This window comes from Gopherus flavomarginatus, chromosome 6 (assembly GCF_025201925.1).
Source record: "Gopherus flavomarginatus isolate rGopFla2 chromosome 6, rGopFla2.mat.asm, whole genome shotgun sequence".
Lineage (NCBI taxonomy): Eukaryota > Metazoa > Chordata > Testudines > Testudinidae > Gopherus > Gopherus flavomarginatus.
Window position 1 is genome coordinate 49,402,181 of NC_066622.1, and position 121,896 is coordinate 49,524,076.

Genomic DNA, 121,896 nt, shown 5'->3' on the forward strand with positions numbered 1-121,896 from the left:
TCCTTGTGTCCCTTTGCTTCCTGTATCAATTTTCTATAGTTCCTAACTTACTATCAACTGCCTCTTTTTTCTATTTGCTATATATGTGTAACCCTTCTGCTCCTCTGAGTTGGCAGCAACAAGGGCCGGGTTCAGTATCCAGGGGTTCCGTTTCAATAACTCAATGCCAAACCAGCTTGAGCCCCCACCCAGTGACATGGGAAAATGTTACACACACCCCTAGGCGCATCAAAGAGGCAATGCTTCCCCTCTCGCAAGCACCGAGTCTCGGTGTAGCAGAAAAGCATGAGATAAACAACAAACACTAAATTGGGAAAACACCTCAACTAGAGTTCATAGACCAAACCGTGAGCAAAGACTCACCCCAGGAAATTGGGCTGTGTCCTCTTTCCTGGGTTCTTGAGTCCAGCAACCCCCAAATCACCCACAGTCCCAAAAGTCCCACAATCCAAAAGTCTCTGTCCTGGGTCAGTGCAGCCCCAAAGTTCGAGAGTCTATCTGCAGAGGTCCCTCCCTCCAGCCTGGGTAGAAAGGGGCACCTTACGTGGTCCAGGGCCAACTGCCCTGCCTCTCCGTGGGTTCTGCTTCCGCCTTCTCCACCAACTGCTCTGCTTTACCAGCCGCTCCCCTCTGCTCCTCCAGCCGTCCTCACAAACTGCTCCACTCCACCAGCTGCTCTGCTCCACCAGCTGTCCCATGAGCTGCTCCAGTTGTCCCTGCAAACTGCTTGGCTCCGCTCGCTCTGTGGGCCACTCCACCCATCCCACAGCTACTCCGCTCTGCCAGCTGCTCTGCTCCACCAGCCACCCCTACAAAACTGCTCCATTCCACCAGCTGCTCTGTTCCACAGTATAGCTTCAGGCTCCCCCACCAGTTAGCACAGTACTCAGTGCTCTCAGCTCATAGTAGGGGAGCCCCAGTGCTAGTGCACCGTTAGCCAAAAATGAGTTCAGCTCAGTAACCTGTATCCAGATTCTTAAGGAAATAAAAAATCAACTCTGACATTTTACAGTGGAGAGAGGAGGATGTGTAATTGGTGTTCCAGGCCCTCACAAGGGGCCCATACCATCAGGTACACACACTAGTGCCCAACCTCTCTCCCTTCATGGGGTTTTGGAACCCATGTCCCATGTTTAGCAAGTACCACCCAACTGAGGTTGAGTCATCTCTGTCACAAAGCAGTCCCACAGCTCCCCATTCACACAATCAGGGTGACAAACTTTTTTTTTTCCTGCCGCAATAACAAAGAAATTGGGGATCCCAGAGCTGTTAAAATAACCATCCCAGTCTGCTGTGGGCTTATGCTAAGTGGCGGGTGGATGCCAATGCAAATCTTTCCCCATTCTTTGAAATTCTTGGAATTCTTTCCACATTCCCTACAATTCACCACCAGATGTCAGGGTAGCGCTCATCCTGACTCTGCTTACATATGTATATTTTTATATTGTATAGCTGCCTTCACTTTGCCTCTACATCAGATCTCTCTTTAACCAATATGGCCTTCTTCCTGAATTGTGGCTTTTGGGGCTTTTAAACAATTCCCATTTATCACTGACATTTTTCTGATTAAATTCTTCATCCCAGCTGATTTGGCTCAAAATAGCTTTCAGCTTTGTGAAATTGACCCTTTTAAAGAACCAAGTTTATAGTTACTAGTCTGGACTTGAATCTGTTTGAACATTTAAAATGTTATCAAATCCTGATCACTTGTACCTAAATTACCATTAACTTTTAATTCTGTGATCAATTCCTCTTTATCTGTCAAGATGTGGTGTAATAGAGAATTGCCCTATGTTGGATGCAACACTCTGGGGGCTGAATTAGGAAATCCCAAGGATGTTTTAGTACCGGCAGCATAAGCCCTCCAGTGTGTCGCTAAGATTCAAGTCCCCCATCATCACACAGCTTTTCCCCCTACACATTATAGATAGGTGCGCATGGAGACAGTCATCCTGTCCCCTAGTGTGATTTGATGGTCTGGAGCAGACATCAACTAATAACCCATCTTGTGCTTTATCTGTTAGGACATTGATCCATAAACATTCAAGATCATTTTCTGCTAAGTGACCAGTGACTCAGAAACAGGTCATGCCATTTTTGACATAATTCTGCTCTCCCGCCCCTTTTCCCCACTCGATCCTTCCTAAATAGGCTGTAACCATGAATTGTAACATTCAAGTCATGGAAGTCATCCCACCAGGTTCCAATAATACCAACTAGAGCGAATTTATGCTCATAAATCCATTACTTCTTGTTTGTTACCAGACTCCTCCCATTGGTGTCTAGGCAACTAAAGAATTTCTTCTCTGCATTTCCTTTGGTATTTTGATTAATTTGTTCTCAACATCACAATATTTTGCTAAGTGCTCCTATCTTCCCTCTTTTTTTACCCCTGCCCTTTTTTTATTAGTGTAATGCCCTCCTGTCCCTAAGAAAATGGGTCCCCCTTCTACTGAGGTGGAGGCCATTCAAACTATATGGTCTGCCCTCCCTCCCCCAAAGTTGGACCAATGTTGTGCAAAACCTGGAGTTACCACCTGGGTCTCCTGGACAGAGCCTCTAAGCTTCCTTTCTCTGTCCGGGTGGATTTCTCAAACTGGGGTTTTTACTGGTCCCTCTTCTGCACCTGCAGCTGATTGGTGCAATCTCCTGCAAACCACAGCTGCCTGATCGCACCCACCCAGGCCCCAGCTCCCAGCCCTGGGCCAGGGGTCCCGCAGGGAGGCACTGACTGACTGATGACTGTTGCTGTGTCCTGGGCTAGCACCAGCCATCCTGCCACTGTGACAGTGAGCAACACTGCCCGCCACCTCCAATGAGTACCCCCTCTAGTTCCCCCAACTGTACCCCCTTTCCTTGCCCCCTCTAGCTCTCCCCTCCCCCACGGTGTCCTCTTTTGGGGAACCTACAATATGGTAACCTCCACTTTACACCTGTTACCTAGCCAGTGGTTCACTTCTGGAATCTGCTGCATTGTCTTCCTTTGTTTAACCTGTTCTTTAACACCACTGATGCTGGGGATTGCACCTCGTTCATTCATAGAATCATAGGGTTGGAAGGGACCTCAGGAAGTCATCTTGTCCAACCCCCTGCTCAAAGCAGGACCTAATCCCCAACTAAATCATCCCAGCCAGGGCTTTGTCAAGCCAGACCTTAAAAACCTCTAAGGAAAGAGATTCCACCACCTCCCTAGGTAACCCATTGTATTGCAGACAGTGAGGAGAGGAACCAAAAATCCACAATTTAAAAAAAAAAAGTTTTTCAATAAACGACATGAACATTTTAATTAGAACTGAAAATGCTCATTTTGTTTTGAAATTCCCCAACGACCAATTCATTACACTTGACACTGTCCCTGTGAAAACGTCCATTTTTGATTCAATCTCTCTCTCTTTTTCTTTTAATGGGAACACTTTTCAGCTGTAGCGGGGTGACCACCCGCTCCAACCCGGAAAGGGTGGAAAAGCCCTGCTGGGCCTGGGCAAGGGAGTAAAACCCCGACTGATTGGGAGAAGTGGCTGCAGCTGGGGCCACACCCCAAACTAGGCAACTGGGCCTTATAAGAAGGCCACGGAAGCCAGAAGCAGCAGTCTTTCTCTGACTGGAGAGAGAGACAGGCCTGGCTGCTTGGGAAATCAGCCAAGGGACCTAGAGGAAGGCAGGGCTGGGGAAAGGCCTTAGAAGCTGGGAAGCCCTAGGCCAGCAACTCCCTAGGCTGCAGGGCCTGGTCCTAGGCCCACTTAGGTATTGGGCTTGCAGAGGGGCAGCTGGAGGGCGAGTAAAGGCTGCTAATCCAAGGCCCTTGTTACCTGTGATTGGCTGATTGATAGGCTGTAGTCTGCCCCAGGGCATAGGGGCTAAACAGAGACTGGCAATAGCCATGACTGAGGTGATGTGGGGATAGAGAGTGGGGGTTCCCCTAGGGTGGGGAAACCCAGTAAGACTGTGGGATACTGCAGGAGGCAGAACCCTGGGATAAGGGCACCGGGGTCCTGGGAGGGACATGGGGAGCCAATGGCATGTGGATCACTGGCCTGCAGAGGGCGCTCCTGGGTCCAAGAGCTAATTCCTGAGGATGACCAGCAGGAGGCGCTGCCGGGTGAGTCTGTGCCAGCTTACATCAGCTGGCAAATGTGGAGCAGTTCTAGTTACACCTGTGTTCCTCAGGGAAGGTTTCCAGATCTGTCTGAGCCTGATTTTTTTTTTTTTAATTAAATCAATTTCCTTTTGCTCACCTTCATGCACTGTTACTCTGATTGCCTGCAGATGAGGGGGAATTGCATGTGCAAATGAGCAGCTATGCGTCCAACTACTTGCATGTGATGTATCTGATGTCTGCATGCAGTCACAGTAATTCCACATACACATTGACAATTGCATTACTCTGGGATCCGTGGAGTTACTTGGGTAATACTAGAGCAAGGTGAGAGTGGATCAGAACCTAGCTGTGCAATTGCATGGACACTTCTTTACATGCAATCCAGAAAAACAGGTGCTCTGGGTCTAATCCTGCTCCCACCCAGGGCTCAAATCAGCAGTGAGGTCACAATCAGACCCCATGTTTTACAGAAATGCAGGAATCTTCATTGCAAAGAGACCATTCTCCTTCCCTTTCCTCTCCCAAACTAGGAAGTGTTTCAAAATGGGGGGAAAATGCTGACGTTAAGCCATTATTTTTTCCCCCTGCTCCTCAGGCCCTACCTTCCCTGCCCCCAAACCGGCCTCATTACCACTGCCCATGACGCATGTGGGAGGTTAGTGATTTAGTGAAGAGATAAACCCATAGCCTCCAGGGCCAGCGATCAGTGTTTGTTTCTGCCTTGTGTAAAGTTTAATTGGTTTAGATTTTCCAGGAACAAATGAGAAACCTGTTTCCAGCGTGCAAAGCTCACAGCTGCTTTCTGATGAATTATAATTGCAAATAACATTCTGAAATTGTATTAACCAATTATTCGTTGTTGTTGTTGTTGTTGAGCTTCCCCATCATATGATAGCTAGGAGCACACACCTTGATATAAACAATTCTCTAGGGCAAACAACATGGCTGTAAAATAAACTGGTTTCTCACCCCCTCCTGGCAGCCATTTCTGAGAGTAAATACCCTGCTGGCTTGAAAAACACATGTCCTAGGATTTGACCATGACTGAAGAGCTAAAGTGATCAAATACACCATCCACTAGGCTGTAAAGCCTGCCAGAGTTGGGATGTGGCAGATCCAAGACTGGTGATTGCGATGTATCCTAATAGAAAGGGCAGTAGACTAGACTTCAGGAGATGCGGGTTCACATCTCACCTTTGCCACTGGACTGTTGCGTGACCTTGGGCAAGTCACTTCCCTTGTTTCATGCCTCAATTTCCCCATCTATAACATGGGGGTAATTGACTGATGGAAAGAATGAAATGTTATTGTTAACCGTGAATCCTACCTAGAGAAACAATCTCACCCTTGGTGCAAGCCTTTGACTTTTTTCCACCAAAGATCCCCAATTCAACCAGGACTTCTTGCCACAACCCTTGTCCCATGATCATTTCTGCAAGGACCATGAGATTAGAGTTGCACCTAGCAAATGGAGCTGGTATTTGGGTGGTAGGCAGGGAAGGCTGCCAATTCTCAGCTGGATAATGTGAATCAGAATCAAACAGCATTTCTAAAACTCTACAACTGTGGGCCTCATGTCAGGAAGGCCTGGTTTACACTATGCGTTTAAACCGAATTTAGCAGCGTTAAACCAATTTAACCCTGCACCCATCCAAACAATGAGACCTTTTATATCGATATAAAGGGATCTTTAAACCGGTTTCTGTACTCCTCCCCGACGAGAGGGGTAGCGCTGAAATCAGTATTGCCATGTTGGATTAGGGTAAGTGTGGCCGCAAATCTACGGTATTGGCCTCCGGGCGGTATCCCACAGTGCACCACTGTGACCGCTCTGGAAAGCAATCTGAACTCAGATGCACTGGCCAGGTAGACAGGAAAAGCCCCGTGAACTTTTGAATTGCATTTCCTGTTTGCCCAGCGTGGAGCTCTGATCAGCATGGGTGGCATGCAGTCTCAAATCCAAAAAGAGCTCCACAACGGACTGTATGGGTGATACTGGATCTGATCACTGTATGGAGAGACAAATCTGTTCTATCAGAGCTCCGTTACAGAAGACGAAATGACAAAGCATTTGAAAAAATCTCCAGGCTATGATAGACAGAGTCCACAGCAGGGACTCAGCACAGTGCTGCGTGACAAGCATAACGGAAAGCCAAAGAATCAAATGGATGCTCATGGAGGGAGGGAGGGGGGACTGAGGACTCCAGCTATCCCACAGTCCCCGCAGTCTCCGAAAAGCATTTGCATTCTTGGCTGAGCTCCCAATGCCTGTAGGTCAAAAACATTGTCCAGGGTGGTTCAGGGTATATCTCGTCAATTTACACGCCCCCCCCTCGCTTCCCCATGAAAGAAAAGGGAAAAAAATCGTTTCTTGCCATTTTTTAATGTCACCGTATGTCTACTGCATGCTGCTGGTAGTCAGTACAAAATGGTGGAAAACTGTCATCAGCCCATGAGTGCTCCTGGCTGGCCTTGGTAAAAATGGGAATGACTCCCTGTCATTCCTGGCAGACAGTACAAAATGCTGGGCAACTGTCCTCATCATAGCAGCTGGAGCCTGAGCTCCATCAGTCCTCCCCTACCCCCTTTCATGTCTAAAGAAAAGATTCTGTACTGCCTGGACTATCATAGCAGCTGGAGGCTGCCTCCCCCTCATTTTATTTCTCTAAAAAGTCAGTGTTTCTTATTCCTGCATTCTTTATTACCTCATCACACAAATGGGGGGACACTGCCATGGTAGCCCAGGAGGGGTGTGGGAGGAGGGAAGCAACCGGTGGGGTTGTTGCAGAGGCACTCCCTAGAATAGCATGCAGCTCATCATTTCTGCAGGATCTCTGAGGCTCTGACCTGGAGCAGCTGTGCTCTCTAGTAGACTTGCCCCATATTCTAAGCAGGACTGACTCTATTTTTAGACAAAAACCTAAAGAAGGGAATGACCCAGGGAGTCATTCCCATTTTTGACCATGCACCCTGGCCAACCTCAGTGAGGTCAGCCAGGAGCACCCATGGCAGCAGATAGTACAAAATGATTGAAAACCATCATCTAATCACCAATTTACAATGGCAGATAATGCAATAAGGATGGTGACCATCTCTGCTACCTTGCAAAGGCAAATGAATGCTGCTGTGTCGCACTGCAGTACTGCCTCTGTCGGCAGCATCCAGTACACATACGGTGACAGTGACAAAAGGCAAAACAGGCTCCATGGTTGCCATGCTATGGCATCTGCCAGGGCAATCCAGGGAAAAATGGCGCAAAATGATTGTCTGCCTTTGTCATAAACAGATAGCTAAGGTTTAATGTTCTTTTATCTGTAAAGGGTTAACACAGGGAACCAAACACCTGACCAGAGGACCAATCAGGAAACAAGACTTTTTCAAATCTGGGTGGAGGGAAGTTTTGGGTGTGAGTTCTTTGTTCTTTGTCTTGGGTCTGACCCTCTCGGCTCTGAGAGTGATTTTTCTATCTCCAGGTTTTCTAATCTTCTGTTTCCAAGTTGTAAGTACAAGGATAGTAAGACAATAGGTTTATATTGTTTTTTTTGTATTTACATGTGTGTAGTTGCTGGAATGTTTTAAATTGTATTCTTTTCGGATAAGGCTGTTTATTCATTTTTTTCCTTTAAGCAATTGACCCTGTATATTGTCACCTATACAGAGACTATTTTTAATGTCGTTTTTCTTTCTTTTTATATAAAGCTTTCTTATTAAGACCTGTTGGAGTTTTTCTTTAGTGGGGACTCCAGGGAATTGAGTCTGCAGCTCACCAGGGGATTGGTGGGAGGAAGAAGTCAGGGGGGAAAAATCTCTTTGTGTTAGATTTACTAAGCCTGACTTTGCATACCCTCTGGGTGAGGAGGAAGAGAGATTAGCTCTCTCGGTGCTTGTGTTTCAAGGACTTGAAACAGGGAGAGTAGAATCCCTTTGTTTAGATTCACGGAGCTTGCTTCTGTATCTCTCTCCAGGAACCCAGGGAGGGAACACCTGGAGGGGAGGAGGGGGAAGGGAAATGGTTTATTCCCCTTTGTTGTGAGACTCAAGGAATCTGAGTCTGGGGGTCCCCCAGGGAAGGTTTTGGGGAGACCACAGTGAGCTAGGCACTGTATAATTCCTGGCTGGTGGCAGCAATTGCCAGGTCCAAGCTGGTAACTAAGCCTGGAGGTTTTCATGCTAACAAACACCCATATTTTGGATGCTAAGGTCCAGATCTAGGAAGAAATGTTATGACAGCCTTTGCTTTCACGGAGGAAGGATTGAGTGATGACATTTACCCAGAATCACTCGCGACACTGTTTTTGCACTGTCATGCATTGGGATCTCAACCCAGAATTCCAATGGGTGGGGGAGACTGCGGGAACTATGAGATAGCTACGGGATAGCTACCCACAGTGCAATGCTCCAGAAATCGACGCTAGCCTCGGTACACGGACGCACACCGCCGAATTAATGTGCTTAGTGTGGCCGCGTGCACTCGATTTTATACAATCTGTTTTACAAAACCGGTTTATGTAAAATCGGAATAACCCCGTAGTGTAGACATACCTGAGAATGAAACTGATTGTGTCCTTTGCAGCCTGGCCTCGTGGTGGTCATGCTCAATTCCAAACAAGTGCTCACCCTGCGTGCATTGGGTAGATCTTCCAGGTGGCAATAGATGATACTAGTAACATTCCCAACAGTGACATAAGAGCGTGGGTGCCAGCCCAGGACAGACTGCCAAAAACCAGGGCACAACCCCCAAATCAGCTGTGAGCTCTAAACTTAGATTTCACCAACCACATGCAAACTCCTCAGGCACTCGAACAGCCTTAACATGGAGTCACCACCAGCCCCGTGGATTCTCTGGCCTGTCTTGCTGCCCAGGTGAGTGTACCTTTTTGCTGAATGGCCCCCTACACCAAGAATCACAGTAATATTCACGTTACTTCTGATCCCAAAGGACCAGTCACTTACACCAGGTCAATTGCCCTTTAGGTCTCACACCGAAGATAACACTTGTAGCCAATCCTATAGTAAACTAGATGATGATGATTTAAATAGGAAAAGGGAATACTGGCATCTATAATCAGCAAGCTCTATTTGTCCTTTAGGGCTAACCCAGGCTAGATAGCTGGGGATTTCTTGCTCAGGCCCAGAAACACCTTGCCCCCACCCCCACCCCCACCCCCACCCACACCACCCCAAGTCCAAGCAGCACAGAGATACCTAGTACTTTTGTCTAGGGTTTATATCCCCCTACTGCCATGTGCTCTGAGCTGCAAACTCAACTGATGGGAGTCCACTTTCATGACATGTCTTCAAGGGGAGCAGAACACAACAACAACAACAGTCTTTAGTCCTTTTACTGATGATTCCTAATCCCATGGTGGGGTGTTTCCTGTTGTAAAATCAGCTGATAGCCATCTGGTATCAGTGGGTCTCCTTTTTTTGGAAGGGGTAAACCAATGTTCTTTGCACTAATTAATGTCACTTTCCGGTATCATGATACCGACGGTCACAGAAGTTCACAATACAACCACTCTGGTATTAGATTACAGTGTGGAACACAGATATTACCAGCAAGATTAATGCAGGCAGTAACTGAAAAGCATCCAATAGAGTCTAACCGTTAAACACTTTCTTAGAATTCTTTTGTTATTGTATGACTATCAATCTGCAAGTGTATCTGTCCATGAGACATGAGGAACCTTGGCACAAGCTGGCACTGGCCTTCCAGCGTCCCTGTACTTTTCCTCCTTTTGAACATGTTTTGGTGGGCAGCAGAGCTGATTGATAACTATGTCTGGGTGAAAACATTTCAATGGTCCAATGGCTCTTTGACCACAACGAATGCGCTCCCAGCAAATTTTCACTTGATCAAAAATGTCATTTTTGGTTACAAACAGAGAATTAAAGGGGCTGGGACATTAATAAAAATTAATCAGAGGGTATTTGAGTTCCAGCAGAGCCAGGTCCCTCAGTGCTATAGACAGGGGTCTCTGGGCAGATCAAACAATCTAGTGGGAGCAGGGCGGTTGTTTCTTGTCAGAATATGAATTTATTCCTGCATTCTAGCAATAAAAACAGTGTTTGTTCCACACACAGGGGTCCTGATTAAGTGATTTCATGTCTCTGATGTGAGAGCGATTAGATTGTTGTGACAACAAGGAAACACGCACACATACCCCACTCTTTGGAAAGCCCCTGCGCATGCAGTTTGTGCAGAGGAAAGAGAACCTTCCCCACTGACTGATGGACAGCCACCCTGCAGCTGCCCATTCTGCTCTCAGCTGAAATAGGGGATCTTGGTTTGTCCCTGTACTGGGGCATGTCACCCTTGTCTCTGTGTGGGTGTGAACGAATGCACTTCTGTATTCACATCTTACGCACGACTGTAATAATCTTTGTGCAAAACATGCCTAGCGAACACTAAGAACTCACTGGTCAATCCTACCAAAGGATAAAAGGTGTGTAGCAACATTCTATGTAAAGTTCTGAGCAAAAGTGAAATCCTGACTGAAGTGTGTTTACCAGACAAGTCTGCAGGAAGGGAAGGGTAAACTTGTTTCTCAGGTGTCATCAAGTGGCCATTCTTTGGGAGGGAAGGGAGGCAGGAACAAACAGAGCTGTAGCTTAGCAAACAGCATGGAACCTCTTTCACCCAGAGATGCCTTGTCTCCGTCCTCCCAGCCGGAATAAACTTTGTCTAAGGCTAACCCTCAGGAAACTGCATTTCAAAGGGTGACTGGACTACAAAAGTGAGGAGCAAAACATCCCGAAGTGTTTCTCCCTCTCCCTCTTTCTCTTTTACCTAAGACAAAAAAAAAAACAGTCTTTGGACTTTGGGAGCAGATCCTGGCCTGAGAATGTTCCTGGGAACACGAGGTAAGGGATCCCACCTTGAACCAAGGCTAGTTTGTCAAGTTTTAGCAGTAGGATTTAAAGAGTTAATCCATTTGGGGTCCTTTCCATTCCCTCTCCCTTTAGGGGTCATGTTCTTTAGCTCATTTCCGCAGCCATGAGGGCCAGAAGTTTATAAAAACATCAACTGAGATTGTGACCTAATCCCAGGACTCCAGGAGCTGGAGCTTTGAGAAAAATACCAAATATTGCAAAAGACACCATAAAAATTGTGAAGGTCATGTATGCTGTGGATTTGCCTGCTTGGACCCAACAAACGTATTGATTCTGAGTTTGCTCTGGCGTGAATCAGGAGTCACTGCAATGAAAGTCATGTAGTGTAAACCAGTGCAAGATCAGGACTGAATCAGCAAGCTCCCACCTCAGGAGCTTCTCTGAGGAGAGTCAGAAAACCATTAGCTTTTGAACCCATAGAAATTACCTCACCACAGATGGTGACTGAGGCCCCAGGAGATTTGGGGACTGGCCCAAGGTCACCTGGGCAATCTGTGGAAGAACTGGGGACAGAACTCAGATCTCCTGAGTCCCTATCCAGAGACCTGAGGAACAAGGTGTTCCTGGCATTCCTGGAGTGACTCCGTGCCTTTCCTCCAGGGGCTGTCAGCAGTTCCCTATTAACTTCTCCATCTAATCTAGATTGAACGCTCCAGGGCAGGGATCCTGGCCTTAATTGTTTTCACAGCAGAAGCAAAGACCCAGGAATGCCATCATTCCCGGGGGGATCAGTTGGTTTAGATTCCAGAGTGAGTGTCCACAGAGTCAAATATGCTCTCCCGTGCTGGGGCTGATGCTCAAACTTGCTTCCTGCAGCTAGGATGGTCCTGCAGCGTTTGGGGTGAGCTCTGTTGCATGGCCTGGAGCTGACCACCAGCCACTCACTGCTGGTCCAGGCTCTGCCCTCTACTCACCCTGGGCAACTAGAAATATCGCACTGCTCCCAGCCCTCAGTGGCTGATTGCTGGGGAGCGGAGAGGCTTTCTGTCCTAATAGCAGGTGTGTAAGAAGCACAGCTGGCCTGGTACCGCCAGGACTGGGCTGGGGGACCTGTTCCAGTTGCAAACAGCTGTTCAGTTCAGCCACATTCAGGCCCTAACTATTCATTGTAGGTGAAAATAGAGCTGGGCAAAATGTTTTGCCTGAAACCTATTTGGCGACACCAAGGGTCAATCTGGCTGAATTGTTTGTTTAGGGGGAAAAAATCTGAATAAATTGGAATGTTTGAATTTCAGTTAGAAATGACTTTTCCTTTCAAAATGTCCTTGAATTTCTTTTGTTTTAGATCTAAGAATGTTTAAAAAGTGGTGGAAATCGAAACAAAACACTGCACTTGCCCCAAAATGAAACTAGCAATTTTGAAACGTCAGATATTTTAACAAACCAAATAGAGTCATGCGAATCATAAAACCAGCTCCCGCTCTCTGCAAAGGTGGTGTCCTGATGGCAGCTCAGAATAAACCGTGGCACCTGCCTGCTCTTGGCTGGGCTTAAAGATTGTGTGCACAAGCGCAAGCATGTGTGAGCATGAGTGTGTCTGTATGTGTGTGACAGAGAGAGAGAGAAAATAGAATAAATGCCGGAAATTGTTCTGCACCATGTGCAAGACAAATTGCATTTCCAAGAGTAGATTTTTTTTTCTTACCTTCCACTTAATTTTTTCCCCCATTTTTTAACTTCTCTAAAAAAAGATGTAGGGGCAGGAGAGAGTAATGTTTCTTCCAACTCCTCTCCAAGATTTACTGGAAGAGGTGATGGTCCCATGATACTAGAAACTCTACTTTCTTTCCTCACTATGGAAAAGACCACTGCAACTATACTTATATGTATTTATATCTGCCATGTGCTCTGCTTAATATGCAGACCCTGAATCTGTCCTCTTTTAATTTTTCAGTACTGTGACATACACAGACCCCACACAGGAGAAGGGAACTGGAATCGGCTCTGACCCTGTCCCTGAAGTCAGATATCAATGGGAAACTCCCACTGTGGGTGCTGACCAACCTTCATGTGCCAGTGTCATCGATCTGCTTTCAGATGTTTCTGTTTTGGTGGGAAGATGTAGAACTGCAGGTGCCTATACACACACACACACTGCACCTCTCTGCAGGGAAGAACCTGTCAATCTGGGGAAATCCTCTGCTGACTGACTGCCCCTCTCCAATTTCCCACTTCCTGAGGAAGTGCAGCCAGTGAGTGCTGGTGCATGCGCTAAGGGGCAGTAGCTTCTCTTCGCACATGGAGCAGGCTCCTCTTCCCATTTTTCTCCACAGCGAAGGGCAGGGAATGAGGCTAGGTAAATTGTGGGAAAAACAATCTAGTGAAAAAAATTTTGAGGTTTCCATTTTGCAGGGGGCAAATGGGACAACTTTTTGGGAAATATATTTTTCAAAAATTCCAATGTTGGGAAATGTCAGATTTGTATTTTTGAGATTGCAACTTTTCACTTCTTTCCTACTTCCCCTCTTTTTTAGCCAGAGTGCGCCAGAATGAATGACAAAAAGGTGTCTTTTCCTTTTTCCTTTTACCAGTTTCACTTTCCAAAACTTCCTCACCTTTGAGTCCATTTCACGTTGGCTGTCTCACATCTCTTCCAAAGTTGAGGAAGTTTTGGAAAGTGAGAGTGGCAAAGGGGAAAAGCACAGAACAAAACCCTCGGCATCTTCTATTGTGTTCTGTGGCAAAAGAGCAAAAAAGGAAAGAAGAAAAGGGAAAAAATCAATTTCAAAATTAAATTTTGAACTTTTCATTTTGACCCCAAAAGGACAGTTTTGCACACAGAGTATTTTGCAAAAGATGTAGGTTTTTATAAAAAGTTTCCAACTAAAAATGTTAACCAGCTCTAGGTGGATGTGATACATGAATACAAAGCCTTCTAAAGATATTGCAGGGGGTTGATATATCTGTCACTCACTGTCCTGGGTTACTCTCAGAACCAGCTGAGGTACAGAGTTTAGGGAGAAGCTAATGCTAATTAATTAACAATTAGGGAGTATTTATGCAACTTCTGTGAAGGGGGAGGGTGTTGCTGGATGTTGTCAAGCCTGCTGCTACATAGTGGCTGGACTGCCTCCCCAGAGACTCCCTCCTAGACAAGCTAGCTAGTGGATCACTCCTCTGTCTCATCCTGTTTTGGCAGCTGCCAGTCAAAAGGATTTACTTGTGTGACTTGGGGTCGCAGTGATCGTAGCACAGCACTGGATTCGACTGCTGTCGTATTAAATGTCCCATTCTTCAGTGTGTCTGCTGGGAAGATTTGCTGACTGGGTAACTGTTGTCAGGCCTCTCTCTTTTTTAACCCCTTCCCTATGTCAGAATACATGGACTGCTGCATTCTCCTGACTCACGTACTGTTGATTTGCACAACCTGGGGCTGTGCTTGGAATTGTAGCATCAGAGGGGTTCAAAACCCTGGACCAGAGTCTTATCTCTTTCAAATTGGAACTTCCCACAAATGGCGCCTGTGGGGTGACTCAGATCTGCCTTTGTAACCTGCCTTGTACTTCCAAAAGCTCAGGCAGGCCTGGCCTTTAGTCCTTCGGGGTATCTGCAGTTCAGAAGTTACCTCCACGTGCTTCTGTTAGAAATTAACGTCAGTGCTGCCCTTCTGCCGAAAAGCAGCAAAACAAGGCCAGCAGTAACAGGAGAAGTGCTATTGTGGGGCACAAGGGCAGCTCATGTGACAGCAACTTACTCAATATTTAACATCTTACTACTTGGGTGTATGAGGGACAGGCCGGCTCAGCTGAGATTTGTGCCCGGAGAGCAGGGGTTCCTCCTCTTTATTATATGTACTAGGAACACAGCATCTCCTCTCAAACTGGCAGCTGCCCTTCCTCGGCACAGGACTCATTCTGAGAACTGGAATCAATCCATTCATGAGTTTTTTAATTAAAATTCATCTTAAAAATGGGCCCTCTTAAGAAATTTGGTTCCCTGGCTTAGATCTTGGGTCCCTAATGGTGTCAGATTGGGCATTGTCAACGGAAAATCAGCCCAGAGGCAGATCTTGAGCCGTTTGGGTACAACAGCTGGTTTTTGGAGAAACATTTTTAGCAGGAGTGGTCCCTTTTTGCTATTACTCTTCATAAGTGAAAGCTGCTTCTTCTGCAGAGGTGGAAGAATAATGTTCTGTCAGAGAATGCCTTGGAGAGTTGCCCTCTTTCAAAATGGCCAACATCTCTCATTGATCCCAATGGACTGAGGCAACAGGCTGCCCTTAGTGAAGATGGCCAGACGCTCCCGCCATCTACTTCGTGGGATGCCGTTCACTACCTCCTAACAGCCAAGTGGCCACTATCTTCCCTGAGGAAAGCTTGGATGGGTTTTCTGGGGTTCTAATGATTGAGCGGTTACATACATTGTATGTAGACAAAGAGAGATTATAAAATAATGTGGTATAAGAGAGGCACTAGAGCCCTGGACTCAGGAGACTGGGCTCTGCCACTGGCCTACTGCGTGACTTTGGGCAAGTCACTTCACCTCTGTGCCTCAGTTTCCCCATCTGTAAAATGAGGGATAATTATACCTCATTTGCAAAGTACTTTAAAATTCCCTAATAAAAAGTGCTATATGAGAGCTAGGAATTATTATCATCCTACTCTTGGAGTGACCGTAGGTGGGCTGTGTAGATACCTTGATAATATACCACACTATCATGGCTTCTGGATTTTCAGCCTCTTTCACAGAAGATAAAAACCTGTTCTAGAAACACTTTAGCATGTGTTCAAAAGTTATTGGGACTATTTTTTGTATCCTTCCACTTGCTGTGTTAATTGCCAAGGAGTCCAAATGGACAGGATTCAGAGGGAGTGTGATGGGTACTAGGCTCAGAGGCCCCCTGCTGGAGGCCTCGTTGGTCTTACCACACCCTGCCCCAAGAAAGAGAAGTAGAAGTGAGTACTTCAGGCTGCCTTGAGATGGACATGGGAAAGAAACCAGTCGAAGAGGCTGAAGGGAGCAGCCAATCGGAGTCCAGCAAGCTCATATAAAAGGGACAGAGTAGTTCAGTTGCTGGCAGGGACTGAGGGAGCAAGGCAGGTGCTCCTGGCTGGTAGCAGAGACACAAGCAGGACTTCAGCCTTGGGTAAGGGTGAAGGTGATGCAACTGTGGGGAACTGACCCAGAAACAGTAGCAGCAACAACAGAGTAAAAAAGGATGAAGCAGGTGGCTACTATTTGTAGGATCCTTGTGTTGGGACCCAGAGTAGTGGGTGAGCCTGGGTCCCCCTCCACCAGACACTTGGGAAGCGGCTTAAGCCCTGAACAAGGAAGTAGCCCCGGGAAGGGGCTGAAGACCCAGAAGAGGGTCAACATTTGTTGGAAGAAAATGAACTGAACTATAAAGAGTGATGCAGCTGGAGAGCTGGGTCAGCTAAAGCTCGCCAAGAGGCGAAGAGTCTCCAGGCAGGAAGCCCTGGTGGCACTGCTCCGTTCCAGAGCAGGGACCTTTTGAGAGCCAGCACAGAAGGGGCTGAGGACTAAGCCCAGGGAGGGCTGCAGGAAGAGACCGACTGAGGGTACTGTGATAGGTCCTGTTGGACTTGTACCCTGGAAGGAGTTTGTTTATTCACATACAGTCTGTATGTGACTTGACCAGAGGGCTGAGTCACAAAGATCCACCTGATGAGGCTGGCAGCCAGCCGGCGGCACCACGAGCAATGCAAAGCTGAAAAAGATCAGGCACGTGCACATATCCAATAGAGGGCACTAATGAGAGGCAAGTGGGCCCGGCACAGGGAGGAGGAAAATAAAAACAAGTACATCTTTAAAATGTATAGAAATAGCTTCTCTAATACATACGAACATCTCAAATTTAAAGCCCAGTATCCCAGGACTAAAATCAAACACTGGAAGCAAAAGATTTCAGATGTGAAATCAGTCACCAGCAATTCTGGGGAAAACTATCACATTTGGGAAGGAAGGAAACGTCTCTCTAACAGGGTGATTAAAAAAACGAACCAACAACCCTCCCCAGGCTCCAAGTAGTTCCTTAGGGATGATCAAGGTCTTGGAATGTTAGAATAAATGCAGGGGAGGCAGGCAGAGTACAGGCAAGGCTGGGGAGTGTATGATCTATGCAACGTTTTGCATGGTGTGTGTAGCACATGCCAAATAATGACATTAAAGTTGCCATGCATGTTGCTCCAATGTTATGAAATGGAACAATTCAGGCCTAAGGTGGTAGAAATTCATGCTCTTAGGTCCAGAGGCTCTAGGTTCAATTCCTACTGAGGCTTTGTAACGTCATGTGACATTAGGCTGCCCCTGCAAGACGGGTCATTGGCAGGGTCTGACCCTAGAATCTTTATATCCAGACATCTACTGCTTGAGCTATAGCATTCACTGATTGCAGTAGTAGGCTGTTATCTTCTATATTTACCAGTCACCAAAGAAGACTGCAACACACATTTTGCTGATGGTTTACCCAAGTGTTGGCTGGACAGCGGTAGAATGATGACAGTCAGGGTTCGTGGGTTCTTCTTCTGGCTCTGGAGGGCAGTGTGGTCTAGTGGCTACAGACAGTACAACCAAGCACACACATTTGGCACTGCGTCCCAGAGCAACCTAGAATCTGGAAGGCAGAAGGATGTTAAAAGCCACCTTTTGCCTCTCTGTCTTGAGAGGCTCAGCATAGAGCATACCCACGAAAGCTCATGCTCCAAAACATCTGTTAGTCTATAAGGTGCCACAGGATTCTTTGCTGCTTTTACAGATCCAGACTAACACGACTACCCCTCTGATACTTGAGCATAGAGCCTGGCATATGGCTTCTATTCCTTGGTTTACCAGATGTGGCCTTGTGCAACCTATTCTGTAAAGTGGAGGAGCTGACACATGCCTGCCTCCTACAGGAGTGGTGTGAGGCCTTACTCAGTAACAAGCTGTGTACTTCACAGTCCTTAACACCAGTCAGCTGAAGTGATGGGACTAGAACTCATGGTGACCTTTTGTGCCCCCACCCAGCTCTCAGTCCCCTTGTCCAACTGCTGTTGCTGTAGCCTGTTTTGAACTAGAGCTATGGGGGAATTAGATAGCATGCTCAGCGTGGATAGAAGGTTCATATATTTTTAGCAACCAGCCTCCACTGAGCGTGTGCAAATAGAAGTGTCCAGATACTTCTAACATGGGCAAATCTGGGTGAATTTCACCAAGAATGGTAAAAAGCACCCTAGCATCCTCATGTTTTCAAATAGGAATTCCACTTTTGGCAGCGGGATGGTCCTGGTATCAAAGAGATGCTTTTTAGCATTCTTGGTGAAATTCACCCAGATTTGCCCATGTAACCCTTCTGCCCTCTGAGTTGGCAGCAACAAGGGCCGGGTTCAGTATCCAGGGGTTCCGTTTCAGTAACACAATGCATAACCGGCTCGAGCCCCCACCTAGTGACCTGGGACACTCACCTACCACACCCCCCTGGGCGCCTCTAGAAGGCAATACTTTCCCTGTCGCAAGCACGGAGTCTGCGTGTAGCAAAATCTTTTTAATAAAGGAAGGAATCAATGTGGCATCCCATTGGAGAAACACCACAAACAGGATTATAACACAAACCATAAACAAAAACCCACCTCCAAGTACGTTTGGCACTGTCCTTTTTCCCCTTAGGGTTTTAAGTTCAATCACCCCGAAGTCCAACAACCCAAAAGTCTCTGGTCAATGCCACCCCAGAGTTTGAGAGTTTATCTGTAGAGGTCCCTTCCCCCAGCCTGGGTAGAAAGGGGCACCTTACGTGGTCCGGGGCCAACTGCCCTGCCTCTCCGTGGGTTCTGCTTCCGCCTTCTCCGTGAACTGCTCCGCTTTACCAGCCGCTCCACTCTGCTCCTCCAGCCGTCCTCAGAAACTGCTCCACTCCACCAGCTGCTCTAGTTCTCCCTGCAAACTGCTCAGCACCGTTCGCTCTGTGGGCCGCTCCACCCGTCCCACAGCTACTCCGCTCTACCAGCCGCTCCGCTGCCACCAGCTGTTCCATGATCCGCTCCAGCCGTCCCCACAACTGCTCCAGTCCACCAGTTGCTCGGTTCCACAGTATAGCTTCAGGCTCCCCTACTAGTTAGCACAGTACTCAGTGCTCTCAGCTCAGTAATTTCAGATCTTAGTAGGGGAGCCCCAGTGCTAGTGCACCATTAGCCCAAAGTGAGTTCAGCTCAGTAACCTGTATTTAGATTCTTGAGGGAACAAAAAATCAACTCTGACATTCCACAGTGGAGAGAGGAGATGGAAATAGTGTTTCTAGCTCCACAAGGCAGCTGCACCACCAAGCACAAATACCTGTCCCCAGCCTCTCTCAATTCACTGGGTTTTGGAACCCATGTCCCTTGTCTAGCAAGTACCACCCAACTAAGGGTGAGTCATTTGTCACCAAGCAGTCCCACAGCTCAGCAGTCTGGGATAGGGTAGGCATGCCTATGCAAATACATTCTCTGAAATTCTTTCCACCAGATGTCAGGGTAGAGCTTATCCTGACTCTGCTTACACCCATATTAGAAGTGTCTGAAAATCAATATTTGCACACGCTCAGTGAAGGCTGGTTGCTAAAAATATATGAACCTTCCATCCAATGAATTGGGAAAAAAATATGTTGGAAAAACAACTTCATTTTCCCCAATTGCATTCTCAGAAATGGCTGGGCCACTTTTGCTGAAACATAAAAAGATCTATATTTTTCAGCCAGAGATAGAGACCTGGCATGGAACATTTCATCCCAATACGTAATTTTGGCAAAGCTATATGCAACTGAAAACAGGATCTTGTAATGAGAAGTGTCAAGCAACCTTAACTACAGGAAGAACAGGAGTACTTGTGGCACCTTAGAGACTATGAAATTTATTTCAGCATGAGCTTTAGTGAGCTACAGCTCATTTCTTCGGATGCATCCGAAGAAGTGAGCTGTAGCTCACAAAAGCTCATACTGAAATAAATTTGTTAAGTCTCTAAGGTGCCACAAGTACTCCTGTTCTTTTTGCTGTTACAGACTAACACGGTTGCTACTTTGAAACTTAACTACAGGTGCTTTGCTGTTAGCGGCTCTGCCTATAATTAATCATTCTGTGCACCCCTTCCAGCTTCTGCAACCAATGAGTCAGGGGTCCTACAGAAAACAGATGCCTTCACTATACTTCTAGGTCCTTCCCATGCACTGAGTGAGGTAGAGGTTCTCTGGAAAAAAATGCCATGTGATCATGTAAATAAACACTGTGTCATAATGCACACACAAGGGGAGAGGGTGAATTAAGGTTGGATGGGCCATCTTCATTCTGGCATTTCCTAACTCTGCAACCTTAATGTCCTGCTACTGCAGCTATGTTGTATAGTGAGGTAGTCAATAGACGGACCATGGGCCAAATCTGGACCCCCAGACCTTTTGAGTGGACCGCAAAGGTCAAACGAGGTGGAGCCGTGCCCACTCCCCAGCACAGGGCCCTCTCCTGCAGGGGGTGGGCGTCTGGGCCAAACTGCAGGGCACAGTGTGGCCCCAGGTGGCTGCTTGTGCAACCTGCAGCTCCATCCTCTGCTGACCGGCAGCAGTACAGGGATGGGACGAGTGGGCCATGTGGGCGAACGAGCAGGCGCTGGCATCCAGGCTCAGTGAGTGGAGAGGTAGGAACCTCTGCGTGCGGAGAGCTGGATGGGAGGCAATTGAAGCTTGGAGGAGCTGCGCTGCCTGGCCTAACAGTAAGCAGAGCTGCCACATACCTCTTGACTGGGCTGCCTGCCCTGCTATGGGCCTCAGAGCTCAACTGGAAGGGGTGACAGGGCCAGACCCCAGCTCCCTGCCCTGTGGTGAGGAGAGGCCTTCAGGGAAGTGCTGACTGATGGGCTGGCTCTGCATTCCAGGCCTGTGCCTGTTGCCCTGACACCATCTCTGGGAGTGTGACACTGCCCCCACCTTGAGAATGAGACCACAGGTACCACCGCCAGCACCCCAAATATCCCAGGCAGTACACACACACCCCTCCAGCACCCCCCAAATACCCTTTCTAGTTCTCCTTGCTCTCCCAGCAGCATTGCCTTGAAATATGGTAACCCTAAGACCGGGAGGGGGCCAATCGGGGGCGGCTCCAGGCCCCAGCAAGCCAAGCGTGTGCTTGGGGCAGCATGCCGCGGGGGGCGCTCTGCCAGTCGCTGGGAGGGTGGCGGGCAGGCAGCCTTCGGTGGCATGCGGGCGGAGGGTCCGCTGGTCCCGTGGTTCCACCGAAGCCGCGGGACCAGCAGACCCTCTGCAGGCACGCCTGCTGGATGTCCACCGGAGCCGCGGGACCGGCGCCGGGCAGAGCACCCCCGCAGCATGCTGCCGTGCTTGGGGCGGCGAAATGTCTAGAGCTGCCCCTGGGGGCAATCGAGGGGTTTGGGGAGCGGAGGAAGATGGGGGGCAATTGGGGGGTTATAGGCCTACAATCATTTTATTTGACAAGACCAAAGATAATACTCTTTGTAAACCCAAAACAAATTCAAAACATAAAGCAGTTGTCTGAAAGTGTTTTAATGCCAGTATTTGCATCTAGGCTAAGCCCATCCACTTTCAGAAGTGGTTCTGCAGTCATTTCCTATTCTCCACATAGGGAGAATCTGTGGGAATGTACAGCTGCTGCTGGAAATGTTGACTTGTTAATAGCGATCCCTGGCTAGATTAATTTAACTACTGACAGCCAGGGCAGCGCTGGAGAGGAATTAAGGGACAGTCAATGCTCACATGATTTTACAGTTTAAGAGTCTATTTCTGCACATCCTTGCTCACACAAATAGCCTCATTGATTTAACCAGGATTTATAGAATTAGCCCCTGTGTCAAATAGCACGGTGCATTCCTCTAGATAGGCTTGTTTGCTGCCATCATGGAGTCAAGCAAGTGAATTTGGTTCCCTCTATATTTAGAGCTTCAGGGGTTAGATTAGAAGAACCAAAATAGATCCAGGGCATTTAAACTAGAGGTTATTCCTGGGGCTTTGGGTATGTGCCTATTTGGGATTAAAATCTAGAGAGGGGATCCTATAATCATCTGGATTTTAAAAATGGCTGAACTACCCCTATGTAGCCAGGCTGAGGGAGAGTTTCTTAGCGAAAAGAAATGTCTGATCTTAGTGTGTGGCAGGAAAGCCCATGGCAAGTCATTCTGTAAAGTGGGGGAGAAAGAGGCAGCTTTGTTTGTCGCTTGGGGAAAAAGCCAGCAGGATCCAGGAATGAAATCAGAAGAGCTGGGCTGGTGGTGTTGAGCAGAGCTCTACCCTTGCTGTCCCTCTCTAATCCTGCTGTTTGTGTGTGTGTGCGTGTGCCTGTGTACATCCCTCCAAGCCCTGGAAAAAAGAGGTTGGCTGTGATGCTGGCCCAGCAGCCACACAGATTGGAAGCTGTGATGGAGGCGGGTCTGGGCTACTTTAATCCTGCCTCCATTGGGATTACTGGGTAACACGGTCCTATAATCTGCACGGTAGCTCTGGGCGCGCAGAGCCATCTCCCAGCAGAGGAAATCGGCAAGTTGTGCCTGCTTTCCCCAGCGCAGAATAGAGCAGGCAGTGTTTGGGGGCGTAGAGGGGAGAAGCAGGTAAGTGTCAACAAACTTGTCCTCTGTTCTCTCACACTGGCTGTGTTTTTCTTTTTCTTTTCTCTTGAAATTGCTTCCTATAAACTTGCTTTATACTTTTTTTTAAAATGTGCAAAACTCTTCAATATCCAAACCACCCTGAAACTGTGAGAACTCTTCTAGCCAAGCCAGGCTCATCTCGCCTAATCTATTCCGGCTATTCTAATCTAACCTGTCTCGGTCTAAATATAATCTACCCCAATGTACTGCTGTCTTTGGGGGCCAAAAAATCTTAGTGCATTATAGGTGAAACCGTTTTATATTGAACGGCCCCCCACTGCTTTATTGTGTTATATCCAATTTTGTGTTATATTGAGTCGCATTATATCAGGGTAGAGGTGTACTGCCACGCTTTCTACTCTCGGTAATACTGCCAAGAGTAGATGGGATGGGGTTAGAGTTTTTGACGTATGTGCAAAGGGGGTTAGGAATAGCCTATGTGCCGAACACTATTTGTGCACTATGTGGAGGGTAAATTGTAGTTCCAGGGCAGCTGTTTTTATCTTCCACTCCCCCCCCCCCCATGTTTGTTTTTACCTGTTCTGGCTTTGTCCTAAAACTCATTTAAACTGCCCTGATGGTTTTATTGCCAGGGTCAACAGCCCCATAATATTATAAACACTCACATTGCTTTCCTCACTTGCAAAAAGACAGCTGCAAGACTATACAATGAATAGTATAATTCACCATGTGCTCTTCTTGACATGCAGATCCTAGTTCTCTTTCAATGTTGTGAACTATGCAAGCCAATGCATGTGGGTCAAATCTGAAGCTACAGCAAAGTTTGCAGATGACAAGAGCTGGAGTTCTGGTGTGGAGTTTTTTCACTCTTAACTCCTCGTGATCTGTAAAAATGTGTGAAGGATCAGAAAGGAGCCAGTGCTAAGGCAGGTTTGCTGCATTAGAACATAGTGCCTGGCTTTGGGCAAAGTCTTGGAAAGTGCCTTATGCTGTGTGAGCTGTTGTCCGATGATTGCTGGGTTGCAGGCATTTAAAAAAATATATCTTTTTTCCGCTTTAATTTTTAATTGGGCATGGGAGTTACATGTCTCCTAGCTCTGGAAACTGTTGCAGTATAGATCAGGTGTCATTGCTTCGGGCTGCGGCAGGAGGCTCTGGGTCAGCACACTACTTGAGAAAATCAGGTTCTTGCACATTGTGCTAGGAGACAGAAAGAGTCTTTGGCATTCAATTTCACCAGCAGCAGCATGTGTGTCCCAGCTGCATGTCACTTGGGGGGCTTTCTGCAATCAGGGTACTGGGGTGTGGCTATCAGTGTGTAGCAGGCTGGATGTAATTTGACTGTGGGAGCTGGCTCTGTGCAGGTGCTGTGGCCCAGGCTGTTTCTGGGGAGCAGGGGGGGACATGCCTGGATTTTTGTTGCCCTGAGCAGGGTATTTATAGAACCTGGTTGCTCAAGGAGCTATCAGAAGGCTACAGGAGGCCCACATGCTCCAACTGCCAACCAATCACTTTACAATCACTGTGTTGACTTCTAACTCCACCTTTCACCCAGCCATTGATTTGCATAGCCACACCCATTAGTCCTGATTATAGAGGGGGCACCAGGGACAGCTTGCCCCATCCCCACTTTTAGACAGCCGGGGAAACAGGCGCCTAGTACAGTAGAGGCTGGATGGAGCTGGGGGGGAGCAGTGCTGAGTGTGGTTGGGTTGCTGGAGCTGGGGGTCTCCCATCCCCAGTGACCAAGCCAGGCCCATTCAATAATCATTCACATTTCCCAGCTGCCCCCCTGATATGCAGCCAACAGCTGAGGAAGGAGGGGTGATTTTGGTCCCAGGCGCCAAGGCAAGCGTCTGCTCTTCAGGGAAGGGCTGAGGGATCCCACACTGATTAGAGAGGGCCTTGTTTAGTCTAAAATCCTTCCCCAGGTGTGGGGAACAGCGCAGTGGGGCTGGTCCCCCATTGCCTTCTTCCCTGGGCTGATGTGGGTATGAGAGACTCCCACACCACTCTGGGGATGCAGCTTGGCACTTGTGTCACACTGCATGGCAGCATCTCGCACTCGCATCCTGCGGTTGTGAATGGCTGCACCAGGGGATGCCAACGCAGGACCAGGGCAAAGGGCCTGATCCAAAGCTGGTGGGAGCCAGCAGCCAGTTCTATTGACTTCAGAGAGCTCCGGCTCAGGGCCGGATGGCTGAGTCCAATCGATGGGCACTCAGGCCTCTGGCTCCAGGGAGTGTGTCTGTTTCACAGCCAGGGAAGCTGCCCCCTTTGGGTAGGGAGCTGTCAGATCTGCTCTGTAGCCAGGATCACCTCCCCCCTTACCCTCTAGAAGAGGATCGGGCTGGCCACACCACAGAGACGGGTCTGTTGTCCTGCTGGGCCAGGGGCTACAACGACCACAGGTCCTGTAAGGGGAGCCCGCACCGGAGCAAGCCGGAGCTAGGCCTAGTGCACAGGCCATGCGTTCACATGCTGAGCCCCAAACAAGGACCCCTTGTTTCCAGGTGGAGACAATTAAAGGGCCATGGCTGGGGCTGTGGGGTGTCTAACTACTTTACTCGGCTCTTCCCATGCCGCCTTTTATCTGAGCCTCTCAGGGCCTCTTGGTGCTCATGCGTGACCACACATCCTCCTTCGCACTTGGGGTGGGTGGCCCCATCTCAGAGGTGAGAGGAGTCCCTGCGAGGTGCCAGAGCCAAGCCTCCTCCCCTCCCAGACCAAGAAGGGAACCCAGGAATCCGGGCCCCCAAGGCTTGCTTCTAACTGGCTTCTAACTGCCAGACCCAGCTTGCCTCCCGTAGCTGGGACTAGCACCCCGACTCCCGGTCTCCTATGCCAGTCACTAGACCCACTAACCACTAGACCCCACTCCCCTGTGACAGCTGGGATTTTCTAGACCAGGAATCAAGCTTCTCTATCCCCTGCTTTAACCATCTGACCACAACCAATTACCCTGTGACTCTGCCCCTGTGGCCTGCTGCAGTACATAGCCTGGGAAGGGTAGGGACACCTTTGATCAGCTCTGCCCCTCCCTTTCCCTGCTCCATCCCAGAGCTGCCTGGCTGAAAGCAGCGCTTTGGGGCCCAGAGCTGGGAGTTCGGAGCTGCTGGGGTTCCAGCTGTATCTACACGCACTGGCTGCAGCTGTATCAAATAAACATGCTGCGCCAGGGCCTTTCTTTGGTGGATTTGTCGGGAGTGACACGCTGGGGTCCCACAGTTTGTTTTCTCAGTAAACCGTTCTCCAGGCTGCGTAAGAGCCAGCATGGTGGGGAGCTGGGGACCCGGCGCCCGCTCACCTAGGCTGGCCCTGGCATGCCGGGGGCATGTGGGGTTTGGCTGCCACCCACAAGCCCCCTGCCACACAGTGCTGCTGACACAGCAATTTGCTAACAGTCGGGTCCTTCATCCTCAGGTCCCCTTCACATTCCACCAGGTTCCAAGGGAAATGCCCAAACTAAATGTTGTTCTAACCACCTCCTCCTCCCCTCGTTTGTTATCACTTCCCTCAAAGGGCCAAACGACTACATCTGTCACCTGCATTCCGGTCACCTCTGGGCTACTGGAATGGGCCCAGACCCCACTGTGTCAGGTGCTGAACACACACAGAGAGAGGCAGCCCCAACCCCACCTGACTTAGGCTAACTAGGCAAAGGTTGGGAGGGGAAACTGAGGCACCGCAGGGGGCAGTCACCCAGTAAGGTAGCGGGAGAACCCATGTGTCTAGGACCAGTCATCCAGGGGCAGAAGGTTGACCTAGTGGCTAGGGCAGGTTTTGTTCTGGGCTTGGCTGCAGACTTGGGCTGTGTCAACGTTAGATCTAAGGTTGGGGGTTAGCTAATGCATGCTACCAAGTCTAGCCTAGGCAAGGCAGTGGGCCGTTAGTATATGTTCAGCTGCTTCGATTAAAATCCAGGCCTCCCTCAGGAATGGAAAGGACTGGCTGAGATCACATCCAGGGGTTGATGTCTCTCCTGGCTTCCTCCAGTGTACAGCCTCTCCAAGGGAAAATGGCCTGGAGATGCCAGTGGCTGGGGTGGACCCCTGAGGCAGAACTGCTGTGTTCAGCCCCGGCCAGTTGCCCCAGTGCTGCTCCCTGGCGTCCGCAATGGGCTCATTTCTCCAAATCCTGAGGGGACAGTTTGCATCCAGCCTCGAACCTGGCAAAAGGACGCATGGGCTGATCCGAGTGGTGGGTCCTAGGCTCAGCCGCTGCTGACCTACCCTTTTATTACTGTAGCCCCAGTCATGGCCAGGGCCCCCCAGGCCAGGCTCTGTACAGACACAGCACAAAGAGCCCACAGCGTCAGTGCTAAGCTGGGCCACTTGCCTGAGAGCAATCGCTTGAGTTAAAGGGTTAGGTGCCCAAATCCATATGTCCAGGCCATGTTACACATGCTGGCCTGCAGAAGTGGGGTCAAGGCTGCCCGTGATATGGGCAGCTGATGCAGGTTCCCTGGGTCGCTCCTTCCTCCTGCTCAATCATGTTCAGGGGAAGGAGCTAGTGCTGTTGGAGCATGTGTCTGAGTCTCGGGGGCAGCCCCCACCTGTGGGAGGTTTCCCAGGACAGCATCTGACAGCTGGTGGCTCCTGCTTTGCAAGTGAGCCATGGGTGTATGTCACCCTGGCTGAGGTTAGTGGGGGGTGGCTTTGGGGGTAGGCACCACATAGCCCCCCAGAGCTCCCTGGGCATGGGAAGGAGGTGCTGGGGTGGCCCCTGCTGTCCCGGGTGCTGGAACGCCATGGCTGTCTTTGCAGCTCGCCTAAGAAGGAAGTCACCATCTGTCCATGTTCTCCCAGCCCTCGCTTCCCCTGCCCCATGGCTGCAGCATGGCACGGGGCTTCCGCCCTCCTTCCCTCATCTTCGCACGTTCAAGTCCTCCGCGCAGCCAGTCCGCACCATCAACTAACACAGCTTTCCTCCCTGTCAGGTGGGTTTAGTGCCTCATGGAGGAGTGGCACTAGGTTAGTGAGGGCTGGCGCTTAGAGCAGGGTGGCCTTATCATAACTTTAGTCCCAGATTTGGACCTTAGCGTCCAAAATATGGGGGTTAGCATGAAAACCTCCAAGCTTAGCTACCAGCTTGGACCTGGTACTTGCTGCCACCACCCAAAAAATTAGAGTGTTTTGGGGCACTCTGGTCCCCCTGAAAAACCTTCCCTGGGGACCCCAAGACCCAAATCCCTTGAGTCTCACAGCAAAGGGAAATAATCCTTTTTCCCTTCCCCCCTCCAGGGGCTCCTGGAGAGATACACCGACACAAGCTCTGTGAATCCAAACAGAGTGACTCCCCCTCTCCGTTCCCAGTCCTGGAAACAAAAGCACTTTCCTCTTCACCCAGAGGGAATGCAAAATCAGGCTAGCAAATCCAACACACACCGACCTCCCCATGATTTCTTCCTCCCACCAATTCCCTGAAATTTCCCAGTAAAGAAAACTTTAACAGGTTTTAAAAAGAAAGCTTTATATAAAAAAGAAAGAAAAATACATACAAATGGTCTCTCTGTATTAAGGTGACAAAATACAGGGTTAATTGCTTAAAAGAAATATGAATAAACAGCCTTATTCAAAAAGAATACAAATCAAAGCACTCCAGCACTTATATTCATGCAAATACCAAAGAAAAGAAACCATATAACTTACTATCTGATCTCTTTGTCCTTACACTTAGAAACAGAAGATTAGAAAGCAGAAACTACTTCTCCAAAGTTCAGAGAAAGCAGGCAGACAGAAAACAAAGACCTCAGACACAAAATTCCCTCCACCCAAAGTTGAAAAAATCCGGTTTCCTGATTGGTCCTCTGGTCAGGTGCTTCAGGTGAAAGAGACATTAACCCTTAGCTATCTGTTTATGACATGCCCCCCAAATTGCAGACAGTGGGGAAGCTCACTGGTGGCGATTTCCTTCTAGAACTTTAAAATAAACAGATTACTACAACACATGTACCTTTACATATACCACTAAGTATATAACTAACAGACTTTTACATTTTAAGAACACTTTTTAACTACTGAATTCTGGGAAACTCTCACAGGAGAGAGCATCAGCAACTTTGTTAGAAGCTCCTGTGATGTGTTGAATTTCAAAATCAAAATCTTGGAGAGCTAAACTCCAACGAAGAAGTTTCTTGTTGTTCCCCTTGGCAGTATGAAGCCACTTTAGCGCAGCATGGTCAGTTTGTAGCTGGAACCGCCGTCCCCAAACATATGGGCGTAGCTTTTCCAGGGCATACACAATGGCATAGCATTCCTTTTCACTGACTGACCAGTGACTTTCCCTCTCAGACAGTTTCTTGCTGAGAAACACGACAGGATGGAAGTTGTGATCTGTTGCTTCCTGCATGAGCACTGCTCCTATACCACGCTCAGATGCATCCGTGGTTACTAGGAATGGTTTGTCAAAATCCGGGGCCCTGAGCACAAGGTCAGACATGAGCGTTGCCTTAAGTTGAGTAAAGGCCTTTTGACACTCATCAGTCCACTTAACTGCATTTGGCTGGGTCTTTTTGGTCAGGTCGGTCAGTGGGGCAGCGATTTGGCTGTAGTGTGGTACAAATCGCCTGTAGTATCCGGCCAAGCCTAAGAAGGATTGGACCTGTTTCTCTGACCTTGGGACAGGCCACTTTTGGATAGCATCCACCTTGGCCTGTAGGGGGTTTATGGTTCCTCGACCCACCTGGTGCCCCAGGTAAGTCACTCTGTTTTGGCCTATTTGACACTTTTTGGCCTTAACAGTTAGTCCGGCCTGCCTGATGCGCTCAAAGACCTTTTCCAGGTGTAGTAGGTGTTCGGGCCAGGAGTCTGAAAAAATTGCCACATCATCGAGGTAGGCAACTGCAAATTCTCCCAGTCCAGCTAGTAGACCATCTACCAGCCTCTGGAAGGTGGCGGGTGCATTTCGAAGGCCGAAAGGAAGGACATTGAATTCATACACCCCCGCATGGGTGACGAATGCTGACCTCTCCTTGGCAGGTTCATCTAGCGGTACTTGCCAGTACCCCTTGGTTAAGTCTATTGTAGAGATGAACTGGGCACGTCCCAACTTCTCCAATAGCTCATCGGTGCGTGGCATTGGATAGTTGTCCGGACGAGTTACCGCATTTAGCTTACGGTAGTCCACGCAAAAGTGTATTTCCCCATCTGGTTTGGGTACCAGAACCACTGGAGATGCCCATGCACTGGTAGATGAGCGGATTATACCCATCTGTAGCATGTTCTGGATCTCCCGTTCTATAGCAGCTTGGGCATGAGGAGACACCCGGTAGGGTGGGGTTCTGATTGGGTGAGCATTACCTGTATCAATGGAGTGGTATGCCCGTTCAGTCCGTCCTGGGGTGGCTGAGAACAATGGGGCGAAGCTAGTGCACAGCTCCTTGATTTGTCGCCGCTGCAGACGTTCCAGGGTGGTTGAGAGGTTCACCTCTTCCACGCCACCGTCTTTTTTCCCGTCGTAGTAGACACCGTCAGGCCACTCAGCCTCATCTCCCTGGACTGTAAACTGACAAACCTGTAAGTCTCTGGAATAGAAAGGCTTGAGAGAATTAACATGGTACACTTTAGGCTTTAGTGAGGAATTGGGAAATGCTATGAGGTAGTTTACAGTTCCCAGGCGCTCTTGGACCGTGAATGGCCCTTCCCATGATGCTTCCATCTTATGGGCCTGTTTCGCCTTCAAGACCATAACCTGGTCTCCTACCTTGAAGGAACGTTCTCTGGCATGTCTGTCATACCAGGCCTTTTGCTCTTCTTGAGCATCCTTTAGGTTCTCTCTAGCAAGGGCTAAAGAGTGTCGGAGGGTGCTTTGTAGGTTGCTTACAAAGTCCAGAATGTTAGTTCCTGGAGAAGGCGTAAACCCCTCCCATTGCTGCTTCACCAACTGTAATGGTCCCTTAACATCGTGACCATACACAAGTTCAAATGGTGAAAACCCTAAACTGGGATGTGATACAGCCCTGTAGGCAAACAGCAACTGCTGCAACACTAGGTCCCAATTATTGGAGAATTTGTTGACGAATTTTCGTATCATGGCCCCCAAAGTTCCATTGAACCTTTCCACCAGGCCATTGGTTTGATGGTGGTATGGGGTGGCAACCAAGTGATTCACCCCATGAGTTTCCCACAGTTTTTTCCATGGTCCCTGCCAGGAAATTAGACCCTGAATCTGTAAGGATGTCGGAGGACCAACCTACCCTGGCAAAGATGTCTGTTAGGGCCAGGCACACAGTGTTAGCCCTGGTGTTGCCTAGAGCTACTGCTTCCGGCCATCGGGTAGCAAAGTCCACTAAAGTCAGTACGTACTGCTTTCCTCTGGGCGTCTTTTTTGGGAAAGGGCCCAGAATTTCCACAGCTACTCGCTGAAATGGGACCTCAATTATGGGGAGTGGCTGGAGAGGGGCCTTGACCTGGTCTTGAGGCTTTCCCATTCTTTGGCATACCTCACAAGACCGGACATAGTTGGCAACGTCCTTGCCCATCCCCTCCCAGTGGAAGGACTTCCCCAACCGGTCCTTGGTTCTGTTCACCCCAGCATGGCCACTGGGATGATCATGGGCTAAGCTTAAGAGCTTCCCCCGGTACTTCGTTGGAACCACCAACTGTTTTTGCGGCTGCCATTCTTCCCGGTGTCCACCAGAAAGAATTTCCTTGTATAAAAGTCCTTGGTCTATAACAAACCGGGATCGATTAGAAGAGCTGAGAGGCGGTGGGGTGCTCCGTGCCGCCGCCCAAGCTTTCTGAAGGCTGTCATCTGCTTCCTGCTCAGCCTGGAACTGTTCCCTTGAGGCTGGGGTCACCAGTTCTTCCTCAGACTGGGGACTTGGGCTTGGTCCCTCTGGAAGCGATGTAGGTGATGGGGTTGTTTCCATTGCTGGTGAACCGCTCTCCGCTGGTGCCCCTGAAGTTATTTCAGGCTCTGGGTGAGCCTTTTGGGTATGGCTGTCTGTTACTTCTGCCAGTTCTGGCTCTCTGGCGCCCTCTGGCGTTGAGTTTGAAGATGGGGTTGCACTTGCTGGTGCTGGTTGCTGTTCCAGTTCCGGGCCTGGGACTGGAGGTGCTGTGGCTGTTTCAGTGGTTGGCATGGAATCTGGATCCACTACCTCTGTCTGGGTCTCTGGTAACACAGACGGGGCCTCTGTGGACGGCTCAGGAACAGGAATGGCTCTGGAAGCTTGCCTGGTTTGGCTACGTGTAACCATTCCCACTCTCTTGGCCCGCTTCACCTGGTTGGCCAAGTCTTCTCCCAGTAGCATGGGGATAGGATAATTGTCATAGACTGCAAAAGTCCACATTCCTGACCAGCCTTTGTACTGGACAGGCAGTTGAGCTGTAGGCAAGTCTACAGCTTGTGACATGAAGGGGTAAATTGTAACTTTGGCCTTTGGGTTGATGAATTTGGGGTCAACGAAGGATTGGTGGATAGCTGACACTTGTGCCCCCGTGTCTCTCCACGCAGTAACCTTCTTTCCGCCCACTCTCAAATTTTCCCTTCGCTCCAAGGGTATTTGAGAGGCATCTGGGCCTGGGGATCTTTTGGGTGATGGTGGTGTAATGAATTGCACTCGCATGGTGTTCTTTGGACAGTTGGCCTTGATATGTCCCAGTTCATTACACTTAAAGCATCTTCCATCTGATGGGTCACTGGGCCGAGGTGAGTTACTGGAGACTGGTGAGGTGGAAGAGTAGGGTGTCTGTGGCTTTACTTGGGTGGTATGCGGGGTCTTTGGCTGTCCTCGGTTGTAGGGTTTATGGTCGGTGTGCCCCCTGGGGTAATCGTTCCCCTTTGACAGTAGCTTTCTTGCTTTCTGCCACTTCCATCCATCTGGCTCCAATCTCCCCCGCCTCAGCGAGATCTTTGGGTTTTCCATCTTGTATGTACCGTGTGATGTCTTCAGGAACACCATCCAAGAACTGCTCCATTTGTATGAGGAGGTGCAGTTCTTCCAAGGTTTTAACATTGTGTCCTGATATCCAGGCCTCATAATTTTTTGCAACGTAGTAGGCGTGTTTGGGAAATGACACATCTGGTTTCCACTTTTGGGTTCTGAAGCGCCGACGGGCATGATCTGGGGTTATCCCCATTCTGTATCTGGCCTTGGTTTGAAAAAGTTTATAGTCATTCATTTGCTGCTTAGGCATTTCAGCTGCCACCTCTGCTAAAGGTCCACTGAGCTGTGACCTCAATTCTACCATGTACTGGTCTTCGGGGATGCTGTACCCAAGACAGGCTCTTTCAAAATTTTCCAAGAAGGCCTCGGTGTCATCACCTGCCTTGTAGGTGGGAAATTTCCTGTGCTGTGGAGCAATAATTGGCGCCGGGTTGTTAGGGTTGGCTGGCACATGCAGCCCAGCTTTTGGCAAGTCCAGTTCATGTTTTCTCTGTTTTTCCTTCTCTTCATTTTCTTTTTGTTGTTTTTCCATTTCTTTTTGTTGTTTTTCCATGTCTCGGCGGTGGGCCGCCTCTTCTTCTTCTTGCTTCCTTCTGTGGGCCAACTCTTCTTCTGCTTGTTTCCTTCGGTGGGCCACCTCTTCTTCTTCTAGTTTTCTTTTGTGTGCTCCCTCTTTGGCTGCCTGTTCTCTTTGGTAGGCTGCCAGTTTGATGCTTTCTTCCTTTTCTTTCAGCTCCAGTTGTCGCCTGTGTTCAGCTTCTTTGAATTGCTCTTCGGCCTCAATTTTTGCCTTAGAAGTCATGATTCCTGTTTTCTTGTGTTGGGGTGCCCTCCGGTGTTTCTCTTCTGAACTGCAGGCTCTGTTGCCTCCTGGGGTCTGCCTAGCAACAATGCTTTTAGCTAATCTTCAATGTTAAGTAAACCTGAAAAACCACTTTATTTGCATGTATATAGTGCTGGTAATGACTCTCAATGGGAGAGCTATTGTCACAAAAGATTTTTTGTCACAGCTTAATGGTCTCTTGCTTATTATGCAAGCCACAAACTGCCAGAGAGAGCAGAAAAAAAAATTCTCTTTTAAACCCAAACTGTTTCTCTCTGCTAAAAAGCCCTTAGCAGAGAAGAGAAAAAAATAATATTCCTACTGGCTTCTGGATTTTGTCTATCCCGTAACCGCTGCCACTCATATCATAACTTTAGTCCCAGATTTGGACCTTAGCGTCCAAAATATGGGGGTTAGCATGAAAACCTCCAAGCTTAGCTACCAGCTTGGACCTGGTACTTGCTGCCACCACCCAAAAAATTAGAGTGTTTTGGGGCACTCTGGTCCCCCTGAAAAACCTTCCCTGGGGACCCCAAGACCCAAATCCCTTGAGTCTCACAGCAAAGGGAAATAATCCTTTTTCCCTTCCCCCCTCCAGGGGCTCCTGGAGAGATACACCGACACAAGCTCTGTGAATCCAAACAGAGTGACTCCCCCTCTCCGTTCCCAGTCCTGGAAACAAAAGCACTTTCCTCTTCACCCAGAGGGAATGCAAAATCAGGCTAGCAAATCCAACACACACCGATCTCCCCATGATTTCTTCCTCCCACCAATTCCCTGAAATTTCCCAGTAAAGAAAACTTTAACAGGTTTTAAAAAGAAAGCTTTATATAAAAAAGAAAGAAAAATACATACAAATGGTCTCTCTGTATTAAGGTGACAAAATACAGGGTTAATTGCTTAAAAGAAATATGAATAAACAGCCTTATTCAAAAAGAATACAAATCAAAGCACTCCAGCACTTATATTCATGCAAATACCAAAGAAAAGAAACCATATAACTTACTATCTGATCTCTTTGTCCTTACACTTAGAAACAGAAGATTAGAAAGCAGAAACTACTTCTCCAAAGCTCAGAGAAAGCAGGCAGACAGAAAACAAAGACCTCAGACACAAAATTCCCTCCACCCAAAGTTGAAAAAATCCGGTTTCCTGATTGGTCCTCTGGTCAGGTGCTTCAGGTGAAAGAGACGTTAACCCTTAGCTATCTGTTTATGACAGGCCTGGGGCCCAGGCTGCCAGGGTTCAATTTCCCACTCTGCCATTGATTCACCATGTGATCATGGACCAGTTGCTGCCCTGCTCTGTGCCTCAGTTTCCCTATCTGTAACATGGGGTGATGGCTTCTCCTGCCTTTGCCAGTAGTCCAGGGTGGGTCCTGTGGAGAAATACAGAAAATCCCCACCCATAACCTACCTGGATGGTACTGCATGGGCTGGAGGGAGCATTTCTGTTGGACCCCTGCCAGGGTGAGGTCAGGCACTGAAGCATCACAGCAGGTTACCACTCTCCTAGCATGTATCCCTGCAGAGCTGGGAGGGTCTCGGAGGGCTCTTCTTCCCTGGGAGATTGGGGCATGGTCCAGGGCTGGTTCTGGAGGCCAGCCCTACCCCCACCGAGAATCCCCTTGCCGGGGTGGGTAAGGTTAGGACCTGCACCAATGGTGGGGTCTGGCTGGAGTGTGACACATGCCATGGAATGGGGGGGCTCTGCCCTGCTTCCAAATAGGCCAGTGTGACGAGATGCCAAGGGAGCTCCAGGGGCTGGGAGACCTGGCTCGTCGGCTGGACTGGGTGTGGGATGCACGGGACCCTCCTAGCCTGGCTGGGCTGTGAGGGGTTGAATCCACTCCCCAACATGCCTGCTGCATCCTCAGGCTTTCCGTGACGCTGGGTAGCAAAGCCCTGGCAGGTTTGCCCACGCGGGTGCTTTGCCGCGCAGAGCACCACGTACGAACCCCGTACGTTAGGCTGGCCTTGTCTCTTGTTCAGCGGCTGCAGCCACGCGTGCATGTCCCTGCTCATCAGCGCACCCTCGCTGATTATCCAGACCAGCTGTGAGCTCTTTTGCGGCTCCCTCCTCCCCCTTGCTAGGATTAGATTTCCTCCCCAAGGGCAGCTCAGGACACAGGGAGTGAGGCTGTGCATCCAGCCCTTCCCCAGGCCGGGGGCCAGCCCTTAGCCACGGCTCCTTCCTTCGCACAAGCATGGGGGAAAGGTTGGGACACCGGCCCACAACAAAACTCAGTGGCTGTGAATGGGTTGGCTATTAATCCCCTGGTGAGGAAGCTGGGCAGAGACATCCAGGGCCATGGCAGGGTGACAGTTGGGGGCTGGGAGCCGGGACTTCTGAGTTCTCTTCCCAGCTCTGGGAGGGGAGTGGGAGCTAGTGGTTGGGGCGGGCTGGGAGCCAGGACTCCTGGGTTCTCTCCCAGCTCTGCTACTGGCTCACTGTGAGACTGGACATTGCAAACTCCAGTGGAGGAAATGATCAGGCAAAGCTCTGTAGCGTTCTCTGCATCAGGGCTTGGGCTCATAGCTGTGGAAGCAGCTTGGGGCAGGGACTATATTTTGGTGTGTGTCTCGCACAGCACTGAGTGCACAGTAGCGGAAAAAACCCCTACCCGCTGCGTGGCTCAGTGGAACAGCTCCACTGCCATCTCTCAGGGATGGGGAGGCATGGGTAGTGGGCGCTTGGGGGAAGCGTGGCGCACCCTTCTGGGGAAGGGCCTGTTAGTTCAAGTCGTGCCTGTGTTCCATGTCCCCCTCCGTGCCCTGCCTCCAGAGGAGATGGAGCTATCACAGCTCAAGCTGTAGCAGCTCCTCCTTTGCACTCTGGAGGTCTCACAGTGCTGGCCAGGTGGGTGGCTGTTGCCTAGAGGAAGGATGGTGGCTGATCAGGTAATGAGGTGAAGTGGCTCTGCCACCAACTCCATTAGACCTTGGGCAAGAAACGCACAGGCTCAGCTCCCTGTCTGGGCAAGGGGGGGCAGAGCGCTGCCTAGCTCCCAGGAGTGTGGGGCAGACATGCTGCAGTACTCAGAGAGGAACATGCCCAAGGTAGAGGCAGGGGGAGTTCCACCCACAGTGGATAAGGGGGATGAATTTAGTCTGCACCGAACAGCTGTTTGCAATTGGAGCAACCATCCCCCAACTCAGCTGTGGGTCACTGTGCTTTTTACATGCCTAGTTTTGAGACCAAGGTCCCCTCATCCCTCCCCTCTAGATCTGTCACCAAGGACTAGGAGCAGCAGAATTTTTCCAGCCCCAGTGGGCGAGTGGAGGGCAGAGAGCCTGGGCCGGAGCAGCAGTGACTGGCTTGGGGCTGGCTCCGGGCCAGTCAACCACACAGAACAACCCACACCCAGGCAGGATGGTCCAGTGGCAGGGAACATGTGAGAGCATTAGGCCCAGTGCGTGTGCCAGTCACTTCCGACTCTGTGTCCTCACTGACTGGAACCCAACTCAGGCACAGTCCCTGGGGAAGGGCTGAGATGGGGGCGTTCCTGGGTCTTTGTTTCTGCTCTAAGGACACTTTGCAACCTACTCAGGCCAGGATCTCGACCCGGGGCATTCAGTCTAGATTAGCTGGAGAAGTTAATGGGGGACTGCTGACAGCCCTTGGGGGAAAGGCGCCAGGAATCCCATGTGCTCTAGACAGGGACTCTGCAGACCTGAGTTTTGGCCCCAGCTATGCCACAGGCTCCCGTGTGATGTCAGTGCCCATCTGTGCATGCAGTTATAGCCCCTATGGCCTCCCAGCCTTCAGAGCACCTGGCGTGGAGCAGCTGGATGCTGATGGGGGCCTGTAATGCTACTGTAATGAAATAGTGATCAAGGGCCCTGGGGGAAAGGGAGCTCTGCATGATTTATAGAGGAGTTGGGCTTGACTGGTGCTGCCAGAGCTGGCTCTGATGCCCAGACAGCAGCTGCTGCGCCACCCTGGCTCTGCTGCAGCCTGCATGTGCTACCAAGCTAGGGACTGTATTCTTCCAGCAAAGCAGCATTTACCTTCTCCCTCCTATGGGGGCATGGGTACATCGCCTTCCCCGCCCCCATGCCCGATGGGCCCGTGAGTGCCAAGGAGTGAGGGAGAGCTCTGTCCCATGGGCCAGCAAGGGGCAGGATGTCAGTGGGAAGAGGGGGACACTTTGCTGGAGAAGGCATGTTGAGGACAGGGGCTGCAATTTGCCCTGGAGCAGTGGGACAAGGGCAAAGTTCATGCCCCAGCTATACCTAGGGTGACCAGACAGCAAGTGTGAAAAATCGGGATGGGGGTGGAGGGTAATAGGAGCCTATATAAGAAAAAGACCCAAAAATCGGGACTGTACCTATAAAATTGGGATGTCTGGTCACCCTAACTTTACCCCACTGAACTTGAAGCCCTAGTTTGAGGAGAAAGGTGGGGGCCAGGTCTCAGCTGGTCCCTCTGCCTGAACTGGATTGCACCCGAGCACATGGCTGAGGGCAGAGAGAGTGACCTGAGCAGCTGAAAAAAACAGATTCAGGTCTTGGAAGACAAGAGAAACCCAGCTGGATCTTAGCTGTGCACCAGGGGATGGCAGAGTTGCTAGGAACACAGATCATAATTAGAGATATACCTGTCTCCTAGAACTGGAAGGGACCTTGGAAGGTCATTGAGTCTAGCCCCCTGCCTTCACTAGCAGGACCAAGTACTGATTTTTGCCCTAGATCCCTAAGTGGCCCTCTCAAGGATTGAACTCACAACGCTGGGTTCAGCAGGCCAATGCTCAAACCACTGAGCTATCCCTCTCCTCTGATGAGTAGCTGAGTGCCTGCTGGAATGCAGAAGCAGATCTCTGAGCTGGTTCCCCAGCAGAGGGAGGTGTTAGGATGTGTAGATGCCAGGCGGACCGTCAGGTGGATTGCAGTCCCAGGAGCAGGAGAGGCCTAAGGTACCAGTGTTGGCCAGCTGAGCCATGGTGCTGTGCAGTCTGAGTGCTATTTATCAAGGGCTCTACTAACATAGGAGTCTAACCAGAGCAGAGCACTCGTGAAGGCCTAGAGTGCCCTGGGCCCAGCCTCTGAGCAGCTTCCCCCATGGGGTTGGCCCCAGTGCCAGGGAGCTGGCAGCACTAGGCTTCTCCACAGGGAGCTGTGATCTCTTCCAGGCAAAGGGTGTTTGTGGCTCAAGCTGTTGTTCCTCAGGTGTTTCCAGGAGTCCTGGTGTGGGGAGGGCAACAGATGATGTCACTTCCCCACCTTATATAGCTTTAGCATATGGTGGGAACCCTTTGTCCCAAAACTCAGTTTATGGAAAAACACTGACCTCTCAAGATGGAGTCCAGAGTCATGTGGTCTCATCACATGTCCTTGCTGAGTCATAGCAGCCATTACTTACAGATTGTCTGGAGCATTCTCGTGAAGGCACACCAGGCTGGGGATAAGCTTCTCCTAAGGTCTACTGTTTTTCCTAATGGCCCATTACCCTGAATACACCCTTCCCCACCAGCTATCTAGACTGGAAGCATCCTGCCTAGTGGGCAGGTGTAACTACATGTGAAATACAGGTACATAGTCAATATTCATAACTTCAGATACAAAATAATACATGCATACATATAGGATAATTTTATTCAGCAAATCATAACTTTTCCAATGACACCTCATATGACCCGTCTTGCCTAAAATGCATCAAAATTATGCCATAATCATATAATAATATCACTATGAAGAATGTGGGGTGCAGTGTTACAGCAGGGAGCAAAACAGCCTTGCTGATTCAGTGCCCCTCATACTCATCTTGTGCTGGTTTCACACCCATGGCTGTCATTGCACTGACTCCTGAATCACACCGGAGTGAGCTCGGAATTGGCCTATTTGTTGGCTGGGTCTAAGCGAGTAAAGCCGCTGCCCGACTGCTTGTAATATTTGGTGTTTCTTTTCCTCAAAGCCCCAACTCCTGGAGTCCTGGGATTAGGTCAGAATCTCAGCTGGTGTTTTTATAAATCAGTAAGTATCTGGCCCTCGTGGAGAAGAGCTAGAGAATGTTACCCCTATAGGGTCAAAACTGGGAGGGGAATGGAAAAGGCCCAAAATTGATTAAATCTTTAAATTTCCTGGCGTTTAAGCCAATCTTGTAACTATGGTAACAGAGATTCCCCCTCTCCCCCATCCAGATAACAACCTTTCAGAGCGAAGGCACTGATCAGTGTTTATGTTACTGCTCAGCTGGACTTCGCCTGAATCAGAGCCCAGCCCTGCTGCTCCCAGAGCGATGGAAAGACTCCCATTGACTGCACTGGGGGACGGGGGTGGGAGAAGGGCTATGGTTCACTGCTGGGTTACAGGCAAGATCCAGGATTAGGGGCTCTTGGGGGGCCAGCTGAGCCCTACCTTTGGACAGAACCAGCCTGTGCGGATAATCCCTTGCCATCTCGTCTTGCCCTGCTGGCCCCTGGCCTCCGCCCGTGCTGCCAGCCTATCCCCTCCCTGCTGTCTCACCAGTGTCTCCAGACTCCCTCTCCCAACCTGGAGCTTTGAAAAGGTCCCCTGGAGCGCAATCACTGAACTGATCCATAAAGCTCCAACCCTCGCCTTCTCCAGCCCCCTTGCCAGGACCCACCGCTGCCACCCCACCCACAGGAACTCAGACGGAGGTGAGGCTGCAAGGCAGCTGGCCAGGAGATCGGCGGGCAGCCAGTTGCTCTTTATGTTAACTAAGCGTTTTGTTTGGGAATTGGGAAACATGGCCATAATAATTGGGGTCAGGAAGGAATTTCCCCCTGGGTCAGATTGGCAGAGACCCTGGGAGCTTTTCACCTTCTTCTGCAGCATGGGTCACTTGCAGATTTAAACTAGTGTAAGTGGTAGATTCTCTGTCACTTGAAGTCTTTAAATCATGTTTTGAGGACTTCAGTAACTATTCCAGAGGTTAGGGGTCTGTTACAGGAGTGGGTGGGTGAGATTCTGTGGCCTGCATTGTGCAGGAGGTCAGACTAGATGATCATGATGGTCCCATCTGGCCTGAAAGTCTCTTTGTCTCTGAGAAACACTGGGTCTCTTCTTTGGAGGTAAAAACTCAGGGGGGATATGAGATTTTTTTCATTTGGGTTTGACTGTAATAGTTCCAGTTAGCACTCTTCAGCAGTAAATCTCAAATCACTTTACAAAGGAGTTCGGTGTTGTTATCCCTGTTTTACAGATGGGGAAACTGAGGCACAGGGTGGGGACATGACTTGCCCAGGGTCATCCAGCAGGCCCTTGGCAGAGCCAGGGACAAGAACCTGGTCTCCTGAGTCCCAGTGCTCTAGCCACTAGGCCATGTAATCATGCAACCCTCTTACTACTGTATACTCACTCTGTCACTTATCAGTTTACTGTCTTTCCATGCTGCCTCACTGCTGTAGTCCATTTTTCTGCCATGAGAAATCAACTCTGCTCAATTTCTGACATGCAAACTTATCCTGTTTCATTGGGGCTGATTAGGCATCTTTGTGAGTTCTTCGTTGTGAGGCTTGTGCAGTGGTGCTGGAACACTTTTAATAGTGGGGGTGCTGAAAGCCAGCCCCCTTACCCCGTCTGTGCCCCCTCAGCTGGGGCCAGGAGCAGGGCCTTATCTCCGGGAGAGAAGGACCCAGATAAGGGTAAGGGGGCTGAGGCTGTGGCCCCAGCTGGAGGTGGGCGCGGGGCCAGCAGCTGAGACCCTGCATGCCGGGATGCTTTGTAAAACCTGGAGGTGCTGCAGCACCCCCTGCTCCCATAGTTCCCACGTCTGTGGGCTCATGGTGTTTACCCGGTAGGCTAAGAGGCCCGTGGAACCGGTAATCGTCCTGAGTCACGTTGTCTGAGCTCATGACATTCGCAAGCTGGTCTAGCTGTGATACGCGGAATTGGCAACCTGCAGCCACCTGAGAAAACATGAGATTGGTGGAACAATCACAAGACTTTTCAAAAATCATGGTTTTAAATTCTTATTTTTCCTTTTTGGTTCTGAGCCCTTCAGGGTCAGGGGTCACGGTTTTGTGCTTTTGCTCTGTAGCTGTGAGGGCTAGAAATATTTCCAAAAAAGAAAACAAAGATTTCCTCAGAATGAGAATAACAGGAAACAATGTGCTTAATCTGCAGCAAGGGCGATTTAGATTTGATATTAATCACATGACTCTGGGAGCTGGGGCTTTAAGAAAACCACACCAAGTAGCATGACTTGGGGTCAAATCCTGAGAGTTTGCAGCACTGAGTGGGCCAAGATTTCCAAACTGGGGTCCCTAAACTTCAACCCTGAGGGGGTAAATATTTCAAAACTCTGTAAGTCCCACTGAAGGGCAAAGTAACTAGGCATGTGAAGGCTTTTCGCTCTGAATCCAAAGGTAGGCACCTCAGTGTCTTACTTTTCAGAGGTCCTGAGGCCTGGAGTCTCAAAGGTATTTCGGCCCCCACCTCACTAACTGTGCCCGCTTAACTCAGGGTCTGTTTAGCATGTTTGAAAATTGGGCCTCTTGCCTGAGTGTCTAAACCTGGATTTTGGATGGTACCCAACTTTCGGAACCCAGCGAGCCAACAATTAGCCATATTCATCCACCTGTGGGAAGCACTATCTAGTGGTTAGAGCACTGGGTGAGTCTGAACTCCTGGGTTCTTCCTGACTCTTGGTGGGGACTGCGGCCTATGGGTGAGAGTGCAGGACTGAGATATAGGGCTCTGGGAGGGAGTGCCAGCTAGTGGTTAGAGTAGGGGGGCTGGGAGCCAGAACTCCTGGGTTCTATTCCTTGATGCTTGCGTGACCGCAGGCAAGTTCTGTTCAGCTCTTTGGGCCTTGCTGAGCTTCTGCCCAGCCACCTCCTTACGCCAGCCACAAGTAGGCACAATGCAGCCTCCCAGCCGGGAGAGACTGAGTCAGAGAGCAGTAACTCCCAAGCGAAGCAGTGGCAGAGACAAGACTAGAACCCAAATGTCCTGGCTGCCAATGTCCTGGGCTCACCGTTATAGATCCACAGCATGCCATGGTCAAGCCAGGTTAGGTAAGGAGAAGTCTGTTGTAGGCATTTCCTAGACTCTACTGGCCACACAGGCCAGTGCTTGGGTACCTGGCCAGCCACATGCAGCCCCAGCAGCTGGGCAAGTGCCTGGTGCTAAAGTCGGATTACTGCCATTAATGTTTCTGCTTCCCGGGCCCCAGGGCAGGTGGATTATCAGGGATTCAGCTGTGACGCGAAGGGAGATGAGTGAGTGGTTCTCCCCCCACAAAGCTGCCCCTCCGCCTCCTCCTGAGCTCTGCCAGCCTCTGGGCAGGGGACCAGCCAGGTGCAATAGCATGGCTTGGCCAGCAGCGCCTATTACCGGGGCCAAACACTCCGTCAGCTGCTTTTCTGCACCCTCCCGGTGAGCGGTCCAGATAGAGAGGCTGAGGGGTGCTGTCACCAAAAGCCAGATACCACCCGTACCCTGTGCCACCCTCCCCAGCCCATGATCCCTCAGGGTAAAACGACACTGCCTTGTCTCCTCTAGGCTTTCCTAGCCCCCACAGTGTAAAAATAGCCCTGGATTGGGCAGCAAGGAGGTGGCCTGTGTGTGTGTTAGATCTTGTCTACATGCCGCAGGCTGCACTGGTTTAGCTTAAATCAGTTCTCAAAGTAGTGCAACTTCCCCTCCCTCCTTCCCTCCACTCCCCTCCATGTAGATGGTCTTGTTTCAGGTGAGCTAAAACTGGGTCCTGGCCAATTGCAGCTAAACTGCGATCGGCCTGGTTTAAACTGAAATCGGAGGCTGTGCCCAGCTCTTTGCAGTGACCAAAACCCACCCCTGAAGCCCAGGCGCTGTGTGTGTAGACAAAGCCCAGGTGGGTGCGTCTCTGTCTGTCTGCGTGGAGCTGGAGGAGTCTGCCCTGTGCTACTTACTGGTTGAGCAACAAAAAGCTGCTTTCTGGGATCCAGAGATTCGTGCTCCAGCTGCCAGCCCTGCCAGGTTTCAAGCCCAGCAAAGCTCCTCCAAGTTTTGTTGCTGCTGTCCAGCTGCTGAGGCAATGCCAGTGCCTGTATTAGTGGGACCAAGGCCCAGCCCTGCCGGCCCAACACCGCAGTGGCTCTTGGGAGTTGCCTGTGCCCAGCTGCCCGCTGGCAGCGAAAGAGCAGGACAGGTGCTGAGGCAGCAGCCTGGAAAGGTTGGGCTTGTATAGATAGCCGAGGGTTAAGAGACACAGTCCTGATTAGCTTTGGGGTCCTTCTTCCTCGCTGCTCCCAGCACATTTTAATGGGGATGGGGCAGGTATTACCACCTGAGCTGCAGAGCAGGGTGGGGGCTTGACCGCAGGCTACAGTGCAGCTAGGAACCAGGTGTCCTGGCTAGTGGCTTGGTGCCCTGGCCGCTGTGACTCCGCAGCAAGGAACCCAGGCTGAGCAGGGCAGGGCAGGCACCACCTGGCTGGAGCCCAGCCTGAGAATCAAGGACTCATCAGAATCAAGGATTCTTTTAAAGCCAGCGATGAGGGTGTGATTTAAATATTCCAGCCACACTGTCGCCCCTCTCCAATGATGGAGCGCCTTCCTGAGGTGGGCCAGTGCCATCACCTCCATTTTATAGAAGGGGAAACTGAGGCACGGAGGAGGCCATGACTCTCCCAAGGTCCTCCGGAAGGCCAGAGCTAAGGACAGACCCTAGTTTCCTGATTCCTAGCCTGGTGCTCTCTGCGCTAGGCTACACCCTCCCTCTGCTGGAAGTGGAGGTTACTTTGATAGCCTGAGAGAAAGACAGGGTGGCCTGGCACTGGCCTGGCACTGCTGTGCCCAGCAAGGCTGCCGTCACCTCAGCCTGGCCTGGGCACCCCAACAAGACCCACTGCCCGTGACAGCCAGATCCCTGAGCCTCAGATTCCGCTCCTCCGTTCCCACTGCCTCCCAGCTGAGGCAGGGCCCACTGAAGCATGGGGCAGTCACACCTGGGGGGACATTTAGGCCACACCTCCTCACCCCAAATGACCCATCCCAGCGAGGTCCCCAATCGATCCCCTTGTCCTGGCTCCTACGCCTGGGGCTGGGCTGCCTGGGCTGAGGTCTTCTCTGCCCAGCGGGGCATGTGGCGCTGCCAAGCAGGTCACTGAGCCCTGCCAGGGCAATCATGGCTCTTTTTGTGGAGTCCTCCCTGCCAGATGCAGCGCAGCCTCTGCCAACAGCGGCCTGGGATTCAGGGCTAGTGAGTAACCACCCATGGACGTGCTCTGACAAAAATCTTAGGGGGCCGGGAGCCCTGGGGAGCAATGAGGGATCCAACTGCCCACAGGCATGTAAGGACTAACAGCCACCCCAGCTCAGACCCATGGTCCTTCTAGCCTGATGTCCTGTCTCTGGCAAGTGGCTGGTGTGGGGTGCTTCAGAGGGAATGAACAAAACAGAGTGATTATCCAGTGATCCATCCCGTCGTCCAGTCCCAAGTTCTGGCAGTCAGAGGCTCAGGGACACCCAGAGCATGGGGTTGCATCCCTGACTACCTTGGCTGATAGCCATTGATGGACCTATCCTCCAGGAACTTACCTCATTCTTTCTGAACTTAGTTTCACACCATCCCCTGGCAAGGAGTTCCACAGGTGACTGTGCCTGATGTGAAGAAGTCCTTGCGTCTGTTTGTTTTAAACCTGTTGCCTGTTAATTTCATTGGGCAACCCCTGGTTTGTGTGGGGAGCATCAAATTTAAGGCATTCGAGAGTCCTAGCTGCCCCCTGAAGCCCCCTCCCAGGCCATGTCTCCACATGCTTTAGGTTAAGATGAGAGGGGCAGTTCACCCCTCTGGGAGCTATTGTTTCAGGCTCTCTGCAGACTCAGGCCTTGTCTATACCTAAAAGTTTTGCTGCGTTAACAGCCTTCCCCTGGGAGTAGTGGGGGAAAGGAACCTATCTGGGGTGAAGGTGGAGCATGGTAAGTTTCTGGATGGGGTGATAGGGCGGGGTGGCCTGTGACACCAGCGGTTGGACTTGAGCCCAGCTGCCCTGGTAGCACTGGGTCTGTCTTCACTGTACTTAGCCTGGGCTCTCACCTAACCCCTTCCTGTCCCCACACAGCCCCTCTGACCCGAGCCTGGTGGTGCTTTGAACCCAGGCTAGCTGGTCTGGCTGGGATGGGTTAGAGCCCAGGGGCTGCTTGCACTTGGGCAGTGAGGATACAGGCTAGACCACGCCCATGCTGCTAGTCCTTCAGCACCTCCCCACCACGTGCCCAGAGGAAGACAAGCTCTCCCGCACGTCACTGGGACCAAATCCCAGAGTGGTTCAGTTCCCTACAGCCCAGAGGTGCAGGCAACATCCCCCAGAAATCCTAGCAACCCTCCCCCCTCCACAGTGTGCAGGGATTTGCCAGGGGCCAGCTCACACCTGGACTGAGTTGAGCCAGAGTCTCAGACCTGGGCTAGGCTCAGACCCAAGCATGGATGAGTTAACTCTGCAGGGAAGACATCTCCCCTAGGAGCGCACTGAGCAGCTGGCCAGGCCATAGCAGCACTCAGCAGCGGTGTAGAGAAGGGAAGAATTATCCAGTGCCAGGAGCTAGAAGATTAGCACCACTGAGGGCCTGGGCAGCATCCAGAGAACCGAGGACTGGTCACCTTTAGCTCATTGGCTTAAATTCACTGGGCCCTCACAGAGTAGCTGAGGCAGAAAGCAGAGGTGCTAGGGGACAGCACCTGAGCCCGGTTCAGCAGGGAGAATGAAATGGGGGAGCCGATACTGCCTGGTAACAGAGCAACAGCATGTGAAGTGCGAATGGAGGGCAAGCGAGCCAGGGCTAATGAGTTCAAACAACAAGCTTTGTGTGAGATTATCTCCCTGCTATGCACCAAAACAAACTGTCAGGGCCATAGTGCACGGTGTGACTGTGGGTCCGGGAGGAGAAGCCAGGACACCTGGGTTATATTCCTGGCTCAAACGCCCCGTGTGACTTTGCTTGCTCTGTGCCTCAGTTTTCCCAACTCTGAATGGGGACCCAAACACTGCCCTGTCTCATGGTGGAGTTGTGAGGGTTAATGAAGAACTTTTCCCCAAAGATTCATTCATTTTAATGCCATTAGGAATCATTAAATTATCTAATCTGACCTGTATCTCACTGACCTGAGAGTTTCACCAATTACTCCTATGCAGAAGCCAATAACCTGTGTTCTGCTAATGGGTGCCTACTACAGATCGATCTAGCCTTGATCTAGCCATGATCAAAGAGATGAAGAATCCAGCATTTCTCATGGGGTTAGTTCCACAGTTTAGCCACCTCTACTGTGAAAAAATTGTGCCTTATTTCTGAATTGAACTTGTCTGGTTTTAACTTCCCACTGTGGGTTCTTGTTCTATCTGTCTCCACTCGAGCCTTTGAGTTTCTGGTATTTTCTCTTTGAGAAGTGGGTGAGAAGTGCTAGGAAACAGGCAACACTTCCGAATTAGAACAGTGTGAAGAATGTTCATGTGAACATTTTATTTGGCCTGGCAGGGAGTGGTAACCCATTCCTGTTCTGTTTCTGGCTCCATGGCCTTGTGTAAGTCACACCCCTGCTTCATGCCTCAGTTTCCCCAATGAAGGGACATGATTTTTCCCTGCACTGGCATGAGAAACACTCATTGTCAGCCCTGGCAACTTGAAATAAATGAAGACAAAAGCAGGGGTGAGGCTGAGCTGTGCCGAAGGGCTGGCGACTCATCAGGGCCTCCCAGCCAGCACCTGAAGCCATGGTTGTTACTTGCAGTGAAGCAAAGCAAACCCTGAGGCTTTGTCCAGACTCGGATTTAAGGGGTGACGTTCGCTCATGCCAGTTGCCATGTGGCTAGCACACAGGGGGCATGGATCACCTGCTCTGCTCCTCTGGGCATCTCTCAGCTGGTCCGTGCCCTGCCATGGCAGGGCCTCGGGCAGTGGGAGCCCTGCCGTCTCACCTCTGGCACAACATAGTCCCCTGAGGACTGAAATGTTTGATCTCACCGATGTTCCTGGGCTCAGGAGCCAGTGGGATCAGTGACCCAGGCTATATGGAAGATGAGACTGGCCAATCTGATGGGCCCTTCCACCCTGCAACTCTATGAAACTGACTATGCCAGCTATGCCAGGCAGGAGGACAGCAGTTCAGCACATGCTAAGGGCTAGGCGGGAGGTTCCAGGTGTGTTAGTTAGCATGTGTTAACCTCCCTCCTTAGGTTGCAGGCGAGACGAGACCTTGGGGGAAGCCAGGCCTTTGCCCTGCACCATTGACCCCAGTCTGAAACTGGGCAGCAATACCAATGGCTTAAACTCTTCTGGAGACCAGGTGTCACTTGGCGCCATCTTCATCCTGGCCTGGCCAAGTCCGGGCAATGCTGGTTGGCCCCCTGGCTTAGGGGAGAACTCGGCCACACTCGAAGCCTCTTCCCCCCTCAGCAAATAATCCAAACACGCTGGGACGGGGAGCAGGTGCTGGTGGCCAGGCCAGAGGCACTAGGGCTTGTTCCAGGGAACGGCAGCTGTGGGAATCTCTCAGGGAACGTGCTGTGCAGGGAACAAACAGATCAATAAAGTGTAGGAACTCATGGGCTTTCCATCCCCCATCCCCTGCCCACTGGTGACGAGGGGGAGTGGGCGCTGCACGGGGGCTGGTGATGCCACTCACACCTGGGGCAAGCCGGGGAAACCAGGGGGCAAGGCCCAGATTCCTGCTCTGGCCCATGGGAGTTGGGTGTCTGAATGCCTGTGAGGATCTGGGCCAACGTTAGCCTCTTGTTCGGTCCTGATGGGCCACATCTGAAGAGCCCCGAAGCCCCTTCCATGAGACCTAGGGGCCTGCTCCAGGCTGGTTCCAAGGATCCCACGTGGCCGCTGTGCTGGGAGCTGGGGAAGGGGGGTTGTAGGTGGCCTCCCTGACATGCGAGTGGTGCTGAGCTGCCCTTCCCGGCAGGTGCTGACAACGATGTTTACTGAAATAATTCTCTGCTCACCTTTCAGCAGCATGGGGGAGCCCAGGGCTGGGCTAGTAGGGGCTGCGTGTTGGGAGTGAGGGGCATTGGCAGAGCTGTGAGGGGAGCCCAGGGCTGGGCTAGCAGGGGCTGCAGGTCGGGAGTGAGGGGCACCAGCAGAGCTGGGGTGGGAGCCCAAGGCTGGGATAGCAGGGGCTGCAGGTTGGGAATGAGGGACACAGGCAGAGCTAGGCAGGGTGGGCCCAGGGTGGGAAGAAAGAGCAACGGGGAGCTGCCAGATGGGGCTGAGGATTAGCAGCGAAGCTGTGGAGTCTTTGATCACTTCAGGGAGAATAAGACAGGATACAATTCTAACCCACATGCAGAAAGATGACTTTGGGGAGCAGTGCTACATGTGGGGGGTGTCTGGACAAAGCTGGCCCAGGGCTCCTGCTGTAGGTCAACAGCACCAGCCCTGCTGACAAGGCTTCGGAGCTAAGAGTTAATTATTAACCTGTGCCCCAGAGCTCCCTGCTGAGATCTGGCCCCATGGCGCTGGGTGTGGCCAGGGCACAGGGAGAGACCGACCCAGTGCTGAGAGCTGACAGACACGCAGCATGCAATGATTATCCCAGCCCTGATAGGCGTCGCTTTCCTGGAATATGGCTTCTGTTTGCAAACTTAGATGTCCCAAGCATGCCTCACCCGGCCCCTAATGAGAGATCTGGACAGAACGGTCTTTGTGGCCTCGCTTCTTAACCTGACGGCCTGGAGTCGGTCTCTTCCCAGAGCCTGCCTTCATGTGGTGGGGAAAGGTGGGAGATGGAACAGCTCAGATTCCAGCAGTGGCCAGCCAGATAGGGAAACTGAGGCAGTGAGCTATGATGTGTTGTGTGCAGGGTCCAGAATAGAAGCCAGATCTCCTTGCCCATCTGTGGCTCTTTCCTATGGGACCACCTAACAGAAGCAAAGCCTCTAATGATAACCAGTAGTTCTCCCTTGGCTTGAACTTGGATTTGGGGACGAACTTGGATTCTTCTCAAGTGACTTTCCCTGGCTGGAAAGTGTACTGGAAAATGGGGTGAAGTAATCATTACCTCTGGGGGGTCCTCGTCCGACACTCTTCGGGATCCTTGCAATTACAGCTTATGGCGGGGGCTATAAACTCCAGAGCTAAAAGTACAAGCCAAAAGCTGAGAAACAGTTGGAGAATATTAGCTAGATCCCAGGGCATGTTCCCGTCTCTCCTGTGTCTGCCTTTTCCAGCCCTTTCCTGGCTGATTAATGGGCTTGTCTGAGTCCTTCCTCAAGCGGTTTTTTAATCACCAGAAGTCTGAGCTCCAGGTACCAGCCAGAGTGGGTCCTTGGCAGCTGCTCTGTGTGAGCGCAGACTAGCTGACTGCGTGTCACTGGCCAGGAGGCGGGGGTGGCCAGGTGGTCTGGCTGGAGCAGACGCACCTGGAGTGGGCCCTGGATGGCTAAGGGACTGGATGCAGGGAGCTGGGACATTGTGTCTTCAGGGCGCTGGCTCCGATGGGGGTGTCTGGAAGCTCTTAGTAACTGATGGGTGCCTGGTGATGTTCACAAGGTGAACGGGCTGTCCCAGCTTCTGACAGACAGGGGTCCCCCTGGTTGTGCCCGCCACCCATGTTGCCCCCTTGTTGGAAGTGTTCGCTGAGGACCAAACAGACCAAGGGGGTATCTCAGGGAGGGATGAGGTGCAGGGGCTGGGTGCCTGGGGATAAAGATGGGCCCCTCCACCTGCTGCCCAGTGGCTTTGTTCCACCCCAGAGGTAGCTGCATTTCAGTGGTGACTGATGCAGTCTCAGCAAGTTGCTTGTGTTGTCTCCTTTTTACATTCCTAGAGTGCTTTGGGATCCTTTATTTATTTGTATTACAGCAGCGTTCCGGCACTGCAGCGCGAGGCAGCCCCTGCCCCAGAGAGCTTGAGAGCTGACTAGCCAGGACAAGCCAAGGAAGGTTTTTTATCCTTGTTTGCCAGATGGGGAAACTGAGGCATTGGGGCCTGAAGGTCCCACAGGGCATCTATGGGAAAGGCAGGAATGACCCCAGATCTCCTGCCCTACACCCATCTATGGCTGTCCCTCTGACACCCCCCCTTTGCTGGGCTGAAAGGCCCCAGGGCAGCCGCAAAGTTATTTTAATTATAACCATATTTTCCAAAGATGTTTGGCAGTAACAAACCCACAATGCCCCACTCAGCCCAAGGTGGGGGGCAGGGAGGGGGCTCCCCCTTGCCAGCAGCCAGCAACCCATAAAGACACACTGTCCGTGCAAGCCGTTTCCCAGCGATTGGCTGGGAGGGGCGCATGGTCTCACAGAGGGAGCATTGTGCTGCCTGCCAAGGTGTCCCGCGCTCCTGGCCCCGGAGCCCAGCGAGCTGCCTCCACCAAGGCCTTGTTTCCAGTTCCTCTCCCTTCCTGCCCCGGCTGGCTGGCCTGGAGCTCCCCTACACTCCTTGGCTGGCACCGAGGCTGGCTGCTGCCAGCAGGGTCTCCTGGGGGGCGGGGTTGGGGGGTGGAGGAGGCAAGTGGGGCAATTTGCCCTGGGCCCCACAGAGGCCTCCATGAGAATATAGTGTTCTATAGTATTGCTACTTTTTTTTATGGAAGGGGCCCCCGAAATTGCTTTCCCTCTGCCCCCCTGAATCCTCTGGGCGGCCCTGGCTGCCAGCCCCAGCGGGGAGACTTTATTAATCCTCTGTCTGTCGTTAGCACTGAGCCATTTCCATACAAGCTGAGGTGTGATGGGCACTGCTGAAAGGGGGACACACAGGGTCTCCCCTTGCTCACAAGAGGAGCAGGACATTATTCTTCCATTTCTTCCCCAGTCCTAGCTGTCAGTCGTTGAAGGGACCCATCCCTGTGGTGTTTCAAATGCCAGACCATGCTGCTGGGCCAGGCCACCCCTACCCCTTAGCACCACCCAGGTGCTTCCCACCCGCTGACCTCCAAGCTCTATGCAACAGAAATACCCCCAGTAGTACTGGTGGGGAAACTGAGGCACAGAGCAGGAGGGCTCCGAGCTGCTTGTCCGTCATGGGCTGAGAATAAGTACGGTAAGACATGGGAGGTGCCAGACGCTATGGTGATGGGCACCAGCTAAGCATCACAGACAGGCAGGCACTCCCACCTTGCGTCTAGCACTGGCTGCTATTTGGCCAGCCGGAAGCAGAATGAACGGCCCAAACCTGGGGGCGCTGAGCTCTCTGCTGTGCTGGCCATTGTCAGATCAGCCGCTCTCTGCTGCAGCCCCACGTGTTGCTCGGGCACTGTGCTGTTCTGTTCTGGTCACTGCACGCTCCACTGCTTAGGAGGACCTCACCTGCTGCCCTTATGTGCACAAGGCTGGCAGCGTGTGCCGGGACTCTGGAGCCAGGAACTCATGCACCCAGTCTGTACCACACCCAGCAGTGTCGCCATGTGAACGGTCAATGGCAAAGAGTCAGTGGGAAGCTGTGATGAACTAGGAATGTTCTTAATGTTTTCTCTGAATACTGTGTTGGTGCCTCAGTGTCCCCATGGCAGTTCTTAAGTATCTGGCAGAGCAAAGGGCCAGTGCACCTAAATGCCTGACACTCTGTCTCCTAGCAACTGATGGCCTGGGCCCCTCCCCTGCAAAGGTGCCAACTGAAGGTGTTGGAGACAAAGAGATCAGGTGACCTCCTGGCCTTGGAAAGGAGCTGAGCAGAGAGGGAGGGGCTGGAGGGGGTTGTTAGGCTGGAGCTGGCTGAGGGCAAACATGGGGGTCTGGCTCATTGCCCCCAGAATGGACCCAGCCGAGGGGTCCGGTTCGCGGTACCTACAAGCTCTGTTTTAGACCCTGTTCCTGTCATCGAATAAACCTCTGTTTTACTGGCTGGCTGAGAGTCATGTCTGACTGCAAAGTGGGGGTGCAGGACCCTATGGCTTCCTCAGGACCCCGCCTGGGCGGGCTCGCTGGGGGAAGCACACGGAGGGGCAGAGGATGCTGAATGCTCCAAGGAGAGACCCAGAGGTGAAGACGTGTGAGCTTCTTGCCCTGAACAAGTCTGCTCCAAGGGAGAGGAGGCTCCCCAAAGTCCTGCCTGGCTTGGTGGGGAGCAGTTCCAGAGCATCGCTCGGGGACTCCGTGACAGAAGCTAATTGCTGGGGGCTGAAATTTCTTCATGCTTGTCCTGCCTGGGGAGACCCTCTCACAAAGGGTCCTGGGCCGTGCAAAGCAGTATTGGTATTTCCAGGCCAGCGCTTTGCAGCTTGTCGGGGTCTCTCGCCCACTGCTGAAATGTGGCCACCCCTGAGATGGCCAATAGCAGTTGTTTAGCAGGAACATCGCATGAGTAGCTTGGGGCCAGGAAGTGCAGCAGGCTCCTGTATCCAGCTGAAAGTGCAGGGGAGACTAGAAATCCAGCTGGCAGCTCCCCGGACACCAGGGCCACCCAGAGGATTCAGGGGGCCTGGGGCAAAGCAATTTCAGGGGCCCCTTTCATAAAAAAAGTTGCAATAATATAGAATATTATATTCTCGTGGGGGCCCCTGTGGGGCCTGGGGCAAATTGCCTCACTTGCCCCCCCTTCTGTGGGGGCCCTGTCAGACACTGCCGATCCCTGCCTGCAGGGCAGCCAGCGGAGCAAGACACAGCATTGCCTGCTGGGCCCCAGCATACCCCGGAGCTGCAGCAGAGAGGAGGGACACCACAGGTCCAGGCCAGAGCTTGGCCCTTAGGGCAGGGTTGGGAGGTGGGTTTGCATGCAGACCCAAAGCTCTGGAGTGTGAGGATGCCCAGGGCTGATGCCTCAGTTTATCAGCAAAGGAGAGGCTGCCCTGGACATAACTGCCATCTCGGCTGGGGTGCTGGTCATGCTGCCATTGGATCCGATGCCCCATGGCCCTGCCCATTGTGCTGTCATGCACCCTAGCACTGCTGGATGCCCCTGAACCAGCCAGGCACTTTTCAATGGGCAAGTGCACCCTGTGATGTCGGGGGCTGGGCCTTTAAGGACTGAGCTTCCCGGGCAGAGTGCATGTGGGGCGCTGAGAGGCTCAGCCTTTTAAAGGCCCAGTCCCCACGGCAAGCTGACCAAGGGCAGCCTCTTTGCACAAATGTTACAGCTAAAGGGGCTACTGACTGTGTGGCTTGGTGGAAGCATGGTCCTCGCTGATTAATAATCACTGTCCCAATGACAGCAGGAGATCTCCAAGGGCAGCCACACCCCATGGACTGACCCTGCCCATGGGTCACCCCCAGGGTTTGCACCCAGAATCTTTACCATCATAGCACTGGTTGCTAGTGCTGGAAATAAAGGTGGTGGTAGCCTCAAGGCCGACAAAGGGTGGGGGGAAGCTGGCACAAATTACCAGGGCCCGGTAGTCCAGAAGGGGGCCCAGGGCCCAGCTTCCCTGGCTTCGGTGGCCCTGTTTAGCTGGTCTGCCCTTCCTGGGGGGCCTGAAAAAAATTTTTCACCAGGGCCTGAACCCGCTCTCGGTGGCCCTGGGTAGCTGTAGTAGACTTTTATCTTTCAGCAGCCCAGTCATGACAAAGGGCTGTGACGTGCCCTTTGCCAAGGTGCTGGAACCACTACTTTCCACCCAGCTAGCTGGTAGCATGGAATCAGCGGGGAGGTCAGGGCAGAGCCATAAGAACGGCCAGGCTGGGTCGGATCAATCATAGAATCATAGAAGATTAGGGTTGGAAGAGACCTCAGGAGATCATCTAGTCCAGCCCCCTGCTCAAAGCAGGACCAATCCCCAACTAAATCATCCCAGCCAGGGCTTTGTCAAGCAGGCCTTAAAAACCTCTAAGGAAGGAGATTCCACCACCTCTCTAGGTAACCCATTCCAGTGCTTCACCACCCTCCTAGTGAAATAGTGTTTCCTAATATCCAACCCAGACCTCCACCACTGCAACTTGAGACCATTGCTCCTTGTTCTGTCATCTGCCACCACCGAGAACAGCCGAGCTCCATCCTTTTTGGAACCCCCTGTAGGTAGTTGAAGGCTGCTATCAAATCCTCCCTCACTCTACTCTTCTGCAGACTAAATAACCCCAGTTCCCTCAGCTCTCCTCGTAAGTCATGTGCCCCAAGCCCCCTAATCATTTTTGTTGCCCGACGCTGGACTCTCCAATTTGTCCACATCCTTTTGGGGTGGTGGGGGGCAGGGACTGGATGCAATATTCCAGATGTGACCTCACTGATGTCGAATAGAGGGGAATAATCACTTCCCTCAATGTGCTGGCAATGCTCTACTAATGCAGCCCAATATGCCGTTAGCCTTCTTGGCAACAAGGGCACACTGCTGACTCATATCCAGCTTCTCATCTACTGTAACCCCTAGGTTCTTTTCTGCAGAACTGCTGCCTAGCCATTCGGTCCCTAGTCTGTAACAGTGCATGGGATTTTTCCATTCTAAGTGCAGAACTCTGCACTTATCGAACCTCATCAGATTTCTTTTGGCCCAATCCTCCAATTTGTCTAGGTCACTCTGGACCCTATCCCTACCTTCCAGTGTATCTACCTCTCCCCCCAGCTTAGTGTCATCTGCAAACTTGCTGAGGGTTCAATCCATCCCATCATCCAGATCATTAATAAAGATGTTGAACAAAACAGGCCCCAGGACCGACCCCTGAGGCACTCCGCTTGATACTGGCTGCCAACTAGACATTGAGCTGCTGATCGCTACCCATTGAGCCTGACAATCTAGCCAGCTTTCTATCCACCTTACAGTCCACTCATCCAGCCCATACTTATTTAACTTGCTGGCAAGAATACTGTGGGAGACAGTATCAAAAGCTTTGCTAAAGTCAAGATATATCACATCCACTGCTTTCCTCATACCCACAGAGCCAGTTATCTCATCATAGAAGGCAATCAGGTTGGTCAAACATGACTTGCCCTTGTTGAATCCATTTTGACTATTCCTGATCACCTTCCTCTCCTCCAAGTGCTTCAAAATGGTTTCCTTGAAGACCTGCTCCATGATTTTTCCAGGGACTGAAGTGAGGCTCACCGGTCTGTAGTTCCCCAAGATTCTCCTTCTTCCCTTTTTTAAAGATGGGCACTACATTTGCCTTTTTCCAGTCATCTGGGACCTCTCCCAATCCCCAGAAGTTTTCAAAGATAATGGCCAATGATTCTGCAATCACATCCGCCAACTCCCTCAGCACCCTCAGATGCATTAGATCTGGCCCCATGAACTTGAGCATGTCCAGCTTTTCTAAATAGTCCTTAACCTGTTCTTTCACCACTGAGGGCTGCTCACCTCCTCCCCATACTGTGTTGCCCAGGACAGCAGTGTGGGAGCTGACCTTGTCTGTGAATGTTTCGTCTTGCCCAGTATCCTGTCTCTAAGCTTCCAGGAGAGTGGTCCCCTCCTGGCTTCTGGCAGTCAGAAGTTTAGGGTCACTCCAAGTGTGGGGTGGCATCCTTAGCCATCTTAGCCAATGGCCACTGATGGACCTATCTCCCATGGACTTATCTAGTTCTTTTTTGAACCCTGTTATACTTTTGACCATCAAAATATCCCCTGGCAATGAGTTTCGCAGGTAAATTGTGTGTTGTGTGAAGAAGTCCTTCCTCTTTGTTGTATGAAACCTACTGCTTGTTCATTTCATCAGGTGACCCTTTGTTCTTGTGTTGTGGGACAGGGTGAATAACACTTCTCTACTCATCTTCTCTTCATCAGTCATGATTTCATCGACCTTTCTCACATCCCCCGTCAGCCATCTCTTGTCTAAGCTTTACAGTCTTGCTCTGTCCAGCCTCTCCTCACATGGAAACTCTTCCATACCCTGGATCATACTTGGTGCCCTTCTCTGAACTTTTTCCAGCTCCGTTCTCTCCTGGGACTACCATCCTGGGCACAGAATTCCAGGGGTGGGCGCTCCAGGAGGTTATACAGCAGTGTGATGACAGGGGTGCTGCTGGCAGATGGAAAGGGGCCAGCTCGGTGCTTTAGCTCACTCCACAGACGTGCTGGCCTCCCAGGTGGGCGCTGGCACGGCAGGTGGGGGTGGTAATAATGCCACCCTGGCAGCAGCCTGGGCTTGGAATGCTCGATGATCCCTGTAGGCTATCCAGAGCTCGCCTGGCAGCCAGCACAGAGCACCGGTCTGATGGGCTCAGCTGGGGGCTGGGCGAGTTGCTGCTCCCAGGTGTTTTTCACAGTCGTGCCCAGATGGAGTCCATCAGGGTGACCCGATGGAGACGAGGTGAATGAGGGACTGGCCATCTAGGGCGGTCTCTGAGTGCCTCTCACAGAAGGGTAGCGTCCTCCCCTCACCCGGATGCCACTGGAAACCAGTAGTACCAAGCCAGGTTCTCCTCTCTCCCTGCCTCCACTCCCATAGAACTGTGCCCAACACAGAGTGGGTGGGGACAATGCCGTACCGTGCTGTGCACTGCCCGGGGAGGGGAGCATGTTTCCCGGTGATGGGAGACAGCTCGTCAGCTCTCACCAGTCCCCAGTGAGATGTCCTTCCAGTGCCCATGGGGAAGCCCCTGGGTGTGTCAGCTTTGATCTGGTGTCCCGTTAGCAGCAGGCCCAGGAAGGGTCAATGCGGATAACCCCCATGCCATAGCCCTGGGCAGATGCAGGACCCCGTGGTTAGCCTGGCTCTGTGGCTGCCGGTTGGGAAGGGAGGGCGGCTGGATGGCAGCCGGCTGGGGGTGACCCTGCTGGCATTTCCACGTGCCCAGGGGGAGACCAGTTTAGACCTGGAAGCCAGCCCAAGGTGGGATTTCAGGCAGGTCAAGCTCCGAGCCCACGGCCCAGATACATGTTATTCTATTTGTGTTCCCAGCCCCACTGAGCCCCGATCTGTGCTCTGCCACCTGGCCCAGTCCTGTGGGGAGACGTCATTCTCCAGGGTCTCAAAAGGAGCACGACTGACTTTCCTTCCTTCCCACAGCCAGCGCCGTCACCCCAGTGAGTCCAGCAGAGATGGACCCCGCAGAGATCCCCATCCAGACAGAGCTGGTGGAGCTGGTGCCCAACGGAAAATACGCTGTGAACGCCTCAGCCATCTCTTTGGTGGGGAATGCCAGGTAACCCCAGCACATGGGCAGAGGGCAGGGGCTTGCCTGACCACAGCCAGCTGAGAGACAGAGTCATTCTGTCTTCCTGCGCCTGGTAGGGGATGGGTTAGGAACCCTTGCCAGAGCTAGGCACAGTGAAGGCAAGTGCCATGCAAGTGTCCCCTTTGCAGCTCTACCGGTGCTTCTCACTCCCGACCTGCAGCCCCCTGCTAGCCCAGGCCTGGGCTCTTCCCAGTCCCTAACTCTGCTGGCGCCCCTCACTCCCAACCCCCAGCCCCCAGCTAGCCCAACCCTGGGCTCCCCCACACACACCCCAGCTCTGCTGATGTCTCCCACTCCTGCCCCATGACCCTCCTCCCCACAGCTCTGCAACAGGCAGCCAAGAAAACAAAGTGGGGCAGGGGCTGATCCCTGTCTAGGGTCTCGGTGGAGCAGCCCCATGGATCCCGTACGAGAAGGCTGGGCATTCAGAGATGAGCCAGAAGGACTGAGTGGCTGGCGAGGTGGATTGATGGGGAGCCCGGCTGAGCGGCAGTGTGAGGGGGACGCAAGCAGGCACGGGCGGGGGGCGGGGAGCTAAGCTGCATGGGCAGGTCCTGCATGGTGCAGTCTGACCTAAAAGGGCCAGCTCCAGCCTGAGCCTTGGGAAGAATTTGCTCCTGAGGAGAATGATGGAACTAGACATCCCAGTGCAGCCAGGAGCAGTGGGAGTCTATTAAGACTGGACACAGGAGAGCTGGGATTTGCTGCCTTGTGGGGTGATACTGAGGAAGTCCCAGCCCCTCTCTGCCTCAGTTTCCCCAGGGGATCCTGGTGCTTACCCTGCCTGGAGGCAGGGGCAGCTCCAGGCACCAGCACACCAAGTGCATGCCTGGGACGGCAAGTCGCGGGGGGCAGCCTGCTGGTCGCTGTGAGGGCGGCAGTCAGGCTGTCTTAGGTGGCATACCTGCGAGAGATCCACTGGTCCTGCGGTTTTGCAGGCAATTCGGCGGTGGATATGCCGAAGACGTGGGACCAGGGACCTCCCGCAGGTGCGATGCCGAATCTGCATTACCAGTGGACCTCCCGCAGGCGCCCTGCCAAAAGCCACCTGACTGCCATGCTTGGGGTGGCAAAATACATAGAGCCGCACCTGCCTGGAGGCAGGGCCGGCTTTAGGCCGATTCGCCCGACTCCTGGGAATCGGGCCCCGCGCCTTAGGCACCTTTTAAATTTTTTTTTACTTACTCCGGCTGCCGTCTGTCTGCTCCGGGGTCTTCCATGGCCCCACTCCCCTGACCAAAGCGCAGGTGGGAGCGTGGCTGCCCCACAGCCCCGCTCTCCCAGCTGGAGCTCCGGCTGGAGCGCAGCAAGCCCTGCGGCCCCGCTGTCCTGGCTGGAGCTCTGGCCGGAGCGCAGCAAGCCCTACCCTGCGGCCCTGCTCTCCCGGCTGGCACTCTGGGCCCTTTAAATAGCCGCGGGAGCCCTGGGGTAGCGGGGGGCTCTGGGGGCTATTTAAAGGCCTGGGGCTCCAGCTGCCTCTGCCACCCCAGTCCTTTAAATAGCCGCCGGAGCCCTGCCGCCCCCATGCATTCCCCAGGGTTCCCGCGGCTATTTAAAAGGTCCGGAGTGGGGTAGAAACAGGGGAGCCCTGGGCCCTTTAAATAGCCCCCAGAGCCCTGGGATAGCAGGGGGTTTGAGGCTATTTAAAGCACCGAGGCTCCAACTGCCTCTGCTGCACCTCCTGCCCTGCCTGCACCAGCCCCACCCCCCCTGCCTGCAACCAGCTCTGCACCCCCTGCCCACAGTCAGCCCCTGCCAAACTCCCTGCCCTGTCTCCAGCCAACCCCTGCCACACCCCCCTGCAGTCCTGCCCAAAGCCAGCCAGCCCCCCGCACACCCCTGCCCGCACCAGCCCTGCTCTGCCCGCCCTGCCAGCACCCAGCCCCGCACCCCCTGCCCTGTCTCCAGCCAACCCCTGCTGCACCCCCTTGCCTGAAGCCAGCTAGTCCCGCACTCCTCTGTCTACAGCCCTGCCAACCCCTGCTGCACTCCCCTGCGGCCCTGCTTGAAGCCAGCCAGCCCCACACTCCCCTGTCTCCAGCCATCCCCGCACTCCTTGTCTTGCCTGCAGCCAGACCCTACCTCCAGTCAGCCCCTGCCCTGCCTCCAGCCAGCCCCATGTCCACTGCTGCCCTGCAGTTCCCAGGGCAGTAACCCTGCACACCTGCTTCAATGAGCGGGGCAGGGAGCAGCTGGGACCCACACATGTGCACACCCGCAGGGAGTGGCAGGGACCCACACATGTGAAACAGCAGTCATTAATAACCAATCAACAGCATATATGATGCAATGTACATAATATATAATTTTATTATTTATATAGTTATGGAAAGTAAATAATACATGAAAGAAATGAAAGGCTTATTTTTTTAAGACTTTTTTTTTTAGTCATCCCTGCCAGGGCCCCGCTGAAAATGTTTGAATTGGGCCCTGCACTTCCTAAAGCCGGCCCTGCCTGGAGGGGATCGTGTTTGAGGGGCACTTTGAGTCCCTTGGAGTATTGGTGCTGGAGGAGGGTGAGGGATTGGTGCCAGTCACTCAGGGACCCTCTGCTGTACCTCCTCCCCGCAGGGTGCCATCAGAGATAAGGCTCCCCAGGGGCAGGCTGGAGCCCCCTGGCCAGCGGAGCGCCCTGGAGCGGGAGCTGTCGGAGATGGAGTGGCATGGCCTGTTCTGCCTTGTTGCCCAGGAGGTGTCATGGGCAGCCCAGGTGGCACCAGGGAAAGGCAGCACCCACTACAGTGCATGGTTTATGGGTCTTCTCTCCCCTCCACCTTACTCCAGGTTTGAAGAGCCCCAGCTCACGGTGGCGGAGATGGAGGAGTTCCTGCCCCAGGGCCCTGACAAGAAGCAGACCCACTTCACGGATGTGAGTCTGGGTGGGAGAGTGGCTGGTGGGGTGACTGCAGCCCAGGCACCTCCTTGCGCTGCTTGCCAAGAGCCTGGCCCTCAGGCAGGGCACAGACCCACTGCCCTTCACTGCAGAGTAGGGAGAGGGCAGGGGAGTGGGAGTCAGGAAATCCAGATCCAGTCCCCTGGACCATGGGCTGCCCCCTGAGCTCATTCCCTGGGGCACAGAGAGAGCTGGAGAGATCTCCCAGGTTCTTTGGTTTCACTATAAACCTCCAGTTTCGCATGTGTGACCCATTTGTCCTCTAGTGGCTGGTACACCTAGAGGATAAAAGCCTACTACTACTGCTCACAGCTTGTGCAATTCTTCCCTTAGCTCAAGTGATCAGAGCTCTTGCATTTAGTGCTGGTGACTCCTGGGGGTGGATAAGTGGGCTTTTTACATGGAGTAGATGGCTGCCCTCTTGGCCTGCTCCCCAGGGATTGAGCTGGGTGTCAGGCTGCCCTGCAGGGGCCCAAAAGCAGGGCACTAACCCTTACTGACTGTGAGTTCTACACATAGATTTCACCAAGTGTGAATTCCTCAGGCACTAGAACAGGCTAATCCTGCAGTCACTGACCACCCCTTTGGGCACTCTGATCTATCCTGCCACCCAGGCGAGTCTGCCTTTGTCACAGAGGGTCCCTCACGCCATGGATCACAGCAATAGTCAGGTTACTCCCAGCCCCAAGGGACCTGCCACCCCAGATCAATTGCATCTTAGACCATAGGCACTGACTGGAGCACCCATAGAAAAAAAATGGTGGGTGCTGAGCAGCCTCCCTAGCAGTGCCTCCCGCCAGCACCTCCTGCCCACCAGCGGACCCTGCCAATCAGCACTTCCCCCTGCTCTGCAGGGCCTTCCACCCACTGCAGTCAGATGTTCCGTGGTGTACAGGAGGCACTGAGATGGATGAGGGAGAGGAGACAAGCAAGGGTGGAACATGCTTAGGGCAGGGGACGGGGAGGGCAGGGAAGGAGCAGGAAGAGGCAGGGTAGGGTGAGGTCTGGGGACAGGGGTGGAGTGGGGGCAGGGCCTAGGGTGGAGCAAGGGGGCGCACCCCCCAGCGCATTAGAAAGTCAGTGCCTGTGCCTTAGATCTCACCCATAAACAGTGCCTGTAGCCAGTCCTGTAATAAACTCTCTAGCGCAGTGATACTCGGAGTGAGGCTCGGGAGCTGCAAGTGGCTCTTTAACCTGTCTCCTGCGGCTGTTCACAACACATGATGTTAAAGCCCCATGTGATTTCATTATTAACCAATCCAAGTTGGTGACCAGTCAGGATGCTTGTACTGTGTTATTGACTGACTGTGGAATACTTGGCCAATCATGCTGTGAGAATAGTGTGTAGATATATATATATATAGTCAATGAAACAAGGAATTCACATGACTGGGGCCCTTTTGGGTCATGTTACTCGCTAATTTGGCCCCTGAATGGCTGAGCTCGGAGTATCACGGCTGTACAGATGTATTGACTAGGAAAAGGAGAGAGGAGAGCTCTTTGAGAGATTAAAGCAGCTAAACACAGACAGACCCAAATGAATTCCAGTCTTACGTTTCACAAAGTAATAGAGGCTTCTCTGATAAGCAGGCTCTATCTGTCCTTTGCGGCTAACCCAGGCTAAGCACTGGGAATCTCTTGCTTATGCCCAGTAATCCTTGCCCCTCAGAGTCCAAGCAGCATAAAAGATCCCGTTCCTCCTTGTCAGGGCTTTTTATTCCTCCTCCCATTCTGCTTCGAGATGCAAATTCAGCTGCTGGGAGGAACTGAGGAGCCTGGCTCCTCTTGGGGTAGGGGGCAGCAACCAACAGAAATCTTTTGTCTTCTGCTGGTCCACAAGGGTTCGGCTGGTGTCACTGGGCCTCCTTGGCTGGGCCTGAGCTGACACCTCCCATTCACACTCCATTCACACTAGTTAGTGCTTCTCTCCTGTCTGGTGGTTGCCAGTTTCAGAGCAACCACTTCACTGTTACCTCCTAGCATGGGACATAGGTATTATAAACCAGATTAATGCCGGCAGCGACTCACAGCATTCCAGCACATCCAACCACTAAGCCCATTTGTACAACGCTAATACCGAGGTTAATAAGGCTAACGCCCAGGCTGGCTCCAGCTGTGTGCTTGTCATGGGTCAGTCGATACCTAGGGGCCTTGGCATGAGCTGGCCCCTGATGTGCCAGCGTCACAGAAGGGCCTTCTAGATATAAGAGCTGGAGCAACTACAGCTGGAGTTGAAGAGCCAGGCTGTGGAAGTGGGGCTCTCACGGAGGGGGCCCCCTAAGGCCTGCTGCCCAGAGGGGTGCAGCAGCTTAGGGCAAGGAGGCAGGATATTGAGGCAGAGGGATTACAAGGGAAATAACAGTCCCTAGGAAGGAGGAATGTACCCTGGGCAGTGACGGAGGTGCTGGTACCAATAACATGGTAGTAACCCAGAGGCTCTGCCAATGGGCCCGGTCCCCACATTTCCGCAGCCAGAGGGTTAGCTGGAGTGCTCCAAAGGCATCGCTCTGTGTGAGTGGCAGGGGACATGGGGGTATTTCCAGCTAAGGGCACCGGGGGCCAGGCTTTGCCCAGCCATGGCGCGTGACCTGCTGTGTCCTCTCTGTGCAGTTCGAAGGGAAGACCTCCTTTGGCATGTCCATCTTCAACCTCAGCAATGCCATCATGGGCAGCGGCATCCTGGGGCTGGCATACGCCATGGCCAACACCGGCATCCTCCTCTTCCTGTGAGTGAAGCTCTCCACATGCCTTGTGCCGGGGGCCTGGGTGTGGCTGCGCGAGGGAGGGCTTGGCCCACACTAGGGGGCTGAATCTGCTGTTTGGCCTGTGTGGGTCCAAATGGGAAAGGACAATAGCTCCTAGCCGGGCATGGCAGCAATGTGAGAGCTTGGGCAGAGAGGTGGGTGGATACTAAGCCAATGATGAGAACAGGGGTGTATGGGGATGGATGGATGGATGGAGAGAGGGGTGTGTGGGGATGGATGGATGGATAGAAGGGTGTGTATAGCGATGGATGGATGGATGGATGGATAAAGGGGTGTGTGGCGATGGATGGATAGAAGGGTTTGTATAGGGATGGATGGATAGAGGGGTGTGTGGGGGATAGAAGGGTGTGTATGGGGATGGATGGATGGATGGATGGATGGATAGAAGGGTGTGTATGGGGATGGATGGATGGATAGAGGGGTGTGTGGGGATGGATGGATGGATGGATGGATTGATAGAGGGGTGTGTGGGGATGGATGGATGGATAGAGGGGTGTGTGGGGATGGATGGATGGATAGAAATGTGTGTATGGGGAGGGATGGATGGAGGAGTGTGTGGGGATAGATGAATAGATAGAGGCGTGTGAGGGGCGTATGCTGGGTGGACATGCACACTCAGTGTTAGTACGCTGGGGGTGTTGCACTTGCTGTTGGCGGCTGACCCTGCCTGAGCTGCCCCGCAGATTTTTGGCCACGCTGGCTGACAGGAGCAGGGATGGGCAGAGGGCCTGTGGGTGGCTGGCCCAGCTGGGATCCCAATGCCATCAGTGATCCTGCTGGCACAGTGCCAGCATGTTGGCAGAGACAAGAGCCCACGGTGCCCTCCCAGTCTCCCACTGCCCCAGAGCAATCAGCCAGACACGGGGGATTCCCCCGGAGACAAACACGGCAGGGGCCAGACATGTCTCTGTCCCAGAAGCTGCGATTGACACCCCTCGGCACGGCACAATTCAGTGCACTGTCTGCTCCATTGCCAGCTCTCGACACCCCACCATCGACAAGCCCCAATTCTCCTCCCCTACACAGCTCTGCCAAGGGCCAGCATCATGATATGCAGCCAACCCCCAGCTTGACCCATCCTGCACCACATCCGACCTTGCCAGAGCCCCCAGGACAGCCCAGGCGCGGGTGAGACCAGCTCATGAGTGAAGAGCGACTGGCTGAGGCTAAAGCTGAGTGAGCTGGGGGCGGTGCTGGTGAGCAGAGGAATCACACTGGAGACTCTGGGCCACGAGGCAGTCTCCTCCAGTGAAAGGTTGATGCCCCAATCAGTCGATTCAATCTGGGGCTTGGGAGGCACCTGGGCTCCAGAGGGAGGGAGATGGAGTGAGGCCAAACTGGAGAGGAATCAGCGAGAGACATGGAGGAGCTGGAACGGGCATGCCGGTGCGACCCCAGCTGATGCTCGGGCAAGGACCCCGAGGAAAAGGGGAAAAACTGGTCAAGCCCAGAATCCAGAGGGTTGCTGTGGGAGGGGTAGGACTGCCAGGAGCTCTCTGGGTGAAGAGGTGTGTGAAGATGGGTCACTGCCAGGCAGGAAGCCCTGGGGAACAGGGCTGTGGCCAGGGAACGCAGGACTGCTCCAGACTAGTGAGGAATGGGTTGGACCTTTCAATATTTACTGTGGGAACTGTGGGATTTCTGTGTGGAGCGACAGCCTGGGAGTTGATTGATACGTTGGGTTCGGAGACCAGCTTTGAGTGACTCTTCGTTGCATGGCAGGACCAGGAAGAGAAACTGAGGCTGGAGATGCCTGTCATGCTGCACCCTGCTCATAGACTTTAAGGTCAGAAGGGACCGTTATGATCATCTAGTCTGACCTCCTGCACAATGCAGGCCACAGAATCTCACCCTGCAGGCCACAGGCTGCTGAAGGGCACTCTAGGCAAGGTTGTCCTGTCATGATGACCTGGCCGGAGTTATTCGCACCTCCTTCATCTCTCAGCTAGAATACAGCTGCACACCAGAGCTGGGCGCAGTGCTTGCAGCACTCAGAGAACCTCAGCTGGTATCGAACGCAGCCACACGCCAGGGAGATGGGCTTCCACTGGCACATCAAGCCCCTGCTTCTGCCTGAAGATCCGGGGGAGTTCTGGGCTCAGCACTGCCATTTCTGTGGCCCAAGGACCCCTTCTGCCTAAAGCAGCGTGGACAAATCAAACCAAATGCTGCCCAACCCAGGCCCTCCGCAGTGCACGCAGCGCACCCCCCTCCACCCCCCCGGCCTGGGGAAAGGTGGGAGAGCGTGGACCGCACACAACAGATGCCAGCCACATCACCAGCTGCACGACCGACTGGCACTCAGATGCTGCAGCATGGAGGACAGGATACCAAGCCATCTGCAACAAAATAGAATTACAAGTCCCAGTTCCTTCCTGGCCTGGCATTTGCTCCTTTGATTTTGCGCATCAGTAACACGTGATGTCTCTCCCCATTTCCCTGGCAGTACCCGGAGAGGTTTGTGTGCTTTTCCCACCTTCAGTTTAGCGCTGTGTCCCCCACCTGTGCTGACAGTTCCCCTTCCATGTGCCTGGACCAGAGGGGGACACAGATACAGGTTAGCTGATCTCTGTGGTTCCCAGGCCTCCTGATTCAGTGCATTGTTAGACCCACCAGGACCCCCTGCCACTCCCTTTGGCATGGGTCACGCTGCCGAGGCTACAGTTTTGGCTGCAGGCTTTCTCAGTCCGGGCCGGGAGTGGCTGACACTTGACCCTCACGGCTTTTTGGTGGGCCCAGGAGGGCATCACAGTGCAAACACACACATTGGCTTACAGGGGAATTCGCAGCCGTATCTAATAGACACCCCACCCCATTCACACTCGCACACATGGACCCAGATGCAGATTCAGACCTACCTGACAGACACACACTCCAGACCAGTCCTGCAGAACCTGAAACCAACCAGGCTTCACAGCACTCAAGTCGAGGTCTAAGAGACACCTCTGATTTGCCCCTGCTGCTCCTGCTGGGGTGGTGGATGCTGAGCCCTTCTGAACAGGCCCAATGGCTTGCACACCCCAGAATCAGCCACTACTTTGGAAATGGCTCCCCATAGTTTGCATGGCCGTTCCCAACTAACCTATAGAACTGAATAGAGAATTGTTGCCCTGTTATCAAATTCCGTAGGGGGCATAAAAACCGGCTGCCTGTGTCCATGCAATTTGCTGAGCCTTCACCATCTTTCCCAGCTGCCAGCTCTGGGAATGTGATCACACGCCTCACCATATGGGTACAGTTCTGTGATAAGGGGGTTTCCTAAAGCCCCAGCTCCTGGAGTCAAGTGATTGGGGGCAAATCTCTGCTTGGGTTGGGGGGAGGGATAGCTCAGTGGTTTGAGCATTGGCCTGTTAAACTTAGGGTTGTGAGCTCAATCCTTGAGGGGGCCACTTAAGGATCTGGGGCAAAAATTGGTCCTGCTAGTGAAGGCAGGGGGCTGGACTCAATGACCTTTCAAGGCCCCTTCCAGTTCTGGGAGATTGGTATATCTCCAATCACTATTTTAAATTATTATTATAAGAAGGATGTTTCTGGCCCTCCCGTTTGCAGGGAAATGCTTGAAAACTGCCTCCAGTGGCTCAGGAAATGGAAGGCAAACAGAGCCCAGCATGTATTGCTGAGACACCCAGGGGTTTTTAAGCCAGTCTTGTGTCTCCAGCAGGTAGGTTTGGCATTACTGCACACAGCATCAGAGTCAGCGCCCTCTACACCCCCCACACACACACACTCTGTGGGGTGCGAGGATCCCCCAGCACTGAGAGAGGAGCAATCAGAGGGCCGGCCTAGCTCCCTGGGGTGCCCACATAGCTGCTATGTGCTGTGAAGCTCTGCTGGCTACTCTGTCTAGCTGCCCCAGCTGCCCAGGTCGCCCGGTCAGCAGCCGCCTGGTTCTCTGTGGGGCTGAGGAGCTGCTTGGCAGCTGGCGGTCATGGGTGAAGGGGGCGGCTGCCTGGCATCCTCTGCTTCCCACTTCCTTGTTAGGCTGCAGGGCCACCAGCAGCTGTGGACTTTCCCCAGGGTCATTGCTGGTTGTGGCACTGCTCATAACTGTTCAAACAAAGCAGAGAGGGCAGCCAAGGCCTGGCTGGCTCCAGGGCTGCCTGCAGCTTCCAAGAAGCCGATTTTCCATTGACCGCAAGAGGCGGGAGGTCCCTGCAGCCAGGGAGGGGAAATGACCCAGGAGGGCAGCTTTCCAGGGCACCTCCTACCATCCTGCAGGGCAGAAGGGCTCTCCCCAAGACCCAGCCCCCTTGTGCCAGGTGCTGTGTGCACCCACAGCCGGAGCCGGCATCAGCCCCAAGGGGCAGGCCAGCTAAATGGACACGGATGGGATGGGGAACTGAGACTCCCTAGCCACAAAGTTTGTGCCACAGCTGCCCACTGACCCCAGATTGGCCACAGCCTAGGCCGGAGATTAACCACTAAGCTATCCTTCCACTGACGGGTGCCTCCGAGCACCACCTACCCCTACTGTCCCATCTCCCCATAGCCTACTGGGCAGTGGTTGGTGGGCCCCAGAAGCCTTTCAGCAGCTAGTGTCGTACTGTGCAGCCCCGCAGCAGGATCCCCTGATGCCAGCCCTGGGGCAGCTGTCGCCCACAGGGCCACGTGCCAGGCAGAGGAGGAAGGCCTGCCTAGCTCAGCCCCTGGCATGGTAATTTAAACTCTGGACTGTGTGACCGGAGTGGTTAGCACTGCTGCTCGCCTCTGGGGCTGGGTCGGATGGCACTGGGAACACGTAGCCACGAGGCCACCCAACCAGCCAGGCACTGTGGGGTGACCTGAGCTCACTGCCCTTCCAGCTTCCAGCAGGGAGGTGTCTGCAGGTCACAAGGAGCTGGTGCTCATCTCAGTCATGTGTCCCTACAAGCAGTGTCCTGCCCATCCCGTTCCCTCTGCATGGGCACAGCGTCATCTGCCTTGTTGTGGGCAGTGCCAGACTCCGGTGCAGGGGGAGGAGAAGAGTGGGAGTGAGTACCAGCTGGGCAGGATATGAACAAGTGGCTGGGGGGGATGGGGATGGAGAGCTGGGGGGCATGATTGGGGACACTGGCTGGGCATGGCTGCGTGGGAGCTACCAGCTGGGCAGGATGGATATGGGCAGCGGGGGGAGGGTACCATCTAGCTAGCTATCATGTGCCCGTCACTGTAGTATCTGGTCTGCAGCAAGCTCTCCTGTCCTGCCTGTGGGGTTGGCTCCGTGGAGGGAGTTCCTATGCAGGCGGGATGACACCCCAGGCCAGCTGCTTTCATGGACCCCGGTGCTCAGGCGGGTTAGCACGGGCACACCAAATCGCAGTCCTAAGTGCCCTGGCAGGAGCCTTGAACCAACTCAGCCCTGAGGGCAGCCCCCTCCAGAGCCTTCTGGGACAGTTCTGCTGCTTACTCACACACTCGGCTAGGCCTCAGTGAGGCCTGGCTCCAGGGTGTCTGGCCCTTCCCAGAGCCCTTGGCCTGAGCCCCTGGCCACAGCCTCCTGGGTTTGCACTTAAAACAACCACAGATGCGCTGCTGCTCACGAAACCTTCGCAGGCACCTGGGAGACAAGTCCTGCTTTGCCCTCCTGTTCCGCATGTATCTCAGTGCACGTAGCACGGCAGCCTCCTGAGCAGAGTCGGTCGGCCCCCGGATTCCTCCACCCATGAAACAAGCGAGAGTCCAAAACCACTGGAAATTTTCCAAAAAATTTAATTCTGGAAACCCTGGTTTAGGGCCATTGAAACGTTCCAGTCTCCATTGCAGGCTGTGAGAAATGGGGTTCGTTCTGGTTTTGCTAGACAATGAAGCAGTGTTTCACAATGAAAAATCAGCAGTCCCGTTCGGAGCTTTTCAACCTTTTTTTTTTTTTTAACCATTTTTTTTGTAAGTGAAATTTCGTCCAAACCATTATGATTTCACAGGAAATGTCAGTTTATCAAAATGGTATCAAAAATGTTTCGATGGAAGTTTTCCAGCAGGCTCCTCCCACAAGCCCCAGGGAGTGGTGCAGTGCCATAATCTCCCCTAGAGAGATGGGGAAACTGAGGCACAGAGCAAGCCAGAGAAAGACTCAACTACGGTGGCCCAGCCAGTTGATGAGAGAGCTGGAAATAGGCTCGAAGTCTCTGCTACGCCCGCTGTTCCATGCCAGTTCCCCATTATTTTTATCTGGTAACAGTGCAGCCTAGTGGGTTGAGACTTAAGCTAGCAGCCCGGACAGCTGGGATCTGATCCCAGCTGCACCAGTGATCTTAGGTGAGTCATTTTCCCTCCCTGTGCCTCACTTTACATGAGGTTCATGCCCATGACTGCTCTTCAGGGTGAGGACCACACGTGCATGTGCTTGTACAGTACCTGGTGCAGTGGGATCTCAGCCCCGATTGGGCCACTCTAGAAAGAAGCAGCATCAAACTGCAGGGGGTTGGAGTGGATCCATGACTGTTTGCAGCCCGCTCAGCCAAGAGAATAGAGTTTTGCTTGCTCGGTTTCACTTCCTGGTTCCCATTCAAAAGGTCCAGGCTGCTGCTGTGGGGAAAATCCATCTCCTAAAATACATGGGGGCAATTGTTCTGACCTCGCAGCCCATTCCTGCTGGCTGCAGGAGGGTCACGTCTGATTTGTCCTGGAGTATGTACGCAGGGCACAAACCTGTTTCTAGCCCCCTGGGTTTTCTAGCCCCACGCTTTAACAAAACCAGCATTCAGGACTCCCTAGTGGGGATCTGTGCCATGAAATAACTGAGGCCGTGTCCAGGTTGCTGATTAGCTGTGCAACATGGCAAGACACGTGCGCTGAGCTCTCCGCATCACAGCAGAACTCAGGTAGATGTTGGGGCGGGGGGGTTCCCTTTACTGATAGGAAAGTGTTTTTACACTGGAGTAAAACCAGGACAAACAGATCCAGAGACAAACCTCCAGCTGATGGCAAACCCTGCCATCCATGCTGCCCAGTCCTCCCTAGCTGAGAACTCGCCCTGAGAGTCTGGGGATGGCAGGAGAGAAAAGAAAATCTCCTTCCCTAGGAGACTGCTGGGGAAAAGCCCATTCAAATGCAAGTGACTCTGGCAGACGCCTTGTTACCTAGCGGGACTAATGACAACGGTTCTGAGCGGAAAGTCAAAGGGCATTATTTAGCCAGGACCTTATCCTGTTCTTAGAGCCATGAACTGGGCTGGGCGAGAAGCTGTGGAAAGGTGGTTAGCGGGATTGGCTTATGACATTGTATGTGAGTCACTCAGGCACTGTGCCTTGGTTTCCTCATTTGTATGGGGGGTAATGGAACTGCCCTACCCCAGGCAGGAAGGCTGCGAGGCTGAATACCCTACAGCAGGGCTGGCCAGAGGATTCAGGGGGCCTGGGGTCTTCAGCAGCAGGGGGTCCCCGCTTCAGTGGTAATTCGGTGGCGGGGGGTCCTTCCGCTCAGGGACCTGCTGCCAAAATGCCCCAAAGACCTGTGGCGGGGGCTGCCCACCACCGAAGTGCCGGGTCTTCGGCAGTAATTCGGTGGCGGGGGGTCCTTCTGTCGCGGAGCAGAAGGACCCCCCACCGCTGAATTGCCGACAACGGGAGCGGAAGAAGCTCCGGGGACCTGGGCCCTGCAAGAGTTTTCCTGGGCCCCTGGAGCAAGTGAAGGACCCCGCTCCAGGGGCCCCGAAAAACTCTTGTGGGGGCCCCTGTGGGGCCCAGGGCCTGGGGCAAATTGCCCCACTTGCCCCCCCCTCTGGACGGCCCTGCCCTACAGAGCATGAGGGTCTCGGATGCTGTGGCTGTGGAGGGTCAATCAGAACCAAAACCCCAGATCTGTATTTCAGGTCCCAGTCCTATCACATCTGGCTGCAGTCCAAATGCCCCATCCCACTGCCAGGCTGTCCTGGTTCCTGTTAAACGTGTCAGCACGTCCATGCTGCAGACAAGGAAACTGAGACAGGCAGGGGTGGTGACTTGCCTGCCATCACACAGTAGGCCAGAGCAAGGAATAGGACCCTAGTGTCCTGCCTCCCACTCTCTGTCTCCTGTTTTGAACTCAACCTGTCCTGTGCTTTGGGGCCAGACCAGCTGAGAACTGCCCGGTGTTCCCAGGTCTGGAGTGTGGACGAGCGCTCCACTCTGGCTCTTCTTTACAGGCTGGGAGCAGTTCTCTCAGGCATCGGTGCATCAGATAGCGCCTTGTTTTTAGTGCACCCTGGCCAGAGGCTGCTTTGCTGGTTCCATTCTCCCTGACACAGCTCCCAGCAGCCCCCAGGCACACGGGACACCATTGGACTCCTATGACACAAGGCAGAGATGGAACCGGCCTTCTGCGTCGCCTCTGCTGCGTCCTCCACTTGGCAGGTCCCAGCCCATTATGGCCTAGAGGCTTTGCCCGGTCTTCGTGGCCTGAGCGATCTCACTTTGGAAGCCAGAGCGAGCCCTGATCCTCGCCACTCTCCCACCACCAAGCATGCAGGGCCCCAGGGTGAGGCTGGCGCCACGTGGCATGACCTGGTGAAGTGGCATTTTGCCCAGGGTGATCTCAGGCATTCCAGGGATATCGTAATGCCCTCGTCCTGGTGCAGATGTGGGCAGTTTGGGGCCCTTTTGTCCAGTGCACCCGGGCAACACAGCTGTCCCAAGAGCTGGGTGAGTTCTCGTGTGGATAGGACAGCAGGATTCTTTGGGCATGGATCCATCCAGATCAGGGCGTCCTAACCTCCCCATCGCTCCGATCTCATCCCAGAACAGCTGCATCCAGCGATGGCTCTGTGGCAGCAGGGGATCCGCGGCCCCCTCCGGCTCCTCTGGAAAAGCTCCAGGTCCCCGGCTGGCCAGAGGGAACCACAGGCCCTTCCAAAGCAAACACGGCAGGCTGCGATTTGAAATGACCGTAAACAGGAGGAGAGGGGCTGGGCAGGCCACATGCCTGGGAACAAGTAAATAGCTCTGGGGGTAATGACATCTCCAAGAACAGTGCCGAGGAACAGGGCCCCCAGGACATCCCAAACCCCGGGGCGCCTCCCAAACAATCGTGTCTATCTCCTACCGCCCAGCAACAGAGTGTCTGGGTACCTTCCCTGTACCACTGAGGGGGTCAGAGCTCTGCTCGGGGGAGGGCTGTGGGCTTGTTTGGTGGGAGGTTAGATTGTTATGAATTTACCATAATGGAGTTGTCTCGGTTGATTTGTTTCAGGGTGATTTTAATTGTTGTTTTTCTAGGTGGGTGGCTGATTGGTTGCTTGAGGAACTGAGTGGGTGGGTGAGTGGTTGGTCGAGTAAGTGGGTGGGTGTTTGGGTAGGTGGGTGCTTGATTGGCTGAGTGGGTGGACGAGTGGGTGGTTGTTTGGTTGGGTGGCTAAATGTTTGGTTTTTTGGAGTGGGTGAATGGTTGATTGGTTGGCTGGATGTGTAGGTTAGTGAATGGTTGGGTAAGTGTTTGATTGGGTGGGTGAAAGGTTGAGTGCCTAGGTGAGTGTTTGATTAGCTGGGTGAATGGTTGATTGCTTGGGTGGCTGAATGGTTGTTTCTTTGAGTGGGTGAATGGTTGACTGGTTGGCTGGATGGGTGGCTGGGTGTTTGCCTGGGCAGTTGGCTGGGGTTTGTTGTGTAGCAGAGTTGTGAGTGTTGTTCCTATGGCGGAAGGGCTTTTTCAAAGAGGTTGGAGGTGTTTCCTGAAGCCGGTTAGGCTCTGGGCTCACCCCTTCACAATCCAGAGTGCTTTGCTCCATCCCTCCCACGCTTCACCCTCTTTCCCCCCGCCCCCACCTCCCTGGGCTCTGCATCGCCCCGAGGAGCCCAGCTGGCCCCAGGGCTCACAGATGGAGATTTGGCCTTTGGGTTGACTAGGGCTCGCTCTGCTCCTTTCTGGGAAGGTGAAGCCCGAGGCCACAGACTGGCATCAGAAGTGACTGGCAGCCAGTGGTGGGCTGCGGTGCAATAGCACCCACTGCTCTCTGGCCTCCAGATACACCCCAGGACAGGCATCAGGACAGGCACCAGGACAGTGGGGGGGGGACCCCGTGGGATGAGCGGGACATGCATTTCATTGACTGGGGAGAGACCGCTCCTAAACAACACCCAGCCCTTGACTCTTGGCTGGGTTCTGCAAGGTTAATAAGGGTTTTCCAAGCCCCCATGCCCCATTATGCCAAGGCAGCTGCAGGCTCCAGGAACCACTGACAGGCAGTAGCTCCTCTGCTCTCCGCCCAGCACTGCAAGCAGGTGGGACCCTGAGACACGGATCACACAGGCTGTGGTGCAGCTGGAGCCCTGCCATGGGGCAGGGAGAGGGGCTGGCTGGAGCTCTGTTACGGGGAGAGAAACTGGCTGGAGCTTGCACTGAACCCAGTGGATTTTCACCAGGGGCCAGCAGGGCCCTTTGGCTGGTGAATCCTCCCAACTCCCCTGTATCAGTAACATGCTCACACCCTCTGCTCCAGAAGGGGAAACTGAGGCACAGAGGGGCAGGGAGCCGAAGGTAATGGGAGTGCCAGAGATTCCACTCCTTGGCAAATCTGGCCCTCGGAGACACCCCAAGGCCACACGGTATGCCAGCACCTGTGACCCCCCCCCCAGGGCTCTGGCCTGCCAGCTCTCAGCTCTCTGTCCCAGCAGCTCCCACCCAAATGCAGCCTCCTAGGGCTCTGCTCTCAGCTCACTCATCTCCCGTCTCATTCCAGCTTCCTCCTGACCACGGTGGCCTTGCTGTCCAGCTACTCCATCCACCTTCTGCTGAAGTCCTCCGGGATTGTGGGTAAGACCCCTGCAAGTGGGGATAGGAGGGCTATCTCCAGGCCCAGCTTTCCCGTTTGCGCCAGTTTCTCAGTCCCCCCACTTGTTACTTTGCATCCCCAGCCCCGGGTGGACTGAAGCTGACTGGCCACCTGCGGCTGGAGGGGAACGGCCAGTGTATGGCCAGGTACCCACACTGCTGTGTGCTCCCCGCGTGCTAGGTGCCAGGCAGGGACAGCGGGGACAGCGGGGGCACCGAGCTTATAGCGTTTGCCCCACTCGTGAGGTTTTGCGTTAAGTCTGGAAGTTGCAGATGGTTCATCCCCGCAGTATGTCGGCTCTGGCATGGCACAGTGCCCTGTCACTGCAGCCCACGTCAATGGGGCTGTGCCTCAGGCGAGATCGGGCCCTGGGGTCCAAGGGCCAATACACCAGGGGACAGGAGTGCTCAGCTCTCAGCCTAGGCGGCCCAGGGGCTAGAGCATCGCGTGAGTGATGCAGTTGTCTCCCAGTCCCCTAGTGCAACAGGTATGGGGGCTCCATCCAGGGGAGGAGTCATGTTGCAGGACCAGGCTGCCTGGGGTCTATGAGTGGGAGGGGTTGTGTCTTAAGCCTGAGGGTCCCTGGATGCTGTGCGGGGAGAGGTCGCGTTGTGAGGTTGGGGGTCCCGGGGTGCTGCAAGGGGAGGGGTTGTGCCTTGGGGCCAGGAAACCTGGGGTCTCTGGGGGGGGAGGGGTTGTGTCTTGGGTCTGGCAGAGCTCCCTGCCTGCCCCCCACTAGCCCAGAACTGAGGGCTGGCATTCCTGGGTACTGCTCCCTGCTGGCATCGCCCCGGTGCCTGGCCCCTGCGGCTCCTCTCACCCTCCGATCTCCTCTCTACCCCCCACAGGGATCCGTGCCTACGAGCAGTTGGGCTACCGGGCCTTCGGCACACCAGGGAAGCTGGCCGCGGCCATCGCCATCACACTGCAGAACATTGGAGGTAGGTGGGGTATGGGCAGAACCCCTGCCCCGTACAGCACAGAGCCACAGCTGGCACCCTGGGGCACCCACAGGAGGCTCACCCAGCCAGGGCACCCATGGGGCACCCGTGGGGGGCCCACCCTGCCAGGGCACCCATGGAGGCCTCACCCAGCCAGGGCACCATCTGGCACACCCAGGGCACAGCTGGGGGATCACCTAGGCTTCCCCTTGGTGTACTGTGGAGAGCACCCGGCAGGGCTGCAACTGGGAGAGCAGTGTCCGCTGGGCACCAGTAATGTGGCTGTGCCGGGGCTCCCCCGTGGCCCCTCTGTTCCCCGCAGCCATGTCCAGCTACCTGTACATCGTGAAGTCCGAGGTGCCACTGGTGATCCAGACCTTCCTCAACCTGGAGGAGAAGAGCACGTGAGTCCCTGTGTGCCCATCCCCCTCCTCCACCCAGCTGGTCACAGACTCCTGGCCCATGCTGGTGCCCAAAGCGGCTGGGCCCTGTGCTTGGCCACACACCGGCCATGCTCCAGCCAGCACTGGGGGTCCATGTCATGTCCGGGGTCACCTCAGAGAGCTCGGGAGGGGAGCAGGGGCCTGGTGGGTAACCCTGAGCCCCCCAGCTCCAATGGGGGGTAAGGGGATGGGCCCGGTGGGGGAGGGGGAAGGGGCAGCTGACTCTGCAGCATCCAAGTCCCCCAATCCCCTCTCAGGGCATCTCCCCAGTGCAGAGAGCCAGAAACCACATGGCCCGAGGGGGCACCAAGTGCCTCTGACAGCCGCTGCTCCCTGGCTCCAAATAGAAGGGGATCCCTAGATGGGACGGGCCCAGTGCCCACCCCTTGTTCCCGGGGGCCCAGCCATCAGTAGAAGAGATGTCCTGAGGGCCCCTGGGTGGGGCGGGAGCTACCTGAGGCCAGCAGCTTGAGCCAGCTGTGGGGGCAGGGAAGGGACACTGCTTAGGGGAAGACCACAGCGTGTGGGGGGGTTGATATCGAGGTGCTAGTCATCACTTGCTGCCAATCCCAGCTGGGCTGGACCCAGCCCCACTCCACAGGGGCCAGAGAGGGGCTTTTGCATGGGAAAGCAGCCAGACTAAGACATACCATGACTGTTGCTACCCAAACCTGAGCTCCCCCGCACAGCTCTGGGTGCCCCTCAGTCCCGACTCACAGTCTCTGCTATTCCAGCCTGGACTCCTCTTCTCCCTCCTGCCATGGCTTGAGTGCCCCTCACTCCCCACCCGCAGCCCCTGCTAGCCCAGCTCTTGGATGGTGCTTGGCTGGGGACTGGTGTGCTTTAGGGCTCAGGTGGAGCGAAAGCTAATCTGCCCCATGACCTGTGCTGAATCTGACCCACAGCCTCTGGGGGAGAATGTTCCATGTGACTCCAGCTGCCTCCTCTTATCCATTGGTCCGTCTCCTGCCCTCCCTGGCACCTCACCCCTCTCACTCCACCTATCTGCTTCCCTGCCCCCGGCCCTGCCCTCCTGCCTCCCTGGGCTGATCTCCTCCCTGCCATGAGGCAGGCTGGTATTGTTAGCCTCCTTTCCCAGTTGGGGAAACTGAGGCACAGCATGACACCAATCTGCAAAGCCAGCTCACCCAGGGAATCCCAGCCTGGGACTTTCACCCAGAGGCCACCTGCACCTCCTGATGATCACAGGCTGTGTCTGCACCCTCCTGCCACACTCGCAGCTCCCTCCTCTCTGCCAGGCTAGCCTGGCTCTGTCTCTCACACGCCTTCCTTGGTGCATTTCCTCTCTCCCTACTTCCTGCCTGTACCTCTTCCCCCAGGGTCAGCCGTGTCCCACGTCCTGTGGCAGCCGGGCAGATCTGGCCTCCAGCCCAGCACAGGGATTTAGCCGTATTTAGTCACTTCTATTTTAGCTTAATGCCAGAGCTGAATAAGCCTTCAGTGTCGGATTAAACCAGCGGGAACGTCCAATCCCTGCTTCCCCTTCCCATGGGCAGAGCCAGCCCCCCACTGGGCACACGACTTCCCTGGGGTGTGACTCTCCATGTGGCACTTGGCTGGGGTGGCTGGCACCTCTAGGCACTGAAGGGTTAACGCAGTAGCTGGTGAGGTCGCTGCAGGTGTCACTACCACTCCAACATCCGTGCAAGATGCCAAAGCCTGTCTCCCGGCGCTTCTATCAGCCCATCCAGCTTCCCACAGGCCCACAGAGGCAGTTCCATGCCTGGCACCCACGAGGCCAAAGAATGGGTCTCTCCCCTGGATGTTACACGGAGACCGGCTGGACCGGAGCCACCCAGGCCCTGAACTCTGGGGTGTTTGGATCTATACTTTTGCACAGGCACAGCCTAGCGAGGGCGCTGTTGGGCCTGGCAGCCACTCACAGGCCTGATCCTGGTACCAGTCAATGCTCAGACTGTTCCAAACAGCTCCACGTGCATGCAAGGGCGGTGCCCCACCCTCCCTGCAGACCCATACAGCACTAGCACAAATCCCATCGTTCACGGCACTGCTTGCTCAGGGAAGGAATGGACCAGGGGCTCTATCCAGGAATCACGGGCTGGGGAACTCCCCACTACTTGATGCAAACAGTTTCAGTGCCTGGTACTGTGAGCGGGGCTTGCTGCAGCGACGAAATGCTGGAGTCGGCTCTGAGCCCGGGGTGGGGCGTTAGTGGCACATCTCTGGCGCACCGAGGGAGAGGAGAGAGGAGATCCAGGCCCATTGAGTCAAACTGCCCACGATGGGCACCACAAACCATTCCCATGGCAACACTGTCCCCACAACCATCACTAGCCCTGTGATGGGCAAGTGGACCCAGCACTGTGCTACAGTCCCACCCGGCATGGGTGCCCATCACCATAGGCCTCAGGCCTGGTTTTCAGCCCATGGGAGCAGCCGGGGCGAGTACAACAGGAGGTTGCTCATTCCCCACACATTCCTAGGGATCTTCTCCTGGCTTCCCCAATGGGGCCTTGACCCCATCCCCAGGGATCCTCTCGAGCCGGGGGACCCTGAGCCAGAGAAAGTCGGGTCCCATAGAGGTGCCTGGAACCCCATTGGTGGGGGGCGAGCAAGAGGGAGCCACAGGACAGGTCATCTGGTCCAGGCCAGATGGATGCCCAGAGCCGGAACGGTTACTCGTACAGTCTCCGCAGAGCCAGCTTAGTGCGGTCAGGCTGAGCGCCAGGACACATTAAAGGTCCCAGTGTTCCCTGCACAGAGTGAGCTCTGTCTCTGGCCTAGCCAGGCTCTGGCCACATCCAAGCAGGGTGGGGGAGGCAAACGTGGCTCGAGGCAGAGCCCTCTTGGGGGCAGCGCAGGGTGCAGCCATGTGTCTGGGCAGGGGCAGGCAGCCGGGGCATTGCTTTTCCGGTGGGCAGCCCAGCACTCCTTCCAGAGGACGGAGAGATGGGACTGAGGGGCACCAGCAGAGCTGGTGGGGAGGGGAAGATAGTAGGGAGCTGTGGGTTGGGACTGAGGGGCACCAGCAGAGCTGGGGTGGGAGGGGAGGATAGTAGGGAGCTGTGCACCCTGTGAGCCTTTTGGGGGGGATGCTCAGGACCAGGCAGGGTTGACCCGTAACTGCCCCCCATGCAGGCTCTGCTGATGCCGGGGCATCTTGAGAAGACTCAGGACCTATGAGTTGCACTCTTGGAGTGAGCAGGGGTGGTGGGCAGAGGGAGACTCTCCAGGCAGCAGAGCTGCAGCAGGACCCCCCAGCTGGTGCAGGGGAGGGGGCAGCTGATGGGCAGAGAGAAGGAGCCAGCTGGGGTGGGTGTCAGCAGAACTGGCGGTGTCAGGCACCCAGAATCAGTTCCGGCTGGTCCTTCCCACCAAGGCAGGGGGGTCGCTGGCCCAGGCTGGGGGACGGGTATTGACTCAGGCACCGTTGTCAGTCCCAGGGTCCCGCTAATTCCCCACCCCCCAGTGCTGCAGGGCCTGACCCGGCCTCTTGTCTTGCAGGGACTGGTACCTGAATGGGAACTACCTGGTGATCCTCATCTCCCTCACCATCATCCTGCCCCTTGCCCTGATGAAGCAGCTCGGTGAGTCGCACGCTCAAGGCCAGGTCGGGGCTGGCAGCTGGGGGGCAAAGTGCGGGGGGTCCGAGATACCCAAGAGAGGGGCTTGTGGTGCATTGTGGGTGCTCGTCCCCCAAGCTCTCCTGCATGGATGGATGGGCAGCACATCCCCCACCCACCCCTGGCACAGCAGGACAGGTGAACACTGTGTGGGGCGAGTGGGTGGGGAGTTGGGGGAAGCTGGGATCAGAGCTGGGGTGCAACAGGGGCTGGGAGCCAGGCTGTTTCAGGCCGGTGGGTGTGGGGGAAGGACAGGGGGCAGGGAAGTGAATCTCAGGGGGGAAGGAAGAGAGATAGCAGGGGGGGAGGGGTTTGGAGGGCAGGGTAGGACCAGCCTGTGACTGGAGGAGGGGAGGGACAAGGAGGCCAGTGGGGTATGCTTCTCGCCAGGGTCAGGTGAGCACCAGGTATCTGTGCCAGCGCCCTCCCTGCCACCCAGCCCCACACACACACCATGCACCTCACCCCTTGGAGCCCCATCCCCATATGGGTCTGGGCCAAGGGCAGAGTCCAGCTGGGGGACCGAAGGCAGCAGCCCAGGACATGTCTGGTGCCCATGGCTGATAAGAGGGGCATCTGGTGCCCATGGCTGGATCTCTACCCATCCCTCCCCAAGCAGACTGAGCCCTGAGCCTCTGCGCCCCAGGCCCCTTGGTGCCAACCCCACAAGGGCCAAAGACAACGGGCTGGGACACACACCGCTCTGCTCGTGTCCAAGCCCTGCGTTCTTCTCTCCCCAGGCTACCTGGGCTACGCCAGCGGGTTCTCCCTCAGCTGCATGGTCTTCTTCCTCATCTCAGTGAGTCTGCCATGGCCCTGGGGGGCATCAGGACCCTCGAGAAGGGCCAGCAAGCCAGACATGCCTAGCCACCACTGTGCTGCAGCAGCAACAGCACCTGCCCTCCCAAGGGACACATACCCTGACCTGGCATGGCTGGAGCTTCCCCCGAACGTCTCATGTGCCCACTGAGCTGCTCTGGATTCCAGCTCCCGAGACTCCCTGGGGGCTCAGGGGGGAAGCCCCGCCATTGGCTTCCTCCCCCACAAAGGGGTCACCCCTCTACAGAAGGACTCGGGATGTGGGGCCTGGCACTGACTGACAAGGGGCCCCATTTCCCGAGGGGTGGTGCCCAGCACCCATCCGGGCTGGCTCGTACCTTGCCCCTCATCCTGGGTGGCCTGTGCCCCGGCTGGAGCTTGGGATGCTGCCGCTGGGGAGGGATTGGGAGTGCAGAGGTTGCACAAAGGGCCTGACTCCAGGTGACGGGTTCTGCGGACTGACATGGGGGCACAGGAGATAGGGGGCTCAGTGCATGAGGAGCCTGGTGTGATCTCAGCCCTGGCACAGGGAGATGCACGCCTGTCATGCGGGCGCTGAGTGCCACGTCTTTGTCTGGGGGCATGTGTGTGGTGGGGGTCTGGCTGCAGCTACATGCGGGCAGAGACCAGCCGCTCTTCAAGCTCCCTTCACCAGGGTCCCTAGGGGAGCAGCACAGCCTGCCAGCTCCGGGGAGCTGGGTTTAAACCTGGTGTAGCTCCCGGGTGGAATGGACCTTTTCTAGTGGCCAAATGGCCCTGTTCTGCAATAGCAGAAACACTGCGAACTCCACTTCAGAGGGGCTCTGGGCTGAGGTAGCGGGGGCTGCGGGTCAGGAGCGAGGAGCACCAGCAGAGCTGTGGGGAGCCCAGGGCTGGCATAGCAGGACCCTCTGCTCCTGTTGGCCCTGCACTGCAGGTTGCTAGATACTCCAGCAGGGGCAGGACAGTGCCAGATGGCTCAGCATTCGCTCCCATGGCTGCCTAGAGCTCCAGACACCAGCTGGGAACTGAAGGTCTCTGTTCTGGGCTGCGGAGAAGAGGCCAGAGCTGCTGGGCTTGTCATGGCTGCTCGTGGCCACAGACAGGGACTCTGGGCCCTGCTGGCCCATCAGCTGGTCCCAAGCAGACCCCCTGGGGCCTGGCCTGGCAAGCGAATGGTTTTATTTCTAGTTGAGGAAGCCTAAACCCAGTGTGGAGGGGTGGGCAAGGGCTCCAGGGCAGTGGCTGGGGGAGAACGCTGAGCCTTCAGGGACAGCAGCACACAGAGAGGTTCATGCATGCGCACACAGAGAGGTTCATGCAAATGCACATAGGCACACACACTCATGCATGCACACACACTCATGCACGCACATACATGAACACGGAGAGGCACACACACTCATGCATGCACACACACATGCACAGAGAGGCACACACACACTCATGCACGCACATACATGCACACGGAGAGGCACACACACTCATGCACGTGCACACACACACACACAGAGACACACACGCTCATGCATGCGCACACACAGAGGCACATGCACATATTCACATGCACACACGCACGGAGAGGCACATGCACACTCATGCACACGCACACAGAAGCACATGCATACTCATGCATGCGTGCACACGCACACGGAGGCACATGCACACTCATGCACACGCACACAGAGGCACATGCACACTCATGCATGCGTGCACACGCACACGGAGAGGCACACACACACTCATGCACGCACATACATGCACACGGAGAGGCGCACACACTCATGCACATGCACACATACACACACACACGCTCATGCACGCACGCACACACACACAGAGGCACATGCACACATGCACGTGCACACATGCACAGAGAGGCACATGCACACTCTGCACATGCACACACATGCATGCGTGCACACGCACATGGAGAGGCACACGCACACTCATGCATGCGCACACACGCACCAATTGAGGCTCATGCACACACACAAGCCACCAGATATGAGAATTCTCTGCCCGTCGCCAAACCCTGCTGTGACGTTAGGCCCTGGAAGGGCCGAGCGATTTTGAAGACATCATGGGGTTTCCATTGCTCGTCTTGCAGGCGGGCGGGTTTGGCTCTGGTACCCACAATCCCAGAGTGCATCTGAGACCTGAGGCCCAGTGACACTGAGCAACATCAGCCCGGTCCTGGGTTCAAGGGGGAGGGGGATGCATTGCCGAGGGCTCAGAGATGAGCAGTGAGGACGAGGAAAGGACTAGAAAACCTGTCTGAGAGCAAGAGACGCTGGAAGCTCCCTCTGTTTAGCTTAGCTACTAGAAAAGGCCCATTGCACCTGGGAGCTACACCCAGGGGGTGACTGGAGCCCAGTCTTTGGGTACCTGCGTGGGGCACAGATATTTAATTGAGCGGGGGAAGGTCTAACAGGATCCAGTGGCTGGAAGCTGAAGCTAGATATCTTTATACTGGAAATGAGGTGTATGTTTTAGCAGGGAGAGTAACTAACCACTAGGACCATTTAGCCAGGGCGGGGTGATCACTTTTAAACCAAGCTGAGATGCTTCTCTGGCAGCTCTGCTCTGGGGATTACCACGGGGCAGGGCTCTGGCCTGGGCTATCCAGGAGGTCGGCCAGGAGGGACCAGTCTCTCCCCCGCTGGCGGAGGGGCGGGAGGTAACAGCATCCCTGGGGCAGAGGTGCAGTCAGACGTGGGCGGGGTTAGGGTCAGAGCAAAGCCCACAGACAGAGTGCAGGCGGGAGCGAGGTGGGTGCACGGCCGTAACAAGGGCCAGGCGAGTAAGGCACTTGCCTCGGGCACACAAAGCCGGGAGGGGGAGGGGGCGCAGAAAACAGTGGAGAAAAAAAAGAGTCGAGAGTCCCTTTCTCTCCCCTGCAGCAACTGCTGCCGCAGGGTCCTAGCGCCCCCCATCTCCACTGCCAGGGCAGACTGACTCTGAGCCTGCCCTTCCCCCTCAGACACCTTCATTTTCCATTGGACCCTCCAGCAGCACAGGCCCTGCCCGCAGTCACCAGTCCTGCCCCATGCTGGGCAAGGAGGCAGCCCCATCCCTCACCCCTAGTGAGGTGAGGGTGATTCCTGGACCTGAGAGGGGCCCTGGGAGCACATGCAGTGACAGTGTGCTGCTGGGGGGGGCAGGATGGGGGGTTCCTCCCCCAGAGCTTGCTGCTGCCAGCAGGGAAAGGGCTGGGGGGAGTTCTCCTCTCTGGCCCCTGTCCGGGAGCAGCCTGCCTGCAGCCCAAACTCATCCCCAGCCCTGCCCCACCCCTTAGCTCACACCCCCAGCCACAGCTTTCACCGCCGCACTGCACCTTCAACCCTCTACCATAGCCCTGAGCCTTTCCAGCGCCCCAAACACCTTCTCCCCAGTCCCAGCCAGAGCCCTCATCCCCTACACCCTGACCCTCTGCCCCAGCCCTGAGCCCCTCCAGCACCCCAAACACCTCATCCCTAGTCCCAGCCAGAGCCCTCATCCCCTACACCCCTACCCTGGCCCTGAACCCCTCCCACACCCCAAACCTTCCATTCCCAGCCACAGCCAGAGCCCTCACCCCCCACATACCTACTCTTGCCCTGAGCCCCTCCCACACTCCAAACTGCTCATCTGCAGCCACAGCCCTCACCCCTGCACCTCTTCCCTCTGCACCCACCCATCCCCAAACTCCCTCCCAGAGCCTGCATCCCAATCCCCTGCCCTAGCCTAGGCCCTGCACCCCAGACCTCCTCCCTCGCCCAAACTCCATCCCCCTATCCGCCCAAGGCTCTGGGAGGGAGTTTGGGTGGGGCGGGGCGGGGCGAGGCATGTTCTGGGCACCACCAAAATTTCTAAAAACCTGCCAGCCCTGATTCCTGCCCTGCAAACCTGAAATCCCAGCATTCTCAGGACACATGCTGATCCCTAGTGGCCACTGCTGATATCCAGCACCTCCCTCCTCTCTTAACCTGTGAGTCCCTCTCTGGATTGGAACTGGACTGGAACCAAAGACCATCTTGGAAGCAACATTGCCATCCCAAGTAGCCAAAAATTATGAGTTAGACCCCCCAAAATCACAAGCTCTACTGCCGCCACTTCATTCATTCTTCGAAGGCAGGCCCTTCCCTCCAAGAGGGACTGAGGGACCCGCCGCCGAATTGCCACTTAAGAGCCGGCCCTGGGGGAGGGTGCAATTTTATATTCTTGCCTCAGGCGCAAAAATACCTAGTTACGGCTCTGGGTGGGTGTCTCTACAGTCTCCCTTGAAATTTGCCAGGCCTAAAAGTTATGAGCACCCCAGGAGCCCAGTCTGTGCCCAGGGGCTGCGAGGGGACCTCAGGCACTGCGGTGTGAGATGAATCACACCCTTCAGGGGACTTCGGACCAACGTGGCTGGGGCCCTGGGTGATCTCCCCGTGGGGAGCAGAGGTTTTCAGCAGAGCAGAGAAAGACCCTGAGGGTTGGACTGGGAAGGCCTGGTTGGGTTGGTCAGTGATGCAGGGGGATGGGCTGCTCTCCCCTGCCCCGTGATCTCCCCCTCATGGGGAGCACCCATCTCCTTCGCCGCCTTTCTTCCCAGGCTCAGAGCTGGGGCTGGGCTGCTGAGGGGCCGTGGGTGACGCTGGCAGCGCCGGGCTCTGACTGGGTTTTCCACCCCCTCTCTGCCCAGGTCATCTACAAGAAGTTCCAGATCCCTTGCCCCCTCCCTGAGCAAGACGGCAACGGCACAAGCAACGTCAGTGACGCCCAGGGCAGCACCAGCGACTACCAGAACGGCTACCCGGTCCTCCAGCCGGCTGCTGCTGGGGCCGCCTGCTCCGCCAGCCTCTTCACACTCAACTCCCAGGTACCGCATGTGCCAGACCACACGGCAGAACGGCCAGGATCCCGGAGGAGCCCTGCTCTGGGTGTGGGTGTGTCCTGGGAATGCTATGGCCATGTCCCAGCCCTGCTGCTGACCCTGCTGCCATCTGGCCAAGCCCAAGGGTCACTAACTGTGCCTCAGGCCCCCAAAATGGCAGGACTGGCTCCCAAGCAGTCAGACTTCACACAATCCCCTGGGTTTTCCCTTCACCTCGGGGCGCCTGTGCCATCGGGTTGTGCTTGGGCCATGTTTCCTCTGGACCCAGAGATGCTCTTTATTTAAAATGAGCACTGAGCTTCTCCCCGGCTCATGTGCCTCCAGGAGCTGGGGCTTGGTGTGACCCAGACTCAACTGGTGGGAGCTGGCAGTTCTGCGCTGGAGGTTGTGAGCCCAGCACCCTCCTCTGAGCCCTCCTGCCTGCTCCACTCCCATCCTCCCCTTCATTCCCACCGCTGGGTCATGTCCAGCCACGGGGACCCAGGCCAGGGGGGCTGGACAGCTGGGCTGCTCTGGGTAGCTCTCTGTAGCCGGTGCCCTGCACCATTAGCCAGCAGCCCTGCTCCACTGACCCTTGGTGTCTCCTACAGACAGCCTACACCATCCCCATCATGGCATTTGCCTTCGTGTGCCACCCTGAGGTGCTGCCCATCTACACGGAGCTGAAGGAGTGAGTCGGGGGGCCGGAATGTGGTGGGGCAAAGGTGAAGAAGGAGGTGGCCCCGGGATCCTACCCCATTGCTCCCTAGAGGAACCTGAGCCAGTGTCGCTCAGTCCCTGAACCCAGGGTAGCTCTATCGTAGGCAATGGAGCGACTCCAGGGGCCAGCGCCAGCGTGGCAAGGATCCACGCCCACATGGGCCCCTGCCTCTTGTGGCTGGACCATGTGCCCCAGCCAGGGGCCCCATTGCTGCAAGTGGCCTCTGCTGCCCTGGGACTCCCAGATCTGGGTTCTGCTCCAGCGGGTTCTGGTGCCGCCCCGGCCTCACTGTCCAGAGTGACCTGCCTTCTGGCACCCGGAGCCCAGGCACAGGTCACTGGGGGCACCCCCAGCCATTGTGGGGACCCCCAATCCATGCCAGCTTTGCAGCTCATGCCCTCACCTTGATGGCCTCCTGGCAGACAGACCCACGTGGGGCAGGGACCATCCACCGTTCACCGTTCACCTGCCCCTTTCTACAGCAGGGTCAGTGGTAGCCCTCTCCTGGCACCAGAGAGCCCTGCACACAGCGAGGGTGGCTACTTGGGCAGCTGAGATGTCCCCAGGACACAGCCTGTGAGGATCCCTCTGATGCTTGGGGCTCCAGGGGCAGGGAGGGCAATGGAGTGCTGCTCCCCAGCCAACCCTGCCAGGGACCCATCCGTTCTGGGCTGCCAGGCACCAGCTGGCACCACGGGGTTGCCTCAGGAACGTGCCTCTCCCTCGCCAGTGCCAGGCAGGAGGGACCCAGCTTAGCAGCCTGGCAAGGCCTTGGTATCGAGAGCCTGGCTCCGCAGCTGGGGGGTCATGGGTGCCATGCTCAAGACCAACATGGGGCCCAGACTGGGAAGGTTGAGAGCCGTGGCCTAGAGGCCCCCTGGAGCGGGATGTGCCCAGCTCATGTGGGTGGTGGCTGCCGGCAGATGGCAAATTTAACCCTGCTCTGGGCATCCTGCAGCCCCTCCAAGAAGAAGATGCAGGGCATCTCGAACATCTCCATTGCTGTCATGTATGTCATGTACTTCCTGGCTGCCCTCTTTGGCTACCTCACGTTCTATGGTGAGTGCTCCCCCAGATGATCCCCACTCTCCCACTCCCAAAGGCCAGGAGCGAGCCCCTGCCCATCGCTAGCCCCAGAGGGACCCAGCCAGAGCTGGGTTATTGGCTCCATTGGCTGCACGGCTCAAGGGGCAGGAGCCATGGGGCTCACGGCTATGGGGCTGTCCTCTCCTGCCTAGGTACCACCAGACCCAGCCCATGGCAGGAGCCGTGGGGCTCACGCTATGGGGCTACCATCTCCTGCCCAGGTACCCCCAGACCCAACCGTGGCAGGGCCCCCTAGTGCGATCTACCCAGCGAGATCTTGTTGCTGGGCTCCCAGTCTCTAGGGCTGAGTGGTTCTGCTGTCACGCACCAACCCAGTGCCACACCAGGCTGTTGCAGAGCCATGTTGGCCGGTTTCCCTGCGGGACAGGTCTCCCCTTGGGCCAGCAGGATGGGCGGGGCTTACCTTGGGCGTGACAGACACAGGTTGCACCCTGCAGGTCAGGTGGAGTCAGAGCTGCTGCACACCTACAGCTACGTGGACCCCTTTGACGTGCTGATTCTGTGCGTGCGCGTGGCAGTGCTGATCGCCGTGACACTGACTGTTCCCATCGTCCTCTTCCCGGTAGGTGACGCCACTGCCAGTCACAGGGGGAAGAGGGGGCAGAACAGGGCCTTTCCCCTGACATCAGGGGTTGTGGCTCCCTGTGCAGTGCCCCACCCCGGGGACACTGGTGCCGTGGTCTCAGGCCTCTGCATGGCCTCAGTTGACACAGGCTGGCTGCTTGTGGGCAGTGCCAGCAGAGGCTGGATGGACCTTGGTGACTGAAGGCAGCCCAGTTTGGAGCCCTGGCACCGTGTGGTCCTCGTCAGGTGCCTGGGGTTTCTCTGGCTGGGCCTGGCCCTGCATGGGCTGCGGTGAGCACAGGAGGGACACAACAGCAGCAGGAAAAGGACATTTATACAAACTGCAGGAAGGGAGCTAGGGGAGCCAGCCAGAGACTGGGGCAAGCAGGCCCCAGGGACCATGGTGATGGGCACCATATTACAGGTTGTCCCTGGTGGGTGTGGGGTGGGCGGGGCCCAGAGGCCATGGTGATGGGCACCATACTACAGGGGGACCATGGTGGGTGTGGTGGGCCCAGAGCAGGCTTGGCTCCGGAAAGGGAACTGGCTGTGGGCCCCATGCTGGGCACACAATCTGACCCTCTCCTCTCTAGGTGCGCCGCGCCATCCAGCAGATGCTCTTTCAAGGCAAGGACTTCAGCTGGGTCCGTCACGTAGCAATCGCTGTGGTCCTGCTGATCACCATCAACCTGCTGGTCATCTTCGCCCCCTCCATTCTTGGCATCTTCGGCCTGATTGGTGAGTCCTGGCACGTGCTGCCTGAGCCGCCACCATGGCACTGCAGGGAGCCCAGCGCTCTCTGCACCAGCACCCTGTAGGCTGGGAAATAGTGTCTGGTCTGTCGTGCCAGATTCCCAGGTCCCAGGGCGTGAAATCCACAGCTCTTCCCCCAGCGCAGGGCTAGCATCCCATGCATGCTGCCCCTTGCTGGCCTGCCTCAGCCCTGAGCTGGAGGGACCTGTACAAATACAGCTCAGCCACACAAGGGAAGGAGTGCCAGTGGGGAAACTGAGGTACTGAGTGTGCTTTGCCCAAGGCCACAGAGTGAGTCAGTAGCAGTGCTGGGATTGGACCCCAGTGGTGAGGGAGTTCAGTCTCCACAGCTTGGGAATCCCTGCCCTTGCTGTTACAGGGGAGGCAGCATTGCCTACTGGGTAGGGCCTGGCCTAGCAATCTGGGCGACCTCAGCTGGGTCACGTTCCCTCTCTGTGCTTCAGGGTCCTCTCCCAGCCTGGGGCTGTCTGCTCCATCCCCCGCCCAGCCCACGATATCTGCCCCACAGCACTATCAGTATGGCAGGCCCATTGGTCCCTGCTTCAGCTGAGCCCCTCCCAACTCCTCTCAGGAGTGGCCCAGACAGGCAAAAGGCCCCACCTCCCTTTGCTGCTCCCCTCTGATCATTGTAACCGCAGGGTTTAAATGCGGCACCGGCTGCTCTTCCTTGTCCCCGAACTCTGGAGTCCTGGCCTGACCGCTGTATTAGCTCAAAGCCCAGGGCTCCAGGCTGCAGCCTGATGGCTTCTCTTTGTTTGCAGTTGGGTGGTTTTTAATTCCTGTTCTGCCTTTGCTCTCGTCATGCCAGATCTGTTCCTAGTATCAGAGGGGCAGCCGTGTTAGTCTGTATCCACAAAACCAACGAGGAGTCCGATGGCGCCTTAAAGACTAACAGATTTATTTGGGCATAAGCTTTCCTGGGTAAAAAACCCACTTCTTCAGTCTCCATGCATCTGAAGAAGTGGGTTTTTTTTACCCACGAAAGCTTATGCTGTCATAACCTAGTCCCAGATTTGGACCTTAGCGTCCAAAATATGGGGGTTAGCATGAAAACCTCCAAGCTTAGTTACCAGCTTGGACCTGGTACCTGCTGCCACCACCCAAAAAATTAGAGTGTTTTGGGGCACTCTGGTCCCCCCAAAAACCTTCCCTGGGGACCCCAAGACCCAAATCCCTTGAGTCTCACAACAAAGGGAAATAAACCTTTTCCCTTCCCCCCTCCAGGTGCTCCTGGAGAGATACACAGAAGCAACCTCCGTGAATCTAAGCAGAGGGAGTCCACCCTCCCTAATTCCAGTCCTGGAACAAAAAGCACTTCCCTCTTTACCCAGAGGGAATGCAAAATCAGGCTAGTAAATCTAACACACCCAGATTTCTCCCCTGATTTCTTCCTCCCACCAATTCCCTGGTGAGTACAGACTCAATTTCCCTGAAGTTCCTCCACTAAAGAAAAAACTCCAACAGGTCTTCAAAGAAAGCTTTATATAAAAAAGAAAGAACAATACATACAAATGGTTTCTCTGTATTAAGGTGACAAATACAGGGTCAATTGCTTAACAGAAATATGAATAAACAGCCTTATTCAAAAAGAATACAATTTAAAGCACTCCAGCAACTATAGACATGTAAATACGAAACAAAAACCCAACTTTGTACTCACAACTTGGAAACATAAGATTAGAAAGCAGGAAATAGAAAAATCCTTCTCTAGCTGAGAGAGATTCAGGCAGAAGACCAAGAACAAAAGACTCACACACAAAAAACCCTCCACCCAGAGTTGAAAAAATCGTTTCCTGATTGGTCCTCTGGTCAGGTGCTTCAGGTGAAAGAGACATTAACCCTTAGCTATCTGTTTATGACATATGCCCAAATAAATCTGTTAGTCTTAAAGGTGCCACTGGACTCCTCATTAAATCTGTTCCTTGGATCCCTGGCTGGCCCCACTCCACAAGGGGTCCCGGTGCAAGGCCAGCACCTGGGGATTGTGCCAGGCTCTCTAGCCCCACTGGTTCTAAGGAAACAAATAGAGGGGGCTTGGCTCAGGGGGTCAGGTGGCTGTGGGGGGCTGGTGTGACAGGTTTGCCCAAGACGTTAGGTGATTAGGCAGAGGCTGCAGGATTTTTAGGGGAGGAGATGGAGGAGCACACCAAGCGACTACATTTTAAAGCTTTGTTAATAAAATGATAAAATAACAGTGGAGAGTGCTGGGGTTTTAATGTTATTTAGAGGAAGGAAGAAAGTGTTAGTGCCACAGGCCTTAACCCATTTTATACTTACATTTGTACTACCTGAGGTTGGCCAAGCCTGGGTGTAATGTAAGAAGATGAGGGGGAAGAGGGGACAGGAGTTTTGTTTTGTGCACAGGTTGTCTGGGGTTTGCTGTTGATTTTTAATTTGCTTTGACTTTTAGGAGGGTTTTTAAGTTTTTTAGCTGCATGGTTTTTGGCTGCATAGAGTTTGTTTGAGTGCTGTGACCTTGGACTGGGGCCCGCATCTTATTTTTGGATTCAGCTGAGAGCTGAGGCATTGAGTTAACCCATATTTTTTTTTTTAGCCTTTTGCAACCTGCAAAAAAACAACATATTTTCCACTTATACCTTTAACTCTTTCTAAAATGCCTTGCAATAGTATTAGCAACATACAATGCTAATTTGCCTCCCCCCAAAAAAACCTAAAGAAAAAGCCACTAAATTATAACACTGGGCACTACTGGCTGCTCCCCTGCACCCCTGTACCCATTCTCTCCTGTTGTTCTCCAGGTGCCACATCAGCCCCCTGCCTCATCTTCATCTTCCCGGCCATCTTCTACATCCGCATCGTGCCCAAAGACAAGGAGCCCCCGAAGTCCACCCCCAAGATCCTGGTACGTCCTCTCCAGCCAAGCTGACTGTCGGGGGGAATCGTGCCACTAATGGGCACTGAAGACGGTGGCCCTGGGCCAGAATTGACTCTGCTTTTGGGTCCCCCTCCAGAGGCCTCCTGCCCGACTCTCAGGGGTGCTGGGCACTGACGCCCCGCTGAGAGGGCATAGAACCAGCCGGGCAATCGGCATGGCTGAGGTCATGCCTCCCTGACAGTGTGTTTCAAGTCAGTCACCCAACATTAATGGCCATCAATATTCTGAAAATATGGGCCTTAATTTCCAGAGTCCTCCCTTCTGTGTGTATGGGAGGGCACAATTTTAGGGGGAACTTCTAGGGGCGGCTCTCTCTTTAGAAGCAAGGAGGTCGCATTTATAGCATGGGAGGCTCCTCAGATGTCACATGGATACAACCCAGGAGTCCTGAATCTGAGACCATCACCACTAACCACTCCCCTCCTAGAGCTGGGGATAGAACCTAAGTTCTCTCTAAACTGCACAGCCGCGCAGCAGGCTATTAAGGGCCATGCAGGTGTGCAGCAGGGAGAGGCGTCTCTCCTCTGGCCCTGGGCTGCTGAGGCAAGAGAGGGCTGGGGACGGTCCAGTCTTCTCTCCTTAGGGCAGCCTGTGCCCCAAATCCCTCATCCCCGGCCCCACCCCAGAACCTGCACCCCCAGCCAGAGCCCTCACCCCCCTGTTCCCTAACTCTCTTCCCCAGTCCGGAGCCCCCTGCTGCACTCCAAATCCCTGATCCCCAGCCCCACCCCAGGGCCCACACCCCCAGATGGAGCCTTCACCCCCCCACACCCCAACCCTCTGCCCTAGCCCGGAGCCCCCTCATGCACCCCAACCCCCTCACCCCAGCCCAACCCCAGAGCCCTCAACTCCACCCACCTGTACCCCTGAGACACACAAACTGGAGCCCTCAACCCGCCGCACCCCAATCCCCTGCCCAAGCCCTGAGCACCCTCCCACACTCCAAACCCCTCATCCCTGGTCCCACCCCAGAGCCTGCACCACCAGCCAGAGCCCTCCCCCCCCCCCCACACCAACCCTCTGTCCTAATCCCCTGCCCAAGTCCTGAGCAACCTCCCACACCCCAAACCTCTCATCCCCGGCCCCACCCCACAGCCTGCACCCCCAGCCAGAGCCCTCACCTCGTGCAACCCAACCCCCTGCCCCAGCCCTGAGTTCCCTCCCACAGGTGGGCTGGGTCGAGGGCAGAGCTGTGTGTCTGACAGGCACAGGTGGGCAGAGTCGGGGCAGAGCTGTATGAGGGGCATAGGTGGGCGGGGCTGGCGATGGAACTGTGTGTCTCAGGGGTACAGGTGGGCAAGGTCGGGGGGAACTGTGTGTCCGAGGGGCACATGGGGCGGTGTCAGGGGTGGAGCTGTGTTTTTGGGGATGCAGGTGGGTGGGGTCGAGGGCGAAGCTGTGTGTCTGAGGGCAACAGGTGGGCAGAGTCAGCAGCGGAGCTCTGTGTCTCAGGGGCACAGGTGAGCAGCGTAAGGGGTGGATCTGTGTGTTTCGGGGTACAGGTTGGCAGGGCTGGGGGGAACTGGGTGTCTGAGGGGCATGGGAGGGCATGATCAAAGGCAGAGATGTGTGCATGGGGGCATGGGTGGGCTGGGTCGAGGGCAGGGCTGTGTGTCTGAGGGTCACTGGTGGGCAAAGTCGGGGGTGAGCTGTGTGTCTGAGGGGCACCAGTGTGTTGGGGCGGGACCAGTCCTGTGTGTCTGAGGGTCATGGATGGGGGAGGTCGAAGGCAGAGATGTGTGTCTGAGGGGCACAGGTGGGCAGGGTTGGGGGCAGAGCTGTGTGTCTGAGGGCTGCACGTGGGCTGGGTAGAAGGCGGAGCTGTGTGTCTGAGTGCACAGATAGGTGGGGTCGAGGGCGGAGCTGTGCGTCTGTGTGGCACAGGTGGGTGGGGGCGAAGCTTTGTATCTTAGGGTGAGGGGCACAGGTGGCTGGGGTTGGGAGCGGAGCAGTGTGTCTGAGCAGCACAGGTGTGTGGGGTCCAATGCAGAGCTGTGTATCTGAGGGGCACAGCTGGGCAGGATTGGGGGTGGAGCTGTGTGTCTGAAGGGCACAGGTGGGCAGAGTGGGGCAGAGCTTTGTGTCTGAGAGGTGCAGGTGGGCTTGGTTGAGGGGCGACCTGTGTGTCTGAATGGTGTAGATGGGTGGGGTCGGGGGCGAAGCTCTGTGTCTGTTGGGCACAGGAGGGTGGGCTCGTAGGAGCAGTGGGTCTGGGGGGCATGGGTGGGCGGGGCTGGCGGTGGAGCTGTGTGTCTCAGGGGTACAGGTGGGTGGAGCGGGGGCAGTCCAGTGTGTCTGAGGGTCACGGGTGGGCAGGGTAGAAGGTAGAGCTGTGTGTCTGAGGGCCAGAGGTGGGCGTGGTCTGGGGCAGAAGTGTGTGTCTGAGGGGCATGCGTGGGTAGGGTTGGGGGCGGAACAGTGTGTCTGAGAGGCAGAGGTGGGCTGGGTCGAGGTTGGAGCTGTGTGTCTGGGGAGCACAGGTGGGCGAGGCTGAGAGTTGAGCTGTGTGTCTGAGGGGTTGCGGTGGGCAAGGTTGGGGGCGGAGCTCTGTGTCTGTCGGCGCACGTGGGTGGGGTTAGATGTCTGGAGTTGTGCCCAGTGGGCTGAGCCTGCCCTGGGGCTCATGTCTGCTGCCCCCTGTCTCCTCCCTTGCAGGCTGCCGGCTTCGCGGGCCTCGGCGTGCTCTTCATGGTCATGAGTCTCAGCTTCATCATCAGCGACTGGGCAATGGGCAGCGCCAAGAGTGGGGGTAGCCACTAGAGGGCAGCAGGAAGCGCCCTCCCACCCCCACCCCACACCCTGGGAGCTGGGGCTGTCTGAGCCATGCTCCCCTGCCCCTGTCCTGCTGCTAGTACTGTCCAGTGACCCGGTCCTCACCGCTGCTGAGCCAGGGACATGCCCGGGGCCCTGCGGCACTACTGGGATTTCCCCAGCACAGGTGAGCCAGACCTTCGCAGCTAATAAATGTAGCATGGGGGGGCCAAGCAATCCCCCAGCTGGGGGGTGGGCACAGCTAAGCTGGGCCAGTCCAGCTGAGGAGCTTCGAGTGCCAGAAGGAGCAGAAGCAGGTCTAATGGCTGTAGCATGGGAGTGGGCTCTATTCCCTGCTCTGCCCTTGTCCGGCTAGGTGAGCTTGCCTCAGTTTTCCCATCTTTAAAATGGGGCTGCTACTTCCCTACCTCACTGGGGGGCTGGCCGTGAGACAGAGCAGCTCCATGCACATGTGGAGCAGCCAGAAGCCCACGGATGGTGGCACCAGCGAGACGGGCAGAGAATTGTTTCAGGGGCGCAACAAACAGGAAGCGAGTGCTGCCAAGTGGGAAGTGACACAGACAGAGGGCATGTCCTGTCAGGGAGCAGCTCGTCAACGAAAAAAAAATGAAATGGGGTGGGGTGTAGTGCTGTCCTGCCTTGTGCCTCAGTTTCTTTTTCCCTGCTGGGGCACAAGGCCAGACACGCTCTTCAGAACCCCCTTTTTTTGTTGGGGGTGGGCAGGTCCCATTCTCTGTGCGGTGGCTTCAGAGTTGTGCTAAGCCTGCAGCCATGATCTCACACCTGCCAAGGAGAGTGGCATTTGGGGTCAATTGAGGGGCAGGAATCCCTGCACTGGGGGGAGCAGGGCCTCAGCGTGTCTCACCTTGGCCTATGTAGGTGGAGGTTCCGATGCCAGCCCTAATATGCCCACCCCAGCTGCTATTACAGGGGGGCCTTGCCCACTGCCTGGAGCAGTTCCCTGCCCCACAGCACTGAGAGACCGTTCCCCCCTTCTAAGGAGGGCCCTCCCCATTGGCTGGCAGATGGTGCCCCCCTGAGAGCTGGCAGTGTGTACTGGAAATTGTGGCCCTGCCATTGAGCCTGTATAGAAACTAAACAATCCCTAAAACTTGATTTGCTGCTAATCGAAATAGTTTAGGAGAATCTGCATTAATTTATATTGTATATGTGTACACACACACACACTATTGTTATTGTGTTACTGACCTTGCAGTTAGTGGGTTCCATAGGGTGCCCATCCTCTGCAGACCATGTCAGAGCTGGGAGGGTCCAGCGAAATCATGTTTGGTTGGCTGCTGTCTTTAATTTGGGATGCTCCCTCGTTACTGCTTGTGGTGGGCATGAGGAGCATCAGTTCACCATGGGCCTCTCCTCTTGTCCTCCCACCCTGCCAGTTGGCTGGGGTGAAGCCAGACCTGGGGGGCTGGCAGCGTGCACCAGTTTAATATCTTCTGCACCCCTTTGGACAGGTCTTTTCCACCTCTCTGACCTGCAGTCCCATCAGACTTCAGCCCAAACCAAATATGGCTCCCAGCCCTCTCCACATGCTATGGTCATGGGCCCCTCTCCCTCACGGTCTGTCTGGCTGAGGGGCAGGATGTGGGCAGAAGAAGCCACTGTGGATGTGGCCTCCTCACAGACCCATGGCAGGAGCTGTTCTTGGGGCCTTGGAGTGAGAAACCTGCAGAGCTCCCTAGCTTGCTGTAGAGGAGGTGGTCCCCAGGCAGTGAGGGGGTCTCCTGCCCTAACCACTAGTGAGAGTTTGACTGCGCTGCCCCTAGCACCGTGGGAGCCATGTGATGGTTTTGATTTCCCTAGAGGCATAGGCTGCAGGTTATATATGTTAGCAGTGCTCGGGCTCCAGGAATATTCAGGGCTGGGGACCCTGCTCCAGCAATATTTGGAGCTGGGTCTCTCCCCTGGCCCTGCCTGGATCGGGCCCCGGCCCCGCGGGTCTCCCCCTCGCCCATGGCCCGCCACGTCCCTGCCCAACAGAGAGCAGCGTGCGCCTCTCCCCTGCCTGCTCCGGCTGCTAGAGAGCAGCTCCTGGCAGAACTGCTGTCTGCTGCCCCAGGGTCCTAGTGCCTGTCATTACTAATGGCAAGGCAGGCTGCCCTTACCCTGCCCTAGCCCTGAGCCTCTCCAACGCCCCAAACCCCTCAGCCCCAGCCAGAGCCCTCACCCCCTGCACCCTAATCCTCTGCCCCAGCCCTGAGCCCCCCCCGTAGCATGAACCCCTCATCTTCAGCCCCAGCCCTCATCCCCCCACACCTTGATCCTCTGCCCTAGCCCTGAGTGCCCCCGCATCATGAACCCCTCATCCCCCTGCACCCTAATCCTCAGCCCCAGCGAGAGCACTCATCCCCCCGCACCCTAATCCTCTGCCCCAGCCCTGAGCCCCCTCCTGCATCATGAACCCCTCATCCTCAGCCCCAACCCTCATCCCCCTGCACCCTAATCCTCAGCCCCAGCCCTGAGCCCTCGTCCCCCCGCATCATGAACCCCTCATCCCCAGCTAGAGCCCTCATCCCCCTGCACCCTAATCCTCTGCCCCAGCCTTGAGCTCCCCCGCATCATGAACCCCTCATCCTCAGCCCCAACCCTCATTCCCCTGCACCCTGATCCTCTGCCCCAGCGTGCACCACCTCCCCCTTCCTACACCCCCACCCCCAGCCCAGATCCTGCACCCAAACTCCATCTCAAAGCCTGTACCCCTCACCCCCTCCTGCACACCCACCCCTGCCCCAGCCCAGAGCCTGCACCCAGCACCCAAACTCCCTCCCAGAGCCTGCGCACTTCACCCCTTCCTGCACCCCTCACCCCTTCCTACACCCCCACCACCAGCCCATAGCCTGCACCCAAACTCCGTCCCAAAGCCTGCAGCCCTCACTCCCTCCTGCACACCCACTCCCTGCCCCAGCCCAGAGCCTGCACCCAGCACCCAAACTACTTCCCAAAGCCTGCATCCCTCCTGCACCCTAATCCCCAGCCCACAACCTGCACCTCAGACCTCCCCCCCCGAAACTCCGCCCAGAGCCTTAGGCAGGTGGGGGCAGAGTTTGAGGGGGTGGAGTTGGGGGGGCGGGTTCTGGGCACCACCAAAATTTCTACAGACTTGCCACCCATGCCTAGAGGGAGAGCCTCTCCTGTATGAACCTGAGTAGTCCCGGCAGCAGGGCCCTGGTTGTACTGACTGTTACTGGGCTGGGCTGGAAAGTGAACCAGTAGGGGCACCTGGATTGTAGTTAAAGGGAAAAACCCTGCAGAGTCACAGCTCGTCACCCGGCTAGTGAGGGGCTGGGCCTGTGTTCGCACTGGGTCTTTCTCTCAATCCTGGCCTAACGGGGCAGGCTGCCTGGGCATGTGAGGGTCATTCATGGAGGGGTGAAGGCAGCAGCCCCAGCAGTGTTGTATCTGTGTTGGCTGGCAGAGAACCCTAGTGGGGCTCCAGAATGGGCACCCCACTGAGGGGAGTGGATGCTGAAGTTCAGCTAGGAGAACTGCAGCAGGTTTTTATGGACCTCGCCCAGGTGCCTGGGCTTCTCTGGCAATTCACTTCGGACCTCTCCAGGGGTGGGGTGCTTCCCCAAGGGACTCTCCTGCTGTCCTGCCCGGCAAAGTTGGCTCCCCCAGCCTGAAGCTAGAGCTGGGGGGGCAGCAGGGTGACCTAGCTGCCTTCTTGGGTATACAGTCACATGCAGGCTTGTGGTGCTGATGCTGTGGTGGGGCATATGAGGTTCCTGCACGAGGCCTCCCAGGGCCTGGCTGCAGTGTCACTCCCTGGCTCAGGAACCAGGGCACCCATGGGTACTGGGGGCTGTTTGTGGCTGCTGTAACTCAGGGGCATCCCAAACCAAGGCACATCCACTCCCTGCTCTCCGGGGCCCCAACAAGGGCTCTCTCTCGGGTCTGGCCAAACAGAGGAGGGTCGCTGAGCTGGAACAAAACCCATTCATGTCCTTGAGGGGGGGAGGGGCAGCCCTGCTGGCTGGGGGCAGACAAGGGCGATCAGTGGGGAGGAGCTAACACTGTATGACTTCCTGCCAGCCTGCAGTGCCTACCAGCTGCCCACCTGCCCACATCACTCCTCATGCCTCTAGGCGCCATATGCCCAGGAACCTCTGGGTCACACCGAAAAATGAGCGGCTACCTCCCAGTCTCCGTTTGCTGCGTGACGGGCACCATATGAATTGGGCGGGGGGTAGGGGTAAGGGGTGGGCCAGGGTATTTTCAGCAGCACTGTGATTGCAAGTGAAATTAAGCAACCCACCATTTCTTGGGATTGACTAAGTGCAAATGAAGTAATTCAGAGACGTATTTTTGTATCGGGGTGGAGGAAGCTGGACAGCTTTGTGTCAATACTGTATATGAGTAGGTGTTGCTTTCAGTAGCTCTGTATAGTGTATATATGCTATGTAGTCAATGGAGAGGGACCACTGTACCAGATGATCTGCCTATGCCACAGAGAACTGACGGCGAGATCTGGCCATTCAGCCAGTCCAATAGGCTGGTGGCCACTGTGATATTGGCTACTAGGGGACATCTCCAGATGTCATTGTGCTGGTGTTAAACCATCTCCTCCAGGCTGTGAGCAGTAGCCCATGGAGGGTCTCCATGGGCTGTGGATTAGGGCCCTCCTGAAGAGTGGGGAGGGCTAGACAGTTGCAAAGATAAAGGATGGTTTTAGTCAGCTTTATAAGGGCCTGATCCTGCGAGGTGCTGAGCGCCAGTCCGGCACGGGCAGGTGCTGCAATCAGTGGGTGCTACTTGCCTCCCAGGGAGGGCTCAGCACCAGCACCACTCCCATGATTGTGCCAGTCTTGGTTACGTGGTGGCTCTGTGGTATTGGAGAGCTCAAGTTGCTGTGCCCGGCTGGCACGGCAAGGGAGGTATGGGGCATCTTATAACCACAACCAAGGCTCTCTGCTTCTCCCAGCTTGGCCGTGCTCAGTGGGTCATTGCACAAGGCGCGTGTGCCCCTGCCTGCCCATTAAGAGGTGGGAGGGCACAGATCAGGTTAGCTGGGTGACGGCAGGTTGGTACAGCGGTCCCTCTCCATCGCTCTGTCTATGAGGCGGCTCAGCAGGCTGCAGCGTAAGGGGTAAAGCTGGTTTCAGTCTCACTTTGCATTCAGGACCCTCCTCCAGGGGTCGGGCTGAGCCTCCCCTGCCAGCGCTGGCCTCCCATCCCCTGTCCCTTCGCTAGCACATTCCCAGCCTGTGAAAGGGGAGTGAGGCGCTGGCCAAGGAGCCGCGTGGCTGTACCATGTGATAGGGCTTGAGGTTGATTTTAAATTATATGGTTAAATTAGATTTTTATTTGAAAAGGAAACAAACACCCTCCCCTTTTTAAATAACAATAAAGGAAAAGCAAAACCTCCCTGGGTTCCGTGTGTTCTTGACACTGGGAGCTAATGGAATGGACCCAGCATGGAGTGAACTGAGGTCCTGCAGAACTACATGTGTGCATGACTGCAGCGCACATGCCAAACCCATGCTAAAGACTCACGCCCACTGTGGCTCAGGCACAGAATGGGACATACAGCACCCACAGATCAGTGGGGAGCCACACCCTGGAAGGAAAGAAGTCACTCGCTTGTGAATTACTGTATGACATGACCGCCTCCATAGAAACCAATGCGCTCAGCCACTTCCCGTGCGGCCAAAGGCAGATCTAAGGAGTTTATGTTTATCCCCTTCAGGGGTTGAGATGAGCATAAGGTAGGCCTTTCATCTGAGCAGACTGAAAATGGACACAAGGAAATCGTTATTTGTTCAGCATGCAAAATTAACCAGCGGAACTCACTGCTACAAGGTATCACTATGGCCACCAGCAAAGTAGTTTTTTTTTTAAGGCTGAGGCATTTATATAGAGAATGAAAACACCCAGAGTTATCATGGAGAGACTCAAGCATCTAGACAGTTTTTAAAGCTGCATGTTTCAGGGCATAAACAAACTATGACCTAAGGCAAGTCAGGAAGGAACTGCCCCTATGGACAGGTTATTCCATCATTTTCCACTAGGGGCTTTCTTTCACTTTCCTCTGAAATGGCTGCTGCTGGGTTGCCCTGCTCCGCCAGTTCCTGTCTCTCATGCATGTATGTGAGCAGGTTGGTAGCTCAGCGGGCACATGCTCTCTGTGGTACAGTGGGCGCACAGCAGCAGAAGCCCAGTCTGTGATTGCTGCAGAGTGACTGCACAGTGCAGTGAGTAAGTGCGATGAAGATATTGGTCTAGGGTGACCAGACAGCAAATGTGAAAAATCGGGACAGAGGTGGAGGGTAATAGGAGCCTATATAAGAAAAAGACCCCAAAATCGAGACTGTCCCTATAAAATTGGGACATCTGGTCACCTTACATTGGTCCCTAGGTCACAGGGGAGACACATTGGTGTCAGCCCAGCCTGCAAGTGTCTGTTCTAAGGGCCCTGGTGCACAGGGAGGTGGGTTAGGCCTCCTCTGCTTGGGGATCCCAGGGCAATCACTGTCTGGGCCTGGCCCCATCAGCGCTCATTTGCTGTAACCATGTGGGTGGAGCCGAGGCAATGGAGAGTGCAGTCAGGCGAGCTTCAGCGACGCTGCTGTTCAGTGAGCTGCACACACAGCCCTGATTCAAGGTAACTCTGTTCCAGCCAAAAAACCATGGGGCTGCCGTTTTGTCCAGTGTTGTCAACGAAACACCGAGGGCTAGGTCAGGCCTCGGATCGGAGACACTCCCGGAGCCAGTGTGCAGATGAGTTGGGGTTCTTGCATAGTGATAGGGGCAACTGGGCAGCAGGGAATGGCGGGGGGGGAGTGTCACCTCTTCTCTTAGGGTTACTGCCCCAGCCCCGTGCTAGGAACGTGCCCCCTCCCCCGCCTTTCCCAGCAGCACGCTGACATGCCTGGCAATGGCAGGATGACCACAGGGAGTCCCCGGCAGAGGGCAACTGCTAGGCCTGCATGGGTGCCATGAGGTTAGCTGCATGGCAAGTCATCCCCTGGCCTTCGTCTGGTGCTTTGCTCCCAGGCAGGCGGCTGGGTGGCACTGCTGTGGGGTGTCAGGGCAGTGAAGCGGGAGAGATGGGGGATGGCGAAGGGAGTAAACCCAGTGGCTGGATGGGGGCCCAATCCTGTCGCCCATCTGAATTGTCCCCTCACACTAGAGCTTGTCACAGGGTAACTGTCCCTTTAAGGGCACTGGGCTCAACCCCTGCCCCGTTACCAGGCTGGCAGGTGATGGGTGTGAGACTGGGGCTTGCCCTGCAGATAACCTGATTTAGAGACCAAGCAATGCCACGAGAGGCAGAGACAGGCAGGGGCAGGAGCCCCAGAGCCGAGTGGGTCTCCTCACGGGAGGGGTGGAAAGGCCTGGCTGGGCCCAGACAAGTGGCCAGGAGGGCAGGGCAAGGCCTGGGGCAGGGGCTCGCCAGCCAGCTGAACGGGGCACACTAGTGCAGAGGGCTCAGAGAGCCTAGGGGACCATTCCTTGCTCCAGTCTAAGCACCCGTCTGCCACTGGCCATTGGCTCCCACCCCGCTACCCCGTCCTGAGCCCAGTGACTCTAGCCAGCCCAAAGGATGCCAGGCCTCAGGAGCCAGGTGGGACCGAGGGGCCCTCAGTGCTCAAGGGAATGGCTTAGGTGAGCCGTGCCCAGGTGAACCCCAGACCGTGTCCATGCCCCATGCTGCAGAGGAAGGAAAAACACCCTAAGATGCCAGCCATTACCCAGCCGGAGGAAGTTCGGGTCTAGGGTAGGGGGTTTCAAACTGGGGGGGGTGGGACCCCTCAGGGGGTTGCAAGGTTATTACATGGGGGGTCACAAGCTGTCAGCCTCCGCCCCAAACCTTGCTTTTCCTCCAGCATTTATAATGGCGTTAAGTATATTAAAAAGTGTTTTTAATTTATAAGGGAGGGGTCGCACTCAGAGGCTTGCTGTGTGAAAGGAGTCACCAGTACAAAAGTTTGAGAACTGCTGGTCTAGGGGGTGTTTGCCGCCACCTTGTGGCCAGGACTGTAGTGCACGCAGATCACTGCTGGAAGCCACAGTACACTGCTGCTGAGCTGGGGGCCTGGGTTGCCATCTGGTTTCAGCCAGGGCCCAGCTCCCTCCCTCAGCTGCAGGCAGAGAGAGAGGCAGACGCTGGGGAGGGGGACTGGCTTCCGTTTAGTGGCCGTGCCCTCCCCCTCTCCCCCCCATTGCAGATAGGATGACCAGACGTCCCAATAAAATCAGGACCGTCCTGATATTTAGGTGTTTGTCCCAATATTTCGCTCCACCGGCAGCACTTGGCTTTTTTTTTTTTAACCTTCTGCCGGCGGACGCCTCCACCCCCATGTATCCCAATATTTCCTCCCTCTCATCTGGCCACCCTAGTTGCAGAATCCCAGCACAACTGGGCAGTGTGGGCAGCTGGGGCTGGGCGACACACAGCACCAGGGCTGAGACTGCCCAGGTGCACCCAGGGGTGGGAGAACGTGGCAGTGCCCCCTCCACCTCTTCTTGTGTCCTCTAGAAGAGGGAAAGGAGCCCTGGCCCCAGGCTAGCCAAGTGCAGGTGGGACCCCATGCTGCAGTCTTTGAGGGGTGGGAGACTGCTGCAGGGTTTCAGCTGTCTATACACACATACACCCTGTAGGGGTGCAAGCCCTCTGCTGAGTCTCCACCCCGTCCCCTTCCCTGCAGCTCTACCTAGTACTGATCTGGGGTCAGTAGTGACTCAGAATCAATCACAGCACTCCCTGCAGCACAGTGCCCCCTAGCACCACAGTGTGTGGCGGGGTGCATCCTCTCCACCAGTCCCTGCAGCACCGCACCTCCGAACATGCACTGTCACGAAGTGAAACCCCCTCCCAACTCTCTTTGCTGATTCTGAGCAGAGCTGGGAGCATGCAGCAGAATTCAGCGCCTGCTCTGTATTTGACACCCCGGGACTGGGAGCAAGGCTCCTGCCTCCTCTGCCAAGGGATCGGACTTCCATGGCATGCAGAGGAGTGAGGGCATTCCTACGGTGTCTATCAGCAACTCCTTAGCTGCACTGAGAGGCCAGCATGGCCTGCACCTCTCTGGCATGCAGCCTGCCTGGGCACTGGTCCACTGCCACAGCGACCAGCTCAGGTCCCACACACCCCACACTGCAGCTTGCCCAATATGTGGGAAGGGCCCAGCAGCCCCCAAGCAGCATGTATCAGTGGCTAGTCTGTGCTGGGAGGGCGACGGCCCGAGGAACCCTAGGCAGGGCTGATGGCTGCGGGTCCCCATAGCACCATGGAAGCAGTGGTGGGGAGATCTGCCTCCCTGCCCCAGGCTGCATGGGCTACCTAGGGTGACCAGGTGTCCCAATAAAATCGGGACTGTCCTGACATTTAACCTTTTGTCCTGCGTCCTGATCAATGTACGATTGGGACACCATTTGTCCCGATATTCAGGTAAGGAGGCGAGCGGGAGGGAGGCGCTGACCGGCGCGCTGCATCCCTGCTCCCCCCCCCCCGCGCTTCCCGCTGAGTAACAGCAATTTTGCAGCACTTAGTGCTTTCCAGGAGGGACGCGGAGGAGTGGGGTGTGGCGCGCACAGGGGAGGAGGTAAAGAAGAGACAGGGCAGGGGTGGGGACTTGGGGGGAGGGGGTGGAATGGGGGCGGGGCAAGGGAGGGGCAGGGGCAGGAAGAGGTGGCGGGTGGGCGAGCACCCACCCGGCAGAGGGGAAGTTGGCACTGTAGGGGTGAGTGGTGGGTGAAGAGGCAAGCAGCAGGCGGGCGAGCACGCAGGCGGGGAGATGAGCAGTGGTTGGGGGACTGAGGAGGGATGCAACAAGCCAGCAGCAGACCAGGGGATGAGGAAGGGTGTGGGGGGGCGAGTGGGGAGGGGGCAGGACCTGGGGCAGAGTAGGGGAGGAGCGGGGGGTGGACTGTGGGCGGGGCTGATGGCACCCCAATGTGTCCTGATATTTTAGTGTGGTGATCTGGTCACGCTAGGGCTGCCCAGCAATCACTGTACTGTAACAGGCTTTGGGATTCACCCAGCTGGCCACTGGATGGCCCCATTGCCCTGCTCACCCCGAGGGCCGCGCCCAAGAGTTATTGCCCAGAGATTCCGTGCAGGGCCAGGCTGCAGGAGGGGATGGGACCGCCATGAGGTGCCTTGGGGGAAGGCAGCCGGGTGGGTAGGGGGCAGTTGGGCAGGATTGGGCCCCCTGTGACTCTCTGTCTGAAATGTTTGACTAGATGCCATTTAATTCCCTGAGCAGGACTGCAACTGTGCCAGGGCCCACTGCTCATTGCTCCTGAGCCTCTCGCCGCCCTCCACTCAGGACACCCCAGGAAAGGGTAACCCCTGCAGTTCGGATCCAGCGGGCACTGGGGTGCAAAGCACATGGGGGCTGCAGGTAGCACCCCGACCTCCGAGGCCCCCGCTCTCCCCTGGGCTGGAGCAGCAGGGCAGTATGTGCTCCCCGAGGGCATGGGGCTCTGATGTTTTCACATTGCTTGAACTTACCCCCCAACTCCCCTCCCCACACACACAAACAGACAGAGGGTTGTAGCTGCAGCTTGCCCACTCCTCCACTCCCTTACCCCTGTTACCCTGCTCCCGCTGGCAGGGTTGCTGTGGTACAGGGCAGACGATTTAGTGTGAGCCTCTAGGAGTCAGTCCCCCTCCCCCTCCCCAGGCTTTGCACTGTCCCATGTACCAAAGAATCCTGAATCTTCAAAGAGCAGAATCTGGATCTGCCCTGTATCACATTTGTTTGCAGGAGTCACTGCAGGGAGAGGGGTCACCGCAGGGTATAGGGGGTCACACTGTACCGATAGCAGGAGTCACGAGAGGGGGGGTCACACTGCACTGATAGCAGGGGTCACTGAGGGGGTTGGGGTCTCACTTAGGGTGACCAGACAGCAAATGTGAAAAATAGGGGTGGGGGGGTAATAGGAACCTATATAAGAAAAAGACCCAAAAATCAGGGCTATTCCTATAAAATTGGGACATCTGGTCACCCTAGTCTCACTGCAGGGGGAGGGGTCACACTGCATGAGAGTGGAGGGGTCTCACTGCAGGGGGAGGGGTCACACTCCACTGATAGTGGGGAGTGACAGAGTGAACTGTCTCAGAGGTGAACAAAATAATGCCTAGGTAGCTGTAGGTGGCTGAACTATGGAGAGTTAAACCCCAGGGCGGGGTGGGGGGAGGATGGCTTTAATCCACGCCCAGGCCCTGCAGAGGTTGCTGTGAGTGGGAGAAGCCTGGGCCCTATATAAGTCTGACCAGCTCAGCCTTAGACCCAGATGGAGAAGTAGCAGTACAGGTGGTGAGCTGTAATGAAGTGCTGTAGGAAACAGCCCAAGACCAGGGCACCGGGAGCTGTACTGTGCTGGAGAGGAAGGTACTGAATGTACTGGCGGTTGGGCGTAAACCAAGGCCTCTGCATAAAGACTGTGTGTGCAGAGTATGGAGAGCTTAAGGAGAAAGCGACAAAAGGGAATACATGTGGGGGGACTTGAAATACTGATGGGGCATTGATAAGAACTGCCTTGTTCTCTGGCTTCCTACACCCCTCCTCCCCCTTTGCTTTCTGGGGTGGCCAGGTCATCCCAGCCCCCCAGGCAATCTGCTTGGGACATTGGAGGCCAGCAGTGGAGCATTCCTCCTGTTCTATGCCTGTGGTACAGAATCGTCTATAGAGTTTGGGCTCGTTCTGGTTGCTTGGTTTAGCATGCGGGTGCAGGGTGGGATGCTGGCCTGTGACGGATCAGACTGGGTGACCTGGTGAGCCTGTTGGGCAGAGTCAGAACTCAAGGCTGCTTTAGGTTGCAGACTCCCAGCCATTACCTGTCTGGATTGCAGTTGCCCTGAGACTCGCTGACTATCCCAGCAGGTCAGACCATAGAAGAGCTGCCCAGCCATTTTCAGTCTATTACTCAATTCCCTACAAAATGCAGCTCTGCGGAGAACAAATTGTGATGAAATTGGGGATTTTTGTAGTGTTTTACATGAATAGCATGTGTGTACCTCAGTTTCCCTGTGTGCTGCATGTTTAACAAGATGGTGGGAGAGAGTTGGTTTTTGCAGAAGACCAGGTGTGACCTCACCTGGCAGCTGGGACCCCCCCAGACAATGGCCTGGAGAGGGGGAGCCCTAACAACTGGTGACTAAGAGCCCCCCCCACCACGTTGGCAGTCTGCTCGTTCTGGACAGTGGGAGGACAAAGGGCTGAGGAGAGAGGACCCCAGTGACCTGACCAACCAGTTCCTGCCGGAGGGGAACAAAGGATGGAAGACAGGAGCCCCAGCAACCTGTTTACCTGGGACGAAGGCAAAGGACAGGGGAGGAGCTGTTGGGGCTGGTGATATCGGATGCCTGGCTGGAAAGCGCAGGGTCTCAGGACTGGAGAGAGAGCAGGCAGCGCCCACCCGGATGCAGGGGAGACTTAAATGTGCTGTGCTGAGGGAGGCCAGCCCTGAGGTCTGGAGAGTTTCCTATGCTATGTTCAGATGCTCCATAAACCGTTCTTTGTTACACTGCCTGAGAGTCACTCTGGTCTAGCGAACAGGGTTGCATTATTCCCTCTGGGAGTGGAGGCCCTGGGTGTCCAGAGCACGTGGACTCCCTGAGGGGGCCTACGCCGAGAGACGTGTGCTAAGGCTCAGAGAGGTACAGTTCCAGGAGACAGAGGGGCTTAACCCCTGAGAGAGAGTGAACCCTTGAAGGGCTGCCACACTGAATGGGGATCCCCTCTGGGACCGTATGGGCCAAGAGGGGGCACAACTTGTGAATCTGTGACACAAACTATTTGTGAATTCAGGTCAAGTTCAGTGAATCCTTTTGGCCAAATAAAAAAAACAGGAAACTTTTTTTTTCTTAAAAAATGTCAAAGCTTCATTCAAGCGTCCCCCAAAAAAGTCTCGATGCTTTTGTTTTGGAACCAGCCCCGGCAAGTGGAAATGCTGCATAGATTTGACCCAAATGCAGGGGCGGCTCTAGACACTTCACCGCCCCAAGCATGGTGTCATGCCGCGGGGGTCGCTCTGCCGCTCGCCGTTCTCGCAGCTCCGGTGGACCTCCCACAGGCATGCCTGCGGAGGGTCCTCTTGTTATGGTATAAATCCCCACTCTGAACCTTAGCGTCCAAAAGACGGGGTACCAGCATGAATCCCCCTAAGCTTAATTACCAGCTTAGATCTTGTAGTGCTGCCACCAACCAGGACTTGCAGTACCTGGTAAACTCTGGTCCCCCCAAAACCTTCTCAGAGGACCCCAAGACCCAGACCCCCTGGATCTTACACAAGGAAAGTAAACCCTTTCCCCCCACCGTTGCCTCTCCCAAGCTTTCCCTCCCTGGGTTACCCTGGAAGATCACTGTGATTCAAACTCCTTGAATTTAAAAACAGAGAGGAGTGCACCTTGCCCCCTCCTCTTTCCCCCTCCCCAAAAGGTAATACAGATTCAAGCTCCATGAATCTAAAACAAAGGGATTCCACCTTCCCCCCTCCCTTCTCTCTCCCTGTCTCCCACCAATTCCCTGGTGAGTACAGACTCAATTCCCTTGAGCCTCAACAAGGGGAAAAAATCAATCCGGTCTTAGAAAGAAAACTTTTAATAAAAAGAAAGAAAAAAAGTAAAAGTTGTCTCTGTAATTTAGATGGTAAATGTTACAGGGTATTTCAGCTTGTAGAAACTAGAGAGCCTTCCCCCCAGCATAAATACACATTAAAATCATTCCAGCAAAATACACATTTGCAAATAAAGAAAGCAATCAAAAAGGACTAAACCGCCTTTGTACTTATACTCACTATTTGAATAGAAAATTAGAGAGCCTGTAGGTACGTCTCAGAATCCAGAGAGAACAACAGACAAAGAAAACACACAAACAAAGACTTCCCTCCACCGAGATTTGAAAGTATCTTGTCTTCTGATTGATCCTCTGGTCAGGTGGTCCAGGTTCACTGCTTGTAACCCTTTACAGGTAAAAGAGACATTAACCCTTAACTATCTGTTTATGACACCTCTGGTCCCGCGGCTCCACCGAAGGTCCACCAAAGCTGCGGGACCAGCGGACCTTCTGCAGGCATGCCACCGAAGGCACCCTGCCTGCTGCCCTCCCAGCGACCAGCAGAGTGCCCCCCGCGGCATACCACCCCAAGCACGCGCTTGGCGTGCTGGGGCCTGGAGCCGCCCCTGCCCAAATGCATACCGCCCCAAGCACGCGCTTGGCGTGCTGGGGCCTGGAGCCGCCCCTGCCCAAATGGCTTTTTATTTTTTCGTTTTTTGCTGGGGGGCGGGGACCTGGAAGAAAAAATTGTTTGATTCAAATGAATCACAGTGTTCAGTTTGACCCAGAGTCAAAAACAAAAATCAAGTCTCTCGGTTCTTGACCTGAGTCCACACCTGTGGGTCTGAAGAGTTTATCAGTGCTTGATTTGTAATGAGAGAGGGGCCAGGGCTCAAGCTGTTTTTTGTTTTACTTTCATAATTGACAGGCCGGGCCCAAGGGCACTAGGGTTCCTAACTGCCAGGCCTGGAGACACCAGGGCTCTGAACAGCCAGGCCAAGAGCGCCGGGCCTCTGAATCGCCAGGCCCAGAGGTGCTGGTTCAGCCCTTGCACAAATTAAGCACTAGGTTGACTAGCTTTCACAGGGCAGTTTATTTGGGACACAGCCATCGCAGAGAAAACATATAATCAAACAGCAATCAGCCGGTCTCCATGCTTGCTAAGCTTACCGTGTGTTTCCAACTCATCCAGCCTGGCTGGGTTGTGTCCTTCCAGCCCTCCCAGCAGGGTTTACCCTAGTTACAAGCTGGTGTGAAGTTCTGGCTCACATGGGGGCATGGCTCAGCTCAGACTGGCCATTTGTACCATACGCTCTTTCTTTGTCTCCTGGCCCCTTGAACCTGGGCTGCCTCAGGCTGTGATTTTTGCCTTGCCCCCCACCTCCTGGGCTAGTACTTCTCTCCCTGTCCTGGTGTCTGCACTAATAACGCCCCACTGACTCTGGGCCAGTTGGTGGGGTCAGAGCAGGAGGCACAGTGGCTGTGGTGATCCAGTGTCCCCACAATTCTGGGGCACCACCATGGCCCTGAAGAGATGGAACATAGGGCGCAGGGATCTGGCAGGTCTCCAGACAGTGGCTATGTGTGAAGCAGGATGCTCAGGGTGTAAGGCCTGGTGCGCTGGGCCTTCCTACCTGTCTCTTCACCAGTGCCGCAGGGGTGGGGATAGGGGGCTGTGTAACCATCACTGAGCGGCCGGGCTGAGCCTGCTGCAAGGACAGGAGCAAATGAGTTGTGGAAGGAGAATTCCAGGAAAAGAGGGAGTGATGCCCAGGGAATGATGCCAGCAGGGAGGTGAACCAGGGTCACCTACCGCCTGCAGCCCTGCCCTAGGAGTGACTGGGGGCATCCCTTCCCTGGGCATTGCTTCAGAGCACCTCTGTGGCCCAAGGGCTGTGCCAGGGAGCACCCCGCCCTGTGTGCCATTCCGGAGAACCTCTAGTGCTGTGCTGTACCGCACCCCTGCACTAAACCCACCTTCCAGACACATACACCAAGGCATAGTACCCGTCCCCCACACACTTCCTACTGTGTGTGCTTCCCTGGAGACTTCCCTTCTACCACCCCCTCCTAGATCCACACACACAGTCCGTCCGCATCACCACTACTGCTCTCCATCCTCACTAAATCCCTGGCACTGGGGCATGGGGACAAGTCTCTCCGCCTTGTAATGATGGCAGCAGAGAGCCTGAACTCACCAATAAGGAGGAAGCCCTTAGTCCTAGTTTGAGCTGCACATAGCTCCTGAACCCATTGTGGATCTGGAGCCCCTGACCAGTGCTGGGCCAGCATTCAGACTGGCTGTGAGGAAAAGGGGACATGCAGGAGCCAGAGGGATCAGAAGTGGGGGAGCTTTCTTCAACATCACCACCCTGACTCTTGACTCCCCTGGGCCACCATCAGAACTAGCCACATGGGACACAAGCCCTGGGTGACTTGGCCTCTGAGATCTCAGTGAAGAGACCCATAAGGGCAGCTGAGGCCTAGCTAGAGGGCCTGCTAACTACTTGTGCTTTGAGGATGGACCAGAAGGAAAAGGATCCTCCTTATAACACCCGCCATCACACATCCCCTTCCCAGGACCCTATCTGACCAGCACACACATCCCCAGCAGTTCTAGTGTAAGGCGACCGCTGCTCAAAGGGATGTAGGATGAGAAGCAACTGATACCAGCCCCTCCCCTCTTCCAGGGCTTTCTGGGAGAAAGGACCCTCACCCAGGTGCCAAGGGAAGGGGCGTCTTGCTCTTGGTGCATAGGTCACCCCCAGAGATGGGCAAGGCTCCACATCACACTCTGCTAGACAGAGTGGGGAGAGGAACTCACTAACAAACTTTGCTGCAAAGCCCGATGGATCTTGGTAGAGGAGGAGCCGATTTCCGTTGTCTCCATCCCAGCAGGAGGTGCGGCCGGGCTGAAGTAAACAGGTCACAAGCCACTTGGCAAGCTCAGCTCCCTGGCTGCACATGCTGTGCCAGGGCCTGGATGGACCATGCCTGGGGGCTAGCCAGCAATTAACTCCCTGCTCTGGGGCCCCAGGATGACCCCCACAGCTGATGCACGGCCGTGATTACCATTCACCAAGCACCATCAAATGTGGCTAGCACTGGTCCAGAGTTGGTCTCAGGCTGTGGCAGTCAGGATCTCTCCCTTTGGCTGAGGGCCTCATCCAGAAAGAGACTTCACCACTATTGAGAGTCTCCAAACCCCTGCTCAGCTCTCATACAAGCCTGGGGGTGCCTAAATTCCTGCTGGTCAAATCCCCAAAGCTCCCACCACCGGTGAATATGAGCCAAACCGTTTATGGCCAGATGTCACCGTTCAGCACCCCACGCTGGAGATGCCGACAGAGTCATGAGCGGGGCGTTCCCTTTGGGTCTCACCTGGACATTTCACTCCTGGCTAGCTTCTGGGAAGCCCTTCGTTGGGCACTTGACTCTCTTTGTACAATGCCTGGCGATGGAGGAGTTCACTGGGCAGCAGTTGAGCATTGCAGCACTACGCGTGGCCAGGCTAGGTCCCTATGTGGCTCTAGCTCCAGGAGACTTCATTGAGTGCAGTGGCCTGTGGATCAGATCCTGAGCAAGCAGCTCCAGCTCCCCAGCTCTAGTGGAGATGCTAATGTTCTCATGAAGTGATAACGTCTCAGGGGATGTAATAGGGACTGGAGCTCCTTCCCTGGGTGTCCCCATCTGCTTCCTCCCCAGACAGGAGGTCCCACATGCCCTCCAAATCCTTGATTCTCCATCACACAGAGCAGGCCAGATCCAGTGTAATGAGATCAGTGGAGTTACATTGGGACAAACGGCAGTATGGCCCAGTGGGCAGCTCTTTCATTGCCTCAGGGATTTAGGTTAAGGGCATAGACTCCTAGCAGTGTTGGACTGGAAGGGACCTCGAGTGGCTGTCAAGTCCAGCCCCTTGCGCTGAGGCAGGGCTGAGTAACCCTAGACCAGCCCTGACATGGCTCTTTATTCACGAAGCATTTGCCACTCTGTGTGTATTCTGTATCAGCTGTGCTGCTGCTTTCCACTTTGTTAGCTGTAGCAATGGATTTAGGGGAGTGTGCGGGGCTGGGTGGACTGAGAGGTGGATGTGTATGGGAATGGACGGACAGGAAGACAGATCTCGGGGGGATTCTGTATGGGGGCTGCTGGACACCTGTGCTTCTCTGTGGCACTCCTGTCCCCAGCTTGTTCAGCCTGTTGTCACCACTAACAGCTTGTCTACACAGGAACGTCCTGGAAAATTAATCTGAATTAACTAAATGGGTGAATTTGAAGTGGATTTGTTAAACCGCATTAAATTCCTGTGTAATTCAGAATTATAATGGCCTTAATTTGGTTTAGTTTAATTCACTTTGAAAGTGTCTACGCTGTCTACACCAGGGGTTAGGTTGGCTTAACTACACCACATAAGGATGTGGATTTTTCGCATCCATGAGCAACACAGCTGGGTTGAGCTAACTTTTTAGTGTAGACCAGGCCACAGGTTAATTTTCCTGCCTGTGCTCATGTAGACAAGCCCTAGGTGTCTCCTTGTGCTCCAGCCTGGAGTCAGCAGATACAGAAGGGACAGAGTCCCTGCAAGCTGTAGCATAGCTATCCCACTCAGGGATGCCTTATCTGAGGCTCTGCACCTGGGTGTGGCAGTGGGAGCTGGAGCCCAGCCACAGTTGCTGAGGGGAGGGGGCCCTCGGGTGCAGGAATGGCATTCCCACCCTACCCCCTTTCCCTGTTTCCCTCAGCTGTCAGGGGCTGGAAGCAGATCACTTCTCCGCTCCCCCGTGGGAACCTGTCCTCACCAGCATGATCAATGACCTCAGATTTATGATATTGGTTTTAATATGTCACTTATTCCTTCTGCTGGGACCCTGCTGGCCCTTTCAGCCCTACTGATAACAGACTGGATTCAGCTTCACTTAGCTTACCCCAATGGGGAGGTGCTGGAAACCGGGAATGTGCCCTGCCCAGGGCAGGGAGCTGCTCTTCATGCAGCGCAGACAGGAGATGGATGTGAGTATCTGTGGCTCCGGGCATGTCTGGAAGGCACTCCGATGTTGCAGGTATGAGAGTGCTACAGGGACAGGCTGGAATGCGGCTCTGGGTCAATACAGTGAAGGCAAGTGAAACTGGCATAGAGACAGTGCAAACTGGCAGGGTCACTCCTCCCCTGGGGAGGAGGGGCCTTTTATCAATCTCCTGTTGCGATTGGCAGGCACTGCCCTGATCTGGGTTCAGAAAGTGGGTGGGCATGATTTGACCTCAATGAGAGTTTTGCCACTGACTTCTTGGCCTGACTGATGTCCTCCAGAGAGCTCCAGCAATGCAGAAAACTCCTTGATGTGCCTTCCTTTAGCAGCCAGTCCTGAAATTTCCTTTGCCTTGGAACCCAGATTGGCTTGACCCTGCTTCCATGGATATCTACAACCAAGCTCCCCCTGAGCAGGGTGAGGCCCAGCGTCTTTAGCGGACAGCCTAGATGGCTGAGGGGTGAGATCACAGGTCACTGCTATGTAATTCCCTGTCCCCTAGGAGAGAAATGCACGTGTTCTTTCAAAATGATTCCTCCAGGTATTCTCCATTCACATTCGGACCTCAGGTGAGAGCAGACAAGACTGAGCAGAACAATATCCCAAGGAGTTAGAAAGTCTGGGTCTGGTATATTGAGCCGGTTGGACACTGCCCCAGGACACTGTATCGGTTACTAGCCCCTGGCCAATGACAAGTGAGCATTGGGGAGCAGCGCCTCTAGCTGGTGAAAGGGAGGGTGTAACTGATGTGGAGGATCCTGAATGCGACAGCAGGCACAGGATGTCTTTCCTTCAGGTCCTGATTCCTTAGAGCGCTTAAGCACGTGCTTAAAGTTAAGCAAGTTCCACTGAAATCCAAGCTTAAAGTTAAGCATGTGCTTCAGAACTTTGCTGAACTGGATCTCGTGGCCTGAAATATTTTGTCTCTCTTTATCTCCCCCCACACACCACCCCATTCTGGTCCCATTTACTCCCCTCCCACAGTGACTTGGTTGCCAGGTTGAGAATCTGTGTCCTGCTGATCAATACCAGATTTACAATGGTGCCACTGGCGCTGGGCTAGGGTGACCAGATGTCCCGATTTTATAGGGACAGTCCTGATTTTTGAGGCTTTTTCTTATATAGGCCCCCATTACCCCTGTACTGATTTTTTTCACACTTGCTGTCTGGTCACCCTACGCCGGGCCCACGATTGAAAGGGGCCCCAGCCTGCTCTTCTCCGTTCCCCGCTCTCTCCTGGGGGGTCAAAGAAGCTTGATGTTGCTGGCAGCAGCCTGGCTCCTCCCCCACCTCTTTCCCCAGCGTGCTTGTTCCCTCCCCCACTCCCTGCCGCTGATCAGCTGCTTGCCACCAGGAGGGGTGGGGCAGGAGGAAGCCTCAGCACGCTCACAGCTTTGGGGGGGAGGAGGAGAAGAGGCAGGGGTGAGGCCTTGGGGAAGGGGCTGGAATTGGGGCATACCCCCTCCAGCCCCCTGCGTGAGCACCCCCACCTCCACCTCCACCCACACCCCTAGCCCCTGCCCTGACTCCTGCACCCCCTCAAACATCCTATCCCCCTGCCCTGACTCCTGCACCCCCTCAAACACCCCATCCCCCTGCCCTGACTCCTGCACCCCCCCGCACACCCAGCCCCCTGCACCTCCTCATGCCCCCCCAGCCCCTGCCCTGAAACCTGCACCCCCGCCCCCACATCCCCACCCTCATCCTGAGAACCAAACAGAAGCTGCCCCACTTAAGCGCTCCACACCCCAACCTCCTGCCCCAACCCTGAGCAGCAGCCCCTTCCCTCACCCTAGCTCCTGGCCAGACCCCGCATCCAAACATTTTTTTACAGTATTTGGAAAAATCATTAAATGGTCTGTCGAGACCCTCCGTGATTTTCAAGTGGTCTGTAGAAAAATAAGTTATACTACAAGAACAATCAAGGTACTTCACTTTATTTTCATTTACTTGCTATTACTTATGGGGGGAGGAGGAAGAAAAAAAGAATGAAAAACAGGGGCAGCGGGGGATAAGAGAGAATGTTCTTTTTCTAGCTGGGTCCCAAGAAGGAGCCCCAAAAATGAAGCTGAGCACAGGGCTGGGGGGCCCCCACTAACTCTAAATCCACCACTGGCTGTCACATCACCTGGGCTGGGGATACTGTCTGGTCTGGTGTAACCACTAGGAGAACTAGGTGACTGCCTAGGGCCCCAAGATTTGGGGGTGCCAAAAAGCGGTGCCCCCCAATTTTTTTTACACTACAGTGTAGTCACATCTTATATGGGGGTTAGGTTCTGAAGTCACCACGTAAGAGGAAAATCATCTATAGTGAATTACCATAAAGTACAGTATACACTAGAATAGGGGTCCTCAACCTACAGCACGCATGCCAAAGGTGGCATGCAAGCCTATTTTTTTTTAATGGCAGGCTGCGGGTCCCGGCTGCCGCTGAGACTGCTGCCAACCTGGGGTTCTGTTCACTCAACTGGCAGCAGGCTGAGCAGGGCCAGCAGTGGGCTGGCTCTTGCCAGCTGGGGTCCCGGCCACCTGCCCTGCTCAGCACACTGACAATCTGGGGTTCCGGCCTGGGTGAACGGCAGGAGGCTGAGTGGAGTTGCCGGATGGGACTCCGGCTGGCAGCTGAGTGAACGGAACCCCAGGCTGGCAGCAGGCTCAGCGGCGGCTGGGACCCGCAGCCTGCCATTTAAAAAAAAAAAAGCAGCTCTCATGCCTCCTTTGCCGTGTGTGCCGTCGGTCGAGGACTCCTGTTCTAATGTATACTGTAGTTTATGGCAACTTTCACTATATGCGATTTTCCTCTTACGTGCTGACCTTAGAACCTAACCCCCGCGTAAGATGTGACTCCACTGTGTTCTTTTTTGAAAATGTATAATAAGTGATGCTTGGGGGATGGGAGCGCAAGGTGGAAGTTTCACCTAGGGTGCAAAATATCCTTGCACCGGCCCTGCATACTGTGTCAGCTGATTCCCCCACAGTCTCCAACCTACCTGGGCAGTACAGCAGACACGGCCCTGCACACTAGCTCCTCTCCACTCCCTAGCCCACCCACCACTTCCCCCCACCTTTAAGGCTTAGCCCTCTTACTTTTAAAAATGATTGCTCGCCCCTCTCCCCACCTTAGGCTTTTCTGGCAGCCCTGTTGCCAGGTATCCAGTTTTAGACTGGAAACTCCAGTAGAAAACGGGACCTGAGTGTCAAGTTAGCAGTGCTGACTGGAAACCAAATGTCTGGTTATAGGAGGAACCACATTATCCTCTGCTTCTCCCACTCCCAACACCCACCCCAGAGAGCTGGAAGAGAACCTGTCCTCCTGCTGTGGGAGGAGGGGCCCCTCAGTGCAGAGAGAGACAAAGAGAATGGGGTAGAACCAGATAGGTACCCGCTCTATGTGGGCAGGGGCAGATCCTGTTTACCCCTTTCCCCAGCCCTGCTGCGCTTGCAGTTTACCCCTGAGCCCTTCCTTGCTCCAGAGACCAACCCTAGCTCCTGCCCCACTGTGCTTTTACCCCGGCCCCTTTTACAATCATTCTCTGGAGGGGCCCACAAATATGTTTGGTGCTCAGCCCACGAAAAGTTGATCCGGCCCTGCTACTGATCCATGGGCAGGGAATGTCTGCTGCTGTGGCACTCCAGGGCCAGGCATGGCACTGCACTTCCCTGCTGATCAGCAAGGAGGCAGCTGATGCAGAAGGGGCAGGGAAGCAGCGGCACCTTGGGAACAGAGCAAGCAGGTGGGAAGTAGCCTGAGTGGGCAGGCATCCAGCTTTGGGGCTGGAACTAGGGGTGTTGGGGGTGCACCAGCACCTGCACCTGCTGGTTTGAAGTGGTTTCCAGTTTGGTTCAATGGCTCTCAGCCCCCCTACTACACAAATTGTTCCAACACCCCTGGCATCACACGGTTTTTATTGGAACTGAGGCTGCAGGACTCTCCCTCAATTGGAACAACCTCAGCAGACAAGGATTTGGGGTTGTGCTAATGATTAGTTGTGTGGCACATAGAGCACTGGGCTGGGACTCAGGAAACCAGTGTTATAGTCATGGCTCTGGCCTGCTGGGTGACCTTGGCCAAGTTACTGCCCCTGCCCATGCCACAGTTCCCCCACCTATAAAATGAGGGTAATGAGAACGACCTCCTTGTGAAGTGCTTTGAGAGCTACAGATGAAAAGCACTAGAAAGCTCTTATTAAAATACAGAGGTGGCCTATAGTGACTAGAAGCCCTGAGGCCTGACCTCTCAGATTTTGGGTTGCCAGGCATCCAGTTTTTGGCTGGAATGTCCAGTCAAAAAGGGACCCCGGCGACTCTAGTCTGCCTGTTAAAAGTCCGGTTGGCAACGCAGTGGGGGGCCTAGGGCTAAAGCAGGCCTCCCTGCCTACAGTGGCTCCACATGGCTCCTGGAAGCAGCCCCCAGGTCCCTGTGGCCCCTAGATGCATGGGTGGCCAGGGAAGCTCCACATGCTGTCCCTGCCCTGACGGCTGGCTCCGCAGCTCCCATTGGCTGGGAGCTGCAACCAATGGGAGCTGCAGTAGTGCCTGCAGCTGCGAGGGCAGCGAATGGGGCCTCACTGGCTGCCCATGCACCTAGGGGCTGCAGGGACCTGGCGGCTGTTTCCTGGGACCCACAGTAAGTGCCGCGGGACCCCGAACCTCCTCCCACACCCCAACCTCCTGCCCCAACCCTGAGCCCCCTCCTGCACCCCAAACCCCTCATCCAGAGCCCACACCCCCAGCTGGACCCCACACTACCTTCCCGCACCCCAACGCCCTGCCCCAGCCCAGAGCCCCCTCCCATACTCCAAACCCCTCATCCCCAGCTCCACCCCAGAGCCCACACCCCCAGCCAGAGCCCTCAACCCCCACACGCCACCCTCCTGCCCCGGTCCAGAGCCCCCTTCTGCACCCTAAACTTGTCATTTCTGGACCCATCCAGAGCCTGCACCCAGACCCCCCACACCCCAACATCCTGCCCCAGCCTGGAGCCCTCTCCTGCATCCCAAAACTCTCATCCCTGGCCTTACCCCAGAGCCTGCATCCCTTGCTGGAGCCCTCCCTGCCCTCCCCACACCTTAACCCCTTGCCCTAGCCTGATGAAAGTGAGTGAGGGGGAGGAGAGTGAGCGAGGGAGGGAGGGAGAGGGGATGGAGCTAGTGGAGGGTAGGGCCTCAGGGAAGGGATGGGGCAGGGTGTGCAGGGGTTTTTGTACAATTAGAAAGTTGGCAGCCCTACTCAGATCAGGGAGGAGCATGGCATGATGAGAGCTGTAGTCTCCGCAGCCAGCATTAAAGATACAGGTGGCTGCCATCTGAATTGCGTTAGGTCCATGGCCACCTGGAGCTGTATAACTGGAGCCCGCTGTCCCTCAGCAGCATTCTTAGCCCGTCACTGACAGAGGAGAGCAGATAGAATTGCTGTGGGGAGTTTGGTGTAAAGGTGTCTAAAACGGTCTGGCCGTGTCTAAAATGGATCACTCTCCATCTCCATGCGCTAGGTCCCAGCTGGGAGACAATGTCTGTTTCCCGCACAGGCCTTGTTACTAGAATGGGTAAAATCGCTCCACCCTCATCGGAGCTTCATGGCAACACCAGGGAGAGAACCCAGATGCTTCAGCTCCCAAATTGGCACAATATCCTGCCTCATAAGCTACAGGAGAATCTCATTGGACAGTATAGAATCTATGACACACAGCTGAACCATTCTGCTTTCATACAGTAGAGGGCAATGCTTTGTACAGCTACACATGCCAGCACCTCAGATCTGATCACCTCTCCCCTGCTGACCTGGCTCTCTCAAGGCATTGGCATAAGAATGGAATCTGTTTCCCTAAAACTCCTTCTCCTCCGTTCCTGATTGCCCAGCTGAGAGGCTGCAGGATGGGTGAAGTAGAAGCTCTGGGAGCAGCTGAAGACCCACTCAAATGGCCTGAGTCCGAAGAGCCTGGCACTGGGGAAGCCTTCCAAGTGCTGTTCCGCACGTGAGCCGACTTCCCAGGAGTAGGGCACTTGCTTCCATGCAGACCCTCTTCATAGGCCTTTAGCAAAGCAGCCCAGCTGGGATGTGCAGGCAGCAAAGGCTGCTTCTGGCTTGAATGTTTTTCCATGTATTATAGGAGGCTGGAACTTGTCCTTCTTCAGCTGCTTGCCACAAGTCTCAACGCCTTTCATGGAAAAGATGGCGTTAGCGAGTGACTACTTGCTTTGTCGCTTGGAGCCAGATGGACATTCCACCAGCTCCCAGCTAGACTCACGGTGCCCATCTCCCTTTGTCTCCTGCCCATCTACCTACCACACAGAGGCTTTGCAGCCTCCTAGAAAAGAATGCTGTACAAATCCTGTAGATGGCCCCGAGCAGACTATCTCACTGCACAAGGGAATGCTCTGGGGGAAAGGAGAGCTGCAACCTGCAGCCATCAAATGGGTTTAATGGCTACATCATGAACTCTAGGCATGATTAACCCCTTAAAACAGTCTGTGGGCTGGCATTTCTTAGCCTTTGCTTTTAATGAAAACATGGCAAAGGGGAGGGATGTACCTTAGGAGGTTGTTAACGGGGGAGTTACAATTGCCCTCTCTTTGTTTATTGCCTTAAAAAGACCAGAAGCATTTAGTTGTCTCATTCCTTTTTCCCTTGGAAAACTGGGAAATATGCATTACTTGGCCATTAAGGGAGGTGGTGGTACTGAGTATTTAGCAAAGAGCTTTTTTCTCCCAAGTGTTAAGTAGATGTTTGTATATGTAAGACCCTCAACACCATAGGATATGCCCCTCTTGCAATCACAAATGGGTTTTATCCTCACAAGACCCATGTGAGATAGGGTAGGACTAGCCCCACTTTATGGCTAGGGAGCTGAGCCCCAGCACAGATTAAGTGACATGCCCAAGGTGACCCAGCAAGTCTGTGACTGAGGTGGGACTCAATGCAGGGTATCCCAAGTCCTGGTTCATTACTCGAACCCCCACCAAAAATCAAAGCTTTTATTAAACAGACCTAGAATCATAGAATATTAGGGTTAGAAGAGACCTAGGAGATCATCTAATCCAGTCCCCTGCTCGAAGCATGACAAATACCAACTAAATCATCCCAGCCAGGGCTTCGTCAGGCCAGGCCTTAAAAGCTTCTAAGGATGGAGATTCCACCACCTCCCTAGATAACCCATTCCAGTGCTTCACCACCATCCCAGTGAAATAGTGTTTCCTAATATCCAGCCTAGACCTCCCCCACTGCAACTTGAGACCATTGCTTCTTGTTCAGTTTCTCATCTTAGTTAATCAGGTTTCATTCCCTTGGTGTCAGTGTTCAAACCACACTGAGCTCTCCTGCCATCCATCGTCTCAGGCCATTTGGATGGGTCTTCAGCTGCTCCCAGAGCTTCTACTTCACTCATCCCACAGCCTCTCAGCTCGGCAATCAGGAACGGAGGAGGAGGAGTTTTAGGGAAAGACAGATTCCATTCTTATGCCAATGCCTTGAGAGAGCCAGGTTAGCAGGGGAGAGGTGATCAGATCTGAGGTGCTGGCATTCTAACCAAAGGACTGAGGGCTTGGCTACACTGGAGAGTTGCAGCACTAGTGGTGGGTTTACAGCGCTGCAACTTAGTAACTGTCCACACCTGCAAGGCACATCCAGCGCTGCAACTCCCTGGCTGCAGCGCTGGCCATACACCTGGTCTGCTTGGGGTGTAACGATTGCAGCGCTGCTTATCAAGTGTGGCCACCAAAAGCACTGTTATTGGCCTCCAGGGTATTAGGAGGTATCCCAGAATTCCTGTCCACAACAAACCGGAAGAATGGCTGAACTCCGAGCTTCCCGGAGCTACTTATCTAAAAAACAAACACAGCTGCTCTTTGCTCCAGCGAGCGAGCGGAGGCAGGGGAATTGCTTTGGAATGTTCACAGCTGTTAATGCTTGAGAAGAGAGGGGAGTCCGTGTTGAGCAGCTGCTTATGTGGTCTGAAGGCTATTTAGGAGTGCATAATTTGCATTTAGTGAGTAAGAGGGGTTGGGGAAGGGCTCGAAACTTTTAAAATAATTGAAGGTTGGTGCTGTGTATCTTCCAGTCCTTAGAACTTGCAAGGCAGGGAGCTGAGAACAGTGTCAGCTCCAAAAATCCACTCACTCTGTCTCCCCCACGCTCCCTGTCACACTCCATCCCACCCCCCTCTTTTGAAAAGCACGTTGCAGCCACTTGAACGCTGAGATAGCTGCCCATAATGCACCACTCCCAACAGCGCTGCAAATGCTGCAGATGTGGCCACACTGCAGCGCTTTCCCTACACAGCTGTACGAAGACAGCTGTACCTCCCAGCGCTGTACAACTGTAAGTGTAGCCATACGCTGAGGATAAAGTAGCTATGTTCCTTAGCATTTTGCAAGATCACATAAGGAATACAGGAACCATGCTGCAAGAGCAGATCCAATACAGTGTTGTTCTAACCAAGTTTTACCTTGAGTTTGTAAAGAGATTCAATCATGTTATTGAACATGACCTGGATAAACCATTGCTGTTATACACTGACACGGCGTCTAACCCAATATTAGCTGTAGTAAGACAGAACCAAGGATGGGGAGCTTTTGGGATGCAATCAGCAATGTTTGTGTCATCCCTTCCTGCATCAGTTTTGCATTGGGGTTGTGACATTAGTGACATGACCGTGTAGATCACTGTTGCAACCAAGGTCCTATAGTTGCACCAAATCTTGTACAAAAGAGGTCCAGTAAGGTGTCTTTGAAAAGGTTGTAATTTGCTGGTTATAATTATGTTGTCTGTATGTATGTATGTATCTTTTTTATTTGAAGTTATGAATATTGGCTATGTACTTGTATCTCAATGTGTTTGATTCTAAGTAACACCAGTGAAGCATTTGGCCATCTTATTGTGAAGAGACTCTTCAGATTAAGTGCCCAATCAAGAAACACTTAACTGACAATGGCTCTTGGGAGACTCCAATCCACATGAGACTTCTTCCTAGGAACATTCAAGCCCTGTGAGCAATGGCTTCTCTCCCTGTAAAGAACTGAGTCATGCATGGACATGTGACTTGCCTATGTGACTTTAAACTCCATCTCGCTGCTATGATTTTCCCACAGTAAGAACAAAAGGGTTTCCTTCCACATGGCAGAGGACATAAAAGGCCCTGGAAACCCCTCCATTTTGTCTTCAATCCTGCTTTTTACCTCTGAAGGAACTTTGCTACAAACTGAAGCTCTGAACAAAGGACTGAATGACCCATCCCAGCTGTGGATGTACTACAGAGACTTGGTTTGAACCTGCAGTTTATTCCATCACTGCTACAAGCCTGAACCAAGAACTTTGTCATTACTGTATCTAATTGATTCCATTTAACCAATTGTAACATTCATCTATATTTCTTTTATGAATAAACCTTTTAGATTTCTAGAGGACTGGCAACATCATGATTTGTGGATAAGAGCTGACCTGTATATTGACCTGATTCTGGTCCTTTGGTATCAGGAGAACCTCTTTTTTTCTTTTACTGGGGATTGGTTTTCATAACCATTCGTCCCCATAACGAGTGGCACTGGTGGTGATACAGTGAAACTTGGAGTGTCTAAGGGAATTGCTTGTATGACTTGTGGTTAGCCAGTGGGGTGAGACCGAAGTCCTCTCTGTTTGGCTGGTTTGGTGGCTCTTAATGGTAAAGGAAACCCAGCCTTGGGCTGTGACTGCCCTGCTCTAAGCCAGGGCCGGCCAGAGGTTTCAGGGCGGCTGGGTTCTTCCACCGCTGAATTGCCACTGAAGATGCGGCACTTCGGCGACAGGTCCAGGGCTGCCCAGAGGCGGGGGGGCAAGAGGGGCAATTTGCCCCGGGCCCCACAGGGGCCCCCACGAGAGTTTTTCAGAGTCCCTGGAGCAGGGTCCTTCACTCGCTCCGAGGGCCCCGGAAAACTCTCACGGGGCCCGGGCCCCCGGAGCTTCTTCCACTCCGTGTCATCGTCGACAATTCAACGGCGGGGAGTCCTTCTGCTCTGGGACCCACCGCTGAAGTGCTGGGTCTTCGGCGGCAGAGTCCCCCTGCCACCAAAGACCCCAGGCCCCCTGAATCCTCTAGGCAGCCATGGGCAGGTCCCGGAGCGGAAGGACACCCCCCCCGCCACCAAATTGCCATGAAGACCTGGAGCGGAAGAAGCTCTGGGGCCCATGAGAGTTTTCCAGGGCCACTGGAACAAGTGAAGGACCCCGCTCCAGGGACCCTGAAAAACTCTTGTGAGGGCCCCTGCAGGGCCCTGTGCAAATTGCCCCACTTGTCCCCCAGGTGGCTCTGCTCTAAGCAATTTGTCCTGGACTGATACTCTCAGCTGTGTCCTGCCA

The 121,896-nt window shown here is 54.4% G+C and overlaps 1 protein-coding gene across 3 annotated transcripts; it reads left to right on the forward strand.

The window, feature by feature from the left end:
* Window positions 1-22,416: 22,416 nt before the first annotated feature.
* SLC38A3 (solute carrier family 38 member 3) lies at window positions 22,417-120,963 on the forward strand. Of its 3 annotated transcripts, XR_007775094.1 has the most exons (17): window positions 22,417-22,531; window positions 57,004-57,139; window positions 59,957-60,041; window positions 62,676-62,791; window positions 73,461-73,534; window positions 74,402-74,494; window positions 74,817-74,898; window positions 78,424-78,506; window positions 79,283-79,341; window positions 84,010-84,186; window positions 84,792-84,871; window positions 85,860-85,960; window positions 86,446-86,570; window positions 87,166-87,310; window positions 90,106-90,209; window positions 92,898-93,180; window positions 120,654-120,963. XR_007775094.1 is itself a non-coding variant. In XM_050958693.1 (16 exons), the coding sequence occupies exons 2-16, from the start codon at window positions 57,036-57,038 to the stop codon at window positions 93,000-93,002; spliced, it is 1,533 nt and encodes a 510-aa protein (XP_050814650.1). In that variant the 5' UTR covers window positions 22,417-22,531; window positions 57,004-57,035; the 3' UTR covers window positions 93,003-95,078. The 3 variants fall into 3 exon arrangements, 2 of the variants coding, with proteins under 2 accessions (XP_050814650.1, XP_050814652.1); XM_050958693.1 differs by lacking the exon at window positions 120,654-120,963 and having other exon boundaries at window positions 92,898-95,078; XM_050958695.1 differs by lacking the exons at window positions 22,417-22,531; window positions 57,004-57,139; window positions 59,957-60,041; window positions 62,676-62,791; window positions 120,654-120,963 and adding an exon at window positions 65,270-65,287 and having other exon boundaries at window positions 92,898-95,078.
* Window positions 120,964-121,896: the final 933 nt, after the last annotated feature.

What these genes read in the sequence shown, in the direction of transcription:
- SLC38A3 (XM_050958693.1), top strand. Translation starts at nt 57,036, where the DNA reads ATGGACCCCGCAGAGATCCCCATCCAGACAGAGCTGGTGGAGCTGGTG. An exon ending in TGCCCTGATGAAGCAGCTCG is followed by an intron (nt 78,507 to 79,282) that starts GTGAGTCGCACG and finishes TTCTCTCCCCAG; the next exon opens with GCTACCTGGGCTACGCCAGC. An exon ending in AGTCCACCCCCAAGATCCTG is followed by an intron (nt 90,210 to 92,897) that starts GTACGTCCTCTC and finishes CCTCCCTTGCAG; the next exon opens with GCTGCCGGCTTCGCGGGCCT.